The sequence below is a fragment of the Typopeltis vanoorti genome, chromosome 24 (assembly GCF_054136105.1).
Source record: "Typopeltis vanoorti isolate ZY-2024b chromosome 24, IOZ_Tvanoo_1.0, whole genome shotgun sequence".
Lineage (NCBI taxonomy): Eukaryota > Metazoa > Arthropoda > Arachnida > Uropygi > Thelyphonidae > Typopeltis > Typopeltis vanoorti.
The window spans coordinates 31,352,299-31,496,477 of NC_143572.1; the positions used below are offsets into that span (position 1 = coordinate 31,352,299).

Here is a 144,179-nt window from a genome sequence, read left to right on the forward strand (position 1 = left end):
AAAACGTTATCGTGAAAGCACTTCGTTTTTCCACTATGACCTATGACATCCACAGATTATATTTCCTGAAGTAAACCAGTTATTCTCAAAGCAGTTCCGTCTTTCATATTCAAAGCATTAATATGTCTTCCTGTTTCCAAATCTCAGTTTTCAGTTCTATAGGGAGAAAAAATTCCAGTCTAGTTTACCAAAGGAATAGCATCGGTTGGTTTTTAACCAACAAGCTCTGGGTAGGAAAACCGTTGCATGCACAGATGTTCAAGAATGGCTTTATGTAGTAGGTGACTTTCACCACCAAGTGTGAAATCACCAATCTGGTTATAAAAGACCTGAAATATGTTTTGCATAGTTTGTTCTCTACAGCCGAATGGATCTCAAACTATATGGACAGTCGTTTTGTCATCTATATTGGAGATGTCTGTAATATGATATCTTCGGTATTTTCTCTTTTCATCCTCATAATGTTCTTTTGTTTATCACGCTAGTTAATACTTCTCTTAGCGTTAGTTCTACAGAATTAATGTACATTTCCATTTTGCCAATCTCATTCATTGTCTCTATTAGTAATCACGTACTTTACTGTGTATCTGTAATTTCTTTGCTTCCCAGCTAATCTGCACTCTTTTTAATATGGAGTTTATTGAAATAAATTTTCAATAAATTCTACTACATTCTCAGGAGATTTTATCGCTACCCAGTGATGATTAGGAAAATTAAAGTCACCCGTGATTATTATTCATTTATCACCCATAACGTATTTCGCGATGCATTTCGACTTCACCAGCAAATGATCCCACCATGTATTTTATCTTGTACTGCACGGGACAGCTTTATATTCGATGCTACATGGAAGGTTCTTATTATATCTGAGGCAACAAGTTATTCACCAAGGCAACAAACTCTTTCCTTTGTTTCTTATACTCCTGGCATTTGTGTACTGAAATTATAAGTTACCTCCAGTCTTTTTTCTTATCGTGTGTAGTCTGCATGATCCGGTTAAAATTTTTGCAGATCACTCTTCATATCTATTGATCTACTTAATTGGATTAACATATTTAATAAGCCCGGACGAGCACACACTCATCCTTTCATCATAATCCGCTCCATGATTAGGCACATTCGTGTTATTAATACAGCTGCATAAATTACTCGCCCTTAGGATATGGATTCTCACCATTGCTCCCACACGATCTACGTTCATCGAGTCTTCATATTAAGTCATACCAAAAAAAAAAAGAAAAAAAAAATTCATGTAGATCTTGATACCAAACGCATTCAGGTTCAGTAATTCACTCTTGTCATATCTTGTTAAGAGAAAGATGTTCACAGCAGTTTAATATTGCAATATCTCAAATATATTAGTAAATGTACGAAATGCAATAAAAATACGAAAATTAACAGTGATACTACAACACTAATTATTATAAGGAAACAAACACAAATAAAACGGATAAAAATCATCCGTTTTAGTGGAGTAATCAACTCTTTATCCTCGAACCCGATAATCAATGCTACCTGGATATTCTAATTCTCCTATAAGCATATGCATTTTGTTTGTAACTAAACCTGAACCAAATGCATTCTTTCTTGAACTTTTTTTTAGACTTATCGCACTCTGTCGGTTAAAACCAGCTTATCGGCCATTATGGATCAAATACGCATCTTCATACGCTTCGTATCCATCATATAGTTCAATGTAATGTCAATGGTATTACAATTTTAATATGCACTTCGCATCTATGATAACATGGACGTATATATACGTTCTGGCTGGTAGCGTGGTTAAAACTGAATGAGCTCTATATTTCTCATTATGTTAACCGAACAGCCTTTAATATATTTCTCGAAATGTTCTAGGGTATATCTGCCGTTTCGAACTGTTTATTCTACATTTCATTATTATATATTTGTTTGTCCCTTTTTGTTTACTGTGAACTCCTTGATCTTATTGTATTTTACATAATCATAGAGACAATCTCAGATTTCAATCTCTTGAGAATTGCCTGTCATCCATATTTCCATTACTTCATTACTTGCCTGTTATGTTTTGCTTATTTTTACAAATTTTTTTTCTCATCAATCTTCCGCTTTATTATTTTTCCTTGTTCTTTAAAAGTAGTAGATCTTCGGATGTTTTTCAGAATTATTTCCTTTAAAGGATTCCTAATTCTCCCTATAACACCTGTTTCATTGCCCTCATTTACAGTTTCTTCCTGTTTTCACTATGAATTAATTCTTTAAATCGATTATTATTTTTTTTTCTTTCTATTGCACATTTATCCGAATTTTATGAATTATTACATGTTAATTTGAAGTTTTGGCTACACTTTCTCAAAGTTTTCAATTTTACGGAAGAGTTAAAAAAACTTCTGTTAAGTCATGTTGTTTGTTGTTTTAATTAAATTCAAAGCCTAGATTTCGGTTTTAATTTGTCTCATTTGTCTTGCGTACTTGCCGAAGTTCTCCAAGATTGACAGTCGGAATATACAGTATCCATTCCAACGCTGTCTCTGAACCTCTCAAGCACTTCTACATTTAAATGAATCCCAGAATATCAGACCTTCCAGAGCATTCTACAGTGGGATAATTACTTCTTTATCCATACGACTTGTCAAAGTGTTTATAAGCATCTTACTAATATTTTTGTTATTTTGCTATTTTTTGCAATGTGGCCTCTGAACTTCTCTGTTCAGAGGTTCAGAATCGCCAAATCTCTGATCCATCAACTTGACTCATCAGCAGTGAAAGTCAATTAATACAATATCCATCCATCCATCAGTGGCTTTAACAAGCATTTAAGTGCCCATAGCTCCAAGTATTCTTGGATTTCTTAGTCGTAAATACGAGGATAAGGCGGTTACCACTATGCCTCTAAGTATTCTTGTCTGTAAATTGCATGTGTACTACTGGCCGGTTTGGAAAAAAAACCAGATAACTCCGTATGAGACCGGTTAACTCACCTTTCGTCGAACGAGACTAGATAAAGGTTACTCATGTCACTGATGGGAATCGAACCCAGGTGTTTCCAACCAAAGGGATTCGTCTATACCGATTGAGCTACTGCGGCTTCAATTAATATAATATACAGATTGAAATCTTTTCAATCCAAAGTGCATGTGTTTATATTTTTTAACAATGTCAGCTTATTTAAGCAAATTAGCTCCTGTATCATTAATATACAGACTAAACAACATTGGTGAAGAACCAATCCTTAGGGCATGCCTCTAGTCACCTGCTAAATCTTTGACTCTACTTAGGTTGATATTGCTTTCGGGAGTGTGTCTAGGAATTGTAAGCATTCTCCCGAGTATAGACTTTTTTCCTCCCGGAATTAATTAACATGCTATAAAACTTAAGTAAACTCTTAACTGCTAGTCATTATTTTAATGTTTATATTCCACAATCCTTTGTTAATAAATTAACACTTAAATTGGAGTACCTTTATATGTTATAATCAAATGTGCTTGTCTTGTGCATGGCTATCTACCTACTGCTGATGATGATGTGCAGCATGCATTCCAGACCATGGCTGCCTAACACTGTATCTCCAGCTTCTGTAATGTGATATCGTATATGTATGGATATTAAAATATTTAAATTACACATTATTAATAAACATGACAGATAAAACCTCGAAAATTACAAATTTAAGAATATGTAAGATATTAAATTTTATTGTTTTTATTTAAATATTTTTTAAGGATTTTGTTGAGTTTTTGTAATTATGTATGTGTAATAATTTAAATAAAAATATAAAATATTTTGAGTAATTTCGTATATAAATTAAGTAAAAAAAATCCGGGAGTTTTACCAGTTGTCAGTCCTAAGTTCCTCTATCCGACTATGCCATAACTCTATTATAGAAACAGTAAAAACTGTTAAGCTAAAACCTCACTTAACAACTCCAAGTTTTCCACTTTTATAAAGTATCATATTCTTATTCGTCCATTCTTGAATTTTAAATTTAGAAAGTTTTTCAAAACCTTACACGCACTCTTAAAATAATCACAGATCTGTAATTTTCAACTTCTGCTTTAGGTACGTCTTTATGTAATGGCACAATTTTATTCTCCTTGCACGCTCTTGAACTTTGCCACAACTGAGACTTAAATGAAATAAAGTTAACTTATTAGTTTTACATTATTTATTGTTTTTCCTTTTTAAATAGTTTTTTCTTTTCAGGTTTTCTTTATTTTGAGGAAAAAATTCAGTCATGTGAGTAACCTGCATATTATACATCACTCAGGGACTTTCGTAGTTACATGGATCATCCTTAAATATGCTCCAGGTAAAATTATCTTTATACAAATTATTTAAAGACGACAATCTAAACGCATGTAAATTACTTTTGCTCCGTGTGATTGCAGATGCACAATAAATAATGCTCATAGCATACACTATTCGTTTTTAAAGTTAGCGGTTCAAATAATTAAAATTAAATTTAAAAAATTCTCAATGTTTAGTTTAATAGGTTTAAAAACAAACTTCTGAATTTTTTTCGTATTTATTTAAGTTTGCTGTAGTAGAGAATATAAATAAAATAATCTGAATTCAAAAGTCTAGCATAACATAAAAAACAACCAAAGTAACAGGTGTAACTGAAGTATTTTTCTACAGGTGGCAGTAGTGCTGCAGCTCCAATGATGAATTGCTCCGTGCATGCAGTGATGTATGCATATTATGCATTGACAGCATTAGGTCCACACACAAGTAACTACACCTGGTGGAAAAAACATCTCACTCAGTTGCAAATGGTAACTAAAATGATTCAGAATTAATTTTTAACCTTTTTTTTTTGCGAAAATAAAAGCTGACAACTTTCTTAGGTTAATAATTTAAGGAAGGTTTTAATTTAATTGCTGTTAAGTTGCAATCAATCAAATTCCCACAAGAACATATAAGCGGTGATTTTATGCATTGCTAATATCCTATAGATCTACAGAAGTCTGCCTGTGGAAGGCTAACAAAATACTTTTTTCTTACATTTATCTCGTTACATCCCTTTTATTGCACCAACTGTCTTTTCTCGAATGAGTATATGAATAATAGTCTTTGAATTATAAGACTTCCTACATGTACTGCAAAATATTTTCGGTGAAGAGGCTTTTTGTTTTAATGAAGATGTGTAGATCGTAAACATTCGCTTAATAGGACGTAATTGAGATGATATTCAGTCGTTTCAGAAATGTCTTAATAAATTAGGCAATATCTTGTCATTTCATGTGCAATAAAATTCTATATTTAATGTACGAGTGGAATTACTGAAATGAACTGCGAATCTATGGAACAACTTGCTGAAGAAAAACAACAACATTCTTCTACATTGACCAGGGGCATATTCTACTATATTATAACCTCAGATTCCAATCTAGATTGTCCTGGATTTAGATGGAAATATCCAGACCACTGTTCTACGGTCTATCTGTACATAAAGTCCATAGTAGACTCAACGATCAATTTATCTATGCAACACGACCAAACCATTTCAATCAGAACAGTAATAGTATTGAACAACTTCGGTTTTGAGATTGTGAAGATTGCAAGAAGGTTTACCTTATGCATGATAAAATATGAATAAATATACCTCTTAATTTAAGAATAATGCATTATTTTCAATCTCTTGCAGGGCCAACTTTTCATGCTGTGGATCTATTATCTTCAAATTCTCTTGTTCCAAAATTGTGGCTACCCGAAAGCAATCTGCCTACTTCACAGTTTTCATTACGGACTCAATTTAGGGTTATTTGTGAATTTTTATTATCAGTCGTACGTCAAATCTAGGAAAGGAAGACCTACCTCAAAGTTCACCTCTAGGTTCATAAGTGAAATATCTCTCTGTGATCCTTCATGGTACAAAGGAACAACAGATATATCAACTGTTTCTAGTCTTAGCAATGGTTCAACAGTATTCAGAAGATCAATGTCTAGCAAGAGCTCTTTGTTTCTATCAAGATTGCGCTCGTAACACTTCACTGTGTAATAATAATTTTGTAAACTTAATAAAACCGAATTAACATGAAATTAAACTGGGGAAACCTGTTATTCTTCAAGATGTGTTTTAGTTATTTTTTTTATTTTACTAAAATGATTGAAAAACATTAGACTTACTAATTTAAACGACAAAATATTTCAGATCATTGGCATATTATTCATATTCACATTATTCATATGCTAAAATTCATTACTCAAAGAGAGATACAATACAAAAAAATACAATCACGATATCGCCTAAGATATTGCCTAGTCTGTACTAACATTAATAGTTTCTGTCATCAGCTTATGACATAGAACTGACATTTTAAAATAACTGTTGCTCACAAAAGTATATTTCACTGGATACTGACTTCCACTGTATAATAGCAACTGTTTATGTATTTCTTTCACCTCACACATTCTTGAGTTGCTGAGTGTTGTTTCACTTTTATGGTCTTCTGCTGATCGTATTTATTTTACTCTGATATAAACATATTGTACTCTAATTGATAATTTTATTGCTTTCATAAAACATAATAGTAACATAAAACAATAAAACTTGTTTTATGTTACTAATCACTACAAATCGAATTCATCATATAATTAATTAATATTAATTAATGATGACATAGAGTTACTCATTATCTCATAAAATTATGAAGTAACAATTGAATTTTGTTTATTAATGGTAATACATAATGATAAGAAAAAACTCTCATTATCAGTTGAATTGACTAACTGACTTTCCCTTTTTCAGTCGTTTCCGGCCGTAGGCGAGATTTTTACAGGGTAGTTCACCATTGCTTTCCCCAACCTCCCTATTTTATCCGGGCTCGGGACCGGCTTATGGCTGGGACGTATTCAGGACTGTAATCCTTGTGAGTTCACGAGGCAAGTGAACTCACAAGGGGGAACGAAAATCTCGAGGTTCCAGGTGAATAAACCCCTTTACCTCCGTATGTGACCGGCTAACTCACCTTTAGTCGAAAGAGGTAAGATAAAGCTCCTCACGTCACTAACGGGAATCGAACCCGGGTCTTTCTGACCAAAGGGCTTGATCTATATTGACTGAGCTACAGAGGCTCTATCAGGTTAATAATAATCACTCTTAAGTTAATTATAAAATAATTATATTAATACTAATTACAATTAATAACAAATTTCATTTATTTTATTTTTTTCGGTAATTTACGTCTGACGTGAGTGTAGAACTCACATTATTTCATAAAATAACATTACTTTAGGGTTATGGATCAGGAGAGGACAGGTGTCTGTCGTACTCTTTTACTGGATACCGTCAAATATCATTGGTAGTTTGGGGCAGCTACCTAATTAGCAAAGGATGGAGTTTGACTGCCTGTTACTCTTGAAATATACGGCTTAAACGGCCTACTTTCTAAGGAGATAAAAAGGCGTTAGCCTATTTCTGTTCATTATTCATTAATTCATTATTATTTATTTTTGAAAATTTTCATTAAACTTGTGTCCTGTAATAAAATTTAATATTGATAATTGAAGAACTCAAACATAAGTGTCTTCAGTTAAGATAAACTGTCACTTCTAAACAATCACAAGATTTTGAAAAAGCATATATCAAGTAAGCAAAACCATTCACAACATAAAATTACTCGTGCCAAGATCCGTTCTGATATTTTATAACATTTGGTAAAGAATGTATAAATAATATAAATATTTTCAGTAATTTTCGATTTTTTTTCCAGTGTATTAAGATGCTATTATCATAGGCATTGCACAAAGCTTAATAAAGAAAAATTCGCCTTCATATGTTAGGAAATTAAATAAGGAAGAATGCATTTATTTGAAAACATGAATAGATATTAAAAAAATAATAAAATAAAATACATAAAAGCAGTTTTGCAAGTAAATAGCTGCATGTCTCGTTCTACCTTTCAAATGATTGTTAATGTCTATCTTCATCTACGTTGTATTGTCTAACCAAATTTCACTTCTTGTTGGTTCTCTTCCCTTAAAAGAGAAGACCTTCGTCTTCTCTTTTAAAATTTCCATATTTTTTTTACTATTAGATTAAGATGATGGATAGAGTACTGCAGATCAGTTTCAGAGGTTTCAAGTATAGCCTGATCATCTGCAAACAGTATTGTGTCTCTATATTAATGCATTTGATAATTTGGGATATAACCATGTACTATGAGCCTCCAATGTCTTACTATAGAATTCATGCAAACTGTGAAGAGAATGGGTGATAGGACACAGCTTTGCCTTACTCCCCTGTTTATAGGTTCCCAATCAGAGATTCTTCCGTTAACTTTTATTACAATCATGTTGTCCGTATATGTATCATGGATCGCTTTAATTAGGTGATGAGGAACTCTATCATTTCTTAATATTTCAAAACGTTTATTGCGGTGAGCTCCGTCAAATGTCTTAGAATAATCAATAAAAGCAATATGGGTTTCCACATTGTATTCTTTATGTTTTTCCAATAAAAGTTTTATGGTGAAGTATCCATCTACAGAAGAGCGGACTCTCCTGAATCCATTCTGTTCTTCTCCTATCTTATCTTGATAGAAATGGGACAGTCTATTTTTCAGAATTTTAGTATAGATTTTATATCCGGAGTTTAGGAGACTAATTCCTCTATAATTTTCACAGTTATTAATATCACCCGTTCATGTGTATAGGAATAATTATTGCCTTATGCCAGTCTTTTGGTGAAGGTTCACCATTCCATATTTTATTTATTAGTTTTTAGGAAACGAATTTTGAGGTTTGGGCATGCACATTTGATTACTTAAGTATTTGACCCATGTTCATCTGGTGTTTTATGGTTTTTACAACTTTTTACAGTAGTGTCTAACTCGTCTATTGATACAGGATCCAGAGTGTTCTTATTATCGAAGTTTATTGTTTCAAATTCTTTATTATGAATCCAAAGGTTTTTATAATAACTTAGTCAGGTATTCTGATCGATGTGTGAAAGGCGTGCGTTTTCTCTTAGATCTCTGTTCAAATTAATTAATATTTTAAAGGTTTTGGACTGTAAGCGTCGAATATCTGTTTCAAGTTCAGATACAAAGTTTTCCCAGGCCAACAACTAGCTAATGGGTTAGTGATAGCGCAAGATATAGCCTCTCCTAAGCAAATGTCAACCCAACCTCCACGTGGTGCTGCTTAGAATCTAACAGACGGGGGCTCTGACGTTTGAGTATTGGCGGAATAACCATACCAGGAGTGTGAGGAAATGCGGTTCCAATAAGCTGGTCTAGAGGCTTAAAGGTAGCGGACTTACTACACTTTGGCCAGCAACCAATTTGTAGGACATCTTACTTTGCTTTCAAGTCTCGTAAAGGAAGAAAATTAAAAAATATAAAAAAATTCGAAACAGAACGGTATGACCATTGTACAAGCCTATGGTTAGGAAGATATCAGAGTACCGCTCACAACTTTAATTGTCATGAATTTTGAAGAGTGTTAAAAAACAGAGGAAGAAATTTGTTTGTGATGTTCGTAGGCATTCCACATACGACAATTAGTATGTGGGATGGAGGGATGTAACAGCAATGAATATAAGATCTATGTTTGGATTGTTTGAATAGTTCATTAATCACTAAATACAAATAGACTGAAACATAAAGGAACACGAGTCACGTGCCTGACAGTGACAAACTTAAGATGGTAAGAAAAATTTATAAACAGAAAAATTAGAGGGATTTCTTATAGAAAAATAAATGGTAATAATTTAGAGGAGAAGTGGATGCAGATGATGGAATACATTACTGAAAGACGGGGGGGGGAGTATGCCAATCTATAGTCCTAAATTGTGTGTAAACTTCGTGGAACAGAAGATATATAAGAATCAATTTATTGAGTTAAAAATTAACCAATAATAACCAATCAACTTGTATATTTTTAGTTTTACTAAATGGCTGAAAAATTGCTACACACTGGCAAGTCCATACTATATTTAATAAGAGGATTGCATTAGATACAATATTATTAGATCATAATCTGCTTTGGCGAAGTTCAAAGCATGCAAACATTTAGTTTAGTTTATCTCCAAAACTGTAAATAATCCATTTGACTTGTTCCAGGAATGCAAAAATTAGAAATTAGAAAAGCAAGATCGATATTTTAAAATCTTTAAATTTTAAAGATTTTAAAATTTAATAAATAATTAAATTTTAAAATCTTTAATTTCCGTTACCGCTTCAGAGCGGTAACGGAAATGCGCGTAGTATCGGTTACCATGGCATGCAAAGGTAATAGGCATAGCTCCTTTAGTTCTATCTTTCTGAAGACAGAATAACAGCCACTGATAATGATCCCAAAGTTTTTCAGAAGAGCGATTACTTCAGATTACTGCTGCCATCTGGTGGCGCTAAACCTTAACACTTGTATTTTTGTCTATACTAGTGAGTTCTATCTGAATTTCTGAGAGTGAAAAACACTAATTACCAGCCCTAAAGATCGAATCACTATGTAATACTTGATACTCAAATTAAACTCACAATAGAGAAAATGTACAGGAACGCTATAATGAAAATACACACGAAAAAAGAAGACAAAATCCTTTGTTATCATCGTATTCCAAGTTATCGTGCGCGCGCGTGTGTGTGTATGTGCTGTGCTCGTACTGATGCAATATGGGCACATCTGAGTTATTGCCAACACAGCAACAAAGAAATATTCACTAAATGATTGTCATTCTCAGATAACCTTTACTCAATCTTCAAAGATGCCTTCTGTGCATTGTACCACATTCAGAAGCAACATTATTAAAAATGTTTTAAAAAAATATATCTAACTTATTGTAAATATATCACTGTAAATACGACGTGAATAGGTTTACATTATTTATGTATATAAATGTGTACAAAAGACAATTACGTATTGCACTTTTTTACTGACTCCTTTTTTACTAAAACAGAAAATGCATTAATCGTAGTAATATTTTAATTGTGTATTTGTAAACACTCTGTATAGATGATAATGATAACAACAATGCCGTTTTATTAATAATAATTATTGTTGTTGTTGTTGTCGTTGTCAATAGTGTTTTCCAGGAGTGTTTTGCTTTGGTGTGAAAGATGAAATTCCATTTTCTTGCCAAATTACTTTGATAGCTGTGTTTAGAGAAGTGTTAATTAGTCCATAATTTGTGGATGCTTTTGTGTGAGAATATTCTTTAAAGGGAAAATATATTTCCTTTAGTTAATACATTAGCGAATGACAAGAAAATTACTGACCTGTTTTTCTGTGTTCAACGAGTTGCTTTTCCTTCCTTCCTGGTGGGAAGTGGTAAATGTTAGTTTACAGCAGGGGACTATCCGGTTTCAATGGTACTTACTATAATGGAGATAATCGCAGGTATAAGAGAACAAGTACGAATTATGGAATTGAAGTTAAAGGTTTCCTAGCCCTGTTAAAGCAAAAAAAGGAAACTATCATATTAAGGAAAAACGTATGAAAACGCTGGAAAGACAGGCACAAAAGAAACACATCAGCCTTGGGCACCTGTCGCAGATAGATTGTACAAGCGACAATTTTTTTAAAATATTTTAGACATCCTGTTATAAATTTCGAATTATATAAACTGTTGGGAGATTAAATGCAAGTGATACTTATAAGACCACATGTATTTAATTGACTATTTTCCTCATGATATAATCGACTTCTATATGATTATATCTAGCAGATATATCCGTGTTTATCATTGTGGATTTGTAAGGATAATTTTGCTAGATAAACTGATGTCGAAGTCGACATAAAAAACAGTAAATATAAGTGGTATGACAAGTAGCTTAAAGGTAGATAACAATTATTGGTTATCACAAATATGTTCATAAAGAAATGAATGTCTTATATCTGTAGATGCGTGTGTTCCAGAACCCTAATTTCCGGATGAAAAAAACCCGGAAAATAACTTTTTCTCGTGTGTGTTTTTCATCCCTTAAATACACTGGAGTCATAGCTTCAGTTACTTCTGCTCTTCCTTCAAATAGCTCAAATACTTCTTAACTTTTGAATGGATACAAAAATGTTTTGCAAACCTTGCTCGTCGAGTAGTAGTAATAGTAGTAACAGTACTAGTAGCAGTAATTTCTGCCCGAGGAACAGCCTTGTCGTGGTGGGGAGAAAGAAGGCTTGAGTGCTTCAATGATGTTCAGAGATAAACTGGCGGTACTCTGGCTATCAACAGGGCTACACTTCTCAGAAAGGTCTCAATTGAGGAGCCAGTTCAATGGTGAAAAGGAAAAAAGAAATCCATGCCTGATTATTCAATCCCCCCGTAGTCAAAGACTGCGTCAGATGTGGAGATCCTGGTCATCAGGAGAAACTGAGCTACAGGACCCTCCTCTGCTTACTGGGCGGGTTGGAAACTGTAAAGCGAATAGAAGAAACAAACGTAAAAAAAATTGGACTGTAGAAGAAAACAGATTAGTTATGAAATGTTATCACGGATCAACAACACCAGAATAAACGGGATTTTCGAAAGCGTATGCACATGATTTGGAAACAAAAATTCCCAGAATCTGCAATAAAAGATAGATATACTTAACTTCGAAATTCATCTCAGTGATCCTCAAGCTGACGACATACGTCAGAATTTTTTGACAGAAGTGCAGTGTAAAATGAAGTCAGGGATATTGGAATATATGAACTCCATGAATGACCGTATAAGACTACCAACATTAAAAGCCTTACTTAAACCTAATCTAAAACAGTTCCTCTTAGATGCAAATGCTGTGTGCTACAAACAACACAGGCAAAAGTATCAGAGAAATAAACAAGCGCTCATGCACTATACGCAATATAAATACAGTCTACATACATATATCATTACAATGAAGCTTGGTTGCAAACCGCAAGAGGAAAAACCGAAGATGAAGCAATCTCACGATGGAGAATCCGGTCTGAACGAAACGTCAACAAACCTCGAGCCGATCTGAGCAACTTTAAAGAGTCTTAAAGAAAGAGGACTGAAAAATAATAGCATCAAACCAAACTCATAAATACATATAATTTGGTCAACAAAACAATTGCTGAAGTTACCGAAGAGCTAAAACAAAGAATTACAGCGACTGAACAGAAAATAGAAAGATACGAAGCAAGAATCAAACAATATCTATAAAATATGCACTTTTGGATGAAGAAATAATGGGTAAGAATGGGTAAGCGCACAAGCTAGAAAAAATAAAATAAAAATAAAAACTTGAGTGCACCTGACAAACTATATAGATTTTGATTAAAGAATTTAACAAGTCTACATGGTAGAATGGCAGAAGAATTTTTTTTTTTTTTTTTTAAAGTCAGGCTCACCGAAAGACTGGATGATATATTGTTGTGCTGTTCATGGAAGATGAGGGCGGGAACCCGAGCAACTGTTGTCCAATAACATTCCTACCAGCTGCGCTTGAGCTATTCACTTCAATCATACCAAATTCCAAGCACCACTACTCATTAGATAACAATCAGATTTATCCGATTGAACAAATAAGAAATTTTTGAAAATCTAGAAGAACAAAGGATCAAATCGTTATTGATGAAATGACCTCAGAACTTCAAAAATATAAAAAACTAACCTAAACATGGCATTGATAGACTATAAGAAAGCATTCGATTCCTTCTCACACGCGTGGATCCCAAAATCACTACAAGTGTTTGGAATTAGCGAAAATGTTCGTTTCTGTTTGATTAGTATTAAACGTGGAATTTTCCACGATGGTTTTTGATCACCATTACTCTTCAACATTTCTTTGTCTATGAAGAAAACAAAACTTGGATATGAAATTCCTGAATATAGCATTAAAATTTTCCATCTATTGTATATGGATGACTTGAAGTTATATGGAAAATCGCCACAGGAAATAAACTCTTTACTGAACACAGTTTGTATTTGCAGTGAGGACCTCAAAATGGAATTTGGTTTGGATAAATATGCAACCCTATCTACTAAATGAGGAAATTTTATTGAAGCTAGAAATTTAAATTTTGATCAGGAGAAATATATAAAAGAAATTTCAGCTAACGAATGCTATAAATACCTAGGAATATTAAAAGCCCCTGTGATATTTGCCAGTCGAAAAATTGTACAACAGACAGAAGTGGAATACACCAAAAGACTCAGCAACATTCTGATAACAAAACAATACATTCAAAACAATTCGAGCAATTAACTCTGGGCTATACCAGTGATCCGATTCACAGGTGGCATAATAGATTTACAAACTAAGACTTAGAAAAATTGGACCGCAAATCTTGAAAATTAAAGATTATGCAGCATGCATTATATCCACGAAGTGATATTTACAAGCTGTATCTACTAAGATGGATAGATGGATGGGATCTTCTGAAAGTGCGACAGGCTGTTGAGTTTAAAGCAGTGTTGAAGAAGCTAAGGTGTGGAATGCAGGGCCTTGTAGGGTGTGTAGAATGAGTTACAGAAATAGAGTGTACTGTCATCAGGAAAACTATGGTTAGCATTATTGGTTCGTGAGAGAATATCACTTATCAGTGGCAGCTCGTAAGAATTTGTAGTGGTGGGGCTGCAATGCTACCAGCTCAAACTGCACGTAACTCATGCGTAACTCCCATTACGTTATCCCCACTAGGTAGCGGTTTGGTGCGGTCTGCATTGAATGCAGCTCCTGCGTTGAGTATACTAGCCAGTACTGATATTAGCTCTAGCCGGCACAGACTATTGCAAAATACAACTGTTGCTACAAAATGAATTATATAAAATACTATCGAGCTCTATTGTATTACAAACAAGAAAATAACACTTTTTAGATGAATATATACAAATTTAAGAACGGCGATAATAAAACAGGAATTTTCATTTTATTCTTGAGGGGCTGCGGCCCTTATAGACGACCTGCCGCTGTCACTTATGTGTAGAAGAACGAGCCTAAGCGATAAAACAGAACCTAGAGCCAATTCGGCTTTGACGGAGAAGTTCGAAGCGAAGAAGAATCTACGATCACTCAGCCAACACTTCCAAAATCAAATCTGTGACAAATAAAATAAGGAAATATGATTTTTAACACCGCGTATAATGTACGGGAAACCTTGCTTCCAACCATTTTGCTTGGTTTAACTTTATACTTTGTTGATTGTTTTCCGATTCTGGGGTTACCCTTTTTGTGTAGGACCGTTGTTGGGATTTATGCCCTTAGGTCAGTACTATTTTGAAGCCGTTACATTTCAGAAAATATATAAAATTAAAAAAAAAAAAAACGATGTATTTACAGTTTAGATACACTTCTGCCGGTTTTGCATCCGTTTGAACTTACCGCTCCTTGGCATTGAATTATTTACGTATTGGGATACGGTGGCCCCGGGCGTGCGTGCGTGCGTGTATGTCACGAGCTACTGAACTGACCTCAATTTATATGTTATCTTAACTAATATCAGAGACTGATAGTCACGGCCACTGGAGTAGATAAAATATCATGGCTATCGACAACAGATACGACCGATATTGTAATACCTAATGGTCCCCATGAAACTATAAAATTTTTTTTCATTCGCTACACACCGTATCTAGAGTAAATTATGCGATGAGTTTTGAAACATAATGATAATCTTTCGAGAAGCAATTTTAGTGCAAATTTCCAACTTCATTGTAGAAAAGAGAAAAGATACTAACTTTCCATGAAAACCAATCTAAAAGTAGCGCATTTAGAAAGTGCTTCGGGAGAATCCATCAGAACAGAATGCTGCCTGTCCTTCAATTACGACATATAAGATTTACGAACCCGTCCTTATGACGCCAATTCCATGAACAGGTTCGCTGAAAATATTACCTACTTCCTTCTACAACCCTTGGACTAGGATGTTACTGATGCCTTCAAGGCATTTACTTAAGAAATGCTTTTGGCTCAGATTATTGATAAAGATGGTGAAAAATTCAGAGACTTCTGGAAGGAATAGAAATGAATGGGATGAAGTGACGGTAGAGTCTATCGATGAGGTTTGAAAGAAAATCTTAAAAATACATGTCCAATAGATTCAGAGGATTCTACAAAGACAAAACCTCACAATTGGTTAGTGACAAGATAGTGCTGCTAACTAAAGAGTTGGAGGTTGATAGTAAAGAAAATAAATAGTTAGTGGAAGCTCAAATAAAGACCTTATAGTACTTCAGAAAAGGGAGAATTCATCAGAATGATAAGAATGATACAAGCTGCAGTAGTTTGGTACAGCAAAATTTATGCAGAAAAGCAAATGCAAAGTGTGTAGACTAAGTTGGATCTCATGTATATATATTTTAATATCACATTGCTTTCACTTCACCTCCTAAAGTTGGATCCAAAACCTCCCACAAGCCATACAGATGTCAAACCATCATCATGACGCTTTGCAATTGTTGCCTCTCCTGTCCTCGAATGAATCGTCCAATTCCAAAAGCATAAATTCGAAGAATTACACTTGTTCCATGTATTAGCAGCTGATTATTGTACTGATAAGTGTGGAGAAGCACTGTACTCGTACATTCATATTTTCATTATTTAGTACAGCACATATAGACAGTAATTTTATGATATAATTTGTAAACTCTGTTGTTTCACCATAATCAAAGAGAAAAATTACTTAAAAAAATAACCAAACGCGAAATACATACAGGAGCGTAAGACCGCTTTAGCATTAAGGTAATTGGCAAAGGCATTTGGTGTCAGAAGGGGATTATAAAAGCACTTGGTGTTATAATAGGTGCTGAGCTATGAATTTGCCAAGGCTAATAAAATCTAGCTACGTTGTTTCCTGCATATTTTCGCATTCGTTAATTTTAATCGTTAAAATATCCTTATGGTTCTCACAGTGATTTGAGACTTATGTCCTTTTGGACTTTCAATCGGATATTCGGAATGGAATCTGTGAAGATATCTAATCCAAGGGCTGAATAAATATACTTGAATTACATAAGCAAAGTGAATCTTAGATCCAGCATTATTTCAAAACCGAACGTAGAAACTATGAAAGTTTTTTTTAAAATAAGTTGACTAGAGACCTTATGGGAATACACGAGTTGCCTTAGCGCGGACTACTTAAAAGACATTGGCGCCGCCCAAGAGTCAACATATTCGCGTTTTATTAGTTCATTTTTATAAGATTTCACTGGCCTGACAGATGCTGAGGATTGTGTATTCTCATAAGCTCTCAAGTCAACTTACGAAATTTACGCCCATGCATCAAGAATTTCATTCACGATACAGATAACATATACTTATCTGTATCATGAAGATATGTAAATAGTGCGAACAGCGCGTGTGCATTCCTATGATGCCTCTGTATCTTTGTGAAATGGCGTTTTCATCCATAGAGCTAGCCTGCCAAAAGAAGGACCTAGTAAATTCCATTGTGGTAGCTAAAGAAAGTATATTTCCTGGCCTTCTTTCAACTGGTTCGCGGTTGAGTCGAGATTTTGCATGTAGGGTATTTTCTCTTAGAAACTCAAGTTCAGTGGTTTTTAAGACTGAAGCGGAAGAAAAACTCAGTATTTCTGACAATAATATATAATATTAGGGTTAGGATTATGTTTAAGGCTACACGATGGTAGCAATTTTCTGCTGTGCTCTCCTTTCCGAATGTTTGGGATGATCGATAGTCAATCGATCATCCCAAGATATTGACTAGCTGTCGACCTTCAAATCCCCCTTGTGCTAAAATGGCCTACCAACTCTCCTTTTGGGAATAATATATATCGCCTTTTAGAGATATCATTTTATGCGATGATATTTATTTATTATTACTTTTTTGCGCTTTTTCTTTCATAGAATGCCCTCTTTACCTATCAGGCTATAAACTCCTATTTTACTTGTAGTAAGAAACTGCCATGTTTAACAGTTTGTTTTTTCAAGTATCTTGAAGACTATGAATTCGAGGACACTTGACAGCTAGCATAATAATAATTACAATCTCTAGTCTAGAATATTTTTTCGACAAATAACATAAAAAGTAGATTCTAGCTTGGATATCCTTTTCCACGTGGTTATAAAATCTCCTTATTTGGTTTTGTTTTCTTTGGCTAAAAATGTTTTTCTGCATTATATAAAATTGCACTATAGTTCTATTGCTCTGCAATCGGTGACAAAAAGGTCCTGCATTATGACGATCCGCTCATACAACGTTTTTCAATTATGACCAATGTCCATTTAAACCGCATCATATTCGCTCATTTGATGTTTTAGTGATTTGAAACTGCCGTAAACCGACTAATGTGCAATTTTCGTTGACCTAAACGTTTGTCTACAACGTCGTTGCTTGCTGCATCTGTGTGTGCGTGTGTCTTTCGCTGTGAATTATAAACTGTTTATAACTATTATTTTAATTTTATTATTCCTAATAATGGCAGATAAAATTTAAAATAAGGCTACTGTTACTCCCAGCGAAAAAAAGACTCGTAAACCATTACATTAGATATTAATAATAAAAATATTAATTTACTCAGGATGGGATATCGAGAGGCTAGATGCTATATTTATCTCGCACTGCTATAGATGCAGTTGTTAACAACAAGAATCAAATCTTTACTGAAGTGCAAACTGCTGTACTAGTTAATAGTACAGTTATCAACAAACGTGGGCAATCTTATTACCAAAATTGAAATTTTTTAATTGTGTGGATAGAAGACCATGGTCTGAATGGTCCCCTTCATCCCTCAATAATTTTCGTTTTTTTTTCGTTTGCGTAATTGATGTAAAGAATTTGTTTTTCTTTTACATCAGTTACACTCAAATGTTGCTGTTCAAAATATTAAACCATTATCAACAAGTTCGCTATACGAAATTCATTACACACTGCGGCAGTGATTTGGAACTTAACATGTCATATAACTCAAATATGTCCTTAGTGTGAAATAGTGGATTTTCTTATTTTTAAATCTTATTTTAACCACCTCAACTCTTTCACAAAGATTTTATCGCCAACAATCTCACGCACACCTTCACATGGCAACGGCAATACTAGATGTCCTTCCTTTTAATGTCACTCTCGTAACTTCTCGGTATGGTGTTAATGTTATTTTTTACTTTAAACCTGTCTTTTCTTATTTTTTTCGAAATATAGAAATGTCAACTTAGATTACCCTTGTGATATCTGTTCTCATTACCTTGGCTTAGATTTTGTTTTACGTAATGTTTACGAATCGATCGACTGAAGCCACATTAATGAACAAATTAGTGCATATTGTAACGTACAGAAATGACATTAACTTCATATCGAGAACCAAACAGAAAATGTAAGAATCATATTTGGAATAAGAAAAATTAGCATACGAAACTGCACTAAAAATTAATCAAAACAATAAAAAAAACAAAATAATGAATAATACCAAGCAGAATGAGTTAACTGGTAAAAGTGTGAAAATGTTTAATCTTGAATTAGAAAAAGTGGAACAATTCAAATATTTAGGAGTACTGATAACAGGAAAACCAAATGAAATAGTGGAAGTGTGCAAATTCGAATAAAGAGGAATAATTAGGAATTTTATTCTCTTTCAAATAGACATAGTTCAAAAGATAGTCATTGGAAGACTGAAATAAAAATATATAAATCATAAATTCGTCCAGATATTTCCCATGGATGGAAAATCTACACTTTTACAGGTGGAGAACTTGATTTCTGCTTTTGAAAGGAAAATGTATAGAAATATATTTGGTGTATTAAATGATCATAGTCTTAGATAATCAGACGCATCCATGAGTTATGCCAACACTACAAGGAATCTACAATATCACAATATTTAGTTTAACTAAACTCAAAAAACTGCAGCAGACAGGACACATTTTTCACGTGGAAAATCACGATAATCTTAAGACTATAAATAGTAAATTCTTCTTAAAAGACCAAGTAAGAAACCAAGAACAAGATGGATGGATACCATTAGTCAGAAACATCATATTGCAGTGTCCAAACTGGAGAAGGAAGGTTATTTTAGACAGGCCAGTTTGGAATCAACAAATTCAGGAGACAAGGCTCAAAGCGCACTCACGGACAGATTAACAAATCTAACAGATTATGCTTACACCATTTGTAAAGCGGGCTACGATCAACGGATATGCATCTTATAAACGCAATATAACTTTTCACACACACACACACACACACACACACACACACACACACACACACACACACACACACACACACACACACACACACACACACACACACACACACACACACACACACACACACACACACGAGCTGTTGGATATTTGCTAAAGTATCACCATTTGACAAGGTATTTTGAATAACGTAATACGTAATTTGTCACAGAAATGACAGCACTCTTTCTCTCTCCCTCTATACTCACTCACTGTATAAATTATTACATCACCACGCTGTCCTTTCGCAAATTTTATACTCTGAGAAGGATTAACGTGGAATAAAGTATGTCATCCAGGTGGTGACATTGCAGAAACGAATAAACCAGTAGATTATACGGGAATTGTGGTTAATGAAGTGGAGGTGAGTAGTCTATTGCATAACCTCAATGTCAATACATCTGTGGGATTGGATGGTATACCAGCTCGTGTTGTACGAGAAGCAGCTAAAGAATTGTCAGTACCCTTGACCATTTTGTTTAATTTGAGTCTCGGGTCTGGGTTAGTCCCGAGCGGGTGGAAAGAGGGGAAAATAGTTCCACTGCATAAAGGTGGTTCCAAGACTGCTGTAGTAAATTACCGACCGATTAGCATATCAGGAATCATTGTCAAGGTTTTAGAGAAAATAGTCAAGAGGAAAATACAAGATTGGATAGAAGAAAATGGGATACTGTATCGGGGACAGCATGGTTTTGTGAAGGGTAGGTCATGCCTCAGTAACTTGCTCACGTATTATAACACAGTGACGGCTGAACTGGATAAGGGTAATGGGTTTACGGTGATTCTACTGGACCTTGCCAAGGCCTTTGACAGGATTCCACATGGAATTCTAATCAGTAAATTGCAGCATATGGGAATGGACATAGGGTTGGTGAGATGGGTAGGAGGGTGGTTGACGGAGAGATATCAGAGAGTGGTTTACTCGGGAGTAGAGTCCACAAGACGGCCTGTGACTAGTGGTGTGCCACAAGGATCTGTTCTTGGACCACTGCTGTTTAATTTGTTCATAAATGATATAGGAAATGATCTGAGAGGAACAGTTCATTTGTTTGCGGATGATGCGAAGTTGGGTAGGGCAATAGTGAATGCAGATGACGTCAAAATTTTGCAGGATGATTTGGATAGATTGGAGGTCTGGGCTAAGGAGAATGGATGTCAGTTTAATGTGGCAAAACGTAAGGTTATGCATTTAGGGGTGAAAAGATTGGCGGCAGTTTACTGCATTGGTGGAACCGTGCTCCAGGAAATTGATGAGGCACGAGATTTAGGAGTGTTGGTAGATAAGGAATTGAAATTTAGGGGACACATTGCAAAAGTGACCAAAACAGTTCATCAAATCACTTGGTTGCTGAAGAATACGATGACAAGCAGAGACAAGCAGGTTATTGTTCCTCTGTATCGAGCCTTGATAAGACCCCATCTAGACTACTGTGCTCAGATTTGGTCACCTAGGTTTCTTCTTGATGGGGAGGAGGTGGAGAGGATCCAGAGGCGAGTGACCAAGATGATAGCAGGTCTGTGGAATGAACCGTATGAGAACAGGTTGAGGATTTGTGGGTTGCAAAAATTGGTTGATAGGCGGAGGAGGGGAGATATGATTGAGACATTCAAATTACTGAAGGGTTTCTATAAAATTGATTCAGAAGATATTTTTGAGAACAGGGCTGGTTGTGGGAGGACTAGGGGACATCCATGGAAACTGGGCAAAAGAGTGGTTAGTAAAGGTGTTAGAGCTGGGTTCTTTACTTTTAGAGTAGTGAATGAGTGGAATGCGCTCCCTGAGTCTGTGGTGGATGCTGTGACAGTGAATGAGTTTAAGGCGAGGTATGATAGATACTGTATGAATGTCAAATAGTTGTGATGAATATGATTTGGGGCCTCCCTCGATGAGTCCAATGACTCCCTGGAGTTACCCGTAATAATAGTAATAGTAATAATAATGGAAGAAAGCAAAGAGTCTGCCTGTCTTATTCTGTAACAATTATGCTCGTTATTTGAAAAAACAAATGTAGTCGGATTTCCGTCCTGAACATGAAGAGCCTTTGTAAGATTCTTTTCAAAGGTGAGTTAGAAAGCAAATTCTCCAATTTTGTCATCTATAAAACAAGTAAATCAAACAACAAAAACACTCATCAAGTAGATATATTACAAACTGGACTCATACTCTTAGTGAATTTGGCCAAAATCCAAACCTAAAGGCATTTGTTTAGTTTAGATCGTACTCAGTAGATATGAATGCTTATATCCGTTTTGTATCGCAAGAGTATCACATGTTTAATTAAATATCTCGCCTTACTGGATAAATCGAAATGTAATGCTAATAATGTCTATTAATGAAGTCCTGAATTTCAATTGAACAAAAGCTTCTCTAGTTGACCTTTCACCACCAGTGTTTGAATTTATTGTAATCCAAACGTAAGAATATTTCTGCTACTTCCGCAGAATCTACATCTATATGAAACATTTCACAGTATGGTTTCTGTTTGTTTTTGATCCATATATAATTACGACGGAAATTAATTACAGTGTCTTCTGAAAATATATTTACCTGGGGAATAAAGAGTGCAAAATAGTTCACCGGAAAACGATTCACAAGAACTTTCAGAAGAAATAGAAGGTTGTCAGTAATTTCGAGAAAAAACTGACAAAATAAATTCGGGTTTTAATAAATACCACAGAACTGTTGACAAATGGAAATAATGTTGTCCAACATTATATGCTGATTGGACTAAGGACGGATAATCCTGTAGTCTTTGTCTGCGTTAAACTTTTTTTTTTCATGACACTTCGAATCTTGTCATCAACAAGGTGGTGATGATGCTTGGTTTTCATCCAGGCCAATTTCACAAACTCAGCTCAAATCACTTTTAACCAAAAGAATATAACTTTGCTTTTGTTTTTTTTACGACTAAAAGACTATTAATAAAACAGTTCTAAATTTCATGGAAGATTAATTCTAGTCTTGCAGGTCATTGCTAACTATTGAGACCAATGAATGGAAAGAAAATTGGGTGCTCTTTATGTGGCAGACAAGTTCTCAAATCGTTCAACTCTACACATGTTTCCCTTCCATCACTATACCTAAATAAATAGAATAATGTTGAGAATCAGAAGTCAATCTTACATAATCAAACAAATTATCGCAGACCATGTCATAAATCATGAACAGTAACAAAATTCAATAGAAAACAAAACAACAGCAACAAAAAAACACTCAAAAAATGCATGTCGTTAAACTCATAATTTAAAAGAAGCTGATTCCATGACACACTTATTTCTAAAGCCAGTTACTTTTAATTAGAACGAATTAAATTCTAATAGTTCCTTTCATCACAAGGGTGGTGCTTTTGCATCGATCAGATCTCCTTTTTCCATTTCGGAGAATTTCCAACCTGAATTTTTTAGTTCTTGAATCGTATTACTCAAAATGTTTTGCTCCATTTTGTTGAACTTGAATTCATTTGCTATCTTATTCCTCTCAAAATTCTGATAAGCACTGCTACTTATGATTACACATCTTTGAAATACTTTGAATTCCAGGAAAGAAAACACTCCAACTATGCGTTCTTCTCGCTTGGGGAGTGCAACGTTTACTTTCTGCAGATGGAACTGAGAGACACGTCGACTTTTCTCATGTTAGCAATGATGGTATGCAAGCAGATTCTCTACTCACTAAAGTACCAGATAATCCTGGTAATTCTTTCATTATCTTGGACCATATCGTAACCAGCCTTAGAAATGTGTAGATATCGGCCTCGTCCTGTAATTCAAATCATAACCTCTTCCAAGTTTCCTTTTAACAGCTTATTCTTTATTCAGCAGCTATTAAAATAGTATATTTTGCAACTATTACTGCACAAGCGATATGAGACACTTTATTTCTGCTAAATCTGGAAACTGAGATATAAGATATTCACATTTAATTGCTATATTATCAAATCTGAGTACAAAATTGATTAAATAACAAAAACTAGTACAGATCTGTAGTGTTATGATCCCTTCAATTATAAAGAAAGAGAAAGAGAGGCAATTAGAAACTTGAATGAAGATTGTTCATACCATATCTGACTCTTTTTAATCTATCATTTGAATTATAGTTTGTATTCAATTTTTAGATGGTTTTTCAGTTAAAGATTAAAGTAACACAAAATGCAGCTCCCGTTGTCGGTCATCTATGTCCAGTAGGTATCAGAGTAGAGATTGCTGTGCAGAGTTTGAGGAAGTTGAGTATAAAACGCACTTACTAAAATTCATCACTACAACTCTAGATTCAAGTTAAGTATACAAGACATGCAATGAATTATGACTGTTTGACGAACTTACTTTTGGACAGATATTTGCATAACAGCCTCTAACCTCCCCTCCCATTTTTCTAGAATCTAGTCATTTTGTGGATACCAGAAAAAGTGCCTTTATAGAAGTATCTTTCTATAATGAAAGACATTCTTGTTTATCTTTAGCTTTAGAACTCGCAAAGGAGTGAGAGTGCAGTGAAAGGTCATCTGGTATATTGTTCCTTATACCTGTATCCACCATGTGTTACCGCTTGTGGCAAAGTATTAGCTGTTGTTCAACCCAGAATACAATTTTTACATCACTCACTCGCCAAAAGCATCCACTGTATCTGATCATTTCAATTTCATGGCCTTCAGATGATTTCTTTCACAGCAGTTCATTCTATATACACATAAAACACTACTGTCCCTGAATAATCAAAAACGTATGTCTTATTCAAGCCACATGCACCGGACACTCCATCCAAATGATACCGAACATCTCTCTGATACATTCATTTACATTTCAATAGACGCACATGTTCAACTGTTGATGAGGATGGTAATGATTCAATTCTATACGAAATGTACATAACTTTTGTTAATTTTTTTTCTTGTTTAGTACTGTGTTTTTAGCTTAGCTGGCTTTCCAAAAATAGAATTTAAACTGACAGTAGAATTAAGAGACTCCTCCATCTTCATCATAAATAAGAATACTGAAATCGATTATTAAGATGAAAAACAAGTTTATTTTCAATGCTAATTATTTATATGTTTTTATTTGAATTATATTTTACTAAAAAGAAAGAATTACATCTCATTGAATTTGGATAATGCATCTGTGGCATCGATGTGGTACATTCCTTCAAACAGCAATAGAAAAATGGTGATATAATTTGCACCAATGATATGGTGCAATTATACAAGTGTACACGGTTTATTTATTTCTTTATATTGTTGAACTGACAATATTTTTCGAGTTCAATTAACAAAACCTTTTGACATAATAATTTATACAGCAACAGTGGCAATGTTTTGTGTTTACCTTTGGATGAGATAACGGGAGGGGATTTTTAGTATAGTGTTTCTAACAAGAAATTCTTAACAAATGTGGTTATATATATATTTATAAGTACATGAATGTGTAGTATAAAAAACGGATTTAATTAAATTATTTGATGACTAAAGTAAATTAATTAAAGTAATACAAAATTTTTCTAATGCAATCAAATTTTCTTCAAAACTTCAAAAAATATTTGTTTTCGATTTTTCTGTAACGTATGGTTTTTTTATCATTTCCTAAGATTCAATATCAAACTAAGTTTTGCTATTACATTTTACTATAACTATAATTACAACTTCGAACTAGCATGGTATCTCATAATATGAGTACTAAGTTGATGGTTAATCTGAATAGCTGAGAGCGTCACCTTTAACTTCGCAAATAATTTTTTCAATGTTATCCTATCTTTGGACATTACAGATGCCACACTGCATGAGCTTAAAGCTGAGCGCTCATAAGGGGACGTCCAGCATGTTTACGGATCTCAACATTGTTCGATGGTCGGGTGGATTTGAGATTTACATAAAATTGTTTGGAGTTAAAGTGACACCTCCAGCGAAAAATATAACCTAAATTTTGGAGGCAGAGGATGCGCCAATATTTCTAATATATTTATGTCAAGAGATATTTCAGGTTGGACTTAATCCAAGAAGATAAATCTCATAATGGATTGGGATTTGTGTTTTGCTTTCATTGACATTGACAAGATTATCTAAACCCCACTAATGAATGTTTTGGAGATCTTTATTTAAGGTGAGTAGTGGTTGAAGCTCTGGAGATTGTGGTGATTTATACAGTGCCCGCTTGGTCAAATGATTGGGAGAAATGCAATGTGTTGTCGTCAGCAAAATTATGCATTTAGTAGGTAGTTCGCTGAACTAAGTCATTTATATAAAGAAGCATTGGATACATGAGAAAACAGAGCCTTCTGGGAGTCATGCATTGCTTTGTGCACTTAGATGGTAAGGATCCGTCCACCATCACCCGAAGTGAACGTCAACTAAGAAAGCTGGTATTCAACTGCAGAAGTCATTGGGCAGACCCATGACTTTTTTGTGCCACACCCGATCAAAAACCTTGGTCAGGAGGCTTTTGATCGGGTAAAGGACAACTTCTTTTAACGAATTCGCCAAGGTTTTCCAAAGTCTTATTATAGATATGGGTAACATAAGTGAGCAGATTAATGGCACTAACGAAAACTATATTGCCTTTCGTTTATTAGCTGAGAGTCTTCAAGATAGTGTAGCAGTCGAGCATGGAGAGATAGTGGACTATAGTGGACCGAACTGCCTTAGCTTGCTCTACTTGACCTAAGTATCTAAGATAACCCGAGTATGCCGATGATTGTATTCTTCTAAGCTCTCAGGTCAACTTACGAAAAGTTCGGCTTTATTATAATGTTGGATCCACTTTGCCAATGTAATTTTACATCGCCTAAAAGAAGCCGTGTGTACCTTTCTTTTAGTAATAGACAATTCATAAAAAATTGCGCGTCGTTCTGAGTAGTTCTCAGTTATCAAATCGACTGTAGCGGTATCGCATTGCTTGTGTTCAAATAATAATAGTAATAAAAATAATAATAAAACGTATGCTGAGGTTTCTTAGATTCCAATCACATTCAGATAACTTTTATTACGGTATGTTGTTATAATTGGTCTATTTTATTATTAGTTATTGCTGTTAATCTCTTATTAGACCGCGCGGTTAGCCTAGTGGCTTTGCGCTTCGCAACCATATGACTGGGGAAGGACTGTCCCAAGTTCGATTCCCGTTGTAGACGTGAGGAATTTGAGGATCTTCCTCAGGCATAGCCAAGTTAGCCGGTCTTGGGCGCGGTCAGTAGGGTTTTTCCCGCCAGTTTATCGGGCGTTTTTCATCCCGTCAAAAAAATATCCCCCCCAGCGGCAGACCAGGCGACGGGTCGGTTGGGAGTAGTACTAACAAGTAGTCGCATCTAAGTAACACGCGGACCCTGCATAGGAAGCGGGAATAACGCGAAGAAGAAGCTGTTAATCTCTTATTGTCTCTTATTAATTTATATGTTAAGATTTATCATAATAAGTATGTATGTGTAGGAAAAACGTGGTATATATACGGTTCAGTATTATCCACGGGGTGTCTTGGAACGTATCTCCCGCGGATAAGGGGGGGAGACTATTACTTCCCCTGTCTTAGATGAAGCTACTATGTTATGCAAGGGAATTATTTTTCTCAGTCATCTGTCCAAATGTTATAGCAAACTCAAAATGGGATCTATGCAAACTGTGTTGTCAACTATCCCATCCCACTGCCTGGTTGAAAAGCACATTCATTTCCTGAGTTGCTGCATGCTCGGCGATCGATATTAGGCCGAAAGGATCAAAACAACGTTGAAAAATATGACAAAAATTCAGGGAAATGTTCTTTTTTGTATAAATGTCTTGAACGACCATGGTGGTAGAAACTGCCTACGAAATCAAATGCATTAACTACTCACAGTTTGTTCTTAAAGATAATAGCAAAATCTTTATAAAAGGAATGCGACAAGCAAAATCCAGTTCTTTTACGGAATCCGCTACTTTATTCCACAATAATTTTAAAACATGTACTATCATTAACAATTTAACATCACATATGCCGAAAGATAATATATTTCTCAAGCACTTTTTTTAAAGAAGCTTAATTCCTGAGACAAGACAGCAATATGAAAAAATTACTATTAAAATAAATATATAGTATATATTCTAATTATATATATGAAGTGCATTCAGCGTATTTTACTTCTATTCGTATAGGTAATTTCCTGAAAACAATGCACGCAAAAAAAATTCGATTTATTATACTATGGCAGTCGAAATCTTGGCTAACGTGTGCGTTATGGACTTTGGTACCGGCTGCAATGACTGCCTAAGCCATTGCCTGTAGCACCCATATATTACCTCTTAATTAAAATAACATTCATCGATAAATGTTTGCGATTAAAACACTTTTTGTTCAAACTCAGAGGACGGTTTTGTCTTATTGAACCACACTCGAGTTGTTCAATAACGTTGCCTACCGCTAACAGTAACATAACTTCTTATCCAAATTATGAAAGCTCATGCTATAAGTTGAAAACACAAAATGCAAGAAGTCAGTTAGTTAAAGACAGAAACCCCTTAGATGACATTGGATCCCATGTACATAACATGAGGTTAAAGATTCGTATTTTATTTGGTTTTATTTAATTTATTTTTTTAATGGTTTTTTTTTATTTTATTTTATTTTTTTTTTAAAGCCTATGTAGCTCAGTGGATGTGGCGTTTGCACTCCACGGCACTTGGCCGTACGAAGGAAGACTTGGTTTCGAGTCTAGTCGGCGACTAGGGGAAATTTTTCTAAGGCTTTTTTCGACCGGTTCCGGAGTTAGTCGATCTCTGGCACGGGCAAGCGGGTTTTTCCTCCCTGTAAACTCAAGAAAATCGACCGTAGAACCCACATTATTTCAGACGTTAAATATATTGTGTTAGGGTTAGGGACCACGAGATGGCCGCACATTTGAGCCGTCTCTCTTCACTGTGTACCGCTTAATTAGTGATAGCCTTGGGCTATCTGTCTCTGATTGGGTACCAGTGGAGATTGAACTGCCCACTCAGTCTCCAAAAGTTAGATAGGGCTAAATGGCCTCGCCTACTCACCGTATACGGGAATAAAAAGGCGTTAGCTGATTTTTTTTTATGTTTTTTTTATGTTGGGCCCATACACAGGAGGTTGGTTGGTCAACCTATGGTACATTAGTACTGTGTATGGGTGGTGGGTTGGGAAAGGAGGAATTTGTTTACATTTGATTTGAATGACTTTAAATTGTATTCATTGGGAAACACAGCAGGTGGGAGACTGTTCCACAGTGCAGCAGTTGCAGGGATGAAGGAAGAGGAAGCGAAACTTGTTCTGCTTGTTTCATGGTGTACTGTGAAGGGATGTTATGCAGCAGCTGCACGTGTTCCAATGAGTTTATCACTAAGCGGAGGAATTTTTGATGTTATTTCATATGAGCATTTCCAATGAAAATATTTGTAGAATATACATACTGCAGAGACCATACGTTTGTCTGAAAGTGGGGGAGAGAATTGCTAAGGGATGAATCGTTGATAAGTCTAACTGCTCTTCTCTGTATTGAGTCGAGAATTTTGAGAGCGCTTTTGGGGGCCCCACCCCATATGTGGGAGCGGTATTCAATAGCTGGGCTGATTTGTGACTTGTATAATGTTAATAGCTGTTCGGGTGTGAAGTAACGTCTTCAGCGAAAGAGAAATTCTAGTTTTTTTTAGGCTGAGGATGCAATGTTTGAGATATGTTTGTGCCAGGAGAGGTTTGATGTGAGGGTGATTCCAAAGAGCGAGATCTCAAACTGTCCGTCAGAAAGGATACTGGGAAAAAATGTTTCCTTTTTATGGGAAATAGTATAGAACTGGGTTTTATTGGCGTTGAAATTCATGTGTTATATAAATACTTTAAGATCGGAGTTGAGGGTGGTGGTGGTGGTGGTTGATATTCTGTAGGTTGAGGTGAGTTGTGTAGGGTAAGACTTATCAAATGCAAGCGAGGAGTGTAGTGTGCTCTCATCTGCAAAACTGTGTATTGGGTTGGAGATCAATTGTAGTAGGTCATTGATATATAGCAGGAAGAGGGTTAGTGAGAGGACAGAATCTTGTGGGACTCCAGCATGAATTGGGTGGTAAGAGGATAGGGAGCCGTCCACCATCACACAGGGTGCCTACAGACAGAAAACTGGCAATCCACATTTAACCTACAGAAGTCCTGGGTCAGGCCGATTGATGGTAGTTTGCCTAGTTGGCCTTTGTGCCAGACCCGGTCGAAGGCTTTGGAGATATCAAGTGCGACCACTTGAGATTCGCCAAACCTCTCCATTGCATTTATCCAGAGATGGGTGAAGTATGTGAGTAGATCTCCTGTTGATCGGCAGTGGCGGAATCCATATTGGCGGTCATTTATTTGGTGAATGTCTTCAAGATAGTGAAGGAGTTTGGAATTGTTGGTTTCCAATTACCTTTGACAGGACTGAGGTAAGCGAGATGGGGAGGTAATTGGATGGCAGTGACTTGTCACTCTTCTTGGGAATGGGCTGAATATAGGCCAATTCTCAGTTTTTGGGATAGATTCCAGTGGAGTAGGAGAGTATATATAGGTGACATAGGATGGGGGTCAGTTCTGGAGCACATACGTTCAGAACAATTGGGGAAATGTCATCAGGGCCAGGAGACTTTTTTGTGTCTAATTTGGACAGTATTTTTCTGATCTTATCCTGGCAAAAGGATGCAGGGGGCATTGTATGTTGGGTGTCTGGAATGGTTGGGGCACATAGTTATGCATGCATTTGAAGCAAAGTATGAGGCCAGAAGATTGGTTTTTTCTGTGGGTAATGATGCAGTAGAGTCGTCGAGGTGTAATAGGGGTGGGAATTGTTGGACAGAAGTTATGGCCAATTGCTTTGGCGAGAGACAAAAAGGCTCGACTGCCGTTTGAACAGGCGGCTAGTGTCCTGCGTTTTGCTCTTTCAAACTCTGTTTTTGAAGCATTGGTTGTTTTTTTGCATCTATTACAGGCTTTGGTCTAAGCTTTGAAGGAAGACGGGCTGCTTGATTTCAGCTAGTTGTGGTATGTCTGGTGTTTCATCTCTACAGCCTTGGCACATCTTTTGGATGTGCCAAGGCTGTAGAGATCAGAAGGCACTTCAGAGTGCTCATTCCCTGGTTTCGTTAGGGAATGAGCACTCTGAAGTGCCATTCCTTAACGAAACCAAGGTTTGGTTAGGGAATGGCACTTCAGAGTGCTGTGTGGAATGTATGTATTTTTGCCGGTGAGAATTACTTTGGTAATAAGCTCAGTGCATATGTTTGGGTTGGAAGGCCAGAAGCAATAGTCCAACCATAGGAATGCGACATAGAATTTGCGTAGGCTGTCCCACTTGGCACTGTTATAGAGTTAGGCAGAATTGCCCAGGGGTGCTCACTAGTTTCACTTTGTATTTAGAGGGGTCATTGGTGAGGAAAAGATCTAGGGTGTCTGGGGAGTGGTTTGGGTTATCTACTATTCTGTTTGGCATCTGGAAAAGTTGTCGTTGGTGAAGGCAAATGTTTCAGCATCATCTGTGCAACTGTACAGATGATGCCCGCAAGATCTGTACAACTGGAGGAGGAAAGCCAGTTAGTATTGTGGACGTTAAAATCTCATAGGAGGATGTTTTCGCTGTTGGAAAAGTGCGATTGGAGAAAGTCGATTTTTAGGGAGAGAAAATTAAAGAGCTCAGGGTGGTTGGTTGTGTTGAGGGAGCGATAGAAACAGCAGATGAATTGGACTGGGTAGGAAAGGGATATTAACAACCAAAGGAGGTCGAAGTTGGGTGATTCTTATTTGGGTGCTCCCTAGAAAGGTATATCAGAGCGGATGTATGCGCAGACACCACCCTTGGGATGGAAGTTGTTGAAGAGTGTGTAGTTTGGAAGGTTGAGATAAGTGGTGCTTGGGGACGGCGAGATTTGTGTTTCTGCCAGGAAGAGCAGGTGGGGATTGGTATACTGTAGGTGTAGTGGACACTATTCAGGTTGGAATTTAGGCCACGGATGTTGGTGAAGTGGATGTGTAGGTTTTATTTATTTATTTATCATATGAATAACGAGCGATAATGATAAAAATAAATACAAACAATACAGATAAATTACAATAATAATAATAATAAATAGTCAAACATTGTTATCCAAGCCAAGGCATTAATGTACTATAAATTTACAATCAAATAGATGGCAAACGCATGAAAGAAATTTTTAAAAAATGCAGCTAATCAAGAATTCACTAAAAGATTCATTCCGTGCGCTGAAGAATTACAGGAATAGAATTATAATTTCTTCGAATTTATCAGTAAATCTAGCAATATATGTAAACACTTTCACGTTATGAATAACCTGAGTTTTCCCCTATTTTCTAGAAAAAAAATGGTTTTCGAGACAATTAATTGCTCTCGAGATGAAAATCAATTATTTATACTCGTAAAGTGAAGCAATATTTCCTTGTATCTTACTTCTATTTAAAGATATCGCATTCTCTCAATGTCCTTCGATATTTCCAAGCTAAAAATACTCCAGAAAGCTGCATTTATCTGGAACTATTAACGATGAAAATTATAATTATTGATTTATTGTTGCATTCTAATTGCTTACGATTTATTATATTTGTTTAATTATCTTATTTATTCTAATGTCAATTGACTCATGCCACACGTGAACAGACATTTGCGACACATAGCACGCATGTTGCGCAATGGGTAATGTTGAAGGTCATATTGTATTTCAGTTTTATTCCAAGAACTAAATTTCATAATAAATATAAAGCCCATTGAATCAGTAAACGAAATACATGAAAGTAGGGATTAACTTTTCATATTTAATGTTAAGTACAATAAATGATCAAGATATTAGAAATATTCGCGCCCAGTGCAGACGGCCTCTGGCAGAATATGTATCTCCAGATCCTCGGAGGAAAACGTGCCTTCATATAGAATCAGCTAACCCAACTACAGTAGAAAACACACAACAAAACTTCTTTTGTGTCCTAGACCGGATTCGAGCCCAAGCTGTTTCAAATTAAAGGGCATTCTTTATTGTCTGAATTAGCGTCTCGGTATTATCCGATCGGATATGTTGAATTTTTTTCAATCAAAGAGCATTGAAGTCTAATTGACAATCCCGTTCATAAAAAATCAACGTAACGTATCCAAGATATAAATATGATTTTAGATAAATTGTATACTCACTTTGTTTTTGAGAATTTTGATTAAACACCACACGAATGCAGTCGTCTAAGTTTTATTACTTATTCCAACTCGGAGTACAATCTTGAGAATTTGATCTTTTTGAAGATATTTTAATATATTGTCCGAAACCTGCCTCGTTCCTAATGGGCATACTTAAGTGAAAACAAATAGAGACCCAATAGGGTCTCTATTTGTTTAGGGTGTACAATAGGGTGTAATCACGATCAAAATACAAATCGCTCCTTGACGAAATATAATTCATTAATTGGAAGTTAACAAATCTAATTGTTAAGGTCACATCAACTCACTTTTATGGGCTATATTTGGTAAATAAATAAATAAAAACAAGAATTCTAATGGTAACTAAATAGCCACTGTCTGGTTCTTCTTAAATGTTGAGAGCTATGATAGATGATATTCTTATCCCTTTCCGTGTAACATTGATTATATTCTGGGAACTTTTGCCCAACTTTTTTGAATGATACTCCTGGTGACCTCGAGTTACGTTATGAATAGAACTTGTTCGTCATCATCAATTTCATGATATGTATCCTCGATTGTGTACAGGTGTATTTTGACAGTCAGCAGGAAAGATACACTCAATATAGAGAATTAGAACGCCACGGAAATAAGGATTAACTACCCCCTTGTTGGATTCGTTTCGAATTGCACGGTGGACTGTGAGTCTAGGAGTAAGCTTAAACCATGAAGGAAGACACTTTTCTTTCTAATCGTTTTAGTTGATTTTTTTCTCTTTCATTTGATTTTGTTGTAATCACATGTAAAAACCACACGTTTTAATGGTAAACCATTTAGTTATAGACTACTTTTTTGCAGGCAGTATTGGCTTACTTGATAAGCATATTTCGCATTTGTTACTCTCCTGTGTATACTAAAAGGCAGCTAAACTTCCATCAGAAACTATATCCACGATCAAATGTGAATTGCTTAAATTTATTTTTATTTCTTCTTTTATTAACAGTCTATTCTCCTGAATATAGGCACATATGAAATCACAAGTTATGCAATCACCGAAAGCTTCTTTTCAGGACCACGAGACAAGAAAGTTGGGCATTAATGTTTGGATTTGCCAACTCAACATTGAAGGAGTCAGCTTTGCAAAAGTCAATCTCTCAAAAATCCTTAGCTTTTTGAGAGATATTGTACTGTGACTTTCGCTACTTATAACTTATGTATCGTGGATAGCCCGATTGATAAAGAAATAATCAAGTTCTGAAAGCGGATTGCAAGTACATAAGTCGAGGAATGACTATTTAATTGGTGAATGCAGCATTGTGCTCAATACTACTATCTCAACCCAGGATGATGGAACCTAGGTCTATGAGGAGCAAATACTAAAGCTGCTTCATATAATGAATAACATTTCGGTAATAAGGCTGGATAGGATATCAGCACTAGTCTGAATATAGAGTTCAACAACTGGCTGTTCCTTTGACCTGGCTGTATAAATTGTTTCAGCAAGGGAAGATTCCGCAGAAGTGGAAAGAATGTGAGATAATCCTATTGGCACAAGGGTGGTGCAAAGACTCATCTATCTAGCTATCTACCTTTATTATCTTTGGAGTGGTGGTGAAGATGTTGGGAAAGTTGATAACAGCTCGTATACAGAAAGAGATGATGTAAAATTTACTTTGAACAACATAAATTTACTAAAATAAGGTTTTAGTAACTTGCTGATATTTTATTATATAATAATGTTACGATTGCGTTATACAAAGGAACATGGATACATGAAGATGATAGGGAATTGTCCGTCCTTGATATTGTTTAATCTGTCTCAGCTCTAGGTTAGTCTCAAAGCGGTAGAAAGAGGAGTAAATGGTTCCATTGCATAAAGGAGGCTCCAAGACTATATATATTTATCCCAATGGCTTTAACAGGGCCCATAGCCTTCCAAGAATGCTTGGATTTCGTAACCGAAGTACGAGGATAGGATGGTCACCCCTATACTTCTAAGTATTCCTGGCTGTATCCCTGTGTGTTCAAGGGGACGCTTTGCCTGATTGCGGGATGAAAAGATCCAGATAAACTGGCGAAAAAAATCCCGCTGTCCACCCCCAAAACCGGCTAACTTGGCTATGGCTGAGGAACATTCTTAAGTTCCTCACGTCTCCGACGAGAATCGAACCTAGGACACTCCTTCCCCAGGCATATGGTTGCGAAACGCAAAGCCAATGGGCTAACAGCGCGGACTGAGGTTCCAAGACTGATGAAGCAAATTACCGACCTGTCACCATATCAGGAATTGTCGTCATGGTACTGGAGAAGTTGGTCAAGAGCAAAATACAGGAATAGATAAACGGATATGGGAGCAACATGGTTTATCGAAGGGTAGGTCATGCCTCAGTAACTTGCGCATGTTTCATGATGCAGCGACAGCTATGTTGGATAAAGGTAATTAGTTTACAGTGATACTGCTGGGCTATGCAAAAGCCTTTGACCCAGTGGATAAATTCAGCTGGGGCCCTCCAGGACCTGGCCTCGGAACTTTTTATTCACCGGGTCCTGACCCGGAACATTTTTCTGTTTTTGCGACTTTTCTCCCTTTACGGTAATTATGCCTACATTATTGTTTTATTATTCAACAATTGTTTACAGTTTTGAATGTGTATATAAAGTCAATATCAACAGCCTCCTGATTACGAACGCGTGATGAAAGAGATGGGGAGGTTTGGAGCTTCCTAAAATGCGTTATCTTGCAGCGATTTACAAGCAAACATTATTGCAGCATAGTATAGCGGAATTTTGACAGACTCGTAGCGATATTTTGTCTTTTTTTTGGTTGGCAACACTGTCAGCAACAGTGAGTAACTAACAATAGAACAGCAGATTAGCAGGGTTTATCAGAGCTCGTGATTGTGAAAAGCACAAAGAAAATCGTGTAATATTTTTGTGGTTATGTAGGCAGTGATAATACAAAACGAGTTTGTAATGACGGTTTGTGTGTAGTTTCTGAAGAGAAACAAATCTGTAACGAATCCACAGAAATACAGGATTGCCATCAGTTGCAATGCGATAATATTAATACGCTGAACGAAAGGAAACATTTGCCAACTTGCTGGACATTCGACCAGTGGATAGCATTCAAAGGTAAACACAACAGGTTATTTTGTAAGTACGGAAGTATGGGGTGTATAACAGGTGCAGGCACAGACCCTAGGCACAAGTTCTTCATATCAGGGTTTCAATTAGCATCAGAGTGCATAAAGATTTATGCGTATTAAAGGGAGAAAGGTGTAAGCAATGCCAACAAAAGCAATTCAGAAAGAAAATTTACAAACATAGAGATAACAAATCTCAAAAAAGGTCAGAACCAATTATTAGAAGTAAAATGATGTCCCAAGGAAGAAACAGTGGCCGTGATTATTGTAAAAAGAGACACTTGATACAGAGACAGACAAATTGAGGAAGCCCTGTGGAAACTATCGTAGACCCCCTGAAACTGTTAAAAAGGATTAAACCCCGATATTTGTGTGCACTTTTCCGTACATTTCATTAGTTATATTTGAAATTTAATTTACTGATAAGAGTAGATGCATATGTTTGTTTAACTTTATCTTTGAAAAGTACAGTATTATTTTACACTTTACAGCATATTCATTCAAATATCAATGAGACAATAATTGTTCAATGTTTCTACAGTCTAAATAAGTTTAATTAGAAATTTACTAAGGAATCTGAGTTATTTATTTCATCATTATTGTATATCTAATCTATCTTGCTAAGGTAGATTTATGTCGCATTCCTCTTCAGAGGAAAAATGTACTTGCACCGCTTGAATTTTATTTAACTTGATTAAGTGATTCCATATTTTTTTATTCTTTCTTTTCTTTCTAAGAAGAGTTGGAAGTCTTCTTTGCTGACTGCAGACTTTTCGTTGGTTTTTATATTTGTATTTTCTGGAAACTAGCCTAATCAAAATGCATTGAGAATAGCATACTGGTTTTTCGAAGGTTAAACATAATCAAGTTTCATCAACGTGACTTGATTTTGTTTACGAATGTTGCTAAAAGATATATTCTACAGAGATTAAAAGTCTAGTTTAGTATTTCAATCTAAATTGTAACACGTGCAGGAATTAACTAAGCAGTCTGCATTTAATCGAAACCCGTTAAGGAGTTCAAGTGATGGAGTAAATCTTTGGACAGTGAGACAGTGATAATGAGTAGTAATTAACTACTTCTTGATTTCATGTGGTGTTTATTCTCTGAAGACATTTATTGAGAAGATTCTTGGAAATAAATTGTATTGAAGGTAGTGTCTATTTCATCAGTTCCTTAGAGTTAAACCCAGGTACTCTCTCCAAGTCCATAAAGTAATAGGACATAGGTAAGCCTTTTAATAAACGAAGTTAACCTTTCAAGATATCTGATATGTCCGCGATATCCATTTATTATTTAATAAATATGGAAAATATTTGTTTTCATTTTAATGAAATATTATATTTATTTTTATTGCTATTTTTATCTTGTTTTATCATTTTTTCTTTTAATCTTGAATGAATAGATCCCATTCGTGTTGGTTTCCCAAAATCATTAATACAAATCGGTAGAAAGGTCACCTTCTGCTGATATCTCATATTTATTTTCTTAATCTTCAACACGCGGTCAGTCTTGAGTACATTTCGGATTATTATTCCACTGGCTTGCTTCGATTTTCACCCCAAAAACATAAAACCATATCGAATATATTGTGGTAGCGTGAACTTCAACACACAAACTGAAAATTCTTACAGCTCATTGCGCGGCTGTCCTCCTGGATGAACTAATATTTACTATAGAATGTATAATAATAATTTTTCTATAAAAAGTTCAATATTTTTTATTATTTAACTTGTGATTATACATTATGCGTTTACAAAACATATTGTTCTGGTTTTAATAACGAAATAAATACACATTTTTCGGTTGAATACGATTACATTTTTACAGTATTTATACAATAACAATAAATTATACATATTTACCATTTTTGCTTTAATATATTTATGCACAGTAACAGCACTTCAATATAATAAACGAATTTTTTTCCCTTGTAACGATCTCGGTTGGGACGTAATGTCTCAGCTTGCATTCACGGATATTTTTAGTGAGCTTAACTAAGGATGACACCGGTTATTTATTGGTTTTAATGCAGTGATGGAAGTAGGCTGATGTTTGACAGGTTGGATATTCACTACAGCCATAAGATGAGAAATTAATTCACACGCTGGTACGCACGCACACATACACACGACAATTTGGAATGTCAATACGCATTACTAAACTGGAAAGCCTGAAATAATATATTGTGTTTCATTAAGTTTGTAAGGGGGATAGGGTGAGTATTTGTTGTTCATAGTTCCTTAAGGCTCTTTTCAGGCTATTGTAGTTTATACGGTTCCTGCATTCAAAAGGTAGTTTATTTAACATGCCTGGGATGTAGAAGCTTCTAGTGGCCTTTCCATAGTATTTTATATATACATATATATGTGATATAATTACTTGTCTGAGGTCTTGTTATACGGTATGTATTCCTGACTGTCCTGTAGTTGGCATCGAAATAATGTTTTAGCAAAGCTGCATAGTGACATAAATGTTTTGCTGTCAGTATTTTGTGTTCTGACACTGCAGTGTATATAAAGCCGGTGTCACTCTTTGTTCCCAAAAGATAAGTTTCATGATTTTGTACTTTAATGATATTAATCTATTTAGTTTGTAGAGTGCACAGAACGCATACGTTGTTATAGCGTATCTTAGTATATTTTGGCATAGTGCTTTGTATATTAGTGTTTTCAGCCGTGGGATCTGTGACTTTTAGAGTTTGCCAACCGGTACAGTTTGCCAGTTATTGTTTGGAGATTGTTGTGCATATGGTTTATGTGACTATTCCAGTTCATATCTGCATCGAAGTAAATTCCAAGGTATCGTATTGTTTCAACCTGAGTTCACATCGAAGTGGTTTCACTGTTCATTGTGATTTTTATGTTGAAGAGTGGATGTTAGATGGTTATATATTTGTTATCAAATGGTCGAGTTAGTGGGCTCTGAACATCATTAATTTTGCCTTATCTGAGTTTAGGTGGATGGAGTTTTTGGTGAGCCAATCTATGAGCAGATTTAATGCCATGCAGCATATTTATTTAGGCTTTGCTTGTATTTTTATGGATAGATATCATAGCCGTATCATCTGCGTAGTGGAAGATCTTGCCTTTGAGAGGTAGCTGTTTTAATATCATGCATATAAATTGTGGATAGAGTTTGGGAGAAAACAGTTCGCTGTCGCACTCCACTGGGTACTGGTAGCTCTACTTCGGTTTGACTCGATATGTGTTATATGCTTTCTATCTTGAAGGTAATTTATAAATCACCTGTGCAGAGGCCCATCTATTCCAACATGTCTTGGCTTTTCTATTAAGGTTTAATGTGAGAGTGTGCCAAATGCTTTGGTTAATTCAATAAAACTACCATGCCAATTTTGTGTTTAACTAATTGCATTCATAAAGTCTTCCAAGAGAGATGTTGTTCCCTTATTTTTCTGAAAACCATATTGTGTTTTAGGGATAATATGAAAGTTTTCTGTATATGTTGCTAGTTTCCTCAGTACGATCCATTCCATAATTTGATTGATAATTGAAAGTATTCCTATGGGTTTATAATTACTGTTTAAATTGCATTTTTCATGGTTGTATATGGGTGTGATTATGGCCGTCTTCAAAATACTCAGTATTTGTGCTGTTGTAAATATTTTATTTATTAATTTTAGTATGATAGGGCCTAGGCTAGTTGCGTGTTACTTGATATGCATAAGTATTATACAATGGATTCCTGGGCATCAGTAGTAGGGTGGTCACTAGTGACCAGATCAAGATCAAGATAAGATAAGGAATCGTGACGTGATTGGTTGATGACATCATTGTGTGCATGGCTTCATGGGTCTGGAATGTTTGGAATTTCCCTGTGGGCATATGTGTCACTGGCTTCAGCTCTTGTGTTTTGGTTTGCGTATGGGATTATGGTTGATGGTAGAGATAAGGATTCGTGTTGTGATTGGTGGTGCACTAGTGACTAGATCAAGATCAAGATAAGATAAGGAATCGTGACGTGAATGTTTGTTGTTATGAGATGTAGATAAGTGACGTCATTTGTTATTTGTAAATAAATGACGTCATTTGTTATTTGTAAATAAGTGACGTTGTTGTTTTGAATGGAAAAGGGAGATATATTAGAGATAAGGATTCGTGTTGTGATTGGTGGTGCACTAGAGACAAGATGAAGATCAAGATAAGATAAGGAATCATGACATGAATGTTTGTTGTTATGAGATGTAGATAAGTGATGTCATTTGTTAGTTGTAAATAAATGTCGTCGTTTGTTATTTGTAAATAAGTGACGTTGTTATTTTGAATGGAAAGGATGATATTAGTGGATAAGAAATCGTGTCGTGATTGGTGGGACACTTTAAACAAGATCAAGATCAAGATTAGATAAGGAATCGTGACGCGAATGTTTGTTGTTAGTTGTAAATAAGTGACGTTATTGTTTTGAATGGGAAGGATGATTTTAGTGGTTAAGTAATCGTGTCGTGATTGGTGGGACACTTCTGATAACTTCACTAGCTTTGGACAAACTAAGAGATGGATGATAGAATCAACATGCAAATATCATATATTACTTGCCAAAGGAAGAGAAAAATCAAAAACATTAACGAAGTTAATAGGGAGGCCTGTTCTTGATTTAAATGAAATTGGATGCCCAAAACGTGAAAACATAATGTGTACTTTTAAATGCTTTTGGAAACATAACAAAAGATTCTGTGCTTTTAATAATTCTCTGAAGTATACGTATTGGATTCGAAAATATAAATATGCAACCCTTAATTTTACTACTACAGTAATAAATTCCCAACAAACAAACACCAAATGAAAATTAACTTTCAGATGAGAGTCACATTGTCAAAACCATACGATGGCAATTCCACAACCATGGAAGAACCTTTGATGTATTTTTCAATTTATTTATTTTCTGTATTGTTAGATTCAGTAAATACAATTTGTAAATAATATTTCGTTCGATAAAATGTGTAAATTAAATGAACAAATTGGGTGTCGTAGATGTGTTATACAAATTTAAGAAGGAAGATAACATTTTTTTTTGTTGTTTTTTTCCTTGTGAAATTTCATGCCACAAAGTAACCAGAGAATTTTTTTTTTGATTCATTGAATTAAAAGTCTTATTTGTTCGTTATCTACAAAAAAGGTTAATGAATGAAAATTAACAGTGTGGGAAAATAATTCACAAATAAATTCTACTTACAGAAATAGGTTAAGAGCACAAGGAATCGAAGGTAAAATTAATAGTTATATTGGTAATTTCCCAACGGAAACCAAGAGTTCGAAACAAAACACACGATTTCTCACCTACGTACAACAAAAGGCGACCGGATAAGATAGATACCTTAAAGGTAAGACTTAATCGAAATATACAGTGTTGGAAAATAAATTCTCATATACTTTATATATTTATTAATTCTGCTCAGTTATTCTGTTAGAATATGACCTGTAAAAGTAAAATACAGAAAATAACGAATCAATTGAAAAAAAAAATAATAAAAATTTCACTTGTCTGAATTCCATACTCTAACAGCAATCGGAATTCGAAACCGGAACACTTACCCTAAATTCGGAACACTTACCCTAAAGAAAACGGTGCATAGACTTTCCCAAGTGGGAAAGAATTAATACAGACAACCAATCAGATACTACTCTAAATTAAAATTAAATGTAAGCATTAATTTACAACACCAATGAATTCCGATGGTAACGAAGAATGAATAATTTTAGGATATGTGTTATTCAAACATATTGATACTAAGTCCTTAGTCATATGTAATTATTTGAGAAATATCCAAACTTGAGGAAATGCTACCTTTTGAACAATACCCCAATTACGGATGTGACTCATGTCATCCCCTTTGAAGAAAAGTGCTCGCTGGGGGATATTGCAAAGGACAAAACCTCAGCATCTACGGTCCGTTATCTAAAGGACGAAGTAACTAGTTCAGGTTACAGTATTTACAGAAATTTCATTCTTTGTGGTTTTTGTGTTTGTGTTGTGGATATAAATTCAACTATTTTGGAATATTCGTATTTCGAAGAGTCATCTGGAAAACTGTAAGTACTTTTTTAACTTAAACATAACAACTGCTCGTATGTTTTTGGTAAGCGTAATTCTAATACTGAATAGTTTTTTTTTCCATAAGAATAATCATAGGGTATATATTAGAATATCAACATGGATACATTAGCGATTTTTTATATCTAATATGTATATGTGTGTATGTGTATGTGTGTTTAAGGACAGGTTTTTTAAGTATATAATTAATTATTCAGAAAAACTCGAAACACGAGAGCCATCACGACTTTCTCTAAGAATTCCCACTCTTTAACAGGAAAGAAATACCCAAAATGTATTGGAAAATTAGTACAACCATCTATAGAAGAAAAAAACTGTATGTTTTTGTGACATAGAATATAGTTAAATTATATTATCATTCCAAACTCAATAACAACAAACATTCACGTCACGAAGCCTAATGTTATCTTGATCTTGATCTTATCAGAAGTGTCCCACCAATCACAACACGATTACTTAACCACTAAAATCATCCTTCCCATTCAAAACAATAACGTCATTTATTTATAAATAACAAATGACGACATTTATTTACAACTAACAAATGATGTCACTTATCTACATCTCATAACAACAAACATTCGCGTCACGATTCCTTATCTTATCTTGATCTTCATCTTGTCACTAGTGCACCACCAATCACAACACGAATCCTTATCTCTAATATATCTCCCTTTTCCATTCAAAACAACAATGTCACTTATTTACAAATAACAAATGACGTCATTTATTTACAAATAACAAATGACGTCACTTATCTACATCTCATAACAACAAACATTCACGTCATGATTCCTTATCTTATCTTGATCTTGATCTGGTCACTAGTGCACCACCAATCACAACACGAATCCTTATCTCTACCATCACCCATAATCCCATACGCGAACCAAAACACAAGAGCTGAAGCCAGTGACACATATGCCCACAGGGAAATTCCAAACATTCCAGACCCATGAAGCCATGCACACAATGACATCATCAACCGATCACGTCACGATTCCATATCTTATCTTGATTTTGATCTGGTCACTAGTGACCACCCTACTACTGGCATTTGTTTGGTTTGATTTGTTGTATTACAGATTTTGCTTCTTTTATGGTTGGGAACGATAATGTCTGTTTTGCTTGTGGTTCAAGTGGAGGATCACGTTTTCAGATGGGAGAGATATTTTTCTGTAATTCTTGAATGGATTCCCAAAGTATTGGTTAAAGTCATTTGCGAGTTGTTGGATTGATTTTACGTCTTTCATGAAAATTTCTGAAACCATAAAGCATTTTGTTTTATGGTTTCAGAGGCGGTGGTATTTGAAGCACAATCTTGCAATTCGTTAACGAGATACCAGGTTTGTTTAAGGTTAAGTTTCTTCGGAGGTTAATTTGTCTCTATAGTGGTTTTATATTTCATATTTGCGTTGTAAGGTGATTCCTTGTTATCTTAAATTCCGTTTTTAAAACTGCATTATTTGGATATCGCTTTAATTGTTTCCATAGAATATCCTTTCTGTGTATACCTAGGATTATGTTTTGCATTATCCAAGGATTTTGCCTCGTTTTTTAAACGAATTCTGACTTCTTTGTAGCTTTTTTTATACAGTATTTCATCCAATGAGAGTTTCATGTTGATGTATAATGAATGTATTAAATCTGGTGACGCCATGTGTTTCCAGTCGATTTTTCTTATTTTCTGTTTGACTATTTCTTCGTCTATTATTATTTTCTGTTGCTTTTCATACTTGGAGAATTGCCATTTGGGATATTGTCTTAGTGTGTAGATTAAGAGCTCTGAAGTAATGGTCTGCTACTTTGCACTTTGTGACTGATGCAATAAATGTTTGGTGGTGCTCAGATGTTTATATGATCTAATCAAGAAGTAGTGATAGCATTTTCGACTATTTCTTCTCTAGTATACGTGATGTTATGGTTTGTATTAGGTTATACATAGATACCGTATCTAGGTATTGTACATTGTTGGTATAGCTTTCGTTTACCATATTTATGTTTCTATCACCATTTTCATTAGTTCTTCAGTTGTGCATAATTCTTGGCATGAAAGACAACAATTGAGTTCATGCAAAAATTTTATGACGTTTAAGTTTGCTGGCCTGTAAATAGCATTTTTTATTATTGCGGAATGTTGCCAACTAGCAGTATTTTAATGACTTCGATGCAAAGGATTTCAACATGTTCAAATTGATAAACACTTTCTTTTGCTATTAATGTATGTTCGATAAATGTTAATATTCCACCTTCTCTTTTTTTGGGGGGACAGGATCTATGTTGCTAAAAGCCTAGAATTTGGAATGCAGTTACTTCATCATTAAAAGCATCCAAAAACATTAAATAATGTTTTAGATGCTTCTGATGCTAATATGCATGATGGATGAGTACTCTCATTTGAACTGTGTGTTGTTTCCATGCACGGAGTGAGTCAGAAGAACACCTGCTGATATATTCTGATGTTATTACATCTGTCTGATGGTTCACATTCATTTTTTTATTGTGGTGTCTTCTTTTGTTTTAATTAGGAGTCTTTTGTTTTCACTGTGGCAGCTTATTTATATCTTCCAAGCTTTTGATTTGTATTTAATGTGAATTTTGTGACTTCTTCAATATCTTGTCACCTCTGACCATAAAAATTGGTAATTTGTTTCTGAATTTGCTTTTCTTTGCTTGATACAACAGATTCTGGTTGAATGGTATTAAATACTCAGATAGGAAGAGTGGTGTATTGCCTTGTGATGCATTCAAGTCCTTGACAACTGGTTTTTTTCAGTCTGCTGGCTTTTATTAGATTGTCGCTTACGGATTTGCCTGTAAGTCAAACTATGACTGGTATAGGCCATGGCAAGTCTTGTTTTTTGCTCTTCCTTGGAATCCAATTTACATTGTCGTTATGCTGTAGGGGATATCAGTTGTATGGCCTACCTTTATAACTATGTCTCCAAGATTTTCTGTAGGTTTAGTTTCAGGAAGACAGTTTGTGACAAGATCTTTATATTGTTGCTGATTTAAAAGTTCCTGTTGTAGTTTTAGGGAATTAAGTTCTTGATGGAGTTCGGATATCTCTTTCATCAAAGTATGTTGCCTATCAATTAGTGCATTAACACTAGTATTGATGTCCTTTACCATTTGCAAGACTTCTTCCACTGTTAAATTTTTATATTTAACAAAATTCTCATATTCATTAATTTTTTTTTATTTTTCATTCTGCTTTTCAAAGTGTTCTTGGACAAGATCTACAAAGTTGTTTTTATAGTCAGGAAACCGTTTTCTGGTAGTATATTTAAAGAATTCAAATGATAGGACTCATCTGTATTTTTTTGCCTGTTCAGTTCATTGTGTGAGTTTGCCTTCGGTATAATCTGCTGTGCCATAGGTAAAAGCGTTTTTCTGTTCTCCCTACAGTACAGGCACTCCATTCCTTGGGTTTTGCAATGATTTAAGTTGCGAGGTTCTGAAATGCCAGAGTTTGTGAAGTGAAGAATTCTAAGGCATTTTCTACAGATTATATGCTTTCCTTCAGATGATTGATCCTTCAAGCACTTATTGCACTTCATGTCTCACCTTTCTTCTCTTGAGCAACTGTAGCATGACTGTTAAGATAGCGACTTCCTTTGTTCTTCGCTCGTTGGTGACCACGGTCCATGCTATATTCAATTTTGAGAACTCAAAATTTAGATTCTACTTGGGTGATTTCGGTGAATTATATATCACTGTCTTCAGCGTGACAAACAAGTAGAATTACTTTATGACATGTTTACAATTAACAACCGGAGTTAGAACCACTTTAAAACTATAAAAACGAGAGCAGCGGTATAACCGCGTAGCCGTTTGTATGCCTACACAATGCCCTCTCATGATGATAATAATAATAATAATAATAATAATATTTTGAAATTTCATTATTCATTTTTATTCTCGTGTTTAGAATAAAGATGGAATGGTCCTTCAATTCAACATTTAATCTGGACAGTATCTTTGCTTTGGCATCCCAGGTAAGCTAAAATAACAGAACTAAAATTTTAACAAAGATTTACTCAACAAAAATCACAGAACTTCGGTAGAATTTTAATAGCATAAATTTCATAAAGGCTACATCATTCACAATATAATGTAACTTAAACACTTTTCATATGTGTGTGTGTGTGTGTGTGTGTGTGTGTGTGTGTGTGTGTGTGTGTGTGTGTGTGTGTGTGTGTGTGTGTGTGTGTGTGTGTGTGTGTGTGTGTGTGTGTGTGTGTGTGTGTGTGTGTGTGTGTGTGTGAACGTTTTCAATTTTCCCTTAATCGAGAAGATACTTTGATATTCACGTTGTGTATCTCACCGACAGACGTCTAATTTACATTAATAACTAGATATGGGCTTGCAAATGCATCTTATGGACAGGGAAAGAAGAAATCAATTGATATTTTTCTTGAAGATTTAGTGGTTTTAGTTCTTGGAAACCAGTTCTGATTTCACTTAGTTGAGAAACAACTTCAATCGCTTCCTACATAATGTTGTCAGAGGACAAAAGTAATAAAATAAATGAGAAAGAAGAGGGGAATCAGGTTCATTGTGCCAGGAAGTTGGGCTGAAAATAGACTTTGATCAGCTGCTGCCTCTTTTAAAATAGTCAGAAAGAAAGCCGACGATTGATGATTATCGGTTCAGTTGAGTAATGTGGCCATGCAAATACCTATAGAAAACACAGATCTAAGAGTATGTATCCGTGAGATAGTAGTTGAAGTGAATGATGATTTATCATTCACTGTGAGCGATGATTTATCAACGTACATTTCTCCTCTGAGAAGCATCAAGAAAATTTGGGATATTTTACATGCACTACTACGACAAACATCTTAAGAACATCCACCCATTCTTAGAACGCTGTTAAGATGTTGGCTGTAGTGCAAATATCTTAACAATATTCTAAGGATGGGTGGATCTGGGATATGTATTGAGTCACAAACTCGACGCCAGAAAAATACCATCTTGATCTAAACGAATGCTTAGATTTTAGAGACTGATGAAGTCCGTGATGTGATGTGATGTGACGATATCCGATCCTATTTGACGATTTATGTATTACTGATGATAAGAGTAGGTTAATGAGTACTACCTTTTACTGTTCCTGACGTCTAGTACTTTTAGTACTACACATCAGGCAAGAGCATAGCAATTGCAATATCATTTCAACATAAGCAGGAACCTCCTTCTGGCTGCTTAATAGATATTGATTCTGAAGTTCACCGAACCAGTCAAGGTATGTTGCGTGCGAACAATGTTCTGAAACAAAGGAAATAAAAGGAGCTGCTCAGAATATTGACGATTGCTGAACAGCCAGTGCTCAGATTGCAGTGCCAATAGCTGCATTGCGGACCACAACCCAAATCAGTGAGATGAAAATGACCTCCAGTATAATGATAACAACATGGAAGTTGGAACAGTGCGCTACATAAAATCGAAATTACTGGTAGCTATAGAGAAGCAGGAATAAAACCTGCAGATGGAAGTAAAGACTCATACTTTTTGGAGAAGTAGGAAAGTGCAGAAAGAATGAAACAAGAACTGAAAATAGACGGCATATCAAAAGAAAAGACGGATGATCTAAATTCTTTAATGTAATCGATTGGCACACCCATCGGTGTACCAGTCACAAAATCAGACATTACAGGCATCAGTAGTATGGAAGGCAGTTCTGACAAAATGCTTCCGGTGGGTGTGACTTTTCCCTGAGGGCATATGTGTCAATGGCTTCGGCTTCTAGTAGGGGGGCTCTTCTGACCGAATGCTTCTGGTGTGGGTGGCTTCATGAGTCATGAAATTCGCTGAGGGTATATGTGTGAATGGCTTCAGTTTTTGTGTTTTGGTTCGCGTATGGAATTATGGGTGATTTTTTTTGTTCGCATATGGAATTATGGATGATGGTTGAAATAAGGATTCGTGTTGTGATTGGTGGGACACTTTGAACAAAATGCTTCCAGTGTGCGTGGCTTCATGGTTTGGAATGTTTGCAATTTCCCTGTGGGCATATGTGTCACTGGCTTCAGTTCTTGTGTTTTGGTTCGCGTATGGCATTATGGGTGATGATAGAGATAAGGATTCGTGTTGTGGGAGTGTGTTGTTGTCAGATGTAGATAAGTGACGTCATTTGTTATTTGTAAATAAGCGACGTTGTTGTTTTGAATGGAAAGGATGATATTAGTAGAAAAGAAATCGTGTCGTGATTGGTGGGACATTTTAAACAAGAACAAGATCAAGATAAGATAAGGAATCGTGACGCGAATGTTTGTTGTTGTTATTGAGTTTGGAATTTCGCTGGGGCCCTTGTCTGTCAGAAATATCACGTGATGTTTTTGGTTCGTTTATTGCCTTGTGGGTGGTATTTAGAGATAAGAAACGTGAAGTTATGTGTTTGGAAATTCACAGTTTCGAGGGTTTTCTGAATAACTTAATTATATGCTATGTCACTCAAACATACAGTTTTTTTTTTCTATAGATGGTTGTACTAATTTTCCAATACATTTTGAGGTATTATTTCTTTCCTGTTAAATGGTGGGATTCTTAGAGTTAGTCGTGATGCAGGCAGTCTTTCGAGCTTTTCTGAATAATTAATTATATACTTAAAACACCTGTCCTTAAACACACACAAACACATACACATTAGACATAAAAAATCGCTAATGTATCCATGTTGATACTCTAATATATATCCTATGATTATTCTTATGGGAAAAAAAAACTAATCAGTATTAGAATTATGCTTACCAAAAAACATACGAGCAGTTGTTATGTATAAGTTAAAAAAGTACTTACAGCTTTCCAGATCACTTTTCTAAATACGAATATTCCAAAATAGTTGAATTTATATCCACAACACAAACACAAAAACCACAAAGAATGAAATTTCTGTAAATACTGTAACCTGAACTAGTTACTTTGTCCTTTAGATTACAGACCGTAGATGCTGTGGTTTCGTCATTTGCAATATCCCATAGCGAGCGGTTTTCTTCAAAGGGGATGACATGAGTCACATCCGTAAATTGGGGTATTGTTCAAAAGGTAGCATTTCCTCAAGTTTGGATATTTCTCAAATAATTACATATGACTAAGGACTTAGTATCAAGATGTTTGAATAACACATATAATAAAATTATTCATTCTTCGTTACTGTCAGAATTCATTGGTGTTGTTAATTAATGCTTACATTTAATTTTAATTTAGAGTACTATCCGATTGGTTGTCTGTATTATTTATTTCCCACTGTTGTCCAAGCTTGGTGGGAAAGTCTATGTGCCATTTTGTTTAGGTTAAGTGTTATTTCCGGTTCGAATTCCGATTGTTGTTAGAGTATGGTATTCTGACAAGTGAAATTATTATTATTATTTATTATTATTTTTTTTTCAAATTGAATAGTTATTTTCTGTATTTTACTTTTAAAGGTCATTTTTTAACAGAATAACTGAGCAGAATTAATAAATATATAAAGTATATGTGAATTTATTTTCCAACACTGAATATTTCTCATTACGTCTTATCTTTAAGTTGTCCAAACTTGGTGGGAAAGTCTATGCGCCGTTTTGTTTAGGGTAAGTGTTATTTCCGGTTTCGAATTCTGATTGCTCTTAGAGTATGAAATTGTGACAAGTGAAATTATTATTATTTTTTTTCAAATTGATTGGTTATTTTCTGTATTTTACTTTTACAAGTCATATTCTAACAGAATAACTGAGCAGAATTAATAAATATATAAAGTATATGTGAATTTATTTTCCAACACTGTATATTTCTCTGTAAGACTAATCTTTAAGGTATCTATCTTATCCAGTCGCCTTTTGTTGTACGTAGGTGAGAAATCGTGTGTTTTGTTTCGAACTCTTGGTTTCCGTTGGGAAATTACCAATATAACTATTAATTTTACCTTCGATTCCTTGTGCTCTTAACCTATTTCTGTAAGTAGAATTTATTTGTGAATTATTTTCCCACACTGTTAATTTTCATTAACCTTGTTTGTAGATAACGAACAAATAAGACTTTTAATTCAATGAATCAAAAAAAAATTCTCTGGTTACTTTGTGGCATGAAATTTCACAAGGAAAAAAAAATGTTATCTTCCTTCTTAAATTTGTATAACACATATACGACATCCATGTATTATTGTAGTCACGTTTTGTTGGTTTAATTAGGTGCTTCTCTCTTTCTCTCTCTCTCTCTCTCTCTCTCTCTCTCTCTCTGTAAAATAACCAAATTTTAACACTTCTTTAAAGTTTGGCATAGAGAAAATGTTTGTACTCTACAGATAACACATATACAAATTTTACCTTTCCCTACACAAAGTAAGATAAAATCACACCAACAGTATATCCAACAGCATGTGAAAACATGTTGTTGAGTCATCTGCCAAAAGGTTCATTTCGAAGGAACGGTCAGGGTAGGGGATGGTAAGTGTAAACAGTACTATAAAAAATACCATAGAATCGAGTGACTTTGGACTTAAGGTAATCGTTCATCCACTGCAGCTGCTGTTTTGTGATTTGTGTTTGTAATGCAAAAATAATGGGTGAGCCACAAATTCATTGAAAGTTTCTTTGTGAAAAGTTCTAATTGTTTAGAATTTTGTAAACGAATGTTACCATAAAGTATACGATCACAGCTAATAATCAGCGAAATAATAATAAATAACTATTTATTTATGGTGCCATATGAAGTAATCGAAGGAGAATAATGAAGGAAAACGATTATGAAAAATCGACAGTGGGTGAAAAATGCGAATTTTCAGTTATCATTGGGATAATTAATGTACAATTTTTGTTGAATAAGAATTCAAATTTATTTCCTAAAGAAATTTGTATTTCTGATGGAATTAGTGTAAGATATGCAGTGACAAAATCACCTTGTATTTGGAAAGAATTACCTGAAAGAGTTAAAAAACAGAATTCTTGGTTAATAAAATATAACCATCAGCTGAAGTGGGAAATTGGTTCACTAGGTTTGGACAAACTAAGAGATTGGATGATAGAATCAACATGCAAATATCATATATTACTTGTCAAAGGAAGAGAAAAATCAAAAACATTAACGAAGTTAATAGGGAGGCCTGTTCTTGATTTAAATGAAATTGGATGCCCAAAACGTGAAAACATAACGTGTACTTTTAAATGCTTTTGGAAACATAACGAAAGATTCTGTGCTTTTAATAATTCTCTGAAGTATACGTATTGGATTCAAAGAAATAAATACACAACCCTTAATTTTAGTACAGTAATAAATTCCCAACGAACGCCAAACGAAAAATTAACTTTCAGATGAGAGTCACATTGTCAAAACCATACGATGGCAATTCCACAAGCATGGAAGAATCTTTGATGTATTTTTCAATTTATTTTTTTCTGTATTGTTAGATTCAGTAAATACAATTTGTAAATAATATTTCGTTCAATAATGTGTGCAAATTTAAATGAACGAATTGGGTGTCGTATATGTGTTATACAAATTTAAGAAGGAAGAGAACATTTTTTTTCCCTTGTGAAATTTCATGCCACAAAGTAACCAGAGAATTTTTTTTGATACATTGAATTAAAAGTCTTATTTGTTCGTTATCTACAAACAAGGTTAATGAAAATTAACAGTGTAGGAAAATAATTCACAAATAAATTCTACTTACAGAAATAGGTTAAGAGCACAAGGAATCGAAGGTAAAATTAATAGTTATATTGGTAATTTCCCAAAGGAAACCAAGAGTTTGAAACAAAACACATGATTTCTCACCTACGTACAACAAAAGGCAACTGGATAAGATAGATACCTTAAAGATAACTCTTACTGAGAAATATACAGTGATGGAAAATACATTCACATATACTTTATATGTTTATTAATTCTGCTCAGTTATTCTGTTAGAATATGACTTGTAAAAGTAAAATACAGAAAATAACGAATCAATTTGAAAAAAAATAATAATAATTTCACTTGTCACAATTTCATACACTAAGAGCAATCAGAATTCGAAACCGGAAATAACACTTACCCTAAACAAAACGCCGCATAGACTTTCCCACCAAGTTTGGACAACTTAAAGATAAGACGTAATGAGAAATATTCAGTGTTGGAAAATAAATTCACATATACTTTATATATTTATTAATTCTGCTCAGTTATTCTGTTAAAAAATGACCTTTAAAAGTAAAATACAGAAAATAACTATTCAATTTGAAAAAAAAAATAATAATAAATAATAATAATAATTTCACTTGTCAGAATTCCATACTCTAACAACAATCGGAATTCGAACCGGAAATAACACTTAACCTAAACAAAACGGCACATAGACTTTCCCACCAAGCTTGGACAACAGTGGGAAATAAATAATACAGACAACCAATCGGATAGTACTCTAAATTAAAATTAAATGTAAGCATTAATTAACAACACCAATGAATTCCGACAGTAACGAAGAATGAATAATTTTATTATATGTGTTATTCAAACATCTTGATACTAAGTCCTTAGTCATATGTAATTATTTGAGAAATATCCAAACTTGAGGAAATGCTACCTTTTGAACAATACCCCAATTTACGGATGTGACCCATGTCATCCCCTTTGAAGAAAACCGCTCGCTATGGGATATTGCAAATGACGAAACCACAGCATCTACGGTCTGTAATCTAAAGGACAAAGTAACTAGTTCAGGTTACAGTATTTACAGAAATTTCATTCTTTGTGGTTTTTGTGTTTGTGTTGTGGATATAAATTCAACTATTTTGGAATATTCGTATTTAGAAAAGTGATCTGGAAAGCTGTAAGTACTTTTTTAACTTATACATAACAACTGCTCGTATGTTTTTTGGTAAGCATAATTCTAATACTGAATAGTTTGTTTTTCCATAAGAATAATCATAGGATATATATTAGAGTATCAACATGGATACATTAGCGATTTTTTATGTCTAATGTGTATGTGTTTGTGTGTGTTTAAGGACAGGTGTTTTAAGTATATAATTAATTATTCAGAAAAGCTCGAAAGACTGCCTCCATCACGACTAACTCTAAGAATCCCACCGTTTAACAGGAAAGAAATACCTCAAAATGTATTGGAAAATTAGTACAACCATCTATAGAAAAAAAAAACTGTATGTTTGAGTGACATAGCATATAATTAAATTATTCAGAAAACCTCGAAACTGTGAATTTCCAAACATAACATCACGATTCTTATCTCTAAATACCACCCACAAAGCAATAAACGAACCAAAAACATCACGTGATATTTCTGACAGACAAGGGCCCCAGCGAAATTCCAAACTCAATAACAACAACAAACATTCTCGTCACGATTCCTTATCTTATCTTGATCTTGATCTTGTTTAAAGTGTCCCACCAATCACGACACGATTTCTTATCCACTAATATCATCCTTTCCATTCAAAACAACAACGTCACTTATTTACAAATAACAAATGACGACATTTATTTACAAATAACAAATGACGTCACTTATCTACATCTGAAAACAACACCCACCCACAACACGAATCCTTATCTCTATCATCACCCATAATGCCATACGCGAACCAAAACACAAGAACTGAAGCCAGTGACACATATGCCCACAGGGAAATTGCAAACATTCCAAACCATGAAGCCACGCACACTGGAAGCAGTTTGTTCAAAGTGTCCCACCAATCACAACACGAATCCTTATCTCAACCATCACCCATAATTCCATACGCGAACAAAAAAAATCACCCATAATTCCATACGCGAACAAAAAAATCACTCATAATTCCATATGCGAACCAAAACACAAGAACTGAAGCCATTCACACATATACCCTAAGTGAATTTCTTGACTCATGAAGCCACCCACACCGGAAGCATTTAGTCAGAAGAGCCTCCCCTACTAGGAGCTGAAGCCATTGACACATCAGCCCTCAGGGAAAAGCCACGCCTACCGGAAGCATTTTGTCAGAACCGCCTCCCATACTACTGGCATCAGTGCACATTTCACCTGCATCAGGATGAGAAATTCTACCCAGTAGCAAGCAAGAAATCAAAGTAAGCCACTTCATCTTTTAGTAAAAAAAGAAACGCTGAAATTAAACTACACAGTAAAACAATCGCATTCCATAATTGAGAAACCTATTCTATGGGTTTTTCAATTATGAAACCTATCCTATGAACTAAGAGAGAGGACGAAATATTCACATCTATGTAATGTCTTGTGACTTTGAACTAAACAATCTCATGAATACATCTGAGTTCATATGGTTATGGTTCATATAGTTTCTATGGGCTAACATGTAGGTTAGCTCATACGCAAAGCGCTGTTCCTAAAACACACATCACACAGATGAAAACAACACGTTATCTCTGACTTCACTTCCATGCTGATCAAAGTTGGAATAGCCATATAAAATATCAATACAACAAGCTCAGGATAATAGCAAATCAATATTATCGATTAAAAGGACATTGCTCTGACACACACAAAAATGCTAATCTATAAACATTATGTGAAAACATTTTAAGATACGCAATGACATCATACGAATTCTGTGCACCCTACAAACTTAACAGGTTACAATCGTTGCCAAAAAAATGGAATAACTGATATTCTGGGAATAGAAAAGTGTCCACACGCATACAGGAAGCAATAACAGAACATAAAATCTTTAAGGTGAAACATTTATGCAACTTCACAGTCACTAAAACATTACTTTAGTCCAACCTACAGAGTAACCTAGGGACAGAAACGTAAGGACCTACAGAAAGCTGAAACAGGTGTTATATAGATAGCATAGCAAGACTGAAAATTAGCGGGAAAAACAACAAATAAACCAATGGGTCCATGCAAAATGCACGAAACCATTATCTTCCGAGGAAGATAATGGTTTCTTGCATTTTTCTATTATCCTTATATATTACTATTATACTATTATATTTGATATTATAACATTGCTACAATATTACTATTATACCAGTATGTTTACTATTATCCTAAGATAACATAATATCATAATAGTATTGATACTGATTTTGTTCTGCTGTCACTCAAACAAACAAGCAAGTTTATGAAAAAAGAATGTGCTTAGTAATTTGTACTAAGTACATATTCAGTTTTTATCAGAACAAAAATACAAAAGTGTTTTATTAATACACATGTAAATACGCTATATACTAACAAACAAATTTTGATATTGATATGAAATTATTATTACTATTATTATTATTAAAGTGCATGTTGTAAAATATCTGTATTAAACGCAATAAAAAATATTCATATATAATTACAAGTGAAAAATTGAGAAAACGTTGTTCCTATTATTATTATTATTATTATTATTATTATTATTATTATTATTATTATTATAAAAATCAGCTAACACCTTTTATTCCCGTATAGGGCGTAGGCGAGGCCGTTTTAGTGGCATCCCACTTTTGGAGATGCAGTGGGCAGTTCAATCTCCACTGGTATATAGCTAGCCCAAGGCTATCATTAATTAAGCAGCCCGCAGTGAAGAGACGGCTCAATTAGTGCCAAAATCTCATGTCCCTAACACTGACACAATATTTTTAATGACAGAAATATTATGGGTTCTGCGGTCGATTTTCTTGAGTTTACGGGGCGAAAAACCGAGTTTCCAGAAGGAAAAACCGCTTACCGGTGTGCCATCGCTAAGGAAAAAAAGCTAAGAAAAATTTCCTCTTGTAGGCGACTAGAATTGAATTTAAATTATCTTCGGGAGGTTCAGTGCTGAGAATGCAAACACACTTATTATTATTGTTGTTGTTGTTGTTGTTGTTGTTGTTGTTGTTGTTGTTGTGTCACTTGTGTGTTGTATTATTGTATTATATAGCGACTTGTATGCAGATTTGTGTTCATGTCAGCCTTAATTTAGGCTGAGTATGAAGCTGTGGTTCTTGTCGCATGCCACTTCTTTTCTTCAGATGCTTTTGAACACCTTCTGTTGAATCAGTCTTAGACGACAGACGAGAAATTTGTGTAATGATAATTTCTCTGATTAGCTGATAGCTTGTGGGTCATAAAAGAGGAATCAATAATCAGACCATGGGAAGAAAGAGCAGAAGTGCCGGAAATCGTTCGACCTTCGTAGGTTATCTGATCAAAAGTATTCCAAAGTACTCATCCGAACTCTCATTTTAATGGAAAGGCATCGACCACATCGACGTTAATGTGGGTAAAATACATCACTCCTCATACACTTCATATCCATCATATATTTCATTGTAATATCAATGGTATTATAATTTTATAAGCACTTCGTATCCATGGTAACTTTGATTTGTACACACGTCATGGCCGATTGGGTGTTAATATCGAGTTGTCTACACTCTGCTACTATAACAGCTAAAAATCTTCTATTGCCAAGGCTTTTCAGTAGATTTTGGTGCATTGCTGCAATAATGCCCTTCGATTTTCCCCGAAGAGCATTATTTAATCACTGAAGTCGACCTGGTACTTAATGTGCGTTCCAATTCATCCCACAGATGTTATAAGCACAGAATTATCCCGAATGCCATTATAGGCTACCATACAATACCCCATCACCGGAACCAGATGACCCAGCTCGAACCATGAAATCCAACGAGGCACTATGATGTCTTCACCAAGCTTCACAGTTGCCACATGACATCCGAATAAGTAGCGTTCTCTTGTCATTCATCCACCAAACCCACATTCGTCTGTCGGACTGCCATTTAGTGAAATATGATTGATCATTTCCGAGAACGCGTTTCCACTTCTCTAGATCACAATAGCGGTGAGCTTAACACCACTCCACCCGACGCTTGGCATTGCCCTTGCTAATGCTAGGCTTCCTTGTGGCTTCGCTGCTATGGAAGCCCATGTTCTTCAGCTACGGCCGAACAGTTTGGTGCTGGCGTTGCTTGCAGAGGCATTTTGGAACTGGGTAGCCACTGTAACAACCGAGGTCATGCGATATTTTCGTGTCACGCACTTCAGCAATCGGCGGTCCCGCTCTTTGATTTTATGGAGCCTACCAGGTTGGCGAAGGACTGCAGTTGTTCCAAAACGTTTCCGCTTCATAATATCACTTACAATTCATCACACAGGCGGCTGCGTAAGGGTGACGGGAATTAGAATGTGCAGCGTTCTCCCTCACCTCATTATACTATCTCCTTCCAAGCAGTAAAACTGATGCTGTCGAATCGAAAAGCCTCTCAACACATGCTCCAAAGAAGCCCTAGCCCATTCACTATCTGGCAGTCCGTCTGAAGAACCGTTTTGCTGCTGTATCCTCGAACACGGGGAGCCACTAGCTCTCTATAATACTACTTGCATACCAATGAAGGATATCCTTTTCACTGCATGTTTGCCTGTCTTTTTTATTTGGTGGAAAAAGTACTGGTTTGGTATTCAAACTTGCAATAAGTAGGGCAGTAAGTTTTCACTGGGATGAAGGGCATCTAGACCTTAATAGATCAAGTTGATATTTCCTCCAATTAGGAATGTATGCTTTGACTGCGGGATACTCGCTGAAGACAGTTTTCATTCTCAATGGGTCGCATATTTCCCCTGTGATTATAAACAGACACGTGTTAATAAACAACAACAACAAAGCAGCAGAAAACTGATAAGGATTCTCTCATAATATTCATCTAAGTTGAAGGCTTGATACTTGTGAAACAGAGTTTGCTACAAATAACTGCTTGCCATTCATGGCATGCAGTTATTCATATAGCGATATATTATCTTTGGTATCTCCGTCCACATCAAAATATATTATTCCCATTCATTAAAACTAAAACCCTGACATTTATTAAACGAACGAAGGTGATATGGTAACACAATACCGCTATTGATGACTTCAATACTATATACTGCGAATAGAAACGCATTTTAGATTTTATCTTTCTCGCATGTGGCATTCACCAATTTAATTCAAAATTTACATTTTAGAAATAAATTTCCGGCTACTCATTCTGAAAGTTATGCGAAGCTGATAATTAAGCAAATAGATTTATACTTTCAATTAGATTTCGATAAAGTATGGAAAATAGTTACATGAAAGTTACGGAAAGAAAGAATATTTCGATAAATGCATTTTTATTTTTTATTTCTACATATTCTTGTTTTTAAAAGCTTGCAAGACATTCACATTAAATTCTTTTCTACTTTTTTTTGAACTCGTTACAGTTAAACTCGCTAACTTATGAAATCTCGTGTTTATTAGAACTTTCATCCAATCATTTCTCGATGCTTGTGTGTGTGTGTGTGTGTGTGTGTTGGATCTTTAAAATACTTCCATTACTATGATAACTCTTATGCTTTTTGAGTATAAAACATTTAGTAGGAACATCGATTGGCTTGGAAAGAATTCAACGGACACACACCATAGTATGAGGAAAAAACAAATATGACGACTACCCTAATAAAATGAAGGTCCAAAATTCGCTGCGATGACTGCATCGGCGTTACAAGGCATACTTTCCACAAGCTTACGATAGCAATCAATGGGAATTTTGGACCATTCTTCCTGTACGCATGTAATGAGGTCCTTTGACCTCACCCACAGCTCCAGTTCATCTTACAGATCCTCAGTAGGGTTGAGATCAGGGCTCTGTTGAGGCTAGTCCATTGTGATGAACGACGCAGTTAACACGGCAGTTGTATTCCATGGTGTATGGTCTTGTTGAAAGAGACAGTGGTCATTTTCTTAGAAATGCCACAAAGTAGAAAGTATTCAATTTTCGAGAATGTTCAGATACCTTTCGGAGTTTAATATTCTTGTCATCTCAATCAGAGGTCCGAGGCCAAACCAAGAAAAACGGGACCATACCATTACACTGCCACCTCCTAATTTCATAGGATTGGTTACGCACTAAGGTCCGGGCATCCACCACACTCATCCATCTGCTCAGCAGAGGGTGTATAGTGATTCGTTGCTACATAACACGGCTTTCCAAGCTTCCACGTCATACTGTACACGCTCTTTGTACCACTGAAGACGAGCTGCATGTTGGTTCGGTTAATGTGAGGCTTGCATATTGCAGTTCTGAAATGCAAACCCATGTTGAGAGCCTTGATTCTGAATGCTTTGTGCAATTCGTATTCCAGTCGATGCACGGAACTCTGCATCGACTGGAACGACTCTTCAACTTGTTGGCCGATGAGTGGCGGTGTTTACATATTATCCATCGTAACATCCTTTCGGTCACATTCAGTAAGTGGGTCATTCTCTGCGGATAGTACTTGTATTTGAATCCCTGCGATTCCATTTCAGTATGCTGTTACTGTTCGTTGACCTGGGATTGGGCAATTTCATTGAATTTCAGTATCAGGATGCAATGAATCACTGTGTTTGGTAACATGGTATTACTTGCAAAGTTATTTGCAAAAATCATTAACTGCAAAATTCGCAACATCTCTGAACTTGTATTGAAATTATCTTGCAAACAATTTAAAACATTATCTATGTAATTTCCAAGTTCTGCTTTTGATAGAGTGAACTAAAAAGTTAAAAATCATTCGTTCATTGAGTTTAACTGGCAGGTAAGGAATTATATCAGAAATATAGTCATATTTGTCAAATGAGCTGAGAGCCTACTTTCATTCGTTGTGGTGAATTCATGAAAAGCGAGGGCATTTTTTGTAATTGAGAATTTTATTGCACTAGTTTTATAAAACCATGCATGCTGGAATTATTTTGCATTTATTGGAGAAGAGTATATTCATAATAAAAAACTATTCTTACACAACCAATACCAATCAAAGTCTAGGTATATTAAACATCAATTATCGTTGGTAGTCTGCTAAAGTTGTTTATTAAATTATTTTGCTAAAATTATTAAATGAAATTTTAGCAAAATCATGACTCTCCGAAACAGTGAATCAAACATAATCTCGAAATCAAATCTCTGTTGGGAAATAAAACTAAAAAAATTCAAGGTTTCCGTAAATCATTCACAGTGCTTCCAGAGTTAGTGATAGTATTAACAGCTGGATAGTAATCATCATGCCTACTTTGCCAGAACACGTATGCTTTTATTTATTGCGATAGATTGCAGTATGTGATTCATGGAGTTAAGGCGAATGCTCTGAAAAAAAAATGAACAGAAATACTGAAAACGAAACGGAAAAGCGTACACATTTTAACAAAAAAAATTCCAACATTAGAATAACAATTTTGTATCCCCACCAATTAATACACAAACAACAGAGGACCGACTGAATTCATATCGTCGCTTCGTGCTTGAAGTGATGTCACTTTATGCGTTGTAGGATTATGGTACATTGAGAGTGGCTGTTCTTCATCCTACAATTACGCTATGCGTAAGTGTATTAGATTTCTTATTTTGTAGGATAAAAATCCAGGCTTTAAGGAGGAAATCCTCCACACCTTATCTCATGTATACTATTCGTGTATTCGTGTATACTATTCGTGTATACTTATCGGTATACACGAATATCATCCTTTCGGTTGATAGTACATAACACATCATCACATGATATGATGATGACAATAATCTATTAGACACTAATCTCCTCACCATTCTCTAGTGGGTAAATCTAGAACTACCATCAACAGAAAAGGAGATTTTTCGCCTGTAAAAGCGTAATAAATCAAGCAGCTGATGCTCAAACATTTTTAGATAATTTGCTCCTTACTCTCATTTTTAATTGGTCAAGCAAGGTGCAATCTGCTTACGGCAGCAAAATCATATCATTAGAACAAGTTTCTAACTTCCCTTTAGAAGCTATTCCTTTATAAGCTCTGCAGCCTTCACTTTCATTTCACGTAAACAAGAGCTAACGAATAGATATTAGCCCTTCCTTGACTCTGCCAGAGAGTTTTATATTCTCTCCAAGAACAGGTTGTTGAATGGCTGTTCTATGCAGGTATTTTAAGTGCAGCGTAGCCATTAGAGAATAGTTTAACGAAGTGCCCCATTTAATTGACATTTACTTCTTAGTTGAGTAATTGAGGGCAGGCGATTTACGTCGAATTGCGTGTTCTCCACTCGCTGGGAAAAATGGATATTTGGGGATTTTCATATACGAAAGCTTCGAAAATGATGGATTCATTGTTCGGAATGCCTGGTAAGTTACTTTCAACAGTAAAATTCCTTGTCTCATTTTATTTTTTATTTTTAAATGACCGACAGTATCTTATGTAATCGTTTAGATTTTGTTTGATGGCGAAACAAAAGCTAACGTGTAAGTTTTATTATTAAAAAAGAAAAACAAATTGTGTTCCATATCACATGTAGATAGGTCAGTAGTACATTTTGATTCTGTTTCTTATATCTTACGAGTTATGAAATTAGATAAACCATCTATGACAATGAAGATTTTACAAATTATTATCAGATATTTGAAAATATGAGCAATGACGCAATTAATTTTTAGAATCCAGATTAACGTGAAAACTATTTTAATACTTTATAATTATTAACTTTTAAACAAATATGATATATCATTTAAGATATTAAAAAAGTCTATATTATAGGATTTATATTGAATTAGCAGCTGTACAAGTTAGGAAACTTTTATGCTCGAAATGCAGGTATAAGTATTTCAATAGAAGAAAGGAACAAACGACATAAAAATAAGATAGAGAGAAGAAATGAAATAAAATAAGTGAAGAAACGCGAATAAAAAAAGAAGTAAAGGATGTAATAGAGACATGGAATAGAATATATGAGAGAAAAATTGTAAACTTAATTCGCTCTAAGCCAAGTTTTTATTTCTACATTTAATTAATTTTGTATTATTATTAATCCTACTTTATTTCATCTACATCAGTCCCTGCATCACACCGTAAGAACTAGTACAACTAGCTGCAGTTCAGGAAACATATCAACTATTCCTTCCATCTTTCTCTTTAACCAATTGCCTGCAACAATATGTTTGATCTTTGGCTCTCTCGAGCCTGGGGCTCAACCTTACAGGACAGTGGAAGGAAGAAGGATGTCAGTTGATCAGAACAAATTTCCGTAGAGGCATAAGTAGAAATAGAATGCAAATCAGAAAGTGGATGACATGAGACTGTGGGGGGAAAGGTTCAGTTTGACCGGATTATCGTTTATAGATATTATCATATCGCCATAAAAATTATGGCGGTTTCTAGAACTCCACCCGAAATATGCGAACAGTATTCTACGAATTGGCGGATATTTATAGTCACTATTAAGGGCATTAGTTATGAAAGATCTTAAATTTGAATCAACTATGGATTGGATTTGTATGCATTGAGAAACGATCAGTAAGCTATTTGAGAAGTTGACAAAAGTCCGGAGTGCTGAGAAATGCTCAGAAATTGGTGGAAAATTGTAAAAATATGACACGAAATAGTGAACAGAATAGAATCTAATGATATTATTGAAAATTGTCGGTTTGCACAATGTCACACCCAACCAAATACGGTTCACGGACAATTCATCGCCAACAATCCATCACAGGCGGAAAATTCATCGCGAGGAAAATTCATCTCGGGGGGGGGGGAAATTCGTTGAAAGCATTATTCGCTAGAAAATTGAAATAATATTGCATTGATACCGATATATGAAAAGCAAATTCAGTGCAAGATAAATTTCACAAAATATAGTTTTTTATGTATTTATGTATTATTTGTTTAGATTTTAATTAGATTATCATAATATTTTTATTTTTATACAATGAAAGTAATATATTATTGATCGGTGAGTTTCCTAATTTCTGTTTCATCTTAAAAGTTGTAAATATATTTTATTACTTAAATACTGCAGGTTTTGCTGATGAAATATTAATATTTACAAAAATGGAAGAGGTATAGGGAGAAGAGCATATTCTGCGAACCGTGTGTTATATTTCTGTGCATTTAGCCACCCATCCAGATTTGATACTCGTATATATATATACGAGGGTGGTCTGAAAAGTTCTCAGCCTAACAATGAAAAAACGGATTTATAATTTCTAAATTATTTTTATTTTTTTTAACATAATCTCCCTTAAGACTAATACATTTATTCTAGCGATGCTCCAGCGCCATTACCCTGTCCCTGTAGTGGTTCTCAGTAACATCTACAAAACAGCCCTCTACAGCTACAATCATTTCTTGATTCGAAGAAAAACGCTGACTAGCGAGGGAGATTTTAGTTTTGGGAACAGATAGTGGGCAGGTGCATTGTCTTGATGAAACATGATATTTTTCTTCTGAAAACCTGGTTTTTCTCACGAAGTTTTCGTCTAGTGTGGTAAAAAGCTCGGAATAATATTTCCCAGTTATTGTTTTACCCTTTTCAAGATAATTAATAAACAAAATGCGTTTAGCATCCCAAAACACCCATGCGATGTCCTTTCCTGCTGATGGAATGACTTTGTCTTCTTTGACGCTGAACAACCGGCTTCTGTCCACTGTTTTAACTATTCTTGGAATTCTGGTATGTAATGGTGAATCCAAGTCTCATCCATAGTAATAAATCGACGCACAAAATCAGTTTTATTCTTGTTAAAACGCTCCAAGCATTGTTCAGATATTTTTATGAGAGTGCGTTTTTGATTTGCTGTAAGCAAGGCGGCATCCATCTTGCGCAAAACTTTTTCATTTGCAATTCTTCATGCAAAATACATCCTACACGTTCTTTTGAAAGGCCTATATTCTCAGAAATTTCACGCACTTTTACTTGCCGCTCATCCAATACCATATCGTACACTTGATCAATCATTTCTGGTGTTGTTACACTTTTTGGACGTCCTTCACGTGGATCATCTTCAAGGATGGTACTGTCACGTTTAAATTCGGCAGCCCATTTCTTAATTGTCGAAAACTAAGGAGAAGAGTGCCCACAAACTTTTATGAACTTCGAATGAATTTGTTTTGGCGTTAAACCTTCTTTTACAAAGAATTTATAACCGCACGATACTCAATTTTATCCATTTCAAGGGATACAGACAACACTTTTGCTTCAGACAGCTGTATAAAACAAATTACTTGATAGAATGACTAGCAATTTCGCATGGATGCTTATGATAGATGTACCAACTTAGAAAAAAAATCGTACCGATAGTGTTGCCATCTGTGGTAGAGGCCTAGAACGTTTTATACTACCCTCGTATAATCGAATTATTATTATTATTATTATTATTATTTGACACCTCGAGGGAGTCCAAGTACTCATCGAGGGAAGTCACCTGGTCTAGAACTCCGTCTTCAAGATTTAATCACCAACTGACTGCAACTACACAAACGCCATCTACCTCCGATTATGACTCGTATTTCCGCAGACTATCACAAATATCCATGTCCACAGCGGGATTCGAACCAGCATTTTGTTTGGAGAGCAGATACGATATCCACTCGGTCAACCAGGCCGGCTATTTCTTAATTTTTTTAAACATGTATTAAATTTTTTAAAAATATTTCTTAATTAAAAAAAATTTAAATATTTTTTAAAATATTTCTTATGTGGGAAATATATATATATATTTTTTCACATATATCCGCGATGAATAACTTTATCTATCCCAAGGTCGCAAGCGATCTTTAATGAGTATTTCTCCTAGAGTTTCCGTAGGTCATTGAGAATTACTAGGAGACGTGGTGGGGAAATAGAGTCAAGAATCCGTATTGGATAAATATTAAATAAGAGGTAGTTCTCTGGGGCATATTTCTGTAGCACTTACATTTCTTCCGTTCTTATTATTTCATCTATGAAAAACTTTACTTGATATATACAATTTCAAGTAGTGAAGAAGTTGATTTTAATAATTTTCTCTTTTGGTATTAAGAAGATTGCGGCATAAACAATAATTATAGTATACAATTATTTACAGACGAAACTATGTCAAAATGGCCTCTTCTACAGAATCCAAAAGCTGTCTTAATTATCACAGCTTCTTATATTGCTTTCTGCAAAAGTGGACCTGTATTAATGAAGAACAGGAAACCATTCGACATAAAAACTGTGATGATAATCTATAACACCATCATGTCAATTGTTAGCATCATTATATGCTGTGAGGTAAGTGTTGAAACTGAAATTGTGGGAATAAAAGAAAATAAATAAAAATAATATAATATAATATAATATAAACTTAAAATTCTGTCAAAATATTAATATTTACAATAGATTTGTTTTAAAAAAATAAGTCCTTTTATAAATCTAAAGTCACATGTGTATTTATATGCATAAAATCTAAACCGGTTGCTCATTTCAGTTTTCACTGCATTGTTGATTTCAGTTTTGATATTCAAATTTTGATAAAATTATAAAGTTAGAAATGTTCAATAAAATATAATTATCGCACATTTTTGTAGATATGCGCTGTTTATATTTCTTCATTTCTTCCATTATTTCGTATGTGAAAAACCTCTCTTGAAACATGTCGTTTCCCAAAAAATTCTAGAGCTTGGGTCAATGAGTTTCCCCCCGGAAAACTAGGTGTTATCCTCTAGAACAGGGGTCGGCAACCTGCGGCTCGCGAGCCACATGCGGCTCTTTGGATGTGAAGCTGCGGCTCTTTAGTTCCATACGCAAATATTATTTATTTTATCAAAAAAAATTTAAAAATCGTTCTGAATCGATTAACGAGGATTAGGCACCGATTCTATCTCTCAGCCACTTGTACTCGCTTTTCACCGCACCCCTCCACCCGTGACACGCATCGTCACTGTCGTCAGTCCGTCGGAAGCTCTCGGAAGTTTATATGTTTGGCAATTTTCATTGATTTCGGCATAGCTGGACATAACACCTTTACTCGTAAACTAAGTATCTAATATTTGCCAAAATTAAAAAAAAAAAACTAAAATGTGCAGACTGCGCCGTGATAAACACGTTCAGACAAGTCCGTTCGTGCCATGTACGAAAACTATGTACTTATAGTCAATCAGTACGTGAGAGAGTGAGACAAACAGTGTTTCGTGTCTAAATTATTTATTTTAATAATTAAATTATTAGAGAATTGTTTATTTTATTTAGGTAGGTATTTTTAATTGGGAAATATCGTTGTAAAATGCTTTTTGATAAATTATATTTCATTGTGCCCAGCTTCTCGTATCCGCTAAAACAGTACAAGATAGAATAGCTAAAATGTCTTCAAATGTAACATATTTGCAGGTGGAAGATATTCAACCTTCTTCTGCCTTATCACTTGCTATAGATGAGTCTTGCGACATAAAAGACACGGCACAAGTTGCCCTTTTTGTCAGGTATATATCTTCCGAAGGTCCAAAAGAAGAACTTCTAGGATTGCTACCGCTCTCGGTACAAACTAGAGGGGAAGATATAGCGAATGCCGTGCAAAAATGCCTTGAAGACAATAAGATCTGGTGGCTCTTTAAAAATTTTTAAAATTTTGTGGCTCTTTAAAAACTTTGAAATTTTGTAAATCGTAATTTTTGACTCTTCCGACTCAAAAGGTTGCCGACCTTTTGAGTCGGAACAAATATGTTCTTAAATGATCGAAATAGTTCTAAATTATTGGGAACAATATATTGTTAAATTAGGAATTTTAATATTTATATAATTGTTTTTTTCCGCAGGCTATTCACGTTTTATGTCTGAATTTTGATAAATTGTACTGTGCTCCAGTGAGTGAAAAGCATCCTTTAGGAGTCGAAAGGGTATGTAACCATTATAAAAACAGTCATGTGACCTCTAATTTTAATGCTATGCTGTTATGCAAAACAAAAAAAAACGTTTATTACTTAAATTTATTTCTTTGAAAACATTAATTAATGAATTTAATTTTTAATTAAAAGCATACCACTGAAATAATTATTATTGATCTTTTAGCTTTTAATAGCAGAAAATTTCAAAATTAGTAATCCACATTTACTCCTATTATTACGGTCACCCGCTGCATTGTGCGGAGCTGATTAGGCGTGATGTGAATGATTACATTGCAGTTTAGAATGAGCCCATCACTGCAGTTCAATGCTCTCTAGCCTTGTTTCTCTTTCCGCAAACAACCTCAGTAAATGTTGATCGTGCTTAATATAGAATACAAAAGTCTAACATTGTAATCTCAGATATTCAAATTTCAATTCAAAGTAAAAATTTTAAAAATGCACAAGGGATTTTATGAGCAACCTATCTGATAAATTAGGAAGTTCTTCCTAACATACGAATGCTAAATCATTAATCTCCATTTATTGTCAGATAATTTTTGTATCCAGAAATCAATTTAAAAAAGAAAAAAGAAATAAAAAATAATTCATCTCTTTACTAATAAGTGTCTTCATTTTATGATAAAATTTCGTTGTCATTTCCAGTGCAGCGCCGTGGGTAGGAGGCGCTCTTGTGCAAGACATTTTCAGCGCCTCCATAAAATACGTTTCCATAAAAAATTTTACTTTGTTAAAAGTACAAAACAGTTTATACGCATACATAAAAATAAATTTTATCTAACAATAGTAGAACATTGTAATCACTAAAATTCATTAATAAGGAATTTTTAATATTAAAAATTTTCAAAAATGTTTATTTTGTTAATATATAAATACAAGAGAATATACAGAATATACTGTATATATATATATATATATATATATATATATATATATATATATATATATATATATATATATATATATATATATATATATATATATATATATATATATATATATACAAATATTAATTTTATATTAATATAAAAAATATTATTACATAACAAAGATAATTTGGAGATATGCTTTTAACTATATAACAATTAGTATAAATGTAGATTTATTTTACATATTTATCCGTCTTGCTTTAGTCGCCACAAAATTTTTTAATAATATCTTTAATATCTAATGAATCCATAATATTATTTTCAATTGATATAATTGAAAAATCCGTTTAGACGCTCTCCAGACATAACTGCAATAATGACCACAAATAATTTTTTATTAGTTTCCATTTTGAAAAACATCTTTTCCCTGATGCTACGGATATTGATAATGCTAAATAAAGACGCACTACAATCGCAGTATTCGGAAACGTGTCGGTTAATTTATTTTCGTATATGTAATTTAAAACATCCTGAGGAGTCGACTCTTTTTTAATAAAACATTGCAAAGTTTTTAATTCCTCAAATAAAGTCGTACCATCAATATCGCGATTGTCGGAATCTTGATTGTCGCTCAGTTTTAAGTGCAAATCTTTACAATGTTTCATTAAATCTTTATCGCTCCAATCTTTTAATTTGCTAATGTCTCATAACTTTAAAGTCCTCGCTATGTTGTTTTAAGAGTATGAATCTTTCCGTGACTGAAGTTATTGTCGTGTCTAAAATCGCGAAGAAAAAATTTATTTTGAAATTTTGTTTAGGATCATGCGTTGTCTCATCTGATGCTTCGTAACCAAACATTTTTGTTTTTGTTCTTTTGCGAATGTCTGGAAAAATAGGATCAATATTAAGATTGTTTGCTACTTATTTTGCAGTTCCAATAATATTTTAAAAAAATTGGTCTATTCGGCGAGTATATAATTCTTGTATAACATAATCAAGATTTTCTGTAATTTTTCCTATATCAAATGTCGGATTCTGCATTATTTTGCTTGCAACATTTACGAGACTTAAGATTTCATACCAAACATGAACAGAGCAAATAAATTTAAACGAATAAATCCTTTGAAATTAAGTTGTCTGCCTGAACTCTACAATCGATATCTTTAGTTTCATCTTCTGTAATATCAAAAAGAGCCTGGTAAAATTCCTTGATATTATTTTTAAGTGGCTTTATTGCTTCTACTCTACTTTCCCACCCAGTAGCAGAAAGTGGTTTTAAATTTATAACACGAATATGTTTTTTTTTAATATAGCCCAACGCTTCATAGATATTGAAAAATAATTATATAATTCCTATATTACTACCAAAAATGTAGTTTCACAGGATATCTTAGCTCCATCATTAACTACCTTAATAAATGAGCAGCACACGGAATAAAAAAAAGCCCTTGAATTTATTTCAAGGATTTTTTTCTGCAGTCCATTATGTTTGCCTCGCATATTTGAACCGTTATCATAAGCTTGGCCGCGTAAATCCGAAATGTTAACATTCAATAATTTGAAATAATTTTTTATAAATTGAAATAGCTCTTGCCCAGTGGTATCTTCTACAGATTGAAAAGCCAAAAAATATTATGAATTTCTGCTATATTTGTATCTTTATTTTGATTAACAAATCTAATAACAATAGTAATTGTTCTGTGTGGCTTATATCCGGAGTAGTGTCAAGAATTAATGAATAATATTTCGCCTCTTTAACCATTTCTAAAATTTTTTGTTTTATAGCCTCCAGTTGTACTCGTTGAAATTGTCTTTTCCTGTTTTGTGCACCAGATAACTTCTTTGGCTTTTTTTTCCGGCATCTAGGGGTTAACATACTTGGCTAGACTTTAAAATAAGAAGAGCGGTAAAAGTTGTCCTCCAAAATAAATAATAATTTCCGAAATTTCCCTTTAAACTTACTTTTTAACCCCTTAACCGATATCTCGATAAGGTGAATGGCCCAAAACTGACTATTTTTTTTTATTACAGAATTTGATTTTTCAGATGTTTTGAATAATAAATATGCTTACATTTTAGTTATTTTTTTGAAAATTAGCATGTAGAGATATTAGCCACTCATTGATTTCTCAGTGATATTTATTTAATATTTTTTTACATTCTGGTAGTTGTTTAATAATTAAGAAATTTCTAGAATATTAAAATTATTTATTAAAGAAATTAGTAAAAGGATCCCAACCCCAATGTCTTCAAACCAGAACAAGAAGAAATATATAAATAAATCTCTTATTGAAAATTATTTATTTTCTAGACGTGTACCCAACATAAAATAAAAATCTTTTGTTTTTATTTCAAAATAAGATAATTAACTAAAATAAAACAATTTAACTTATTTTCAAACTTATCAAAAATATAATAAATTTACTTTACGTGAATAATAATCCAAATTCACAAAAAATTTACTAAACAACAATAAATATATTTTATAAAACAAAAGGCAACTGCATAGTAACACTGTTACTGGAACGCACAAATGAAATGATGCAAAAATACACCAAAAAAGTATCAAGAAAGGGCCAATTGCAGTATGTGTAAACAAAGATTATCTAAAGGATTTTATACCTCATAAATTACCTATGTTTATTAATTTAATTCGAGCTGCGTATACATACGGGTCCCTCTGCAGCGACCCGTATGTATACGCGATAATCGGTTAAGGGATTAAGAAGAAAACAATAGATACATTTATATAAAAAAAAAATGAAAATTATTCAACCATACAACAAAAATAACAGTCACTTACATTTTGTTTTTATTTTAAAAATGTTGTTTTTCGTGAAAACTAGAGATTTGATTAAAATCCAAATTTATTTTGGCTGGTAAATTTTACAGCTCTTTTTATTTTAAAGTCTCACCAAATGCTTATTGTTGAGAAAAAAAAGCAATTATGTTATAGTTTCTTACCTTCCATATTTGCACAACGATGTCACTGTTTCAATAATAATCACACAACCACATAGGGCAAAGCACAGCGTCAGAATGAATTAACGGACTGTCTTAAACTAATAATTTCCACTAAAAATATAATAAAAAGTCGAGAATATTTATACAATTTTCGCTCAGTCGATGCTTAATTTAAAAAATATTGTTAGATTATTTGACTTATTTTAAATTTCATTTTTATTGCAATAACTATAATTTGTAATTGCGTAATTTAAATAGTACGATATAATTCAATAATAAGAAAATCTGTATATATATCTTTTATTATTTCCCGTGGTGAAATGGCTCTCCTCATCTTCAAGCGCCCTTGTGCGGCCCTGGTCATTTCATATTATGTCCATATAACATTTCGAATAACTTTACTTCTTGTCTGTTTTGATGTGCGTTGTGTTTATTTTTCCTTTTGAGAAAGTTTCATTCAACAGTACAATTTTCAAGTGATCTTGCAACTAGCATTTGCAAATATGTTGAAATTAGTTACAGTTCACAAGAAATCGACATTTTGTATTTCGCAAAACATGAATCAGGCCATGATCACCCTCAGTTAACAAGCGAAACATACGATATGGTCATGGTATCCTTGACGTTAACTGAAACAACTCAATAGAGTCCTCTAGAGAGGAACTGATGTCCTTTGGTTATAAAGTATTTCGTCATTTTGCTACTCTTATTACATGAGCTGCTTTTTGCAGACTTTTTCTTTCTTTATGGGGGATAACAAAAAGTTGACTAGACTAAACACAATACAAATGAATAGGACCGACGAAAAACGGATAGGAAGATCATTGATCGCAGATAAATCCCGGTGTAAAAAGCACAAATAATGTTTATTGTTATTTGAAATTTCGTTGGTACAACATTAATACCAATATCTCTCTTTCTAGGGAAATTTTTTTGCGTGGCTGTACATGATTACAAAAATTGTGGAACTTCTAGATACGGTGAGTATATTTCTTCCTTCATTTGCTGAATCAGCAAAGAGGAAACATTACAAATGCTTCCTCTTTCCTGAATAAAAAAGGATATCATTCTCGCTTTCTCAAACTGGTTCTTTGCATATATTTAAGAAATAGGAAATGAAAAAACGTGTTGTCCCACTTTAAAAAACTTGTTTAGAGAAATATATGCTTGTTTTTAAATTTGTTACTACGTGAGTCCTACAAATTTGACAGGTTGTAGTCTAGCGTTAGTATCGTGTATGCGCTTAAGATCTGATAAGCTACAGTTCCTATTGGAGGAACTTTTAAGTCCTTAAGTATTATCATAGCATATATAGTTTGGTTGGCTATACAACAAAAAGAAAGAAAACGGGAAAAATTCATCAGTATATGCATTTTTGCATTTCAACTTGTATATTATGTTGTTATCATATTCAAATTGGGACTGTTTATACTGCATTTTATATCGTTAATATTTTTAATGTTGTTGTGAGAATGCAGATAATTTTCGACTTTACTGGTTTCGTAAAATGAAAAGTCATAGGGTAAGGCGGAAATTAATCTCCCATAGAATTAAAATTAAAAGAGGTCAACGAAGACATTGGACCAGTGCGTTGTTAAAAAAAAAGATCGACAACTCAATAAATTCATACCTCATATTATTTCTAAAATATTTCCTTAAAAATTATGAGTCGTTTGTTCCAAGACGATGTCTTCTTTTCTTTACAAATTTCACGATAGTATGCATAAACATTTCTTAAGTCTGGAATAGCTTTTCTACTGCTCTCGTGATATGAATCATGTGAAGTGAAAATCTCAGTTGCTTTCTTTTTTGAAGGATGAAGGATTTCCATAGACTCAGGCCAGAGTATGATATTACTCTATCAATAAAAAGAGCACATTTGGAATACAAATTTCATTAGCAAAAACAACCTACATATTATCGTGTTGATTTCGTTAGCAAAAACAACCTACATATCAGTGCTGAATATAGTGATGAACGTATCCGTTTTCTACCCCTACAAAATATCTGTGAGAGCTCAGGTTCTAGAATATTTATTACAAATGTGTATACTATACTTTATTGTGATGAGATAGTCAACGAAGCAGGGATAAAAGCTCGCTTGAGTTTCGCCAGTTGACTTATTTACTGTTAATAAACAAAACCTATTAACACGGTTGAGACGATCTGCCAGATTACGGTAACCGGTTTTAGTGTCTTAACAGCTGGTCGTTAAATATGCATCATACGCTTTCGGCATGCGTGAATGTTTTCAGTAACCCACTTCGTATCACACAGATATACAGCGACGGAGGTGCCCAGACAATGTCAAGGTCACTATAAGTAAGGAAGAAACTCATGGCATTACTTAGGAAGTTTGCGGGAAGTACTTTTATGCAATGTTTTTATTATACTTGTAACAACATTTTTTGTACTTAATCCAATAACTTGTTTGTCGGTTGAAATTACAACCGAAGCAATAAATCTTTGAATCATTATATGATGTTCTGCTGACTGCTATGTTTTTCTGATTAGTTGGCCTGTTTTGAAGGAGGAAAATCAGGATTTTAGTGAGAAAACACATCATAGTTACTTCAATCCAAAGCGTTGAACGTGATGGTAACTATGTATAGCTGGTAGTAATATTATTATTGCTATTAATCTCTCTCTCTCTCTCTCTCTCTCTCTCTCTCTCTCTCTCTCTCTCTTTCCATCCCTTACTCTTAAGGATTATTGAGTTTATGAGTATAGATAATTTTGAAAACTTCGGACAAGAACGTAGCAGATAACTGCCACCATCTTGGGTTCCTAACCTATAACCTGAAGTAGTGGGAGTTACTATGGTCGATTTATCTGCGTTGAGAGTTAAAAACGTTGATTTTACGAAGAGGATTTTAACGTTGATTTTACTTCCAGAAGGCGAAGAGGGACTTGCCTGTACCAACGATCGACCACTTTGAAAACCAACAAAAAAAAAAAAAAAAAACGAAATGTTCCTCTAATCTACTAGGACTAAAGAGAAGAAATGTAAGATATTTCTTCTGCTTGTCTAGCTTAATGGAACTAGAAATGTTGCAGAGGATACATCGGATATTTCATAACAAATGGAGATTTTTAATACCTGTATATGAACCGTTTAGTGAACTACTCGCATATCTGAAATTTTGAATTTTACTGAACACTCTGTATTAACTATTGTTGCTTTTTGAATATTTTAATATTCTATTTTATTATTTTTTTATATTATATATTTTATATTCTTGTTTTTTTATATATTTTTTTATATTCTGTTTCAAAATGCTCTCTCTAATGTGTGTAGACAATACGGAAGCATCTGTATATTTAATATATGATAATTTTATTTTTCAGATTTTCTTTATTCTGAGAAAGAAATTCAGTCACGTGACTAATCTGCATGTTATTCATCATGCAGGTACCTTTACACTGACTTGGGTTGCTTGCAAATACGTACCAGGTAATATCATCACAAACAATTGCAATAACAAAAACGTTCTTGTTTATATTTCGTGTGTTCTAAAAATAAATAAATAAATAAATAAAACGTGTAAGGTGGGAAGAGGGATAAACAACACAAAATAAGGACATACTAATTAAGGTATGCAGGTGCATTTCTGAAGCCATTCCAGCTAATAAATTTCGCCGAAGAATCGACCTTCTCTAAGACACCTTAATTGTTTATTAAGGTATCACAAACCGTCGAGGAAATCATTCAGCAAATATTAGGTTTAATAAGTGTTTGAACATAGCCTTAGGGTTATCCAATGCGGGCTTTGTATCATCGTTGAAGATGAGTCGTCTATCACAGTGCTTCCCAAACTTCTGGATGTCAGGGCCCCTTTGCAAAAATTAAAAAATTTCACGGCCCCCCCCCCCCCTCGAAAAAAAAATCGTAATAGAGAGATATATTATTATAATATTTATTGTATTTATATTCAATACAAAACATACGCAGCGAATATTGCAAAAATCAAATGCATATATTACATTTTTTGTCTCTTACCGTTTGTTTCTGAAGACGACGCCCTTTTTTTTTTAGTCTGTTTCTGCTTCTTCTGATTGTTCACGGAATTTTTTTTTTATTTTTTATCAGCCACTTATCCATCTCAGGGTTAAATTTTTTAATGTAGAATAGATCAAATAATATCACCACTTACCGATACTGGCACACCACAGACTGATAACATGAAATTAGTGAATATTACCTGAATAAGGGAATCCCCGGACCAGGAACATTTTTCTCTTTTGTGACTTTTCTCCCTTTACGGTAATTAAGCCTAACGCGAAACAGACAGCAAAGGCAGGTTATTAAAACGTGCATATGATTGGTGGAGTATTAACAAAAGATCGCGCAACCGAAAGCTAAAAGCATAGCTGACAATTGAGTTGAAATGCTAACTCTCTTCAACCGAATTCCATATGTGAAACTGCCATAACATTCACTATGTATATATATATACAGGGTGTTCGGGATAAATTTGACATATTTATAATTAATTATATTTTTCCGTAAGTTACATGTATTAACACACACTTCTCTTCATTTAAAAGTTTGGACCCTTCTTCATTCATATACAAGATGTCAGAAAGGATGGATAGCTGGAACCCACCTGAATCATGGAAGAGAATAACTTGTATCATGATGATTCGTGCCCGCCATCAAAATAAGGATATTACGACTGCTGCCCAATGCTCCCTGAATACAGTAAAAACAATCAGGCATGAACTAGAGACTTGCAATGGTGACTACGAGGATGTAGCAAGAAGAAAGATCCCTAGCAGACGATCTGATTGCGTTCGTACAGCAGAATTCCTCGCAAATCTGCAGGAACAGGTGTTGAAGAACCCTGGCATTGGAATTCGGGCTTTGTTCGTGGAGTTGCTAACTGTAGTCAAGCCCTGGATAACAAGGGTAGCCAATGGTAGGCCGTATGTATGGCAGCAGGATTCGGCCCCTTGCCACACCTCTGGGAAAAGTCAAAAATGGTTGTCTGAAAATTTCTACGACTTCACCAGTCCAAATGTTTGGCCTCCAAACTCCCCAGACCTTAACCCCATGGATTATTTTGTATGGGGCGCAGTTGAAAAAGACACCAATCGCACTTCCAGTAATACAAAAGCCCAGTTAATGGATAAAATTAAAACAGTTTTTGCGGCCCTTCCCAGGGAGACTGTAGCATCAGCTTGTTCGAGGGTTCCGAAGCAGAATTGAAGCTGTGATCGATGCTAATGGTGGTTATTTTGAGTAAATCTTGTTGATAGTATTGTAACTAACTCTGCCTGTAATGTTTTTTGTCAATTCATTAAATTTAATAGATACAAAGAAGATTTTCTTTTTCCTTACGAAACTGTCAAATTTATCCCGAACACCCTGTATATTCATTTTTCTAAATTAACTGACTTAAAACCCGAGAATTATAACACAATGACATTTATTTGAAAAAAACGCAACATGTTTCGTCAAGAATGACTTCATCAGGCGATAAGAACATAGAAAGATATTAAAAGACACGAAATTAACATTGACACACTCTAAAGCTATACAATTATAAAGCCATAATATTCTACTGTAAAATACAGTTATCATGAGCTTGAACTACAGTCCGAGTTAAAGTTCTATTGTTGTACACCTGTGCGTGTGTGGAATCACGCGATCTCCAGTATCTAATAGTAGAGTTGAAAGAGTCAGCCAAATTATAGCTAAGATTGTCATTCATGTGAAAAGGGTCTAAGGTGATTTCTTTTGACTCGACAATGCGGCGCTCTACTTCATCATGGGAGATGTGTAGGTTTGAAGTTGATGGCCAGTTTATTTCATGTTGGTGGCTTTCGTTGTTCGTGTTTATTGAAAACAGGACATGGCTTGACAGAGCAGTTGCTCTGGTTCTCTTATAAGCAATGTCACGCTGGTGCTCTTCGAGACGTAGTAAGATAGATTTCTCTGTCTGCCCATAGTAAGGCTTTCCGCATTCACAAGTGACCTTGTATACACCTGGGAATTGTAGAAGGTTGTGAGGTTGTTTATAGTTGTTGAAGCGTGATCTTATTTTTGGCATAGTCGAGAAGCACGTTTTTATGTGAAACTTCTTTAGAATTCTACTCAGCTTTTTGGACAGTCTGCTGATATATGGCAAGACGATATGACCTTTGGAGTCGTCCTGTGTCTCTACGTTGCTACGTTGATGGTGGGATAATTGGTTGTTAATATTTTTTAGAGAGTAGCCATTGTTTTTAAAGGTCCATTTAAGATGTTGTAGTTCCTTTTTCAGTTCTTCTTCATCTGAGAGTACAGATCTTGCACGATTCGCTAGAGTTGATATAATACCCAACTTTTGTGCTGGATGGTGATGGGATGATGCATGCAAATATCTGTCTGTATGAGTTGGCTTTCTAAATATAGAGACTTTAATTGATTCAGGCATCTTAGTGAGTTTAACATCTAGGAAACAGATGGAACTATTTTCTTCAATCTCCATAGTCAATTTTATATCTTGATGGCGGTTGTTTAAGTGGCCGAGAAACTTGTGAAGATTTTCAGTACCATGCTCCCATATGAGGAATATATCATCCACGTATCTAAGCCAAATTTTCGGTTTTAAAGTAAAAGAGGAGATTGCTTTTTGTTCAAATTCCTCGAAAAAAATGTTGGCTAACACAGGAGAGAGGGGGCTTCCCATAGCTAATCCTTTGACCTGTTTGTATAGTTTACCTTCGAATTCAAAATAGCCAGAGTTTACACAGTGAGATAACAGAGAGAACATTTTATTTGAAATCTTGTTTTTTAAAATATGGAGAACGTCCTGTGTCGGAACGTTGGTAAAGAGTGCTACCACGTCAAAGCTCACCATGATGTCAGGAGATTTTAGTTTTAGGTCCTTTATTTTAGAGACAAAATCTGTTGAGTTTTTAATATAAGAAGAAGATTTTCCCGCATAAGCTTTTAACGATGACGCCAAATATTTGGATAACCTGTATGTGGGTGAGTCAATGCTGTCTACTATAGGTCTCAGTGGATAGTTTTCTTTGTGTACCTTCGGGAGACCATTATAACCTTGGAATGAGGGGGTGTAAAGAGCGGATGGAGAGCCGTGTATTCCGTGGAATTTCTGTGGTCTTTTGTAGGAAATTATTGGTTCTATTGTGTATTTCTCTTGTTGGATCTCTCTCAATTTCCGAATAACTATCTGAATCTAACAGTGCTAAGATTTTTTCTCGGTAGTCTATTTTATCTAGAACTACAGTTGCATTCCCCTTATCAGCCTTTAAGATGACGATGTCCTTGTTAATCCTTAGATTTTTAATCGCAAGTCTCTCACTAGGGGATATATTATCAGAAGGAGGTTTTGCGTTGTTGATTGCAAGAATTGCTTCGATGAGAAGTAAACTCGCGTCTGCAGTAGGAAGTAGCGAAGCTGCCTTCTCCATGTTAGTTAAAAGTAGTTCTTTAGGGATGCATTTTGGTGCCAACACAAAATTTAGGCCTTTTCCGAGAATTTTCTCTTCATCGGGACTTAGCACGTATGACGATTTGTTAATCACCAAATTTTTAAGTCTGCTATGACAATTATTTAAGGTAGATCTTTCTTGTTTTGACTTGAGAAAGTTGAATTTCCTGATTAGCTTCTGTTTGTTTAAGTTTTGAAATTGTAATGCACGGTGTGTACTTAAATCTCTAATGTGATTACAAGAATCCAGATCTAAGCAGACTGCTAATTGGTTTTCTAAAGATGTTTTTTCTGTGAAAAGCAAAGATAAATTTCGTTTTGTATCTCAAATTCTCTCTGTTAAAAGTTCAAGTTTAGCTCTAGTGTAAATACGGTGCGCTCTTTCTGTAGTAATGATTTCTTTAAATTGTAGGAACTTTGGAATAATTGAGGAAAACTTACATTTCTTCAAGAAGATAAGTCTGTTGATGTTAATTCCAATGCTCTTTAGTGTCTTCTGATATGCTTTCGTAAGTGCACAATTACCCTCGTCAGAAGGGAAATGATGATTAGTACTATTAACTCGGGGTTGGGATATGTTCATTTTTCTACATTAACTCACTTAAAACCCGAGAATTATAACACAATGACATTTATTTGAAAAAAACGCAACATGTTTCGTTGCGTTTTTTTCATTTTTTCAGTTTTTCATTTTTTCAGTTTTTTTCGAGAAACTAGTGAATTCATTCAAGAATGAATTCACTAGTTTCTCGACCACTTAAACAACCGCCATCAAGATATAAAATTGACTATGGAGATTGAAGAAAATAGTTCCATCTGTTTCCTAGATGTTAAACTCACTAAGATGCCTGAATCAATTAAAGTCTCTATATTTAGAAAGCCAACTCATACAGACAGATATTTGCATGCATCATCCCATCACCATCCAGCGCAAAAGTTGGGTACTATATCAACTCTAGCGAATCGTGCAAGATCTGTACTCTCAGATGAAGAAGAACTGAAAAAGGAACTACAACATCTTAAATGGACCTTTAAAAACAATGGCTACTCTCTAAAAAATATTAACAACCAATTATCCCACCATCAACGTAGCAACGTAGAGACACAGGACGACTCCAAAGGTCATATCGTCTTGCCATATATCAGCAGACTGTCCAAAAAGCTGAGTAGAATTCTAAAGAAGTTTAACATAAAAACGTGCTTCTCGACTATGCCAAAAATAAGATCACGCTTCAACAACTATAAACAACCTCACAACCTTCTACAATTCCCAGGTGTATACAAGGTCACTTGTGAATGCGGAAAGCCTTACTATGGGCAGACAGAGAAATCTATCTTACTACGTCTCGAAGAGCACCAGCGTGACATTGCTTATAAGAGAACCAGATTAGTGTATTTTTATCCCAGTTGTCTCTAATTGCACTATTTGTTGAGAAATATATTACACAGACTCCTCATACATTATTCACTGGCATAATAAAAGTACTTGTTTTTATTGCCTCTGCAGTAAGTGGCTGTTAGGGAGGGGTGTTTTTTACCACTGCAAGCGAGTTACTATCTCCCCACATGAACTTGTTTAAGCTTTTTTTCATGTGTGAAGTATATGCGAAACTTTTATTCGTAACAGAAAACTAGCTCGGATGAGAGTGATAATATAAAACGAGTTTTGATATATATATATAAAGTCAATATCAACAGTCCCTGATTACGAACGCCTGATGAAAGGGACAGGAAGATTTGGAGCTTCCCTGGAGAGCATTCGAAGTAAATACAATTAACCACTGCTTTGAAATGAAACATACGAATAAGCAATATTTACTAATATTCATTAAGCGCCGAAATACGCAGGCAGCAAAGTTTGCGAACCAACACCAATGTATGAATTTTTCCATTAATATATAAAAAATAACAAAAAAGAAATAATAAATAATAAAAGTTAAATACGTTTCTTTTAAAATAAAAAAAATCTACTTAGTCTTAAAACATTTTTAAATTTGTTTCATTATTTCACGGCCCCCCATCAACAAAACCTACGGCCCCCAAGGGGGCCGCGGCCCACAGTTTGGGAAGCGCTGGTCTATCAAATGTAGAAAATTCCTGGTTCTGTTTATGTTTTTATTATATGTTTTGATGTATAGAATCCAACGTCCATATAAATTGTGTTGACTTTGCTATATTTTAATCATATCGTAATAATGTCAAGTGATTTTGTATAAATATTAAAATATATGAAAATATGTCTGAATTTGAATGAATTCAAATATCTCTAGGTGGCAGCACGGGCCTGGTTATACTTCTGAACACTTTCGTGCATTCCTTCATGTATACCTACTATGCACTTGCTGCGCTAGGACCAAGCATGCAGAAATATCTCTGGTGGAAAAAACACCTCACCATTCTTCAAATGGTAAGTGCTATAAATAAAGTGGCATATATATTGCCGTAAATTGATGTGATTTATGACTTACTTAGACTTTGTGCGAAACAGAAACGATAAATAACAGAGAATCAGGTAAAATGTATGGATGTGTGGTATTGAAAGTACTGTCCCATGATCATGTACATTGGTCTTCTATTTAAAAGCCCCATGTTTCGCATATACATTACTAAGTAAAATATAATTGTTCAATATACTACTACTTTTTCTTATGGGATACTATAACATAGAGTAGTTTTGACATTCATTGGTATTGATATGATTGATCGAATGAAATTGATACTGACATTGATTTTCTGTATTGCAGATCCAACTTGGGTCTATATTCGTCTACTATTTCCAGATTCTTTTCTTCCAATCGTGTGGTTATCCAGCAATATTTTGTATAATAGAATGTTCAACCAGTGCACTCTTTTTTACTTTATTTTTTAACTTTTACCTTCAAACGTACATCAGGAAACATAACAAGAGTTCCGGCCTGTTGCAATCTCTACCTGCTTGCATTGGAGATCATCGAGAAAAGGAAGAATACCGAAATGGTAGTTACTCAAGACATGCTCCAATGGAACCAGAAAGGAACAACGCAACAGTTGATAACATACGCATGCGTAAATCAAATACAAATTGAATTTGCAGATGTGTATTTTCCTCAATAAAATATTTTAGTATTTAAATTTTACCAGCTAATAATGTTCTTTACATTAATAAGCGAATTTGGAATGTCGTGATGATAAAAAGAGTAAACATTTTGTTTGTTCTTGTTCTTCTAATTTTTTAAATATTTCGAAACGGTAAGTGATCCTCCAGTAATGAAACTCTAGAAAATAAACGAAACCTCTGGTTCTCTGAGAATTCAGTGAGCCAGATGTTTCGTTCATTTTCTGAATTTTTTTCGGGTAATTTTTGCAGCTGAGAGTAACTAAATGCCATAACACATCGGCATATTCCTCTGCACCTTTTGGGATCTCTCTTCAGTGGCATGGAGTTTGAATTTTTAAGAGAAGGTAACTTTACAAAAATATGAACCTTGGGGTTAATGTTGATGAAACTTAAAGTGTGATTTATCATCTTACATACATTTATAATAAATGCCACATATTGTACGTTAATTCCTTTTTAAAGATATCCTGATCAACAGAATATTGATTTGATGTCACAGCAGTGGTAATGACCTTGAAATCCACTTTATAAAGGTTGGCATCCTAGACGGTTCTAATCTCTTTCAAAACAAAGTGCATTGTGTATATAAACTGAAATATGTAGATTCTTGTGAGAAATTCGTCATCACCAACGGAGAGAAAACCTTAATAGTCAAGTATTCAAGTGCTTTAGTAATAAACTTTTGCAATTTGTATAATTAGATCTTACCCAGTTTATAAACGCAAAATGCTTTTAAATCAGGACATCGCAAATAGCTAATTCTAGTAGCTAAGTTTTGTATTTTACTTTAAAATATAGAAAATAAATTATATATATATATATATATATTATTTCATAATACAGAATTTATATGTGTGTATGCAATAAAACATTTTGAGATATATTGATCAAACCGTATATTCAGCACTCTACTTAATTCTCTATCAATAAAACGTATTACAGACTGAATATTTCTATTTCAGAATCTGACTTTACTATTATTTCTCTTCTATCTGTAGACTTTAATGACTTTAACTCTACTAAGTTACCTACACGTTTCATAAATGTTGCTGGCCTCATTAAATGTTACTAATTTTATGTTATTTATTGTTATACAATATTACTTTTGTTATTACTAGTCTCATAGATGTTGTTGTTATGAGATCCATCATCTATTGGCTTAATTTCCTAATGGTCATAATGTTATGTTATTGTTTTATGTTTTATATTTTATTATTATTGTGGGACTTGTTATCCTGTATGTTTGGAAAGAAAATTGTTTATTCATAAAGATAAATAAATATTCCATTTTGTTAATAAAGCGGTCATTTATTTGTCGTATAACCACAGTATAGCCATTCGTTAATTAAAAGAATAGTTAACATTAATTAATTAAAATTGTTCTTATAATACTTCGGGTTTATGTAACACTCAATATTCGCTTTCGTGTTTATAATATCATGTACTAAATTATGCAGCAAACAAAGAGATGAATACACAAAATATAATTGTAGAAATCTGTTAATCTATGGCTTGACCATTTCATCAAATTCGCATTATACATAACCCTGTGTAAAATGAAAATTAAGAATTTGCGAACTCAGAGAAATAAAAGATCTTAAACTTACTATGCTTTGCAATGGCTATCATCAATGTATCGCCTTTATTAAGTTCTTCCTAAAGATTGTAATTTTTAATTTTTGAAGTAGTTAATATTTTGATAAAGTCTTTAAGAAAAGACTTTATCAAATCTTTTTTTTTAGCGAAGGGCGTAAGGTTTCATCTTTCTTTCACGCGCGTGGTGGAGACACTGTTTAAACAATGACTGAAAGCTATTACTTTCATGGTTCATGTAATATTCATCGAACCATATAATTTCATGGTTCGATGAGAATATTTTGTGATCAAAGGATGGTCATGGTCATATCATGTTAGGTATTATGTATTGTGTTAGGTAAACTGAAGATTTCGATGGATCAGGGAAGGAAATTTGTCCTTTGAAAACCAGCTTAATGGCAAAGTACCTTTACTGTCATTTTTCCTAATGACGTATTTCCTGATGAAAAGTATTTTTTCCAATATCAAAATTGGATATGTTGATCTCAGTTCTTTACCTTTTACAGATGGCATTGTATTCATAAATAAATTTCCAGTTGAATTCTACAGGATCACTTAAATCTATGGAATGTCAACTGTAATAAATTTGGTATGAAAATCAGAATGTACTACATTACATTTGAATGGAAAACCTAGAGAATATGTAAACTATTTAAGTGCTGTTTATAGTGAAGATAGAAAATTAGTTATGAGAAAAGCAAATAAAGCTCTTATCGCTCTTAGTCAATCAACTGCATAAATTTATATCGAACTGTGAAAAATTAATCAAAATCAGTGAAATGGAACACCAGACTTTTGACTTTCTACGAAGGCTTCTGTGACTTCAATGTGCCTGATTTTATATATGGTGTATACGATGTTGTAAGAGGCGATTATTTCTAGTTTGAAAGTTGTGAATAAGTGAGTATTGTTTCGGGATCGAAAGCATGGGGATTAGCGGCGTATTTAATGCTTTGAGAAATTGGTAGTTGACAACAGCTATTTTACACAAAAGCTTCGAAGCAGTTATAATAGAAGCAGTTGTCAATATGGATAACTTTGTAGTAGATGAGAATGTTAATGGTTTTTCAATGATAAAGGTGGTAATCATGAAAATTGTTCTGCCATTTACATAGGCTCGACATTATTCAAAGGATATTTCTTTTCCCGAACCATTAAACACTTCAGAGCTTGGGGGCTTACCTATCCCTATAATTGACGAAAATGCAGAAAGAAAAAATTTACTTCCAAACTAAACTAAACAGTTTAAACACAGACAATGAAGCACACGTCTTACTACTCATGTTTATAAGAAACAATGAAACAAAAATAAAAAATAAAAAATAATCAAATGACCTTCCTTCTGTTAAAAAGATTTACATTATATACTCCCTAGGATGTCAAGGACAGTAAATGTTTCAAAGGATGCGTTAGCTAGTCTTATACTGTGTGGAAGGGCTTTGTCATCCCTCAAAACAGCAAGAGGTGTACACGTTTACAAACATAACCTCTCCAATTTTATCTCCAAATACGTGAGAAGTTGCAAAACTTATACAAGTGGCTTGTGCGGGCAGAGATTATGGTTTCATGTGCACGCTGATATTATTCTTTTCGGACGTTTTGGCGAAATACTCGACAGATGAGAAGAGTATTCTAAAAATGGGTAGATTTGACATTTGTACAAAAGGTAATACAATAAGTAATGGGAAGTTGCAGCTTCAGTCCAAAAGGGTGTTCAATTTCAAGACCAAAAAAAGTACAGGTGTGATCCCTTTGTTGCAGGAAAGAGGTAAATATATATCTCTGGGAGTCAACAGCAGTTAGAAGACTTGGTTTTATTTTTAATATAATATTAAGTAGTGAAAATGGGGAAAAAATATAAAATATGTCTGTCTTATGAATTTTTAGCAACTGTTAAAGGAAATTTTTACTTAATTCCTGTTATTTTTTAATTAGCGATTTCAAACTCGAGTTGGTTGCACAACAGAACTATAAAGTTCTGTTGTGCAACCAACTTTCATGTACGAACTTGTGTATGGACAGCAAACGATCGAAACTTGGAAAGAAATTTGTTCACACTAGAATTTAAGCCTAGAGATTGTATATGTTTAAACACATATAACAATAAAACTGTTTCAAATGACATGAGTATATTAAAGGTAATGAACAAAACATAAAGAAAAAAATTGTGCCGTCAAAAATTGTGACGGCACAATTTTTGCTAATTTGCAGTTAGCAAAAATTTGCAGTTAGCAAAATTTGCTAACTGCAAATATTTTTCTGACTGTGTTAAACATGTAAAAATATTATCCGATTAACTTGGAATGCCACAGTGAATAAGTAGCAGCCACTTGTTTATAATTATTGGTTTAAAATTTAAATGTCATGGAAAGTTCATCCACCCTAAGACTGTCGCAGTAACGAAAACGTTAATACAAAACCTACCTGCCAATCATCAGCAATAAACTGCATTGAAGTTCCTGCTTTCACATTAACCAAATCTTTTTTTTTTACATCATATGATTTGACCTATATTTATAGATGGTTTAATATGTTTACCACAACAAGACAGGAAACATACGTTAGGTTTACTTTTTTTTTTTGTTTAAAATCAGTTTATTTTTTTAAATTAGTATCAGAGAGAGAGAGAGAGAGAGAGAGAGTTTTGAACGATATATTTATATTGCATTTAGTTTACTTCGATACATTTTGTTATTATTAAGCAGTACTAACTTGAAAAAAAGTACCAAGCATTAATCTCACGTCATATGCACTCCTATCGTGTAACTCAAAATAAAAATATTTTAATATGGTCATAGATGCTTTATTTTTCTTTTATAGCTTACGATAAAGAGATGCCATTTCTATTATTGATTTCCATAGCATCATCAATCAGTTAAGCCTAGTGTGTTAATTTTAGGGTAAGACGAAGAGGACAATTAATTATGTATCCTAACTGTGTGGGTTCTCCTCGCAGGGTTTACTTGTTTAGACAGATTAAAAAACCGACTTTCCACGAGAAAAAAAAACTGAGCTACCTCCTTAGGTTTGTAGTTTTAAATCGTGGGTATTGACAAAAATGATTAAAAAAAAATAAAGTATGAATATGCTAACAATCAAGTGTAGAATAAATATATAATTTTGCTAACTGAAAATAGTTAGGAAAAGGACAATAACATAATCTACGAAACGGAATGCCGTAAGAAGTGCAGTAAACACAAATATAAACCAAAGTTGTATTACGAATATATAGCTTGTGACAGTTTCCTTAATTTTTTGGAGGCTTATGAGCGCATGAAAAGTATCCGGTATTGTGGACAGCAGTAATGAAAACAGCACATGGAGAGTTTCTATAGCTTCGGTCTTTGAATGGAAAGTCCAAGACGTAAAGAATCTTCATTAGAAGTTTCAATTGAAGGTGAGTTATTCATGTCTTCTCTCATGTCTCCTAAGGTTTTCCTTCCGGAAATTCGGGTTGTTTGTCTACAAACCTTCCAGATAAACATGTGAAAATATTCATTTAAGCATAAAACTAACCACTATATTTTAAACACACTATAGCATATTTTGACATGTTAACAGAGTATCATTGGATATTGATTGCTTCGTCAAGTGAATGAAAGCCAACATGCTACACATCTATTATATAAGGTCACGGACTTCAAGGAAACGGCTAAAGGTGTGTAGAACCAACAGCTACGCTGACAGTGTGAATGCAAATAGAGTTTGGTGCACGTCCATATTTCTCCCGTATTTTTGATTAATAGAAGACTGCCCAAAGAATGAATCAAATGTCTCACCTCTATCTTAATGAACCTGATAGTCCTTGTTCTTCAGGTCGTCTTGAATGTGTGTATGTTGTGTGAGAGGGTGTGTGTATGTGCCATTCATGAATTATCTAGGGATTTCCTCTAACATATAGATAGATAATTATAGTTATTAAGTTATCTATCTTCATTATGTATTCGGCGAAAAGATGAGTGTTGCATTGGTGTTAAACAAAGTTACTGACTCTCCAGTAGTTTCTCGAGTATTTCCCTTTAAACAGAGATTTTGAATAATAGTTTCGTTACCTGAAAATTGCTTCGACCTATTGATTGTCACACAGATCAGCAATGCTATGGATTATATATGTATATACTGTATATAGTTGGTTAGTTAGAAGGTAAAATGCTTCTTGAGAAACAAGGTTTACGTAATGCAGTGATATACAAGAATACATCCTTGATATCGTAAATCGATTTCCATTTCACAAGGTTGCTGCCAGCAAGGATGACAAACCTTCCTTGGTAGCAAACATAATTATGTCATGGTTAATTAGTATACATTTTAGAATCTTTAATGAGTTTCTGAAACTGGTAATATTTTCTTGACTGGAAGCGAGTAAGGTTGTTCTAATTCATAATTATGGTGCAGCATATGACGTGTATAAAGCAGTGGGTCTTCTCAGTATTATAAACAAAATAATGAAACAATAATTTAAAACAGTATACGGGATATTCTTCACAGAAAATATTTGTTGTTTGTTTCGTTACTTGGAGAATCGATTACGATGAATATGCTTATGCTTTATGATGAAAGAACTCTTAAGTTCTTTCTAGCATGAACTCAACAGCTTGGAAGAACGGACAGAGAAAGTGGATTTCAAATTTTAATGCGAATTGATTTAAGTATTATTTGATAATTGAAAATTCATGAATACAAGATTTTAGTTGATAGGTAATTCAAGTTCAGGAATTATCAACACGCTATACAATTAATAAACTTGATGTGTAATAGAAAGAATGAGATAATTCTGTTATAGGAGTTTTTAATCAGTCTAATATTGAATCAACTCCAAGCTTTATCACCAAGATTGCTAAAGAATTCTAAGAAATCGTTTGATTAATTGAAATCTGATGAGTTTTTCCAACAGGAGAAGGAAACGGGGTTCAATTGAAGTTTATAAATTGGTTTAGCGCACGAGATTAGCATGACTTGGTCACACTTGGCTGAACAGGGCTCACCTAAACGGCATAATAAAAGAAATAAATGAAATAAATAGTGTGCAGTGCAGTTTTTACCATTTTGTTATATAATGTGTGAAATAGTCCTCACAAAAGAATTATGGAAATTATGAGATTAGGTGATTTTGAGAAATATTTAGTTAATTGCTATGGCTGAAGAACAAGTTGATTAAGGTGTATATATGATGTGTGCGTCTGTGTGTGCGTGCGTGCGTGTTGTAATAAAATAACAACAGATGAAAATATTTTTTCGTAATTATATATTACGTTTTATTAACATCTAGATATACTCAGGGTTTCGTTCTCATTGATAAAAAGCTGATGAAAGTGAGCATTTCAAGGGTATATATGGAGCGCTGCCTAACCAGAAAGAAACACAGCAAATCTGTGGACAATACTTTCTGCCCTAAACTAGGCTTCCTTTTATCATTAGTCAAAAGGAATGGAAGATATCAATGCTCATTTTAGGTTATAAAACTCAATGAATACTATGTTTTATAATCTAAAATGTGCATTGAAAACATTCTAAGTAAAACTTACTGAAAATCCCCCTGAGAACCCTTTATAACAACTCCTCATTTATAACAGCGATGTCCAATAGTTGAAATGATGTAGGCTAGAATAACTTCTATTTTATTTCTTATTATTTTATATTCTTCAGATGTAAATGTAATTGATAAAAATGCACACAAAGTAAACGATAGGAGTTTTCTGAAAATCTTTGAAAAACAGAACTTTTTAATAATAAGAGATTACATTTGCTGATTTTTGTATTTTCGTTGTTTGACAGCAAAAGCTATTAAGGCTCTGAGACCAGCAAGTTATTAGTTTCAATTGTATCTGTCCTTCTGATCAGTTTTCTTGTTTTCGAGGTCAAAATTCCCAGTTCCAGGAAGGAAAAACGCACTGTATAAGACCAGTCACTTCATCTTAAGATGAAACAACTGGCCTTAAGCGGTAGGTTTCTTCCTTCCTGGGAATTCAGATTTTTTTTCACTTAACGAAACAGGAAAACCCTCCTGATGGATAGATACAATTAACATTAATAACACGCTAGTCTTACAGCATTACTATCTTTTGCTGTAAAACCAACAAAACAACAATCAAGAAATTTAATTGTTGAAAAGTTCTGTTTTTCAAAGATTTTAACAAAACTCCTATCGTTTGCTTTAAAAAAAACAAAACATAGGATGTAAATTAGAGATCAAAGGAAAATATCACTGATCAAATTAATAAAATAAAATATTTAGCACAAAACTAAATAAGTAGGGCATTAAAAAAACGACGTATTTAATACGTCGAAAGGCTATTAGAATGTCATAAGGATGCTATTGAGAAAATCAAGGACATAAAAAGAAGTCTGGAAAAGTAGTCCTACTAGAATTCAATAAAATAAATAAGATAGATAGATAGAGCAAACGCATACTCACAGGAAAAAACTATGATAATTCAACAGACAAAAGTGAAGTGATGATACGAGCATACTACTAAAAAGAACAAAAAGTGAGTTTTAATTTTCGTATGCGGGCTTTTCATCTGGCGAAAGTAGGTTGGTCAGATTTATTTGTGAAAATCTGCGTTCAGATTTATTTGCAGAAACTGGTCTCGCACTCGGAATATTTCTGATACTTTCGTTTTTTTTTTTATTTGTCCTGTACAGATCTACAGGATGATTGATTCAAAAAAGGCTATACATAGAGAATAATGCATTCGTTTAGATCAGCAGTTTCCATGTTCCTGGATTGGTCGCGTGGAGTGGCCTCCATGCAACCCACATACGAAAGATGAATTACCGAAAGGAGAGTATTCGAAATGCGATTACGGGCCATAACAACGACGTGCGAAATCTCATCTTATACGAGGTGCAAAAAAATATTCCTGTAATGAATTCATTTTTCTTGAGATATTTTTTTCTAAACTCAGACTTTCAAAGATCTCTTTCTCATGTTTTACAAGCAGTTTTATAGCAGCTTAATATCTCTCTGTTATATGACTTATGATAAGCTATTTTTCTTTCTTAAAAGCATTATCTGTGGCTCTCGACTTTGCTTTTGTAGTTTACGTAAATGCATTGTTTACCCACTCCTTAAAAATCTTCATACTCACTCTTCTTTTCCATTCCAGGCTTCCCAAGCCTTTAATTTTGATAATTTATTTACTTAGTAGAGAAGTCATTTTTATCCACATCCCAACAGCACGCCAGTCATTTATGCCAATCATTCCTTGCTGAAGAAATAGATGCTACTTTTTTACTTGAAGGTTCGAGAAAATTCTCGTACCACTTCTTAGATGAACAGAATGACTGAATATCTGCGAAAAAAATAAAATCTAATCGCATATCATCCTCCAACTACATACAAATCGTGTTCCCTACTGAATCCTTCTACTACGTCATCTACCGCCCATCATCTACAACAACAATGGTACTGTTTTTGTCTGTAAATAGCAGGTGTTCTTATGGTCAATTTGTAAGCGCGATGGAAAAAAAAAAAAAAAACGTTTTTTTTTCCGGAGGAAAAAACCTACTACAGCCATATGATATCGGCTACCTCACTTTCAATTCAATAAAGTCCATATAAGGATTCATCTCGTCACGATGAGAATCGAACGGAGGAGATACTAGTTCTTCCATCTAGTGGAATGAAGGCGAACAATTCATATTCAATTTAAAATTCTAAAAAGAGTTATGAAGTTTTAGTTAGCAAATATCTTAACAACATACCTGGTTATAATGAAAAGTTCATTGAATAAATAAGTTTATGCGAATAGATACTTCATAAACCTGAAAAATATACTAAATATACGAATATACGACTCCCAAGAAATATGTGCCCGTTTAAACAGTGATTTTTTTAAACTGTTGCTCTGCGTAACTCATCTCTGAATTCTGCATATGGCATTAAATCTAATTTTATTATATAAAATGTAATAAACTTTAAATTACATTGTTTGCCTTACCCCGGCAAATTTAATTTAATTTAACTAAACTAAATGTTAATTTTTAGTTATAGTATTTAAGTTAAAATACTGAAATCTGTTACTTTGCTCTTCTTAATATTCAAGTTAATAATTTTTAGATTTCAATATTAGTGTAGCAAGTGTCACCCATAAAAGAAAGCCAGTGTTGCCATCTAGTGGAAAAAACAGGAAATTTCACGGTTTAAACTTCATATTCAAAGAGCTCATATCTTTGTTCTATTATCAGGATGATTAGATAAGCCTTTTAACACCGAAACTCAGGTTTTAAACAACAAGACTTATCTGATCGTAGAACTAGTACAGTAATTTATAGTATTAAGACATTCCACGAGATGGCAGCAGTTGTCTTCTACACTTTTTCTAGATGCCTATGGATGATTGATAGCCTTGGATAGACTGGCCAATGATCTTCTAAAAGTTAGGGAAGGCTAAAACGCCTCACCTCTTCGAAAGATTGCTAAAGGAAACAAGCAGAGAGATCATGGTAGTAGAAAACACTGAACGGGAATGTGATCTGGATATATATATATATATATATATATATATATATATATATATATATATATGTAGAAAGTACCTTGGATATAATAAATGTTAAAAATACCAAGCAATTTTAAACCTGGTTTTACTCCATTTCCCAAGTAAGCAAACAGACAAACAAGTCAAGTTTGCGCCTGCAAGTGATGCAAGTCTAGCTGATCCTACAGGTAGTGCAAGACCAAGGCAACTCGTGGTAAAGGTGGCATAAGTTCCGATCACTAATCTTAATATTTACCCTTAATGCCAAAACACATCTCCAAGAAGGGGATGCATGATGTTTTGTATTAAAGGCAAGAGGCCACTACCCAGACCTGTTTCGACCTTTTTTGAGGTCTCATCAGTGGGAGCTAGGCTAGGAATACCAAGATTTAGTAATACAGAGCTTATAAGTATTTTACCAGAACAAGTTGCCATAAGGTGTTTTAACCTTATTAAATAAAAATCTCTGGAGGAGATATAAATGTAGAAGGTATTTTACCTTGGGCATAATAAATGTTAAAAATACCAAGCAATTTTAAACCTGGTTTTACTCCATTTCCCAAGTAAGCAAACAGACAAATGAGTCAAGTTTGCGCCTGCAAGTGATGCAAGTCTGTTTGTCTTATTTGTCTGCATGCAACTGTTTGGATGCAACTTATTTGTATAAGTTAAATATCCCTGCCTTTCCATATCCCAAACCTGAGATAATGGAAGGCAGCTGGAGTAGATGACAGTCGACTAAAATTGCTGAAATCTGGAGGCACAAAAGGTTTACATTGGCTACACTGCATAATTCAGGCGGCCTGTGAGATGGTTGAATTCCAGACGTTTGGAGTAGAGTGCTCACAGTACCTATCTATAAAAAAAGAAAACAAAGCTGAATATAAGAATTACAGAAGTATTTCTAATGTAATTGTTCCTGGTAAGCTTACCCAACTATTCTTGAAAAATAGTTAAGAAAAGGTGTGGAGAAGAACAAGCTAGCCTCAGGCCAAACAGAGGCTGTCAGGATCTGATTTTTACTTTAAGATAAATAGTTGAGAAATCATGGAAATATAACAAAGATCTACATTTAAGTTTTGTAGATCTGGAAAAGACATCAAGGTGCCAAGAAAAAAGCTGTTCAAATTTTTTCAGTTATGTGGTGTTAACAGGACATTATATTAAGCAATACATAGTCTCTATTTAAGCTGTAAATTAAACTGGAAAGAGGTATAGGAAAATGATTTCATGTTCAATCAGGTGTGCGACAAGGGTGCACATTATTCCTACTGTTATTCATTATCTATATGGATCACATTATGAATAAAAGTGGTATTAAATCTGATATCAAAATTGGATATGTTAATATCAGCTCTTTTCTTTACGCAGATGATGTTATACTCCTAAATAAATCCAGGACAAGTCTGCAAGATTCCCTGACCAAATTGAATAACTGTTGTAATAAATTTGTTATGAAAATTAGAATTTGTTAAAATAAATTTAATAATAAATTGAAAACACTGAGGATGCAGTTGACATTGAAAACATCAACTCCATCCTGAATTCAGAAACTATGGAACAAGTAAAATGTTTCAGGTATTTAGGCATAATTTTAGTGCAGATGGCAAATTAAATATGGAAATAGACAGCAGAATCAACAAAGCTGGCATGGTAGGAAGTCAACTGAATAAATTTATATGGAATCATAGAGAGATTAATCAAAACAATAAACTTGCTGTATACAAGAGTCTGTTCAAACCAATTTTAACTTGTGGATCTGAGAGCTGTGTCAGAAGTAAAACACTTGACCAAAGACTAGAGACCGCAGATAGAGTCCTGAGAAAGATTAGAGGCGTGAACAGATGGCATAAATGGCAGTCTCATATTAAAACGAGGATTTTAGAAAAGAACTTGACATTGTCAGCATCCAGAAGTGCGTTAGCAGAGCTAATCTCAGGTGGTATGGTCACTTAAATAGAATGGGAGAGAGGAACATCAGCAAAACGAGTTTTCTTTGGCAGGTTGGCAGGAAAACGACCCAGAGGAAGACCAAGATGTAGGTGGATTGATACAATAAAAAGTGCCTTAGATGACAGAAATATAAGATCTGATAATATTTGAGTCTTGACAAGTAACAGACTGATTTGGAGGAAAATTGCAGATAGGAAGTTAGTAATGATGTAAATTTTTCATGTAGTCTTGTTTAGATCCTGCACATCTTCTAAGGATACATGTCTGGAATTTTATGATGAAAAGAAAATATTCGCATTCTAAGTATGCAGTAGGTGACTCTGCTGAAAATGATATTTCAACTGTTTTTTTTTTTTGGCAACTCGTTTCAGCATCTTCTAATTACCAGCGCAAGTGTTTTTCCCTTTTTTCAGACTGCTTTAAGTCTCCAATAAGCAGGGTGATGATCTCTCACTGAGGGCAACGAAAACATCATCACTTAGAGAATTTCACAATTCTGCCTAGAGTTCAGCACTTTAACAACCTACTTTTTTTTCATTCTAAAATTAAAAACGAATTTTTTTATTATTTACTCATTAAAATTATCTTAAGCTTTTTATTAATAACTAATAACTATTCTAATAAAACTCTAATAACTATTCTAAATTATAATAGAATAGTTAATAGGAATAATAGAAATATATAAATAGTTAACTATAAATATTAGTTGGATATGACTATGATCCCTATCATCATCATAACACTCATTACTGGTATCGACCATATTGATCTGTTCGGGTCTCATTATTCATCCAATATCCTTTTTTGAGGTTTCCTGCCTTTTCTTTCGAATTGGCTTGTATTTCGCCATTTCGCCAGATATCCTAAACATTTGTTTAGGTTATCTGGTGTTGGCCATTCAGTTTACATGTTCGATCCATTTTTGTTTATAATTGTTTAGTTTTTCTTCTATTGATTTTGTTTCTAGTTCTTTTAAAATCTCTTCGTTCCTTTTTTGATCTAATATTGTGCATTTTGTAGTTCTTCTCATAAATCCCATTTCGCTTGTTTTTATTCTTTGTTTATCTTGTTTGTTTATTGCCTAAATTTCACTGCCATATAATAATGTGGGCACTGCTAAAGCATTGTATATTTTCAAGCGTGTTTCTTTTTGTACTATATTTGGATTGAGTGTTCTATTTATCAGGCCTATAATCTATAAAATTTTGAAATTTTTTTTAATTTTATGCCTTTTTCTCCTTCATGATATTTCACATCCAAGATAACTGAAAGTATTTATCTCTTCTATTATTTTATTATTAATAACTATTTTGCTTCTAATTGGAGTTTGTCCACAAAATACCATTGTTTTAGTTTTATCTATGGACATTTTCATTCCAAACTGTTCTACTATAATGTTTAAATTATATATTGCTCTTTGTAAATTGTCTTCCTTACTATTATTAATTATTATTATTATTATTATTATTATTATTATTATTATTATTATATTACCTGATCATCTGCCAATAATAGCGTATTTATTTTGTTATTCCGGGAAATTTCTATACCTTGATTATTTAGGGTGTTCCACTGTATTAATATTTCATTAATATAAATAATGAAAAGTGTGGAGTCAGAGGACATTCCTGGCTTACTCCTTGGTTTATAGATTGTTTTTCAGGGATTTTTTCATTTATTTTTATTTTTATTTTATTATCTTTGTATATATTCAATATCGCGTACAGTAAAATATTAGGTATACATATTCTTTATAATATATCAAACAGTATATACCTTTTTGCTTTGTCAAATGCTTTTTCATAATCTACAAACAAAAGACGAGTTTCTAAATTAAATTCTCTTCTTTTTCTATAAGTAGTTTTAAACAAAATGCTGCATCCATTGTAGAGTGTCCTTTTCTAAATCCATTTTGACATTCTAATAATATTTTTCACTGTATAGGTTCCGTTTTTTTCGTTAAATATTCTACTGTATATTTTGTAGCATGTATTTAATAAATTAATACCTCTATAATTAGCAAGTTTTGTTTTATTCCCTTTTTTAAATATAGATATTAGTGTCCTTGTATTCTATTCTATTGGTAGTTGTCCATTTGTATATATATTATTTAAAAACTTTCATAATTTTTGATGAAATGTTTTTCCAGAAAATTTATACAGTTCGGAGTTTATCCCATCTGCTGATTTGCCATTTTTTATTTTATTTAGGTTGTCCTTTAATTCTTTCATTGTTATTATATCATTTGAAGTATTTTGTAAGTTTCTGGTGTAATTTTTATTATCCGTCTAGTGGTCTGTAAAGTAATAGAAGAATTATTTTGATTAATTTCACAATTTATATTTGTAGTTTCTTTTATATCTGCATTCATGTGTTTTAGTATTTTGTACGCACTGGGTCTTATTTTGTATGTCATTTAGCTATGATACAATTTTTCGCAGCTTTCTCTTTCTGGTTTTTTGGCTATTGCTTGTCTTTTTTTTTATATTCAATTTCATCTCCTTGTTTTTTGCTACTTAACCATCTTTTAAAAGCCAGGTTTTTATTTTCAATTATTGTAATTTTTTTTATTTTTATGATTTTTTTATATGTTCCTAGACTTTCATATGTTGCTGATGCAATCATTTCTCTTATATTATTCCATTCTTTCTCAATGTCTTCATTTTCTTGTATTTTTTAAGTAGTTATTAATCCTCTGTTGGTATAAATTTCTTATACTTCAATCATTTAGTAGTCTTACTTTGTAATTAGATTTTGTTTCTCTAGTTTGCTTATTTTTTGTAACGTTTGGTGTCAACCTTAGTTTTGCCTGTGCTAAATAGTGATCTGTGTCGATTTCTAGCCCTCTTCTAACTTGAACGTCTAGGAAGAGGTTTGCTGCTTTTTCATTTGCTATGAAGTGGGATATTATTGATTTTTGTCCTCTTTTATATTTTTATGTTTGTAAAATGTATTCATTATTTTTTAAATTATTATACAGTATATTATATAATCAATGAGTCGCTTTCCATTTTTGTTTGCTGTTGGTTTTCGAAATATTTGTATATTATTGTTAATTTTTTTCATTCCTATTCTGGCCTTAAGATCTCCGGCTATAATTATATGATCTGTTTTATTTAATTTTTCATATATTCCTTGTAACTGCTTGTAAAATTAATACATTTATTCTTCTTTTCCTTCCATAAATTTAACAGTTGCATTCTTTCATTCCAGTATGCATAATGAGTTATTTCGGCTGGTATAGCTGGTATCTCGGCTTTGCCATGCCATACTCACCAATGTGAGCCCTTATTATCCCTAAATATTCATAAATAAATATTTCTTCTTTTTTTTTCATATATGGCAAGAAAATGAAACGTGATTTCAAATTTTCTTGCGAAGAATTTTGTCGCGATTAATTTAACACGATGAACTTCTGCCACGATGAATTTTCCACGCGATGAATTGTCTCGCGGTGAATTGTCGAGACACGGTTGATGTTGTTTATTATTTATGTATTCATTATTCGAGGATTGTTATTTATATAAATAAAAAAATTATTATTTATATAAACAACAAATCGTGATTTTCGCGATTTACCGCCGAATCCTTGAGAATGGCTTCAGGAAAAACTGGCTGAGAAACTTTGAACTATTATAAACTGAAGTCGGATCAAATGCTTTGTTATTCATATGCTTTCCTTTCTTCATACTATCCCTTGTCTTTGAGTTGCTATTTTCGATAAGCGATGTTGGCACTGAACAAGCGCATGTTCTGAGACCACTGCTGTTACGTATTTATTATTATTATTATTATTTATTATTATTGAATATTATTTATTCAAGACCACTGGGGAGTCAATGACTCATCAAGGGAGCTACATGTCATCCAAACCGACTGACATATCCTCCCTTAACATAACACCGTGTTATTAAAGTACCAGTAGATATTTTATTTATTATTATTACGAAATACCTCCACGGAGTCCAAGGATTTCTCGCTGGAGGGCTCTCTACTTTACTTCGCTTTATTATTATTATTGTTAGTGTAATGAAATGATCATCAGGTGGAACAGAAACTTCATCGCACCTAAAGTAAACGTAACCAGTCATCTATTAATGAAGAAGTTGTCTTCGGTGGTTGAAATACCTGTATGATGCACTGACGTCTTTTCCTGGTCGTAATTAAGATAATACAGCAAGAATAAAAGGAACAGTTGATGGACACGAGAGAGAATATGCATCTGTATATAGACACAGGAATGCAAAAAATGAACGGATAGAACAATATGAGGAGAGTTGGTAATCATTTCGTTTAAGAAATAACGAAAATATAAGGAATGAATAGTTGTATTTTGTGGATTCCTTATGTGTTCAAATTCCTATGAAGAAGTTTATGTATCTTATTATTGTAATTTTTAATTGTATTATGAATGAAGTGGAGATGGAAATCTGTCGAACTGACAGTCATCAAGTGATATGCTGGACCGTTCGATATTTGTTGTTGTCTGTTTCTGTGCTCGATAGCTGTGGTTTATGAATTAAATTGGTAAGGTTTTGTTACTCGTTTCAAGTTGTAACTGAATATACTAGAAGCAGAGCATCTATTGAAGACACAGTTATGGGTTCACATTTTCTATTGTGATTGTGTGACGATAATGTATTGCTGCAGTTTCCCTTAATGAAGTTAACACTTGATCAGAAATTTGTGTTTTGATTGTCTAGAACTGATTGTCAGTTCTAGACAATCTAGAAAATTTTGTTCTAGTTCTAGAAAAGTTTGATTGTCAACATACACTGAAGGGAACATTTACATAAAAAACACAATATACACATTTACAAACACGTTTTCGAGGTGATAATGAAAAATCAAATATCCTTTCTACTTAAAAAGAATCAAACATTCAGTCTGATTCACCACAGTCTTTCCCCTTTAAGAAGAATGCGATGGGTTTGATTGGAAAACCCTCATGCAATTTTGCATAATACTTGCTATAAACAGAAGATGACATGTAAAATGATTACCTGAATATACATAAAAAAAGATAATTCAGGTGAGATATTTTAATGTATCATACATAGCAATTTAGGGACCATAGGATAAACAGTAATATTCATTGCTAGGGGAAAAATAAAGATGGAACTGCCCAAATTATTTTGACACTTTGGGAAGGAAAAAACAACCGGTGATAGCTGTACAGCGAATTTCAGATGTTCAGCGTGAATGATAAAAGGTGTGATGGTAGATGTCGCCAGATCGACCTCCAAAAAATGGCTTTTCTTCTCAGTCTTAGGATGGAGTTAAGCGGAATATTTCAAGAAGAAAACACATTTAAGTTGCTATACTGCTGAGATCCCCAACCGTTAATTGGTGAAGAACAAATATGGATTCCGCCACTCTTAACGGACTTCCCCACTAATTTCACGCACCTTTAGATATATAGGCCAAGGAAAGATATAAGCAAACAGAGGTGGTTGTTGTTGTTGACATATCCATGGATATGTTAAAATCTGACATTGTAGCCTTGAATCGACTATTGTGTGGTCTCTCTCAGCCGCTCCCTTCCGTTTTTTTCAAGTGGATTGCAAACATCCTCTCTGTGGTCGTTCATTGCATCTCATGGGGCATGGTTCCCTCTCGTCTGATTTTTCCTGGAGTATTTGTGGGTAATATATATATATATATATATATATATATATATATATTACATAAAAGTGTCGTATAAAACTGTAATTATTATGCTATGCCATGTCACAAGGCAAAATCATTTCCTTTATAATTTATAATAAATTTTATCTTCAGGAAACATCTTTAATAGTTTTGTGACATGCTAATTAAAGTGTGATCTCTGTGTGGAGTTCCTCAAACGGATTAAATTACAATCTTCTGAATTTCCTTAATGTATCGTCTTTCGTAATTGTTTTGGAAAAGGATAATGCAAATGAAATTCAATACAATATTACAAAATAAGTACAATAAAAATAAAACCTGCGTAAGTGTTCCTCATTCGTTTTTTGTTTCTGAATCTTCTTATTTTTGTTTCTTGTTTTCGTTTCCAGCTGATCTCTGTATGTCTCCCCAACAACTGCTTGCTTCATAGCATGATATTAACCTTCTTTCATTACTAAGGCAATTTCTTCAAAAATCCAACCGACAGAGTCATTATGTTTATAATGTACGTTGTAATAATCATTGAATACACCAGTATACAACATTGCATTCAACTGTATTTATACCATTCAACATGATTAATATATGCATTAAGCATATATGCCTTTTTTATATAGAGACAGGGACGTAAACATTGAACGGAAAGAACAATATAAAAAGAGTTTGAAATAATTCCCTTCACGAAATAAAAAAAAAATGTAAGGAATGAATAGTTTTATTTGTCGATTCATTATATGTTCAAATTCGTATGGACAAGTTTATGTATCGCGTTTGTATTTTTTTAGCAATGATTGGATGGAAATCTATTCTCCGTTTGTGGAACTGAAAATATTCGACTGTTCTATATAGCATATAGAGACCGATGTATTAAAATACGGGTACCCATCACTGAAACAGACAACAGCTACACTCTGATCAATAGCAATATTTTAGCGCATGTAAAAACGCTATGGCAATGGTCTAAGCAATTTCAATTGAAATTACTCGGACCATTACCACCATTGCCACATTGAGTGTTGCAACCCGTCAATATAAGACATGGATTGGAACCTCTTCAATCCAAAGTGTGTAGCATATGCAACAGCTGTGTTACATAGCTCTTCTATGTGGAACAACTATGTCTCACAGCTATGTACAGATTTACCGATATTTCCTGATCCTAGAGAAAAACTAGTTCCCCAAATAAGTCCTTTATATCTCCAGAGAGAGAGATTTCTGTCACTTTCTCTCAATTTCATAGAACTACACCTTTAAAATGCCTTTTCGAAGTGAGAATAAATAGAAGAAGAAAGGTAATTATTCATTTCGTGTTTGGTTGCAGTTTTTGTATCGACAACCATACTTTAAGGACGCAACAGTGTGCACAGTTACAGTGAAATTGACTTCGATAATCCTCACTGGAGAATCAAATTAATCTATGAAAAACATTTCACTGTCCTGAATACGTACAGAAGGTTGATTCAGGTACGCTATTAAATTTATAATTCGCAACATTTTGCATCAATGGAAAGCAAGTAAAAATAGTTCTGGGGGAAACAAAATAAATTTGGAATAGTTCCGATTTGGAAACTTTTTGGACAAATGTTTTTTCGTAAAAAGGACATTCTCGAGAGGACCAAATTTTTTATTGACTCCTAAGGGATCTCTGTGATTTGAAGAGTCTCAAGAAAATTAATATTTATCTCAGTTGAAAGCAGGTTGAGTGAAATGTTGGACACAACTAGAAAAGCAGTTCTCTGCAATAAACAAGTACTAAACTAATGCTGTACTCTAGGGAGAAGAGGAAATCTGTTTTCTGAGCAGTATTCCATCCACTTACATCCAGTAATTCAAGTAATCTGCCGTACTGCTTTACACAATTTTACAATGTACCGTCTGAATTTCAATTCCCTGTCCACTATGACATCCTTGATATTCAAAATCTATGCTATCCCTCATTTGTAGTGTTGCAACCCGTCAATATAACACATGGAATGGAACCTCTTCAATCCAAAATGTCTAACTTTACACTTGTGTTGCCCTTCCTCACTTAACAACGTTAGCAAACACTTGGATATCACCATCAAGTCATCTCCAATATCAATAATATGCAAACTGAACACACCTACTCACTGGGTTAACTACTTTATTACACATTTCAACAATATCGTGTTCAGTTTTTCATATGTTGTAATCATGCAATATTCTGTCAAATGCTTTTGCATAGCCCAACAATATATAGCACTGTAATTTTTTAATATATTTAGTATATGGAAACACGTACGGATAAGAAGATCTAATAGGCAAACTATTTATTTTGTTCTTTACATTTTGCGAAATGTGCTAAATATGGAACTCCAAAAAAGAAAGTAAACTGACACCATTTGTTTTACGAATATTCATTATTTATTTTGCTATTCGAACATAAAGAATATGTCTATTAATGACACATCAGTGTCTCTATCACATATAACAATCTTATCTCAATTTACTAAAGTGGTTGTAGAAAACTATTAATTATTATTTATTTATAGTTCTTGTCTTTCGGTATTGTGTTGGTCCATTTTGGTAATTGGATGAACCTGTAGAAACCTCTTTTACGTCTTTGTGTCTTGGAAAATTTACAGCAGGTGACTCATTCAAAGAATTGGAGGGATGTCGATTTCCTTGGAGAGGTTTGATGTAAGCCTGAAAATAAAAATTCATAAACAAAAAGAAATACGTTAAGCACAGAAATCCTTGCAGTGCACACACATCTGTGGGGTAACCACATTTCTGTATTACGGGGATCTGGAAATAGTAAAGAACCAGTAAAAAGAGCTGCACCTGAAATAAATCAAAACATCAACCATTAGTTTTCAGTATGAGAGAGAGCAGTGAATGAAATAAATTGTCTTTTAAAGGTTTCAATGAATTTAGATAATTAAATTTTAATAATCATCTATAAGACGATAACAGAATTTAATATAATCACGTGTATTTAAATTTGGTTACAAAACGTTTTCTTTAACCATATTTGTGGTATAACTAGTAATTCGCTGCTGTTTTATCCATATTGTTAGACTCCACATTCAACATTTTTTGTGCCGTTATAAACTAAATACGATTAAGTTCTTTTCCCTCCTTCACTTGCTTAGTCAATCCACCAAGTTTTTGTTTTCCTTACTCATCAGTCCATTCTATTCTCCATAGGTATTCGTAAGCGTTCATGTTTTAGTTTAACTCACATTTTTAACAATAATGTTATTATTATTGATAAAAGGTTCATTCTAATACTGAAGTAATATCTGGATCAGAACTGATCGATTCAACATACTCATCCTTCCCCCAGACATATATAGGCGAAGTGTTACGAACGTCCAAATATGATGTTCAGAATATCACATCTCAGGGATTAGCTAAAGTGAAAGTTTCGTTTTCATGAACAGAAAGAGAAGTATTCATTTGCCAGACCCTCCATTAGGTGTAACTTTTGCATATCCATGCTCCAATCATTCGAACTTTGCCTAAAGAGAAGTTAGGCCTGCTATAACCGGCCTAGTTGGCCGAGTGGTTAGCGTATCCGCTCTCCAGCCAAAAGGCTGCGGATTCGAATCCTGCGTGGGAATGGATGTTTGTGATTGTCTGTGAAAGTACTAGTGGTGGTAGTCGGCGGTAGATGGCGTTGGTGTTAGATGATGAAGGTAGGTGGAGTAGTGAGGCGTTGAGTTGTAGAGTAGATGACCTCCCTCGATGAGTCTTTGGGCTCCCTGGAGGAGTGATGTAATAATAATAATAATAGTAATAATAATAAAGATTCCTCTCCAACTTCTGCATATTCGATCTCAGCAAATTACAGTATCTACAGTAACTATCTCTTAAAATTATAGTCTTTAAACTCCTGACAGCCAACTTCGTCACCATCAGGAGGCTTACTAATAAGATGAATTCCGTTATTCTCGATTCAAGGAAATTTTTTATGCCTTCTATGCATCCACATTTGGATATGTGGAATGGAATAGAAAGATGTTTCTTTTAAAAGCAACAACTTTAAACAACCTTGTTTGCAGGTTTCTTTTTGAGTTCACAGTGTAATTTGGTAATGGATGTCTCTGTTCATATTTCCCAGCAATGCTGGTCCTCCACAGTTCTGTATATATAAAGGACCTTGTGCATTGCCTCTCTTATAATCTCTCTCTCTCTGTTTTTTTTTCTTATTTGACAAAACTTATAGTACACAATCATTCGATGATTTGAGATCTTCCTTAATCAGTTCTCGACATTGATCCACTTGCCATTTTCTAGTGAGATCAGTTCAGTGATATTGATTTTCAGAAGATAAACATTAACATTACTAATAATAAGTAAATCTCGCATCCGTCAGCTTTGGATATTCTCTACACGTTTTGAGTGGTACATCAAATCTCTTCTAAAAAAGACTTTAGACACTTCAAGCTGTCTTCTCTTATAGATGTTTTTTTGCTTATTTATATCATTTCTGGAAATACATTCGTGTAATTTATTCCTTTAAAAGCGTGCTTGAGATTATTACATAAATATGAATAGTTTCATTTGATTTTGGTAAAATAATAACACTGATAAATGACAACTGAAACTGACTAAATAAAGCTGATTTAGCTGAGAACTTATTTCGATCGGCAACATTATTACAAGCGAAAGAGAGAGGCCAAAGCTTTATACAAAATAATATAAGTCCTTTATATAGATTACATGAGAAAAAGTGCTAATATATAGCGAACAACCTAATTAAAGTGAAACCAAAAAAAAAATCAGTAACCGAGAAGTTCCTTTTTTTTGTCTGATTGGGACATTTTTAGAAATTTAATTTCTGCCTTTTTTATTTATTTTATTTTAGGTTTCCTACTCATAAGCAACGGCATGTTTTTGTCGTATAAGCATAAGATGTTGAGAGGTATTACTCCGAAACTTAATTAATAATATCGTACAATTTCCTGATAATATGTCGATGAGGATTTCTTACATTTGTTATGTGTTTTGGAAAGTGTCCACAACGATCAATTGTAGTTTTGTTTATTCTTGCTGTAGTTTTCTAAACTAAGTTTAGAATAAATGTTCCGGCATATTTAAGTATAAAATACTGACACAGTTTAAGCAGTATAACAATCTGGTAAATTTGGTTTTCATTCAGAAAAATGAAAATGAAAATAATAAATAATTCCACTGATTTCTTAAAACAGATCAAAAGTCTTTTCATTTAATCAGTGAAGAGAAATAAAGATAATCACATCTTTGTAGACATCATTTACTTACCATTTGTATCTGAGTGATGTATTTTTTCCATCCCAGATATTTTTTCACGTCTCCACCTGACGCTGTTAAACCATAGTATGCATACATGATGGTATGCACAAAGCTGTTCAGCATTATAGTTACAAAGGAACTGCCACCTGGATATAAAAGAAGATCTCTTAAACTTATGTAAGCATACTTCCTATGGTTAATATTTCATTAACTTTAAGAGAATAATTTGGGCTTTTTTCAGACGCTGAGAAATATTTTTTGACCTTGTTCTCGCCTATCTAATGTTCAAAAGCATATCTACATATAAAAAAACTAATAAAATACTCTAAAAATCGTACAATCAATTTAGTACAATCAATCTTAAACAGACTGATTGCACTAAAGATTCGTTCGCTTTTTCTATTTACAGTTATCGTTAGCATTATGTCTATATAAAATTTCTGCTGTGAAAACTATTTACAAACTTTAATTGCAGCATATTTCATTAAAGAATAAAAATTAGTTAAGGTATCTGCAAAGGAAAATCAAAATACACTGAATATTGCAGAATATTGCACATAATCAATTTTGACATAATTTTTCACCTCTGATCAGAAAAAAAATTGCTGCCATTCATAACTGAAAGAATAAACTAATTAATCGTGATGTTAAGAGTTTTATTAGTGAACGCAAAATAATCTCACCAGGAGCATATCTTACAGTGATCCAACACCCAATAAAAGTTCCTGTGTGATGTATGACGTGTAATTTACTGATGTGGTCGAATTTCTTTCTCAGAACAAAGAACATCTGAAAAGAAGTAAATGCTTTTTAAGAAAAACGTATTAATTCAGAATGATTATCATTATTACTGTTACTATTACTACTACTACTACTACTACTGGAGCACCTCAATTGGACTCACCTCAGGAGATCCCATTACATTTTGTCATCTATTGGTTTTTCACATTTCAAACAGATCTCTATATACTTGGACTTACGTTTACTTCCAGTCTTCCCTGGTATAAATACCTTACATTAGCAGCTTCCTCAGTATTCAAAAAAAGCTACGCATGCTCTGTCGCTCAAGATGCTATTTACATCTTACCTGCTCTTATTTTTATGTAAATTCCGAATCTGCCTATTCTTAGAGTAGTACCCACATGTTTGGCCTAATGCTCCTTAAACCTCTCTAAAAATTATTGATGCTGTTCCAGAGGAGAGCAATTCAGCTGATAGATGTTCCATTTCCAAACAACTACAACCTGCATTTCTTCAAAAATGTCAATAAACTTCTGTCCGACTCTTCACCTTGTTCCAACACGAGGCAATGATATGCTTATAGGCCCTTCGACCTATTGTTCGTGGTTAGAAAGTGAAAGAGTCGCAGATACCCTTTCCACTTCTATGTAAAGTAGGTACGCTATTTGGTAAACTTGTGTTTAAGCGGTTTCATCAAACATAGATTTATTTCATATTGACCAAATTAAGCAGAAGGTCGATTTTCCTGTAGTTGATTCAATGTGTTTTAATACCATTATAATAAAGTGTATTGAAAGCGTTTGTTTGCTTTATTTAAAAAAATGCTTATCAGGAAGTATAAAATACCGTATCAGAAAATTCCATTATCTAAATTAAGTATAAAATGCTTACCGTATCAGAAAATTCCATTATCTTGGAGAACATAAAAAGCCATGCCAACTTATTACCCTAAGAAACAGAAACATACCCTACATATGTTTGTTATTTACAATAAAATAAATAATTAATTAAATCTGAAATTTCTTACATCATGCAAATTGAGGCTCATGAGGTTCAAAATGAGGTTAATGTTGCAAATTTGTGTCCAGACATGATATTTCAAACTGAGATCTCACAAAATGGCAATCCTACATCACCTTTAGAATTCAAAGCAATTTAAATATATGGTATATAACTTTAAACTACACACATTTGGTTATAAATGCGAAAAATAATTAACTATTTACAATGATTAGCTAATTTTAAAATACCTTTTTAACATGATAAAACATTTCCTACTTACGACAAAATATTTATCTTTTCAAATAGATCTAAGACCAGTTACTTTACTTACTCTTTCATGTCCGCGAGGATGCTTTTGGTTAACTGGAGCGCAGAAGAATTGCTTGTATTCCAGCAAAAGTATGTACATGCACTAAAAGAAAACAAAAGTAAATATTAGGTAATCTGAACAGTTCAACTTATCATGTACTTCCATTTTTCATTCGCATTTCTATGTCATTTCTAACCACGAACAGTTGGAAACTTATAGTATATTTAATACTGGGTGGGCTAACGATTCCAAACATTCTGATCAATAGAAAAGACAAGAATTTCTTCAAGCTGCCAGGTATGTATTCATTAACATGATAGTAATCTTACATTTGCCAATATGTACTTTGTTTGATTATGCCTTGGTTCAGAATGACCCAAAATCGAACTTTATCTAGGACGTAGTAGGCTATTTCAGCTAAAGATGACTCAGTCTATGAGAATGTGTAATTCATCTTCAGTTGAAGGTAACGGAAAGAATTATTTTCCACTTTAATAAATTAACCAGAAGGATCCACTGGATTGAGAAGAAAAGAACACACATTGCCTTCATAGCTTTAGTTAATTCAAAACAACTGAATCCAGGCTGAACAAGATGCCAAAATCAAACCTTGTCGAAGATGAGGAGGTCTTCGTATGGGACGGATTACTCTATCTCACTTAACACAGTTGTATGTGAATGCCTTTGAAAGTTGCTATTTTAGAATGGGAATCATTAGCCAAATATTTTAACTTCGGAGTGCAGTTTAAAAAGATAGTGAACGAATAAGATAATCTAAGTGTTCAGTTTGACGCCGATCTTGATGATTACAGCAAAATACTAGGAATCCGAATCGAAATTAATCCAGTTTGTTTACCATAGTAATAGTAAGTTGTAATATAAAATTCTCTCAAATTATTAATGTGACTGCTCATTAGCTAGTGATTATTACACACACACGCACAAAGGGATTATATTTTCCTTTTAACACAATTTAAAGGCAGTTTATCTGAACCTGTATTAAAATGAACACTTACTTCCAATGTCATTGCTGCATTCAGAATTACCATTACGATGTTATACATGATCATCAGAGACCGTAGATTGTACGCAACTTTACGCTTCATCAGCAATGGACCGACAATCTTGGAAATCAACACATAGCACAAGGCGATGAGAAATATCGTATTGGAGTTGTTCATTAATGGATAGGCTTTAATTCGTTCATCTAGATAAGACAAGAAGAATGAATTCCAATTACAAGATATGCAGAAGAAAATAAATATCTAAATATGTGAATTCGTGCGGATTTAAAATTAAGTCCCAGCATGCGACAGAAGAAGCTACTTGTTGGACTGACTCAGTTGTTTCAATCGAATATATTTCAAGGATAAAAAAGCAAAATGTTTCGAAATTATATATTCAAAATAATCCCGATCTCACTAGATCAAATTAAGCCGGTTTGGTATATAGATTGTCGACCGAAATATTTTCAATACTTTTTGGTTTTAGTTTTAATTAGAGCATTTTATTATTAAAATATGGGTAAATGGCTAGAACTTATAGTAAAGTTTTGCACTAGTTGGATAGAATTTAATAAACATAACAGTCGTACTTAGGATCACTAATACATTTGAACAGTTCTGTCAATTTTCGTTCCCGTCTGGCTGTAGGGTCAATATTATTCACGGCAAATTCACACACGTAGAGCGCTTCGATCAATGGTTAACAGTTTGTTTATAAATACTGTACTTACACTTTTGTCGGAGTTTTTAAAAAATAAATAAATTATAATAAACAATAAAAATCATACGATAATTTGATAGAGATTTTAAACTTCGTAAAATTTTCAGATATCCTCATTTTCAGATTAATAATTGAAAATACTGAAAATATCGACAATCAATAATTCAAGTCCAAAACTTGAATTTTTGACTGTATGTACATTTTGGCTGAAACCAAAATTGGACGGACATCATGTACATTAATAAAATGCAATTTGGTTCGTCCAATAAAATTGGACGAACCGAACAATAAGTTAATATTTTTAGCTTGTTTGTTTGTTTGTTTATTGTTAATTTGCGAATATGCACACTTCAGGTGCTAAATGTAGTTAAAGGAATCTATACATAATTATAATTAGATAAACTATGTTCATAAATATTTTCAAGATCTTTTTCAAATGAAAATATTGGCATTTAGTCTGCTTTACATGTGATTCAGAACTATGAATAACAATTTTTGTTATTTTATTATTTTTTTTTATTTACTAGGTCTGAATGGGCTGTTGCTAGATTAACGTTGTTCCAGGACAAAGCACAAAAGTAGAACTTAGAAACTTCTCATATATCCTAGATAAAATGCAGGATGTTATTGTCCGAACAAAATCTCGTATTCAATATTTTCTGATACAAAAGTTATCACCGGCATATTTATGCCGATTTTTTTCCAAATTTCTACGAAGTTTGTTCACCCTTTAATAATCAAATACTTTGCTATACCTTCACACTGGTAGGATTATTAAATAGTTCCGCATATATTTTCTTCTTAATGTATCTCCAGTAGTTCGATGCAAACACTCTGTTCATCGCTTTCTTAGCCTATTAACTGATCTTTTTTTGTATTTGGTTTCCGGTGTGTTTCCATCTTCCTTTTTTATCCATATGTTTATGGGATGTAGCTGACCTTCTTCATAAACGTTTTCGTTTTTGAATCGATAAAAGAAATTTTTTAAACTTTTCAATTCGCACGTTGTACTTTTTGTTTCTATTCTTGTTGAATTTAGGCATCCTGATATTTCCTTAGCTTTGAGGAATGTTCTTTTGTTTCTTCACGTGTTATATTTTCATTACTCGCAGTTATTCCTAGGTATTTAGATCTAATTTACATCTGATCAATTCTTTTGCATTTATCGTTATTTTAGATTTCTCTGTTGATATTTGCATCTTAAGACCGCTGCATATATTTTAAAATCTTTTAAAATTTGATAATTGCTTTAGGAGCTCGTTTCCATTTCTGCAAGTACTACTACATCATCTGCATATCCCAACAAATTCAAGTTTACTTTTTTAATTTTTTATTCCATTTAATTTATGTTTCTTAAATTCTGTTATTATTTCTTTCATGATTATATTAAATACACACGGACTTAAAGAATCACTTTCATCTCTTTCTTTATAGGGATTTTTGGTGTATTCTCTTATCTTATTACATTCATTTTGTGTGTATAAGAGTGAAGCTAAGATGTTCTGATAAACACTTAGGACAAAAATGATATTAAAGCAACTGACATAACCACAAGAAAGAACATAACTTAAAACCCATGAATCCCCATATTTCATCAAATTTTAATAATTTGTCCGTTTTTTTTTGTTGTGGTTATATCAGTTGCTTTAATGTAATTTTTGTTCTAGGTGTTCATCACTTCTCAGTCTCCACTCATATATCTTTGATCATTTCAATTATTTGTTGTTTATCGTATTTTTTTAATGTTAGTATTTTTTTGGGCATCCTCTAATCTGATTCTGTCGAAACCCTTCTCTAAGTCAATGAAACAGATAAATATTTAATTGTAAAATTCTATTGCTTTTTCCTCCATTTGCTTTTTAACAATAGTGCGTTAGGTTCAGATTTTGTTTGCTTTTTAAATATTGGTATTATAATATTGATTCTTCATTCACTGGGCATCTGTTATTTCTTTAAAATATGACTAATTACATTTCTTGCGTTTTCAATCATTTCATTATAAATTCCTTCAGTTCCAGATTGTTTCCTATTTCTCTTGAGATAACTGATTGTAATAAATTATTACATATTTCAATTTTACTGTTTTTATTGGCAGTAATATTTATCGTGGCTTTATTTCTTCTTCGTCTTCATGTAATTTGGTAAAATAGTTTTCAAGGGTTCTCTTGCTATAATTGGGAAAATATATGAATTCACAAATGTATGCTATCTTTTAGAGTTTTCTGTGGAGTATAATTGAATTCTTCGATTTTTGATTTCGGTTTTCCTTGTTCAGGACTATGGACACTAATTATATTTAGTTTTATTTTGCAATTTTATTTTTATTCTCGGTATCCTTTCAAAGATTAGAGGCAAATCATGAATGGGGAAAACTACACATCCCTAAAGCGCCAAATCTCGAAGAACACAGTGGTCGAGATATGGATTCTTCACCCCACACAAGCTAATCCTGAACATTTCTCAGTATTTACTTGCTTTGGATCCCAGACCATATACCAGATTTCTTTTTTTTTTCTACTATTTCTTTCAGTGCAACATGAATGCTGTTTTCGGAGTGAAGTTTGATATCATGAAAAAAAAACCAAAACATTTCCTTCGATCGTACTGCTGAAAATAGTTGTTCAGCTGATTTACTCACTCACCATCTAGTATCTAATTTTGTAAGTTACAAAATTTTGCTTAAAACTGACTCTTGACTTACCTGGTGTGCTGAAGATTGAATCCAAAATGCTCATCGAATTCCAGGAATTGTCCATGTTTTCTAAATGTAAAAATGAAATATTGTGACTAATTTGAGGTGTCTAATATTGATATTTTTATGTACGTAGGCTGTTCAATAAGTAATAAGACTATATTTATACGGAAAACAGATTACCTTTAATCGTCATCATTTACATGGTCTTTTTCGAAGCAACTACCATGAGACGCGATGCATTTCTCCCAACGTTGCGTCCACTTCTTAAACGCATGTGAAAGTCTGTTTTTTGAGAGTTCTTTCAAACCGCCTCCGCAGCTTTTACACATGCTTTGTTGCTTTCGAAATGGCGGCCTCTTAGTGGTTTCTTGAGCTGAGGAAACAGCCAGAAATCGAACGGTGCGAGATCAGGACTGTATGGAGTGTGTGGTAGGATATCTGTGTTGTTCTTCTGCAAAACGTCCACTACACAACCAGCAATATGTGGCCTTGCATTATCGTGGTGCAATAAGAAGCCATTCTTCAGCAATGGACTTCCTTTTTGACGTGCTTGATGATAATCGCTGCTGTATTGATCATTGTGTCTGTGATGAACGGTGAAGGTCTTCCCTCACGTTCAAGATCTTCCACATTTTGCCTTCCTTCCTTGAAAGTTTTATGCCAGCGAAAAACACTTGCCCTCGACATTGCTTCATCGTGGAAAGCTTCGCGTATCATGTTAAAAGTGTCCGATGCCGATTTTTACAAACGCACACAAAATTTAATCGCATAACGCTGTTCCAAGGACGCTTCCATTTCGAAGTCTGGTCGCGGTTCGCAGGCGCTACGAAACAAGCTTGCATTTAGTCACGTGACACTCTGGCACATTAGCCCGTATCCGCCATCTATCAACCTCTTTTGTTAATACAAACAGCAACATTTCTTTATTCCACAGAAATTAATATTGTGATGAGTGGTTTCGCCACAGTAAAATTAGTCTTATTACTTATTGAACAGCCCACGTAATTCTCATTCATACTTTTAGTGCTGGGATGAGTTAATTTTTTTTTATATTTGGTTTAGTTTATAACTAATTCCTAAACAAACGTAGGGATATCAGATTTTATATCGAAACATCAAATTTATAATAGGGAGAATGCCGCGACAGCTAAGCTCTCTCTCTCTCTCTCTCTCTCTCTCTTTCAAAATGAGTGTTTCCATCAATGTTGTTTTCCTCACTCAATCCGTTTGCCACCATGGTGTTATATTCTCTACTACTTAAATCTAGAAGCAGATAATTTGGAGTGCTAACAGATAATTTATATAATACATGTGTATATAATGGAAAACAAAATAAAATGATGATCCAATTCGCCAGCCATTTGTTCTAACAACCATAAATGAGCAAAACCACGACTCCATATTTCGCTCTTTTAGGACTCCACGACTTTTTCACATAATTATTTCATTAATAAGAATTAATTTCTTTGCACTGATTTTTTTTCAAGTTCAATACTATTTTATTTCTTAAATTAAGGGGATATTAAATCCCACATAGTTTTAAAACCGAATAAGAAACTCAAAGATTGGAATCAGAATTCTTAGGAAAATACCTAAGAATAGCGATCTGAACCTCCCCCACCTTTGCAACGAGTCGTCCGGTATTGTACTACGTACTAGGATCACTTGCATTTGCTAACGCTAGTGTCGCCGATACTTTATAGTTTACTATATTCGGCAAGAAACTCTCTGATTCCAATCTTTGAGTTTCTTATTCGGTTTTAAAACTATGTGGGATTTAATATCCCCTTAATTTAAGTAATGTTTTCATTGCCGAAATGAAGCTTATTAGCTCTTTATATTTAAGTAACTTAATGGTTGCACCTGTTTGGAAAACTCGTTCGAAGAGTATATAAGTTCTTTTCGCTATACACTTTGGTATTAGGTCTAGCTACTCACTGATGAGATCCAGTTTGTGAGGAGTGCCCGATCCAGCGAATCTGAAAGAAAGCTGCATGTTCCAGTCCTGCTGTCAGAAGCTTTCAGCCTTGGTGAGAAATTTTTTTTTTAGTTATATTCTTTGTCCTTTCTTTTTGCATGGTGCCTGCTTGTAGTCTTCCGCCTCTACGTAGTGTAGCAGGAGACTTCTGCAAACCGGAACGCTTGGCCCTCGTTTAAAGGTCTATCCACTTTTTCAGAACTTAATTCATAGTGAGATATTTTTCTCTCTTCCAAATGACTTCATTTCTGCCGCGAGTGAAGACCCTCGGTATAGAGGCAGGTGTCAACGTACCGAAGAGGACTTTAGCGAGAGCTCTCGCCAACACAGTAGGGGCACAAAAGATATTTGGTTTTACACCTTATGGAGCAGGTAGATACCAGGTAGTTGGGAAAGATATAGAAACCAGGAATAAGTTAATGGCAGGTGTAGAATGTGAAGGGAAAATGATCTATCCCTTCGTAGTAGGAAGTCTACTGAAGACACTACGAATAGAAAGGTTCCCTGTAGAATATCTCGAGAAAGGGAGCGAGATAATAAAAAAGGTTTTCTCAAAATGGGGAGACGTACGGGACATAAAAATCACCAATGATGCTGACTACCCCGACTGGAAGACTGGCGAGGTGACCTTCCTTATGGAGATGAAGGCCGAAGTCCCCAACTTTGTATTTCTAGGCTCTGCCAGGGTAGTAGTCAACTACCCTGGTGTAAAAAAGCAATGTTTTCGGTGCGGATCACTCGAACACCTAGGTGCAGACTGCCCCAAGAACAAATGCAGGAACTGCATGACGGCAGGACATGCCCTAGACCAGTGTGAGGCACCTTGCCTGAAATGTGGAAATACAACCCACAAGGTAGACGTTTGTCCCAACAGGACACAAGCAGAACGAATAGGAGGTGCTATATCGCCAACCCCAGCAACCACTCCAGTAAATAAACCTGAACCCGAAAAAAAGGACGACATTCTAGTTATAGGCAAAACAGCAGAGGAGCCTAAAACAACGGAGCAGGTAGACTTTCCAGTCATTCAACCCTCAGCTATCGTGACAGTAACAACAGGAAATCAAGCCGCCACCACGAAAAACTCAGAATGGAAGATAAAGAAAAAAAAGAAACGTAACGCAAGGAAAACTCGCATCGAGATGGAAGAGACCACAGAAGTAGAAGAAATGGAAGCCAGCAACAGCACAGAAAAAAGACCAATCAGCCCTGAAGAAGGAGAAACGAAGAGAACAAAACCAGATAACACATGCCCAGAAGAAGTATCTGACTCTGAGGAAGAGGAAATAAGGGAGATCAGAATAGAAAATCAAGAGACTGAAAAATCAAGAAAAGGCAATATTACTTCAGCCGAGGAATCGGAGGAAGAATCCATCCCCGCCGTGGACGCCCAAAGGGTTCTAATGCGTTTAACCCCAGAAGACTCTGAGGTAATCCTCCAAAGGGCAATAGACAAAATAGGAGCACCTATACTCCTCCTCACAGTCCTGATACCATAAGCTTAGAACGGGGGAGACCTCTATATAGAAAGATTAAGTGAACTAAACCCAGCACAGCTAAAAGGAATCCCTGAATTAAACGAAGAAACGGAAAGGAGTCTGTATAAAGCTCTTCACCAAATAATAAATGGCCGGGAAAAAACAGTAGCTTCTCAAATCTTACAGAAAAATACAACAAAAAAAGAGTTAAGGGCAAACTAAAAACTTGTCCTCCTTTCAGGACCAACTAAATACTTAATTCTATTGTACAACTTATTGGTTTCTCTAGCTCACTAAGGAGGGGGTAGACCTGAGAACCCGGGCTGCGAAGGCTTACGTCGAGGCGGTGCAGCTCCTTGTGGGCTGCATCACTCGGGCCGGGTTCTTCCCCCAACCTCGGTTCTCTGGTTGATAAAGTCCACCTCAATACGGATCCCGCTATCGCAGTTTTTTTTTTCTTTTTTTTTTCTTTTTCAGTTGTAAGGCATAGTTTAAGAATAATCTAAGTTCCAAATTTTAACAAACGTTTTTCTTTTTTTTAGGGGTTACGAGAGAACGTCTCCAGACACCTGGATTAATGTAACCTAAAGTTATCTTTTTCGTATAAAGTGAAGTATAAATTTTAAGTTTTTTTTTAGAACAAGGGTAAGGAGATTATGTTTTACAGACCTTTTAGCCACAACCTTTGGGTTACACAGCTAAACAGGTTGAGTGAGGCCTCTTTTTACCTCCTACTATCCTACTCTACCTTTCTTTAACTTCCCCTATTACTACCTGCTGACCCTCAGCAATCTTTATACTCCAAAGGCCGATGATGAAAGACATGAACTCCCATTCTTACCCACTGATGAAGCCTCAAAAAAGGCTGAAACCGGTCTGGGTAGTGACCTCCCTCCATAATGTAATAACAGCATACATTTCCTAGGAAATGTGTTTTTACATTATGGAAAATACCTAAGAATAGCGATCTGAACTTCCCCCACCTTTGCAACGAGTCGTCCGGTATTGTACTACGTACTAGGATCACTTGCATTTGCTAACGCTAGTGTCGCCGATACTTTATAGTTTACTATATTCGGCAAGAAATTCTCTGATTCCGATCTTTGAGTTTCTTATTCGGTTTTAAAACTATGTGGGATTTAATATCCCCTTAATTTAAGTAATGTTTTCATTGCCGAAATGAAACTTATTAGCTCTTTATATTTAAGTAACTATTTTATTTCGATTATATAGTTCACTCTATAACTAATGGCAGGTTTCTGCATCGTGCATATGTGTTTTTATAATTTTTATGATTTTTAATGAGTTTTTTTATGAATTTTACTCCTCGCTGCATTTAGATGTGGTACTCTATTAATATTTATTTCACAGGCAGTGATTTTTTATTTCAGTTATTTCCACCTTGCGTTTCATTCAATTCCTCTTAATCGTTTTTATTTCTAATTAGTCCTCAAGTCGTTTTCGTCAAAACGTTGTAATCTCACAGAAGATAAAAGAATTCACATTCTCTTTACTATTTGTTTCCTATTTTGAAAACAAACGAAATACTATCTGTCATCAAAAATAACGAACCTTCTGTTGAAATCTTTTCGTTAAATAATTAAGCATTACTCCAAAATGATCTTAACTTAAATGATGATAAAAGGATTGATTAAGCAAAGAACATTGATGGAGATGCTCATCTTTAAGCCAATCATTTCAATGTAATCTTATTCTACACCAGCAGCGTTATAAATGTATCTTCACTGAATCTGGGAACTCTATCTAAATAACAAATAAAGTATTTTTAATTCCTTCAAGCACTCAATACGCAAGACGTCCTTTGGGACAGGGAAACAAAACCATCAACCACCTAAAAGCATTCATAAACATTTAAAACTCACAGTGCGTACACAGGAGAGCAGATATCATATCAACTAAGCTACCCAGGCCGGAGTTATAATGCACGATGTAATATTCATAATGCATAGATGAGAAAATATCGTTTTCCGAAAAATAAACTTTTTCTGAAAAGTATTTAACCAAATTTTTAACAGAAAAGTATCTTAAAACAACTTTTAAATGAAAAACTTCCAAAAACAAATCTTCGGCACAAATAAAAACAGTTGTAAACACATTAACGATTAGAAATTAGCCTTGACCAAGAATAAAAAGGAATTTCAACTGCTTTTGTAGTTTTACATTTACTTTATAAATATTTCTCGTGATAATTTCAATGTGTTACTGAAATGTTGTTTCTTTTAAAAAAAAAGATATTTAAATCGAACCAGAGATTATGTTACACTTTCGTATGGCTTATAGTGTTTTTGATGGACTAGCGATTGCTGCATGATGTCAGTGACAGTAATTGAATATTAAAATTATAACTGACTATAACACACATCGAGAGATAGGAAATGTTATTCAATCGACTATTATTGAAAACAAAAAAAGATTATAGAATCCAGGACCGAAATCGAGGACAAGAAATATTTAATAGAATAGAGAATCGTAGATGGCTGCAGAAAAAGACAAGAAATATATTAAGATTAAATCTGAATAATAGCAGCATATATGTGAATAATAATATAAAACAAAAGTAAGGGTTCTGTTTATATTAAAATTAGTCATTAAGAATCCATAAAATGCAAAGAATTAGTTTGAAATAGGTAACTAATCGCAGTCCCGCGATATGATGACAGAAATTATTAATAACCCAACATTTAGCATAATAAATAAAATACATAAATACGCAACATACCCTTCTGTTCTACTTGCTGTCGATTGGGATTTCAACGATCTACTACTGCAGCACATTAAGGAAATATTCGTCTGTAAATTTATTTTAATATTTATCAGGGTTTTGTTTACGACAAAGTAGTCACCATGCAGGTTTTTTCTGTTAATGCTAAGTAAGTTATGAAAGAATAAATTTGTGTGTGTGTGTGTGTGTGTGTGTGTGTGTGTGTGTGTGTGTGTGTGTGTGTGTGTGTGTGTGTGTGTGTGTGTGTGTGTGTGTGTGTGTGTGTGTGTGTGTGTGTTCATTACCTAGAACAGAGCAATTAGATTACTTCATCAACTTCAACACACAGATACACTTGAAATACGCAAGCACGATAAAGAATTGATTGCTTGCGTGTCTCTTTTATAAACAGACGTGTTAACACTTACCTTAAATAAATTACGAAATGCTCTATTCCCCAATATAAATGGTAATACATAGCAAAGTTAGCAAAACAGGTAGTGACTGAAGATGTTCAATACTCTAGCATCTGTGCTGATGAGATATCAGCACGGATGCTAAAATTGTTCTTCTGAACTGGCTAATTCTTTGACCAGGCTATATAATTTGAGTCTCACAATAGGGATGGTGCCATACGAGTGTAATGTATGGTAATGGTAATCCCATTGCGCAAAGGTGGTGCAAAGACACATGATCAAACTATAGACCCATCAATATCTCTGGAGTGATAATATAGATTTTGTATGTGAAAAAGTTAGTTAACATCCAGAAATGGTTGAGAGAAAATTTGTACTTTGCAATGAAAAGCATGGATTTACTGAGGAAAGCCATATCGAGCAACTAGATCACATTCTGTAATAAGGTTATTGTTGGATTGGATGCATCATGATACTTTTGAATTTTGCTAAAGCTTTTGCTAAAGCTTTTGACAGAATACAGCTTGGAAGACTGTTGCATAAATTGAAGAATATTGGATCGGATTATAAAATGTTAGAGTGGATAAGAGGATGGCGGATTAGCACACATCAAAGGCTATATGGGTAATATGATTATGCAAGATTTAAGGTAATCAGTGGTGTATCACAAGAATGAGTCATTGCTTACTTGTTATTTAATCCATATAGTTAATGGCATTGGGAAAGTCCTGCTCACGATAGCCCAGATGTGGCTTATGTCTTATATAGGGGAACACTAACGTCTCTATCCCTGATTGTTAGTGTATTCTTCAACAATTACGTAATCTTATGTGCTATTTTCGCTGCCTTCGCAATATGCCCTCTAACCTTCAAATACCGTGTCAATAATCAACCTACGACATTCTCCTTCTCAGTTTTCTGCAGTTCAGTCATCAATAGAATACATAATTTGTGATCTCTTCTACCCTAAGTGCATAATCTTACACTTGGCCATATTAAACTGGTAATCATTTACATTTGCAAATACTGCTAATCTATTTGTCTTCCTGGAGGATCTCTGCATCACCTTCATTTTCCATCGCACTTCCCAGTTTAGCATCATCAGTATAAACACTGGATATTTCGGGTGAAATCATTTCCTATACAAATTAGACAAGAGAGGACAAAGTACTGAGCCCTGCAGTACACCACTGGTCATTTGACTTCTCCTGCACTCAACTCCTCTTTAAACCACTCTTCACACGTTATCTGTTCATCAGTCGCCCTCTAATCTAAATCACCAGATTCATATCCATTCCCCATTTGTTTCAATTTATGGAACACGATTCATTGTGGAATCTTATCAAATGACTTTGCAAAGTCTAACAGTGCCACTTGCCATATTACATGTTTATCTTTTAATATAGAGTGACTCTATGTTCACTTTATATTAAAAAGCAAGCAAATTACTAAGGAAAGACCAATCCTTCACAAAACCATGCTGTCCTTTATAGGGTATCATATTCCTATCCACCGTGTCGTGAACCCTGTCTTTCACCACTTTCTCCAATACTTTAACCATAACTCCTGAGATGCAAATTGGCCTCTAATTTGTTAATTATGTCTTGAATACGCCTTTAGGCAATGGAACTATTTTTTCTTCTTTCACTCCAATGACACATTCGCTGACCAAGCTGTTCTAAATTGAACATCTTGGTCAGAACAGCTGAAATTCCCTTGCGCATTCTCGCAATACAAGGGCCGATCTACAATCTAATCCGATGGCTGTTTGGTGTTTGCATTGAGGTTTTGCAATATTTGAACCACGTTAATTTCTTCAGTCACTATTCTCCCATCAGCCCATGTCACAGCTGACATTGCGTAGGCGATATACCTCTGAAAAATACTCACTCAGTAATTCAACTATTTGGTTTGGTTCCGTTACTTCCCCACTATCAGTACTTTTTAATTCATCATTCTACGAGTATATCTATTCCTCCTTCTACTTGCCACATAGCAAAAGAACTCTTTAGGATTTCTTTTTTCTTCATCAGCTAGCTTTCTCTCAAACTTATCTTTGGCCTTCCTTACCATACAAGTCATCTTTCTTGTCTATGTCTTGTACTGCTTATGGACATGCTCATCACTTTTTTCTTTATATTCCCTCAACAACTCTTGCTTGATGAAGCTCTTTATTCATCAACTCGTAGCTGATTTGTCCTTCTGACTCTGGATATATATTCTAATACTGCTTTGTACCATCACCCCTTGACCACGACCACCATCTCTCCCCTCCAAATTCTTATGCCATGGCACTGTTGAAAGTTAATTCCTCAGCTTGCCATAATCACCTGCTTTGCAATTCCGTGTACTCCCCTTAACAGAAAATTCTGCGTGTCTGGCAATCTCTCACATAAAGACTACATGATCCTTTCTCACAATCGGAGGCAGTGTAGAGTACTGGATCTGATGCTATGATCAGTTCTAGCACTTTCGAACCTCGTGTCAACTCCATTACATGCAAATTCAGGTAATTATCTTAGTAGCTGTATAAATTCCATTTATTTCCCTCTCTGTGAGCGTTCCTCCTTCCGGTCAGTGTCCCCCATAGATAAAATCCTCATATTACTCGACCTGCACTCAGTGTGCTAATTTGCCAGTGAGTAGGTCATCCTATTATAGGTAACATTTTTCAAATGAACTTATTCTGCATCGTTCTCCTCTTATTTTACGTTTAATCTTTTCTGGACCCATTTCCTCTGATATCATTAGCAACATTCCCTCATCCCATCCTGCTTCTCTCCTCTCTGAAGATACTATATCCTTTGCATATACTATTGCTTTGATCTATATATCATTCTCAGTCATCCAAGTCTAACTAATGTCTATAACCTTTGGCCAACTTGAGCTAACCAATGTGAAAAACTCCTCACCTTTCTTTTGAATACTTCTAAAATTAGTATACATTAAAATGCAATAGCCTCTTAATCCCATACCCTTACATGTTATATTGCTTATTCCTCTAAAGGATGCTACTTAGCTTCATGTGATCAACATGAAGCTAAGTAGCACTCTCCCATTTACTAATCATACTCATTTGTTGGTGATTCAACTTTTTCGAGGCTTTTTTTTCCCAACAATTATCGGAATTATTCGATCTTTGTACTTAGAATTAGGATTCATCTTATGTTTCTCCCGAAAAACCTGATTTTTAACATCGGAACTAAAAGAAAATCGTAACTCCCACTATTAGGAGTAGGGAACAAGATGGCAGAAGTTGTTTGCTGTACTATCGTAACTGGATGTACGGTGATGGATAAAGGAAAATCTTGGCTATTGCTTTTTAAAAATATCTTTGGATTAAAACGATCTCTCCAACACCCTTTGTGAAACAAAAGGCATTAATGTTTGCTTCTCAACATCTAGCTTTGAAAGGGCCAATTAGAAAATTTAATACCAATTACGATGTAGGATCAAGCAACAGTAGCATTTGTCTACTATAATCTTCGTGATTTGTCTACTATAATCTTGAATCACAAAAGTGAATTATCGGTAGCTTCGAACTCAGCTGACTGTGATGGCACATCACATCTTGCAGTGTATTCACATATGTACAGTTAAACATTTGTTATTACATTTAATGCAGTTTTTACAAGATATTGAGAAGATTAGTTTTAGGGAGATGATCCATGATTTTTTTTCCACAGCTTCCCAACATTCTAGCTGGTTTACTATTGAGATAGCAAGGATTTTCCTCCACAAAGTCAGGATTTTCATTCCACAATCATGCAAGGCTGTCAGGAGACCATACGTAGTTTACATACAAAGTAGAAATAGAGGAATAGGGTTAACAACCTTATGCTATTAAAATTTTGGTTATTTTATAGTGAAGGCTACTTGGTGGATTGGGTCCTAAGTGTCTCTGAGCAATTTCAACCGAGGAATAATAAATGAATCCAATTGAATATCTTACTCTTCAATCCCAAAGCTATATTGTTGTGTGGTTCAGAATTCATACAAAATATTTCCACTTTAACAAAAACTATACGTTCAGAATAACTAAAGTTCAATTATCGCTGGTCATATCACTGAACTATAGAAATTTTGAGTTCATAATATTAGAGAGAGAGAGAGAGAGAGAGAGAGAAAGAGAGAGAGAGAGAGAGAGATGTACACGGTGTCCCATAAGTTCCTAGATGTTTGTAGAACTAAAAAAAATGTATAATCGATTTGATTTTGAGTCATTTAGAATAAGTCGAACTCTTTATTTTTTCTATCCAGTTTTTAGACGATGGCAACTGACATTCTTCTGCTGTCCTGATGAAAAAGATAGTACAATTAAAATTTCAATTTTTAAGCTTTCAGACCACTAATATAATGAAAACAGTCGATCCTTATTCAGATTAGTGAAAAACTAACAAAATATAAAGGTAAAAACAAGTTCCTGCAGTAGTACGTTTTTAAACTTTATGATGTTACACAATAAACCAAACCTCATTAAATCGTTAAGGTCCATAAAATCCACAACTACACGTGCTTGTCATCAAAATACACAGATATACCTGCCCATGCACTTTCCAATAACAATTCCAGAACATGTATCACAGACTAAGTAGATATTTTATTGTCGACTCCTTCCTTATTCTTGAATATATTAATAATTTATAAAGTTTTTCCTGAGTTACTAAATTATAAAAAAATTATAGCCTACGGTTTTGAATAGATGCCAATAATTTCCCTCTCAATTTTTATGCTATACATCCTGCACCAAGCATAAACAGAACCAAGAAATGAGGTGATTTCTTATTCAAATTAATTTCTAAGAGCTTTTTATACCTGATGTTCGAATTGTTTCAGAGAAGTCCTTACTGATCACCCTGGTCCTCTATAATTAATTCTAATATTTAAGTTCGGATTTCAAAGGCAAGGTTTTTTCCTTGTGATATTTTGATTAACGTTATTTTAAATACAGGTTTCTATTCCTTTATTGTCCAAGGTGTGTTCTCCATGAAATAAATAATTTTTTCCGCTAGTAAAAATTTTAAAAATAAGACATTCAAATTATAGAGCGCAGTAAACTGTGTAGGGATTTCCACAAAGATATTAAATCATTATGAAATCAACAACTAACATTGGGGAGAGAAGAACAAAAACCAATGGAATATTCAGGGTGAAATCCCTAATCCTGAAGTATAAAGTCACTTGTTTAATTAATTTGCTTTGGCTCAAAGTAATTTTTTTTCTTATTTGCCATTTCCGTGAATGTTGTTTAATAAAACGACCTCCATATGTCCTTCAAAACTATAAAAGAACAGCGATATCTACTATACACCAGACTACGTAGATATTCCTAACCAACTGTCCCAGGATAGTCATGAAATATCGATAGCAATCGTAAAATTCAGAAAATTCTTCATGGAATAACTAAGATCTTACCCGCATAGACTTTTCAATCTTTTTTTTTTCTTGCACTAGTTAAACTTTGTGTTATCACTCTGTCTCTCTCCAAGAGGCATCATGCAAAGTTATACGTGAGATCCATTTTACTTTCACTCAAATAACAAACAGTGAAAGAAAGGTAAAAACAGAAAAGAAAAAGAGTAACAGAACAAGTAAAGTATGAACATTAAAGAAAGGAAATCCTTTAGGATATAAGAATAAATCAATATATCAACAAGATGCAAAGGCTTTTACAGTTTTTTGTCTTCTCATAACAGTAAACGCATGTGTTATTCATAATGCTGGCATCCACAAAGTTTTCACAATTATAACACATGCCAGTACTTTGCTTGCTGAAGTGCGCTAATGAAGACATGTTTAATGATAACTACAAGTTCTTCTTTTCCATTTTGCAGTATAAAAAGTTCGAGAATCCGAGAGGAAAACCTTCGCCTTTGAATGAGACTGGCTAACTCAACTTATTTTTAAAGCTTTATTCAAATTTCTATTTGTGCTAGACTATATATGAACGCTGTCTTTCCATATCAGAACATGCCTGAGGGTCGCTTTGTAGAGCAAATGTGGACTCGCACGCATGTACAGAATACCTTCCGCCATTGGTATTGGGTCCAGCGTGAATCCTGCCCCATTTAAAACTTGGTCAATTTCATACCACCTTTGTGAAGCCTTCTGAGCACAGTGGAATTAGGTACCAATGTTCTTATAGCCGGCGTTGGGATTGTCTAGTTGACAAACTAGACAATCCCAGGTCAACAATCAGTGATACTAGGATAATATGCAAAAACCGCTATTCGTCGGCTAACACGTTCAATGCGGACTACGGGCATCAACTTCAATAGGAATCTGCACAAAAACATTCAGAACCGACGCTCACAACACGGGTTTTCATGGTGGGACCACAATACGCGATGATCACGTTTCCCGAACCAACGTGCAGTCTCACCTTCAGCGGTGCAAAAAGTCTGTACAGTTTGACGTGAGAGCTTGGAAAGCTGTGTTATGAAGCGAGCATTCACGCTTCACCTTCTACCGACAGATGGACGGGTGTATGTATGGCGAATGCCCGGTGAACCTCTCTTACCAGAGTGCGTAACCTCAGCTATGAAATTCGGAGATAGCTGTGTGACGGTATGATTCTGTTATTCCTGTTTTCGCCTCTGACCTCTGTTTGTGGTTCCACAAAAATTGAACTCCTTAAGGTATCTGAACATTCTGGGCAAAAGATTTTCTACTTTGTATCCTTTCTACTGAACTGACCATTATCTCGTTCATCAAGTAAGCCTCGTGTCATAAGATGCAACCGCGTGGTTTCTGGATATTCAAGAACGTCAGCGCATTTGACTGGCCTCCAAAGAGCCCTGATCTCAACCATACTGAATATCTGTGGGAGAAACTAGAACGTTGGGTGAGGTTAAGGTATGTCCTACATGTTATTGAGGTTTGAACCATGAATGTTTGTTCCTGACACCTGGCTCGTTGCTTGGAACACGCTGCGCAGTTCTAGTATTTCGGCTCACGAGTTCACCTGTATGTCTATTTGTACGAGAAATATACGAGTTCATGAATGTGCGATTGTAAATACGCTTCTTGTAGAAAGTATACTCTGTAGGATTACTACAGTCATCGCAGCAAAATGATATCCTACATGTTATTGTGGTTTGCACCATGGATGTTTGTTCCTGACACCATGGTGTCCGGTGAATTCTTTCCAAGAAGCGTATTTACAATCGCACATTCATGAACTCGTATATTTCTCGTACAAATATACATACAGATGCACTCGCGAGCCGAAATACTAGAACTGCGCAGCTTGTTCCAAGCAACAAGCCTGCGTTTGTACCTGAAACAGGCCTGTAATGACATTATCGTCTTATAATTTTTCTCCTGGTTATCACTGGATTCTCCTATTTTTACTGAACATAATTAAAGCATGTTTTCACCTGGAATTTGTTTTCGAGTAAGTATTCCCTTATGGTGACAGTATGACAGGCCACATGGATCTAGAATGATCCTACAAGACATCACGCAGTGTCACTATGCTGTCTTTGTAGAATCGATGTTCGGAGTATTTGATCATGTTGAACACAGCATCCGCCTGTAGACTCCAGTGCGTCGATGATTGCCGGGACCGGACGCTATTATTATTTTTTTTCTAGCTGGTTCAGAATATCTTCGATATTTTCTGTGGTCTAGTGGAGTCAGTATCAACATGGGTGCGAGAAAAAAAAAAATAAGAGAAAAAAAATGCTTTCTCACGCTTATAAGTTTAAGCTATTTTACAAGTTCCATAATACAAAACCTCTTTAAGTGTTTGCGCTTGCAAATAGTGTTTGAAATATGAAGCAGTTCATGACGACATTTGTAATATCGCACTCAGTGTGCTAATTTGCCAGTGTAGGGCATCCTATTATAGGTAACATTTTTCAAATGAACTTATTCTGCATCGTACTCCTCTTATTTTACGTTTAATCTTTTCTGGACCCATTTCCTCTGATATCATTAGCAACGTTCCCTCATCCCGTCCTGCTTCTCTCCTCTCTGAAGATACTATATCCTTTGCATATACTATTGCTTTGATCTATATATCATTCTCAGTCAACCAAGTCTAACTAATGTCTATAACTTTTGGCCAACTTGAGCTAACCAATGTAAAAAACTCCTCACCTTTATTTTGAATACTTCTAAAATTAGTATACATTAAAATGCAATAGCCTCTTAATCCCATACCCTTACATGTTATATTGCTTATTCCTCTAAAGGATGCTACTTAGCTTCATGTGATCAACATGAAGCTAAGTAGCACTCTCCCTTTTACTAATCATACTCATTTGTTGGTGATTCAACTTTTTCGAGGCTTTTTTTTTTCAACCAGTTTCGGAATTATTTGATCTTTGTACTTAGAATTAGGATTCATCTTATGTTTCTCCCGAAAAACCTGATTTTTAGCATCGGAACTAAAAAAAATCGTAACTCCCACTATTAGTAGGGAACAAGATGGCAGCAGTTGTTTGCTGTACTATCGTAACTGGATGTAAGGTAATGGATAAAGGAAAATCTTGGCCATTGCTTTTTAAAAATATCTTTGGATTAAAACGATCTCTCCAACGCTCTTTGCGAAACAAAAGGCATTAATGTTTGCTTTTCAACATCTGGCTTTGAAAGGGCCAAATAGAAAATTTAATACCAATTACGATGTAGAATCAAGCAACAGTAGCATTTTTCTATCATAATCTTCATGAAGGTCTTGAATCACAAAAGTGAATCATCAGTAGCTTCGAACTCAGCTGACTGTGATGGCACATCACATCTTGCAGTGTATTCACATATGTACAGTTAAACATTTGTTATTACATTTAATGCAGTTTTTACAAGATATTAAGAAGATTCGTTTTAGGGAGATGATCCATGATTTTTTTCCACAGCTTCCCAACATTCTACCTGGTTTACTATTGAGATAGCAAGGATTTTCCTCCACAAAGTCAGGATTTTCATTCCACAATCATGCAAGGCTGTCAGGAGACCATACGTAGTTTACATACAAAGTAAAAATAGAGGAATAGGGTTAACAACCTTATGCTACTAACATTTTGGTTATTTTATAGTGAAGGCTACTTGGTGGATTGGGCCCTAAGTGTCTCTGAGCAATTTCAACCTAGGAATAATAAATGAATCCAATTGAATATATTACTCTTCAATCCCAAAGCTATATTGATGTGTGGTTCAGAATTCATACAAAATATTTCCACTTTAACAAAAATTATAGTTTCAGAATAACTAAAGTTCAATTATCGCTGGTCATATCACGAACTATAGAAAATTTGAGTTCATAATACGTGAGCGAGAGAGAGAGAGATGTACACGGTGTCCCATAAGTTCCTAGATATTCGTAGAAGAAAACAAATGTATAATCGATTTGATTTTGAGTCATTTAGAATAAGTCGAACTCTTTATTTTTTTCTATCCAGTTTTTAGACGATGGCAACTGACATTCTTCTGCTGTCCTGATGAAAAAGATAGTGCAATTAAAATTTCAATTTTTAAGCTTTCAGACCACTAATATAATGAAAACAATCGATCTTTATTCAGATTAGTGAAACATCACCAAAATATAAAAGTAAAAACAAGTTCCTGCAGTAGTACGTTTTTAAACTTTATGATGTTACACAATAAACCTAACCTCATTAAATCGTTGAGGTCCATAAAATCCACAACTGCACGTGCTTGTCATCAAAATACGCAGATATCTCTGCCCATACACTTTCCAATAACAATTCCTGAACAAGTATCTACAGCCTAAGTAGATATTTCATTGTCGACTCCTTCCTTATTCTTGAATATATTATTAATTTAGAAAGTTTTCCCTGAGTTATTAAATTATAATTATATAAACTTATAGCCTAAGGTTTTGAATAATGCCAATAATTTCTCTCTCTATTTTTATGTTATACATCCTGCATCAAGCATAAACAGAACCCAGAAATGAGGTGATTTCTTATTCAAATTAATTTCTAAGAGCTCTTTATACCTGATGTTCGAATTATTTCAGAGAAGTCCTTACTGATCACCCTGGTCCTCTATAATTAATTCTAATATTTAAGGTCAGATTTCAAAGCCAAGGTTTTTTCCTTGTGATATTATGAAAAACGCATGTGTTATTCATAACGCTGGCATCCACAAAGTTTTCACAATTATAACACATGCCAGTACTTTGCTTGCTGCAGTGCGCTAATGAAGACATGTTTTATGATAACTGCAAGTTCTTCTTTTCCATTTTGCAGTATACAAAGTTCGAGAATCCGCGAGGAAAACCCTCGCCTTTGAATGAGACTGGCTAACTCAACTTGTTTTTAAGGCTTTATTCAAATTTCTATTTGTGCTAGACTATATATGAACGTAGTCTTTCCATATCAGAACATGCCAGAAGGGTCACTTTGTAGAGCAAAGATGGACTCGCATGTAAAGAGTATCTTCCGCCATTGGTATTGGGTCCAGCGCGAATCTTGCCCCATTTCAAACGTGGCCAAATTCATACCACCTTTGTGAAGCCTTCTGAGCAGTGGAATTAGGTACCAATGTTCTTATAGCGGCGTGAGGTGCTTGTGATTGGTGAAATTGCGTTGCGCAGTCTGTAAACCACAAAACGACTCACGTGTAACCATCTTGCTACCTCGCCTGTACTTCTCTAGTCTTACGTTGGCTTAAAACCTGAATTCATCGGTTAAATTAGGTTTTGCAGCAACATCCAAGAATTTTGCAATCACGAAATGTAAAACAAAAACAGCCAGTATTTATGGTGTTGCTCATTTGCATAAACCGTTGACTACTCTACTCATTTGCATACGAGGAATATATATATATTCCTCGTATATATATATATATTCCTCGTATGCAAATGAGGAATATAAATATATATATATATATATATAGCAAGGTGCGTCGTGCCATGTAAAAAGTCACGTGTTTGTAGCAGGTATATATTGAAGTGGAGGAATATGATGCTCCGGAGTTAGTACAACTGTCTCCGGGGGAAATGGCTGTGAGTAGGGTACCGTCGTAGTTCGAAACATGCATTGTGATATAATGCCATATTGCAGGCCTATCTATTTGGCAATTGTTGACAAACTAGACAATCCCAGGTCAACAATCAGTGATACTAGGATAATATGCAAAAACCGCTATTCGTCGGCTAACACGTTCAATGCGGACTACGGGCATCAACTTCAATACGAATCTGCACAAAAACATTCAGAACCGTCACTCACAACACGGGTTTTCATGGTGGGACCACAATATGCGATGATCACATTTCACGAACCAACGTGCAGTCTCACCTTCAGCGGTGCAAAAAGGTAGCTGTGTGACGGTATGATTCTGTTATTCCTGTTTTAGCCTCTGACCTCTGTTTGTGGTTCCACGAAAATTGAACTGTTTGAGGTACCTGAACATTCTGAACAAATTGTTTTCTACTTTGAATCCATTCTACTGAACTGATCATTATCTCGTTCAACAAGGTATGCCTCGGGTCATAAGATGTAACCGCGTGGTTTCTGGATATTCAAAAACGTCAGCACACTTGACTGGCCTCCACAGACCCTGATCTCAACCATATTGAATATCTGTGGGAGGAACTAGAGCTTCGGGTGAGGTTAAGGTATGTCTGCCCAATAACAATCCAGGCCCTCATTACATGCCTACAGGAAGAATGATCCCAAATTTCCAATGATCGTACGCTTGTAGAAAGTATGCTCTGTAGGATTAATGCAGTCATCGCAGCTAAAGTATATCCTACATGTTATTGAGGTTTGCCCCATAGCAGTTTGTTCCTCACACCATGGTGTCCGTTGAAGTTTTTCCAAGAAGCGTATTTACAATCGCACATTCATGAACTCGTATATTTCTCGTACAAATATACATACAGATGCACTCGTGAGCCGAAACACTGGAACTGCGCAGCTTGTTCCAAGCAACCAGCCTGCGTTTGTACCTGAAACAGGCCTGTAATGACATTATCGTCTTATAATTGTTCTCCTGGTTATCACTAGATTCTCCTATTTTCACTGAACATAATTAAAGCGTGTTTTCACCTGGAATTGGTTTTCGACCAAGTATTCCCTTATGGTGACAGTATGACAGGCCAGATGGATCTAGAATGATCCTACAAGACATCACGCAGTGTCACTATGCTCTCTTTGTAGAATCGATGTTCGGAGTATTTGATCATGTTGAACACAGCATCCGCCTGTAGACTCCAGTGCGTCGATGATTGCCCGGACGGGACGCTATTTTTATTTCTAGCTGGTTCAGAATAACTTCGACGTTTTCTGTGGTCTAGTGGAGTCAATATCAAGATGGGTGCGAGAAAAAAAAAATAACAAAACAAAAAATGCTTTCCCAAGCTTATAAGTTTATGCTATTTTACAAGTTCCATAATACAAAACCTCTTTAAGTGTTTGTGTTTGAAATGTGAAGCATTTCATGACGACATTTGTAATATCCAAGACGTCATTTAACATTCTTAAGACAAACAACGAATGATGCAATGAACGTGCATGGGAAAATTCCAATGCAATATTTACACAATTGGCTAAAGAGGAAGAAGAAATAATTTATTGGACGTAATTACATGCTGACACAAATGGTTCCTTGGTCCTTTATTTCTCAATATCATTACGTTTCTTTTTTCAGTGGTTAGATTTAAGTGGTTTTCAAGAAGCTAGCTAGTAAGCAGTAAAATGCGAGATTGCGCAGTTTAATGTTATGCTTATTGTAACGTTGTGAATGGACATTATAACTGTACCGCATTCCTCTGATAAATACTTTACTTTAGTGAAAACAAGTTACTATCATGTTGTGCTTTGGTTTAAGCAGGGTTGGAGAGAGAGAGAGAAAGTGATAGAGAGAGAAAGAGAGAGAGAGAGAGAGAGAGAGCATTTCGTTGTTCGCAACCACAGGTTGCCTGTAACTCTCTGTTTCGAGTTTATCCGAAAGATGTGAGTGTTTATGCACTCGTATTCCAATGAGGACCTCTTGTTCTTTCCTCTCTCCTGATATGTCGTAAAACATTCCCCTGGAACTGTTCTATAAAACCTATATATCAACTTATAGCTTTCTATCATATCCTCACTGCACTGCCTAACAACTAATTTTTGTAAATTACAAATCTATCTTCAAAGGATGCATTTCAGGCCTGGTCACCACCTCTTAAATCCTCTTCAGAAGTTTCTTTTTCCCCAAGAAACCAAAGTGACCAAATCTGTGCATAGTGGTAGAGTTTTGGATTTATCAAAGCCTTATAAGAGGAATAATGATTCCTCTTATAAGAAATAAGAAAAATTCTTTTTTCCATACTACGCAATGTTCTTTCAATATCCTAGTGACCCACTGTGCAGTTTTGCACACCGTGGAACATGCTTTCTGAATTTCAATTTTCGTGATCATAAAATCTGCGATGTAATTTCTATCAGTTCAACAACATATCGATGTAATACAGAGAATGGACTGGAAAATTTTCTAAGTGTATACCTTTTCACTTTTCCAAACACCGAAGCAATAACCTTTATCGAATAGCCTCAGTATCAGTTTTATTCAAGGAATTCTGCAGATTGCTAGCATAATTACCACACACCTGGACATCACACACACCAAATTACCCACAATAACAATAATGAAAAATATTAAATATTGTATATTGGTGATCTGCTTGTGTGTGTGTGTGTGTGTGTGTGTGTGTGTGTGTGTGTGTGTGTGTGTGTGTGTGTGTGTGTGTGTGTGTGTGTGTGTGTGTGTGTGTGTGTGTGTGTGTGTGTGTGTGTGTGTGTGTGTGTGTGTGTGTGTGTTAAAGATACCAAGCTATTTTAAACCTGGTTTTTTTCCAAGTAAGCAAACAGACAAGTAAGTCAATTTTGCACCTGCGCGTAATGCAGGTCTGGTTGACCCGCAAAGTAGTGCAAGTCTTAGGCAACTCGTGGTAAAGGTGGAATAAGCTCTGCTTACTATTCTTAATATTTACCCTTAATGCAAAGCACATCTCCTTGAGGAGATGTATGATGCTATGCATTAAAGGCAAGCGGCCACTACCCAGACCGGTTTCGACCTTTAACATATATTATACCCAAGGTAAAAATCTTTCTACATCTATCTCTCATCCTGAGATTTTTATTTAATAAGGTGAAAGCACCTTATGGTAACTTGTTTTGGTAAAATACTTATAAGCTCTGTATTACTTAACCTCGGTATTTCTAAGTCTGGCTCCCACTGATGAGTCCTCAATAAAGGTCGAAACCGGTTTGGGTAGTGGCCCCTTGCCTTTAATGGATAGCATCATACATCTCCTTAAGGAGATGTGCTTTGCATTAAGAGTAAATATTAAGAATAGTGATCAGAGCTTATTCCACCTTTACCACGAGTTGCCTAAGACTTGCACTACTTTGTGGGTCACACAGACTTTTATTACTTGCAGGCGCAAACTTGACTTACTTTTCTGTTTGCTTACTTGGGAAATGGAGTAAAACCAGGTTTAAAATAGCTTGGTATCTTTAACATATTTATACCCAAGGTAAAAAACTTTCTACACACATATATATTAGGGTTACCAAGTAATTTTATAAGCTTGGTTATTTAACTCCTAATCCCAAGTAAGGAAACAGTTAAGTTTGCGCCTGAAACAATATACAGTATCCTCAAGTTAAAAAATTAATTACATATATATATATATATATATATATATATATATATATATTCAAGATACCAAGAAATTTTATATAAACTTGGCTTTTAATCCTATTTCCCAAGTGAACAAACAGACAAGTAAGTCAAGTTTGCGCTTGCACGTAGTGCAAGTCTGAGGCAACTCATGGTAGTGCCACTCTAGGCAACTCACGGTAAAAGTGGATTAAGCTCTGACACCTTCCTTAGTATTTTCCCTTAATGCGAAACACATCCCCTTGCGGAGGTGCATTTAATGCAATGGTCACTACCATACCGGTTTCGACCTTTATTGAGGTCTCGTCAGTGGGAGCTAGGCTAGAAATACCAAGATTTAGTCATACCAGTAAAACCAGGTTTAAAACCAGGAGTAAAACCAGGTTTAAAATTGCTTGGTATCTTTAACATATTTATACCCAAGGTAAAAATACTTTCTACATTTATATCTCCTCCAGAGATTTTTATTTAATAAGATTAAAACACCTTATGGTAACTTGTTTTGGCGAAATACTTACAAGCTCGGTATGACTAAATCTTGGTATTTCTAGCCTAGCTCCCACTGACGAGACCTCAATAAAGGTCGAAACCGGTCTGGGTAGTGGCCCCTTGCCTTTAATACAAAACATCATACATCCCCTTCTTGGAGATGTGTTTTGGCATTAAGGGTAAATATTAAGATTAGTGATCGGAGCTTGTTCCACCTTTGCCACGAGTTGCCCTGGTCTTGCACTACCTGTGGGATCAGATAGACTTGCATCAATTGCAGGCGCAAACTTGACTTTTAGTCTGTTTGTTTACTTGGGAAATGGAGTAAAACCAGGTTTAAAATTACTTGGTATCTTTAACATATATATATACACATGATAAACATGCAATTTCAAGTAACCGTTTTCCACTTTCAGTATTTCTATAACCATATGATGAAATACTAGAGATTTCAAATTATCACGTTATTATTTTAATTTTTGTTTACATTTACAAATACAGTAAACGTAACATGAAAACAACAAGAAAAAATGATAAGGTTGCTGTGACCAGCTCTTCAACATCGTCAGACACAAGATTTCTGACAACTGAGTTTCTAAACATATTGACTGTTATCTTTATTTATTTTATTTTATTTATTTATTTATTTGACAACAATACAAGTCACTGAATCGAGGTTAATGAAAACTAATTAGCGAATATCTGATAATGAAAAGGTTAATAAGGATGTTCTTCGAAATATTCTTAATGTTTCTTCCAAATAATCCATCCAACCCTAATTCAGATTGTTCTCTTTCATGCTTTATATTTTGGTTAAATAATTTATTAAAACTCAGTTTTGATATTAATTTCTCTTAAACTTGTAAACACGCACAGTATATTTAAATCATAAAATGATTGTAGTATTCTTTTATGAGTTTATTTATTTATTAGAAGTTAAAAGAAAGAATCTAGCAGTTGTTTCGTGTAAAACGAAGTTATCTATGGCTAATTATATTTTGTTTGTTTTCCCATATTTCTTTATTAATTTTGGTAAATTCCGAGATGTTTAGCCGTGTAGATTGCTACAGTTTCCAAACTGGAAACCACAGTGTTCCGAAAATCGTTGTGGCATATGCATTATATGCATATAATACAAACCGTATGCTTATTGAAGACCTGTAATGACTTGTAAAAGTTCCATATTTTGTCTGTCGGTAGAATTTTCCTGATTACAAACTTTTACTCCAATCGCCGTATGGATATACCATACATTTGAAACTTTCATGCATCGGATTCACATAAAAATGTGAATGAATGTAACCTGTTTGTGTTGTATTTGTTTTGCCTTTCGTTTCTTTGGTTTGCATTTATGGAGGGACAAGGCAATCAATTTTTTTCCCATTGTACATATAATTTTCACTGTTCTCTGTAAACTTCCTAAGGAAAATTCATTATCACAGTAGTTTTTATCCTTAGGAAATTGCTGAACTAAAACTTAGCGGTGAACTTTGTACAAAGAACCATTATCTCGGTTATTCTAAATTAAAGTAAGAAATTGCTCAAAGTGTATCTAAATAAATAATGTAATCAGTCAAATAGTATATAACTCATTACATAACAGTTTACAAAAGCTATTGAGCTATAAATTAATAACTGATTCACTGAATATTGTAAGAAAAACGATTACTTATGCTAAAAGGTAAAAGGCATCCTAAAAGGTAAAAGGCAGGAAAAATTGCATCCTAGATTTATTGACTCATTTCCATGCCAAGACATTAAAAGTCAAAGAAAATGACTTCACTGCGCAAGACAGAAAATTACATAACGAGGGAGTGACAAGTGACATAGATGTGATCAGTTTTCAGAGATATATAAAGAAAATGCGTTTTATAAGTGGCAGTAACTCATTATGCATCTCAACTATCCAAAAGAGACTGTATTCTTCTTAAATACAGAGACTGTTTGAGTAGTCAAATACTAAGAAAGCCATGGTATGAAAATCGTACCATCGTTTCTTGCCAAATATTGTAGTAGTCCTAAGCTTTATCCAATACTGTTCCCACTCCTGTTACACTAAATGGTATTTTATTTCATATTGTCTTCTTGCGAAATCCAATATTCGTCTCAAAGAGTCTTTGACCATTACCCATGTCTCACAGCCATATTCACAGCACTTGTGAATATGCATGTTTCAGTACCCTGAGCTTTACGGGGAGACTCACTGATTTACTTTTCCATGCTTGTCCATCCTGTAGGTTAACTTTAGATTTTGTTATCGGAGATCTTATCTATTTTTTTACAGTCTAAATCATGCGTCATGCTACTCCCCAGATATGTGAAATTCCTAACTTCTTCTAGCTCTTCTCCGTAGACCTCTTTCATTGTTTTGGTTTTATATATGTTCGTTATCAACCCATATCCGTTTCTTCTTCATTTGACTTCAGCACTACTTCTAGTTACTCTTCATCTTTCGCAATAATGACTTGGGGTTATTTGGTCTCCTTGGCCCATGTCTCTTGTTATCCTGAATCATCTTCCTATTTCTCCAGTTTCTTCCAGCAGCCTCTGTTGTCAATGATGTTCTCCAGGAGACATACTCGTATGAGATTCCTATCCACTTCATGAGATTTGATTACAGCCCATTCTGATCTATAACGGCGGCCCGCATGCGGTCCAAACGTGCATTTTTGGCGGCCCATAAAAGATTGACCATACTTACACGGCATGTGGCCCGTATGCTGAATTATTTAAATAATGCATTTTATAATATGAATAATAAATTAAAAATAATTTTATACCTATACTTCGTGATATCGCCATGCAAATTGGCGCGAGATAACAATGTGAGTCATCACGAGTGGGGATAACAAAGGCAACTTCATCCGACGACAACCGAGATTTTGGCGCACATTAAAGAACGCATTTTCGTTAGAAAATATCCAACAATTTTATCGATGCTTGCCAATAAAGCAGGGAGACACACATATCGTGATGCATAAACTATATTACTTTGTTTTTACAAAGTAATGCGAGGTACCCAATGCTCAAAATCCAAAATGACAGAAAAAATCACCGGATATTGAGGAGGATTGCTTTTCTGAAAAATCACAGAACTACTGCAGCACAAGTAACAGCAGAACTGAATATTCATTTTGCAAAAACTGTCCGATGTGAGCTTCATAAACCCAATATTCACGGTAGAGCTGTAATTGCTAAATCGCTGATTACTGAAAAGGACGCTGATATGTGTAAGCCATTGTGTCACGACCATCAAACCAGGATATTTACGTGATAATAATTTTTCATTGACTTTCATTTTCATGCTTGTTTCATATCTCGTACTTGAAATTTTTTTTTCTGTTTTTTTAAGACTGATATAATAAAAACTGATAACTCAAATTTTTTTCACTTACTATTTTCGCTTAAAAACTTATGGCCCGATTATTAATTCATAGTTTATTGATTTTTCTGATAATCTTATATACTTCTTTTGTTCTATATTCATCATAGTATTTATTGATATCCTCACACTGTTCCTCTAGCCCTTTCGATTCGTCCTCCTAACCTCCTTCTTCACTTGTCCTTTATTGTTCTTCCATTTCCACAGAGATCTCTCTCTCTCTTTCTCCTAATCTTCAATGATTTTTTTAATTATCTTTAATGTCTCCTGTAAGATCCACCTTTTTTTGGCTTTTCTGTCACTGGGACCGTTTGTTTTACTGAGTTTCATTTGTAGACACCACTTTGTTGTTTCGATCCTTCAGTTCGTTTTCTAATGGATATTTGAGTTTTTTTTCTCGAGCACTGTGTTATGCGCTATCTCTGTAATTACCTCGCTCATTGTCCTAATCTCTCTCTCTCTCTCTCTCTTCTGACCCTGAAACTGTGTGCCGTCACTTGTCGCTTGAGTTTCAAATTGATACCGGAAATCGCTAAACTATGATCTGATTCCATGTCTGCTCCTTGAACGGATGAACTGTTTTGATCCAGCTCTTCTTTTTATGAGAATTATGATAAGCATGTTCTTCCATCAGGTGACCACCATGTCCACTTTCTGCAGTCTTTTTGTGGAATTGTGTGTTACAAATTAGCATGGCATGCTTCAAGACAAATTCAAGCATTCTTTCTGCTTTTCTCCTCTTCATCACTTCATATCTATATTTGGCCATCATTTTTTCCCGTCCATCATTGACCTTTCGAATTTTCGCATTCCAATCTCCTCCAACAATTAGAATCTTTTTTTGGAAATGATGTCAAGATTGTTTCCAAGTTGCTATATAATAACTCTATTTCTTCTTCAATACTTTAGGAAGTGGGTGAATAGACCTGGACCGCTGTGGTGTTAAATGATAATGCTGCAATTCTTGCCATCATTATTCTTACTTTTGCTAGTTTGTAACCTAATCATGCTTTCCTTCCTGTTTTACTGAGAAGAAATCCACACCCTGCGTCATGTTTTATACTATTGCCAGAACAGACGATTATTACATCTCTTATAACTCCTTACTCTGTCTAGCGCATCTACTCTTATCCAAGGAAGCCACATCAGTATCGCTCCATCTCCTTGCAAAGTAACTCTAGATTTTCAGGAGTCCATAAAGTACAGACATGCCATGTTCCTACCGATGGTTTCTCTTTTGCTAGTTTTAATTTTATTGTATTTCATTGCACTATTGCAAATAATAATATACCGTAATACAGTGTAATATGATATAATACATAAGTAATCATAAATTTAGGAGCTAACTGAACTGTTTTCACACACACAAGCGCGCGCATCCAAATGCTAAGTTCGGGAATTTTCATAATTAATATCACTTCAAATTTTTGCCACTAAAATCATGAGACTGAAAGCAAAATCTAAAAACATGGACAGCAGTTTAGGTGGATACTAAATCAAAGTTCAATCAATTTCATCCAACCAGGCCCCCTGCCTACAAATCTTCTGATGAAAAAATGAATGATTGATTTTGTTTTTAACGAGTTTGAGAATTCCAATTTTTATTTAAATACATTCAGGCTATTAAAATTCAGAAAAACAGAATGAATAAACTAATATATTAGGCTTATATTTTGTATAAATAAATAAATAAGATTCCCTTATTGGGAATAATACCTTTATTCTCTCATTGGAATAACGGCGTTGGTGGATTATTGAGAATAAAGGCCGTTTTAACCCTATCTAACTTTTGGAGACTGAGGGAGAAGTTCACTCTCCAACGGCAGTAGGCTCATTCACGGCATCCGGTGAAGAGAGACAGCTGACAAGTGCCACCATCTCATGATCCCTAATCCTAACACTATTGTAATTACTGTAATTGATACGGTCGAGTTTATGGGGCGAAAAACTGGAGATTCTGGGAGGAAAAACTCCGTATGCTAATGCCAGAAATAGGGAACCGGACGAAAAAATACTTACAAAAAGCTCCTCTAGTCGATCGAACTTACCACGCTCTTTCTTCAGGCGTCCTAGCGCCGTGTGAGTACACAACACTTCCACTGAACTACACGTCTAATATGAAACGCCTGACAAAAAAGTAAATAACAGGTAGCTGAGTACAAAATAAATTTTAGTCAACTCCATCCAGCGACAACGTTTTTGTGTTCCTGTGAGTGCTCGGATTAAAAAAGGATTGAGTGATACGCTTTTAATGGGTCCAAAATATGGCTTTTTTTAGGGTATTAATTTACAAAGAAATAGATAGATAAACTAATTTATTAAGCGTTTATACGAAGAAAAGTAAAGTAAACTGCCAACATCTCTTTCAGAAATATTATTTATTTTGCTATTCACATCTACAGAGTTTATCATTAATAATATACCAGTAACTTCACAACATATAATGCTTTCACCCCAATTCACCTCTGGGGTTGAGAGAAACAATTAATTCATTGATGCAGTTATTAATTTATAGATCTCGCTTTTCGGCATACCGTTGATCCATTTTGATACTTATATGGAATGATCGAAAATTCGTTTTCTTCTTTATATCTTGGTAGATCTGCAGGAGCTGATTGATTAACTGAATTGGAGAGATGTCGATTTCCTTGTGGAGATCTGATGTAAGCATGAAAATAAAAATTCATAAACAAAAACAAATACATTAAACACAGTAAACCTTGAAGTGCACAAACTTCTGTGGGATAGTCACAAGTTTGTATTATAGGAATTTGGAAATAGTAAAGAACCAGAAAAAGGAGCTGCACCTGAAATATATTAAAAACATCAGCCATTAATCTTTATTATGATTACGACAAACTACTTTTTAAAATTTCAGTAAATTTAGATAATTAAATGTATAATCATGTATTGATATATAAAGGCTCCTGCTCACATTCCTACTGTGAGATTCCACAATCGATTTATTGACATGGAGTTATGAACCAAATATAACTAGTTTCCTTTGCAGCTTCACTGGTAAAGGGAAGTAGCCATCACCAACACTTCACCCTTTTTACTTGTTCACTCTAACTGATATATCACAATAACGTCATGATTGCACTTGAGGGTTCAATAACGTCTTCTTACCAGTACTGTTATCATCATTGATCAATAGTTGGTGCATAACCAACTAAACAACACCTTATGATTAACATCTAGGTAATATATTGAGACCACTACTGAGAATTCAACACAGACTCATCCACCAATAAATATAGGCGAAGTGTTGAGAATTGACACTACTAAAGTTCAAAGTTGTAACTTCCCAAGCTTTATCAAAGGTGAGTTTCTTCTTGTACAGAGAGAGAGAGAAAGAGAGAGAGGTAGTCTTCCATTTATACACATAAAGGCCAAATGGAAAATAATTTTTACTTTCTTATGGCAGTCAAACTTCGTGTTCAGTTGTCAGAATCATTTTGTGCTAATTCTTCACGTCCATACTCACATGCTCACATCATTTTGAACATCGCCCAAAAAAGAAATTCGCCAATTGGAACGATTCATTTACTTATCTTCTGCATTGTTGATCTGAGCGAATTACCTTCTACAGCATCATGAATAAATAAATCATTATTGTAATCTTACATCAGAAGAATCTGAAGAATTCTAAAACGCTTAGGCAGCAACAAATGTGCTGGTGACTAAGGTCTATACGATACCCTCAAATATATCACAACCTAGTTTTCGGACACAAAATAAAAACAGGCCATACGGATGCCCTTTTTTCGAAATGTTTGGATACGAAATTCTTTCCATGCAGTACTTTCCATGTAAAAAATATAGGAAACCAACATCCTATATTGTTTACATGCAAAGTATTGGAAAGGATCCTGTATTTCAAAAGTTTCCAAAAAAGGGGCAACAAAAGTCAATCCGTATGCTATCATCTCAATGCTCTCATTTCAATTGTTTCAAAAATTATGGAGACAGTCTTCACCAGCTAACATGGCCATCAACTGATGACTTACCAGCAATATGAAATCTATCACTCTCAAACCAGAGAAACGTTTCCAGCCATCTCCACCCAACTTTAGATACATAAAACTGAAAGGTTTGGAAAAACACATTTGGATTATTTTGGGCTGCTTCGTGCATTTTACAATAGGTTACATCTTTCCATATGGTTCTTTAATATTTATCATAGTATTTCTTCCGTTTATTTTCACTCTACGAACTACTCTTCATCTCTCATTCGATCTATTTCTGTTCTTTAGAATGAAAATAAACGGAAAGTTGTTGCCTTCAGAAAACAGACCACTGCCTCCTGCCTTTGAAGACGCATATCAACGAGTTCTTCCTTTCCTTTAGTCATTTGTTTAAACACACGCTATTGATGTTCTCTACGTCTTGAAAATTCTCATGTGGGGTATAAAGAGTATCCCTAAAGTGTATGCACACTTTGGTTGTTAATAACTGTTAGAATCTTATTAAATTTAATTTAATAATTTTATAATTTAGAGATAATGTTACAATAAAGTTTAGATATAAAGAATCATACGTTTTGTCAAATCCAACATCATCTCAAAGCTGACTACAGAAACTATAGAAGTTTCGTGCAGAATTTGACCAGAGAGCTTACCGGAAATATGATCGCCACCATACTACAAGTTGACCTATCCGAACCCAATAGGTTGTATGCATGCTATATAGGCTCCATATATTCGCTTCCTATTGGTCCATTTTGATAGGTTTCACTGACCCGACAGCTATTTCAAACTCATTGGTTTTCGTCAGGGATAGGCAGAAATCTAAGAGAGCAAAAACTCTTAGTAGTAAGAAACTCGAAGAGTTGGAGAGGTATATTTTTCGAAAGCGAATTCTCGGTCAGTGCGTAAAGTATTTACTAAAAATAAAGAGCCAAAAGGCTTCATGTCGGCAATACAAAATTTGATATCCACTTAATTTGTATAATTTTGCATCGCCGGTAAGAAACTGATTTGCAAACATCATTTAACGAATAAAGTGGCGTAGGATGCGTGCTATAAACGTTATCTTTGAGGTACCCTTCCCCTTAAAAACGCTCGAGTGGTGTTAGCTCAGGTGAACATGCGAGGTACCCAATGCTCAACATCAAAAATGACAGAAAAATCACCGGATATTGAGGAGGATTGCTTTTTCGAAAAATCACAGAACTACTGCAGCACAAATAACAGCAGAACTGAATATTCATTTTGCAAAAACTGTCCAATGTGAGCTTCCTAAACCCAATATTCACGGTAGAGCTGTAATTACTAAACCGCTGATTACTGAAAAGAACGGTGTGTAAACGATTGTGTCACGACCATCAAACCAGGATATTAGAAAACTGAAACGGTGTGGTATGATCAGATGAATCGACGTTCAAGCTGTTTTTTGTTAGATCAGGACTATTTTATTGACGTCTGGAGAACACCCGAGGAAGCCTACAATCCGGAATGCGTGTTTCCAACAATAAAGCACAGGGGAGGTTCTCTGATGATCTGGGCAGCAATAGCTTGGTATTCTGTTGGTCCCATTATTATACTTCATGGCGAAATTACTGCAAGTGTTTATTTGGACTTTTTCCGTAATCAAATACACCCCTTGATCCAAACGTTAATTCCAAACAATAATGGAGTATTCCAAGAAGAAAATATCCCCATTCACATAGCTAGGACAGTACAGCCGTGATTTGAAGAGTTGAAGATGAACTTCAGCATCTTCCCTGGCAGCACAATCACAAGATTTCAACATTATTGAACAACCATTCTGGTCAGTTTTTGAAGACTAGAAAGAGAAACATATTCCCATCTTCAACGTCTTTAAAACAACTTGAAGATGTTCTTCAAGAATAAAAGTTTCAACAGAAACTACGCAAAACTTATTTGAGTCCATTCCAAGAAGACTTCAGGATGTACTGAAGGAAAAACCCCTAATTGAGGGGTGCAAACCCATCTAATAAAATGCGGTAATTGACTACCTGGAAATAGTATCGCCTAAACACATATCGACGAGGAATTGTTACATTTGTTCATGTTTTTGAAGTGTTTCCACGAAGATAAACTCTAATTTCTGTAAACTCTGAGGTAGAAGTTTATCAGATAAATAGCTCTCAAACGTTGATAACAGCCCGTACAGGAAGTGTAATCTCTATGTTCCTTTCAGAAATCTCGGAACATGAACTACTACCAATATTAAGCAGAATAAGGCTGTAGGATATGATGGCATAACTGTAAAAATGCTACAAACGTTTACTAAATCCCACCCAAGATTTCTCCTTGATGTCATAAGCAAATTGTTCTCAACTGGAATTCATAATAGACCTAATAAATTAAATTATACCCATCTGTCATAATCAATAATTACACAAACTACAAACCAATCTGCATCTATTAATTCTCTCAAAAATCATTGAACTAGCAATGATTTAAAAATATATATATATCATTGCGAGTTCAACGAGTTCAACCTTGAAGCTTAACATGGAATCTGATTTATTAAGACGGCATACAAGATTCGGTGAAAACAAAATCAAAATTAACATCCAGAAAACTAAATCTATCCTTTTTCAACTGAAAGTTAGAGAAGAAATCCAGCCAATTAAATACATACCACTACCTGCGACCTTAGAAGTCACATATCACATAATTCTGTTGCGAAACTATTCAGATGGTCCACAACTACCAATATCATACACATGAACCATAATCTTTAGATTACGGAAACCCATATCAAGCAGTTACAAACAAACAAAGGTACACCTTGTACAGAATGTACATTGACTGCATATATCACATAAAGTTTTCAGCTCGTATTATGCACTGGCATATTGAAGAATTCGGTATGGAATTTGTAGCTATGGAGGTGGGGAAGTATTCAAAAATATCCGTGACAATTTTGAACAATCTAACTACACAACCGAAGATTAATGAAATTTTCAGTCATAATCATATTGCAGTTAATAACACTAACTTAATACTCCTCAAAGTCAAACATATATGCCTTTCACATCATAGTCATCTTCTTAGATTGAAATAAAAATTGGATTAGCCTCAATGACCAGCACTGCAACCCCAGGTTAAAAACGAATTCTGCAGCGTCATTTCACATTCCTGGCATCTCAGAAATGAGAAACGAAAGCAACCCTTAAGAGAGAATTAAAACGTTTTTTTGCAGTTTTAATAAAAACTCCAAGAAATAATAATATGATGATAATAATAAGTATTTAATTGATCAGTCCAAACTGATTAGAAGCGTTTGCACTAAATTTCAGTTAATGGAGATAAATACAATCAATTGTTATTTGAATTACTTTTTTTGACATTTTCTACTTACCATCTGTATTTGGGTGATATATTTCTTCCACCCGAGATACTTTTTCATCTTTGTACCTGATGCTGCCAAACCATAGTATATGTACATAATTGTATGCACGAAGCTGTTCAGCAGTATAGTTACAGCTGAGCTACCACCTATACGAAAATAACTCAGTTATGTAATCATAATGTTTAATGGTTGTATTTTATTTTATTAGTTTCAATAAAATACTGCAATAAAATCAAAATATTCTAGTATACTTTTAATATTATTTAATTAATTAATTTTAATATATATAACGTATATAATATAATATAATATATATATAAATTAAAGGATTCAATCCTCTGACAAAGGGAAGCAGCTTTGTCAGTACTGACACAAGGTTGAAGTCTCATGATGACGGTAAAGCTTGTTGTTAGAAAATTGCAGATGGAAATACAGTTTATTGTGTACGTTTGTAATACTGCGGAGCAGAAAGCAAATGGAGAAACTACAACTCTATTCTCTCCAGACTAACCACCATGGCAAGCAAATCTACACAGATGGCCCCGAGTTCCCGCGTCCCTTAAATGGGACAGGGGTGCGAAGAATCTCCGGGCTCAGAATTGTGCGTTCACTAAAACTAGGAACTTGAAATGTCAGAACGCTGTACGAAGCAGGTAAGCTAAGAAATGCTATTCAGGAAATGAAAAGACTTGAAATTGAGATTTTAGGAATGACTGAAGTTAGGTGGCCAGGATCAGGCAAAACTCAAGTTAATGACATGAAAATGTACCAGTCTGGAAGTAGTGAAAACAACTATCAAAATGGAGTTGGAATAATATTAAACAAAGATGCCAATAAGTCACTGTTGAGCTTCATCCCCTACTCAGATAGGATGATGTTATTAAAACTAAAAGGTCAACCACTAGATATTAATCTTATACAGGTCTATGCCCCTACTGCTGACAAGAGTGATACCGAGATCGAAGAATTTTATGACCAATTAAAACAACTAATGAAAAACACACAAAAACATGATATTAA

At 34.4% G+C, this 144,179-nt stretch overlaps 3 protein-coding genes across 4 annotated transcripts in view; 1 reads left to right on the top strand and 2 right to left on the bottom strand.

Moving 5' to 3' along the window:
• Positions 1–37,461: 37,461 nt before the first annotated feature.
• LOC150093074 (very long chain fatty acid elongase 7-like) lies at positions 37,462–81,945 on the top strand. Of its 2 annotated transcripts, none has more exons than XM_090414011.1 (7): positions 37,462–37,539; positions 65,167–65,354; positions 66,875–66,955; positions 71,718–71,774; positions 74,143–74,248; positions 80,507–80,643; positions 80,981–81,945. In XM_090414011.1, exons 2-7 carry the CDS (start codon positions 65,175–65,177, stop codon positions 81,299–81,301), a joined length of 882 nt encoding a protein of 293 aa, XP_090270137.1. In that variant the 5' UTR covers positions 37,462–37,539; positions 65,167–65,174; the 3' UTR covers positions 81,302–81,945. The 2 variants fall into 2 exon arrangements, with proteins under 2 accessions (XP_090270137.1, XP_090270136.1); XM_090414010.1 differs by lacking the exon at positions 37,462–37,539 and adding an exon at positions 61,216–61,452.
• A 22,922-nt stretch (positions 81,946–104,867) lies between these two features.
• On the bottom strand, positions 104,868–110,789 carry LOC150093075 (very long chain fatty acid elongase 7-like). The gene is made up of 5 exons (XM_090414148.1): positions 110,735–110,789; positions 107,325–107,515; positions 106,330–106,410; positions 105,888–105,944; positions 104,868–105,044 (listed from the first exon to the last, which is right to left on the bottom strand). Exons 1-5 carry the CDS (start codon positions 110,787–110,789, stop codon positions 104,868–104,870), a joined length of 561 nt encoding a protein of 186 aa, XP_090270274.1.
• Positions 110,790–138,581: 27,792 nt separating this feature from the next.
• LOC150093076 (very long chain fatty acid elongase 7-like) overlaps positions 138,582–144,179 on the bottom strand; it is a 124,439-nt gene continuing 118,841 nt past the window's right edge. The window contains exon 6 of the mRNA XM_090414149.1: positions 138,582–138,640. Within this exon, the coding sequence (XP_090270275.1) occupies positions 138,582–138,640 (59 nt within the window). The remainder of the gene's footprint in view (positions 138,641–144,179) is intronic.

Excerpts from the sequence above, each read along its gene's own strand:
- LOC150093074 (XM_090414010.1), top strand. The coding sequence starts at position 61,386 with ATGGATATTTGGGGATTTTCATATACGAAAGCTTCGAAAATGATGGAT. Across the intron at positions 74,249-80,506 it reads TGCTTGCAAATACGTACCAG|GTGGCAGCACGGGCCTGGTT; the intron begins GTAATATCATCA and ends AAATATCTCTAG. Across the intron at positions 80,644-80,980 it reads ACCTCACCATTCTTCAAATG|ATCCAACTTGGGTCTATATT; the intron begins GTAAGTGCTATA and ends TCTGTATTGCAG.
- LOC150093075 (XM_090414148.1), bottom strand. The coding sequence starts at position 110,789 with ATGGACAATTCCTGGAATTCGATGAGCATTTTGGATTCAATCTTCAGC. Across the intron at positions 107,516-110,734 it reads TTCAATCTTCAGCACACCAG|ATGAACGAATTAAAGCCTAT; the intron begins GTAAGTCAAGAG and ends TGTCTTATCTAG. Across the intron at positions 105,045-105,887 it reads TAATGGAATTTTCTGATACG|ATGTTCTTTGTTCTGAGAAA; the intron begins GTAAGCATTTTA and ends ACTTCTTTTCAG.